The sequence below is a fragment of the Oculina patagonica genome, chromosome 14 (assembly GCF_052425735.1).
Source record: "Oculina patagonica isolate OP01 chromosome 14, crgOcupat, whole genome shotgun sequence".
Lineage (NCBI taxonomy): Eukaryota > Metazoa > Cnidaria > Anthozoa > Scleractinia > Oculinidae > Oculina > Oculina patagonica.
In genome coordinates, this window is record NC_135771.1 from 13,946,716 (window position 1) to 14,057,452 (window position 110,737).

A 110,737-nucleotide genomic window follows, 5' to 3' on the forward strand; every position below is an offset into this window, starting at 1 on the left:
TGAAAAGATCTATATCAGAGGTTTTTGAAGCTGTTCAATAAACTCAGTTCGTGCTTTATCAAGTCTAAAACACTTGGCTGCGCCTTGTGTTTTGAAATTGATAAAGAACTCCTGCTCATTATTTTTATTAAACATTATATAAACAATAAATGATAATAAAAAAAAATCTGCGAAATTTTTTAACCCTCTACATTTTACTCTCGTCCCTCAACAAAAACCTACACCCAGGCACTGACTCACTACTACGCCATCCCAGAAAATTCAATTGAAAATAATTTTGTTTCACTCCTTCACCCAAATCAAGAAAACCCACAACACATTTTTACTTTGCCAACATATTTTATTTTTTCAACCAAGCTCAACATTAATAATGTTAAATCTAACCAACTGTACAAAATAATTTTACTTAAAATATTATTTTATTTCAAGTTATGTACAAAAAGATCATTACACAATGATCTTTTCATTTGTTTCCTATTAAAACTGACAAATTTTGAAACAGCCATGAACAATATTTTTTACACCAAATTTATCTGACATTTGGATCACTAGTTATCAATAACTGAACCTTCTTTAAGATGTATCTACTGACGGTTTTAAAATCAATAGGATCACAAAAACTGATTGGTATAACCTTTAGAAACTTATGTCCTGCTCAACATATTTTACAGTTTCCTATAACAAACACAATTTGTAGAATAAAAAATCCATTGCACATTTGAATAACACATGCACTCTGTTGTTCAAAATCTAACTACTAATTGCATTTTTTCACTGCCACCAATCATAATTACGATGACAAACAGGAACCTTGGAAAAAAGAACAAACAAAATGGATCTAAATCTGTCTTTCAAAACCAAAAGTCACGACCTTTTGAACTTATTAAAGTCCACTTTTCTTTCCTGAGAGGTCTGCTAAAGATGATTGACAGCAGCAAAAAAAAATGCAACAGTTGATTGAGCCAAGTTTGTATGTTATTAAAAGACACAGTTATGTACTTATGGATATTTCACCTGCAATGATTTTTCTTTATTAAAATAAAATTTTTTACGAGGAATGCAAATCCACTGGTGAAATTTTTCTGTTCTTTCTTACCCTTGTAAGTCAATAAAAGGCATTAGCTTTGAGTAAAACTACATGTATCAGAATTTTTTTATTTCAACCACAACAGTGTGACACTGATGGTACAGATACTTGGCTTTTTATTTTATTAACATACTAGGAACTACAGTACTTTAATTTATCTGTCACAACACTAACATTCTCCCCACACCCCAGTCAATTGAAATATATTTTTAGAGGAAACAAAGAAGCTTATGCATGGGTTGCCTCTGAAAGGCATTTTTAACAAAATTATTTAATATCTACAGAATAACCTTAACATTAATTAGCGAATGCCCAGACGTATTAATGAACCACTTGGTGCATTCGGCTTGGCCTTTTTCTTAACAGGGTCAGTAGCAAAACACTTCCAAATTCTAAGAGTCTCATCTGCGGCTGCAGAGACAACTGTCTGTCCGTCTGGACTCATGGCCATGTGAAGGACACGACAGGAGTGACCTGTCAATTCTGTCACTTTTACCATTGATGGATACTTCCATACCGTCAGCTGGTTTTGTGCATAACCGTGACTGGATACCAGTTCTTTGTATTCTTTTGACCACAAAATGGAGCACACCTAGGAGTTTGATTACAAAGGAATTTAGAATCAGTTACACAACATTGTATTCGTTGTTGAACATTGGATATTAAGGAGCTTTCACATATCAAAAATTTTAACAGATTTTTGAACAACCAAATTATGTATATAATTTTGTGTCAAAGGAAACCTAAAATAATAGTTCATTTTTATTAACAATATTGCTGTATTGGAGCACATTAACTGTTAACAAGCATCTTTGGCTGCAGATAACTAGGATGGAAATGGATTGCAAGGCTAAACTTTTCAAGTTGTCAGTGATTTGAAGTACATGTCGGCGTCAGCAACTGGAAGACTAGGCGGCTGTGACAATCCAAGCTTGTTTCTTACAAGCTGGTTGCTATGGCCAAACCAACCGGTGACACGAAATCAAGTAGCTGATGGAACTCCTGCAGGTGCTGGCTTGATTTGAAAACCCTGAGTTGTCTTCAGTTATCTTCATAAAATTGATATTTATAGCTGTGGTTTGATTTCTCTTTGCAAATTTAGGTTATTTCTTCCTTAAAAAGTTGTTCAAAGATAAAATTTCTCATGGGTTTTACATTGTAAGTTGCCTACCACTTATTTCAAAACAGTTTATACCAAAAATTCACAAAATCCCAGTGATGTAGCCTATTTAATACTGCATCACTCTTGAAACTTGTAAAAAAAATTAATTTTAATTTCAATTGACAATTTACCTGTGAATGAGTGTCAACACTGCTTAGACAATTTCCAGAACCAACATTCCAAAACCTAATGTGACGATCAGCTGTTCCTCCACCACTAGCAAGTACATTGCGTTGAAATGGACACCAGTCTAGTGCCTGAAAATAAGCACAAAAAATAGAGCTTAATAATTACAAAAAGTTAGGGCAATCTGACTAAACTCACGGTTGTCAATAACACCCAGGTATTCTGTTGTGAATAACCAGCTAAATTTCATATTGCTCACTGAAGAATGCCGCATAAGGCTATTAACTTCTTCAAATCTTATTGAAAGCCCAGACAATGCTGCAGGGGGAGGACAGATGGACTTAAGTATCCCATGCAGGGGGAGAGAGAAGCAGTTTTTCAGAAATGTAGATGTTTTGTGCTACAGAGTTATAGGGCCGATAGTTGTTGCCCCAAAAGACTTACTTTCCTACCTAATAATCAAATTTAACATTCTTAATTAGGGAAGAAAAAAGTCAATTAAAATAAAATTTATTACACACCTTGACAGCTGCCTGGTGTTGATTGAAGGTGAAGACAGGAGTACTGGTGTTATTGATTGTGTTCACACCAGCATCCCATATCATCAACAGGTTATCATTTCCTCCGCTTGCCAGGTATTTGCCGTCAGGAGACCACTTCAGTCCACACACTTCCTGTGTATGCCTGGTTAGAGTTGCGACATGATGGTTTGCCACACGGACATCATGATGGTGAATAGCACCACTTCTGCTCCCGCTAATAACACAACATGAAAATTTGTAAAAATACAATTTTATGCCACATAGTTGCTCCTGTAGTCCACTTGGAATGTTGAATCTAACATTTAAGCTTTACAATCTCTTTGTATTCTTCCAACATCCTGCTAAGCTTACCTACTGAATTGACAAACCATAGAAATATATTGTATACAGTGTAAGACTATATTACTTAAAACAGTTAATAACGGAAGGCTTTGGCCTTTCTTATTTGCTAAACAAATTTTTAAAACTAGGCAAGTTTATTACCAATTTCATTTAACAATTGTTTATTTATTAGTGCCACGCAGTATTTGGAACTTTTGTTTTTATTATCAAAGTTTAGTATTAGCCTTCAAGCAGGCTCATGTTTAGGAATTCATGTTGGAGTGGCAGAGCCACAAGAACGAGTCATTTTTTTGTGCTCCCACCCAGATGCCTCTTGACCGGCTTGCTTTGCTTGCTGACTCCACATTGTGGCTTCACTGGTGTGCTTGTTTCAAAGGTGCAGTGTATTACAATTTTTAACTGTACTGCCATGTTCTTAGGTAAAGAACCTTTGAGACACGGACAAAATTTTCACATTTTTTACTGTGGGAATAAATTTTTTCTGTTGAAGGACTTAATACTGGTATCTCTCTCTTACAAATTCACCTTGAGAGTATAAATGAGTTCCATGACAGGCATCCCACCCTTGCTGAATGTCCCGACATGCTTCGTAGACGCTTCTGTGCTTCTACATCCCATAACTGTAATGATTAAATAAAGCCACTGATAAATAAAATATATAATTTAATTTGTCATAAATCTATGCACAGTTTTTCAAAAAAAAAAACTACTACCGAGCAGCGGTATTTTCTCGATTAATCCGGCGTTTCTTTTACTTGTGCAGTTTATTCCTGCCTGGCTTTCATTAAGCAACCATTTATCCATTATTTTTGTGGCTAATATATGCCTACACAATTTAGGTCGGTCCCATAGTGTCTCTCACAAGTACCTATGGACTGATTCTAAAAACACTTTATACAGAAGCTGCAATCTACCGTGATAATGATATTTACCTGTACAGCTCCATTACTGTCTCCTAAAGCAAGATAATTTCCTTCTTTGATCCAAGACACAGCTCCAACATAACAGTCGGGTGTGGCAGTTTGACAGAGCTGCACAATATCCCCTGAAGCCGCATTCCATAAGTAAACAAAACCACCCAGCGCTACTGCTAAGTGGTTGTTACAGCTCCAGTCCAGGAGATTTAAATCTGAAAAAAATGGCACACAACTTTTGTTTAAACAAACAACTCTAGCAAAGTACACTGTACATGAACCTGATTCAAACAAATGTGTTCAATTTTCATTGAAAACAGACTTCTAAAAACACTTTTCGAAAGTACATTCAGTCGAAATTGGAGCTCACTGAGAGTAAAATGATCAAGCTTTTCATTGGCTGGAAAGTAGATAATTAACTCTGATGTAATTTAAAGTGCTAGAAAACACATGTAACCCAGGAAATTCCAGGAATATTCTTCCTTTAGCCCTAGAAGGAAAGGAGTTAGGCTCAGACCAAACGACTTCACATGAGAGGAATAAATTGCAATTTTGCAACCCAAACAGGTAAAGCTCGACCATTGGGTCAAACATCAAACATAATCGTCATGAACCAACCACCGAACCAAATTCAGAGCTAGCCTGCGGCTTTGGTCGAGCAAGAACGAATAATTATTTTGACGCTAAAAAAACATTAACATACAAATTTAAAATTTATTGATTTATCTTGTTTCAAACTTATCATAAATTAAAGATCGAGGTTTGTTCCATGTGCAGTCGATCGTCTCTCTCGCACCTTTTTATCATAATAATCTTCACTTATTAGAGTTTATGTGTTATCAAAAATACAGCACTACATTAAGCAATATCATAGAGAAGTGTTTCTCTTATCAATTTTATTTCAATAGATAAAATGCATCTAAATATCAAATCTTTGCATTGGTTTTTCTTTGCTAGCTTAGCCAATCGAAAACCAAGCTTTGTTCAAGGAGGCGGAGAAATCAACGCATCAACTTGTCAATTAAAACCACGTGTAGGTTATTGACACTTTGATTGATTTCAAAGCCAACAAAAAAAGTCAGCAGGAACAGCTGAGTAAAATACACCAAATCAAAGATTAGAGATTACTCGTGATTTTTTATCGAAATTCCACATCAATCTTCTTTGAGTATAGATTTGCATGCTTCACTTTCTAGCAAAGAAAAGCTTCAGAATATTTGCATTCGCACGACTTCGGTATAAACGTGAACAGGCATGTATTCTGCAATCAAACATGAAGGTGACCCTGGCCTTTAACAGAGTGAATGAACCTTGACTTTTTACACAATATCGGTTTACAAAACTACCAAAACAAAACTAGTTTTACTTACAGTAGTCGTCAATCAGATCAGGAGCATCTAATATCCTCTCTGGGACCTGTGGAATATGTCTCGCGTTCTTCTTTGTTGATGTGGAAGGAGTTTTATTCTGGCTGTACAACACACGTAGGTCATTCAAGTGTCCTGCAAGAATAGAGAACAGATAAACAAAACGGCATTACTTAATAAGATTCACAGTGATTTTAAACAATAATTCTTATTTCATAACGATTCACACGAAGGTAAAACTCAACTGCAGCTTTCACTGTTTATATCAAGAAGATCAAGAATATAAATACGAATCAAAAGGTTGCGACCTGTTTTATTTCATTTACATCCAAAGTACCATAGATAGTCTCATACCTTCTCTTGGTGTTGGTGCTTTGTTCTTGAAGGCAAGAATCCTGGCATTTGCTTCGTTTCCACCCAGGTTCTCCGACATGTTCTTCTTGAACTCGGCTTTGGAAGGACTAGCACACTCGTTCTCTTCGTTCTCGAGCTCCAGATCAGCTGAAACCATTTTATAATAGTTCGCTTCAAAGTTCATAGCGCTCCTATTAGGAATAAATCTGTCCTCAGATGGTGTCTTCGGCTTTCCAGGAGTTTTCTTTAGAGATTTCGGTGTCTTCGATGGAGTCTTGCTCAAGTTCAGCCTCGAAGAGTTACGGAGCGGCGTGGACGAAGTAGCGCTCGAAGAACGGCGTTCAGTTGATTTTCTTTGCCATCGTGGAGCTGGTCCTTTGTTGATAGGAGCATCGAGTCTCAGGAGATCGTTTACTTCAGTTTGAAAGCTAAATTGTGCCATTTTTTCTTTAAAATCGTGGAATAAATTTCCCTCTCATCAAAAGCTCGTGCGATTATCGCTTGCAAAGCATGCAGATACAGATTGAAACGACGCGCTAATTTCTCCTGCTTGTTGTAAAGCGAGCTCTGATTGGATAATGAAGAAAACACTCATTGTGATTGGCTATTCCCTTGACAGCTCAAAACAGCTGATCGCTTGAACGTTGTCGTGACAACAAGCTTACTCGGTCCCATTCTCCCTCTCAAACTGCCCTGTTCGCGAAAATTCCCGCAAAATGGAGCTCTGGCAGTTCGGCTTGATTCTGTTGTTCGGCTTTGGGGTGAATTTAATCGAATCTACGGATTTCTACTCTTTGACTGTCAACGATTTGCAAGGAAATAGTTTCCCAATGAGTGTCTTTAAAGGAAAGGTCAGTGTTTACAAAAGGAATGACTTAAACTTCTTTAAAAATACGATATGCCTTGGAATTCAGCGCTTCGTACTCCCGGGTTTTTATAAAACAACTAACTTGTAGCTAGAAAATGCGTTATATACAAGTTCATTTAGCATTATTTCTTTGTATGCTGTTAATTCCTTCTATCATATTGAAAAGGCTCGGAAAGCAGCTTAATTTATGTGTTCACTTGCGGGTTAGTTGCGTTACAATGTCTGTTTGTCATCAGTCACGCATGGAACTTCTGTTATGTTTCGTGCCACGTTGCACATATTCTTGCACATAACCTCTTTGTTTGAAGAAAATGTTATATGATTAACCAAAAGAATGGCTGGGTTTCTGACCACACAGTGAGGCCGCCGTTGCTGTATGAAATCCTGTAAGGTTCTCATACATGTTACCAAATTTAGTTCATGAGAATGTCTACACTTGAAAAGACATGATCATCTAAAAGCAATCACGGTTTTAAAGCCAGATTCTCCCATATTCAGTGCAGTAAAAAATCAGGCATAGATATGAATAGATTTTTGAAAATTTAAGGCTTAAGGGCAAAAAACTCCTGCGTTTTAAAGTCAAACAAGAAAAGACCCATTTCCATTCATGACCCCACCCCTCTTGGGTGTCTCTAGATCTGCTAGTGCATAAAACAAGCTTAATTTGAACAAGGGGGAAGGGCCACAGGGTTAATAATACTCAAAAATCATGTACAGAACCGAAAAATGGAGCTTGCAGTTGCATTTATTCTTTGGTTTGGTGCTTATGTTCAAGCCTTTCTGACGAGAATGGTATGTGAGCCTTTAGCAAGGAGACAGCTTCTGTGCTATCAATATATATCTTCTGTAAAAGAAGAACTGTTTGTCAATTATGGTTTTGCATTGCAAAATTATGCTGAGCACATGCTACCATATTCATTAAGTTTCATGACGATGTTCTCGCAAATAAAAAAATTATTCTTCTTTCTACCCATCACCGATAACCCTAAGTGTCTTAGGCCCGGTTCAGACGCCATTCTTTTCATGAGCCGAACTCACTTAAATTTGAACCAAACCAAATTGACAAAAGTACGCCTCTTGATTCAGACGCCATACTTTTTGGCCGTTCCGAGGCCGTTTCTAATACAGTTGCAATAAAACCAGTCAAAATACATTAAAATAATTTATGAATTAGGATCGGCACAGGAAAGGTACGGCGTCTGAATCAAAGCCGTTCCAAAGGCGTTCCACAGGCGAAATTCTCAGCCAAGCCAGGCGGGAAGAATGGGTGAGCCGTTCCAAATTGAAACAGCCGTTCTTATTTGATTCAGACGCCGATCTTTTTATGTACAGTCGAACCCCGTTATTTCGAACCGTCAGGGGAAACAAAAAATAGTTCGGAATAGCGGGAGTTCGAAATAGCCGATAGTAAATGACTGAAGGGCAAATCCAAGGGAAACAGGTTTTAGTTCGAATTAACAGGGAATTCGAAATAACCGAGTTCGAATTAGCGAGGTTCAACTGTACTTAATTCAAGGAATTAGGTTCGGCTCATGAAAAGATCGGCGTCTGAACCGGGCCTTAGTATCTTTAAATTGGGCCATATTTCAACTATTTCAAAACATTTGTTCACATGGTAGACCTAATTTTGGATCTTTTGGGCACACCCTCCTATCAGCATGTCGGCCATTTTTAACGTGTTTCGTCTGAACGAGATCAAAACTGACTTGTGAGGTAGTTTCAGTCCTGCTCAGAATAAACATGTTTGGATCATAAGTCACGCAATGCACCACCTAATGTGAACACTTTTTATAGCGAAACACATTTCATTCATGATCATTCCCCTTGCGCTCCCTTTCTCGTTACCCATCTCTCCCTGCCCTGTACCTTTGCCGCCTGCTATATGAAGATGACTAGGGACGAGTCAGGTTTCGCCTGGTGTGAATATAGTATTAGACGTATCTCTGGGATCACACTATCACTGAAACGTGACAAGTGTAAGCAAAAATGTCACGTTTGTAACCTACTGTATTGAAAAAGATGGCATCCTTTAGTCTATGTTTTATACTATGCAACTGAATGTTTTGACTTTGCTTCCAATATATGGCTCTGTAGCTTGGTCAGTTTGAACATAATTTTGCACTGGTGATGTAGAGGTCACAGGTTTTAAATCCTGGTAAATTGCGTATTTTTTCAGAGCTTATTTTGTAGCGAGCTAGTTGATGTTAATCACAAACAACTGCAAGAAAAGTGCAAGATTACATACTAGGAACTGTGTAGATTATATCTTCATGGTACATGTAAATACACTTTGTCTGTGGCGATTGGTAGATTGATTATAATTAGAAGGAGGGGGAGGTACAGAATCAGGAGGAGGGAGAAATGGCCAAAAAATAGGGAGGAGGGAGAAATTGTGGCTAAAAAATAGGGAGGAGGGAGAAAATGTAGCTCAAAAAGTCGGGAGGAGGGAGAAATTGGCACAAAAAGTAGGGAGAGGAAGAAATTGACGCAAAGAGTAGGAAGGAGGGAGATTTACCCTCATGTCCTCCCCCCACCCCTCTTAGAAGGATTCATCCAATCTGAACTTTTAAGTCACTAAATTTTTGGTGGCCTCTGTCCATCTTCATCAGAGTAGAATGATGAACATTCGTTATACATAAAGCACATGTGAAGCATGTTTGAATACGTCATCCAATTTTTAATTTCTTAGCAGTGGCATGTAAGTGCTCAGAAGGGGTTTTCTTTCATTAATGGCGTTAACGTTGGAATCCTGGTATAATAATCATAATTTTTATAATTATAATCATATCTTCACGGTTCACATTCTATTTACAGTTCAGTTCACATATGACCCATATTAACACTAGTCAGTTAATTATAATAACCAAAATAAGTCGAGAATCATTCATCATAATTGTATCATTGATACTTGTACATTGTAGGTCTTGCTCATTGTAAATGTCGCCAGTGAATGTGGCTACACAGATCAGCATTATAAAGAGCTGGTTGAACTGCAGTCCCAGTTCTATGAACAAGACTTCAGCGTCCTGGCATTCCCGTGCAACCAGTTTGGCAAACAGGAGCCCTTGAGAAACAGCGGCATTGCACGATTTGTCAAAAACAAATACAATGTGAACTTCCCTGTCTTTTCCAAAATCAAAGTAGCTGGTGAAGATGCCCACCCTGTGTACAGGTACCTCTATGAGAGTGTGAAAATAGAGCCCCCATGGAACTTTGGCAAGTTTCTTGTAAGCAGAGCTGGTCACGTGATTCAGTTTTGGAATCAACACAATTCACCACTAAGCCTTGTCAAGTTTATTCAGAAGCATTTAAATATGGCCCTAGTTGATGATTATGAAGTTTACAATGTTTATAAGGAGCTATGATGCAAACATATGAAGAAATTTATGTAAAGATAGTGCTGGGGAACCTAAACATTCCAGATTAGCTTGCTTCAAACTCTGGCGTTGTTGATGGCCTTCTCAATTTTTTGAAGAAAAATGTGATATCTAACAGTTTACTAAAAGACTAACTCAATAAGCAAATAAGTACCTAATGAACATATATAGAAACTTAGAACTTTGTCTGTGCCAAGTGAACAATTGCTAACATTTCCTAACTGACTCACCGCCAAATAAACACACTTTTGCAATGAATGAAAACGGGGGCAAAATTGTGCATTTGCTGTCATGTGTCTAGTTTCTAAGGTAGTTCTTGAGTTTTCACTTGCTAGATAAGTCTCCTTTACAGCCGTTTTTGCTCATAAAAATTTTGCTCATAAAAAAAACAAAGATTCAGAAGGTTAACTTGACCGCTCGGGTAGCCAATCAGAGCACGGAATTCGTTTCATCTTGACCGCTCACGGAGCTAGTAAAATAATGAGAAACCTTAAGTCCAAAAAAAATTAATTCCAAGTACAATAGGAAAGCTACTGTGGTCAAAATAAAAGGAAAGGTATGTGGTTCAGGTTTAAGCAGCCATTAGTGGAGAGAAGTGTTGCGTGACGACCCAAATAACAGCTGTGACAGAGACTATTGCTAGATGAGCTAGATAGGCCTTGATCTCATCATGAAAGGGTAGTTGCGTGATTTATAATGCCAAGATATGTTATTCATCCTGTAAGTGCTTCAAGCTGAATTTCTGCTATTGTACATTTTTAAAATACAGGGTGCCAAAGGGCTCTAGGGCCCCAAGAAGCTGGGGCTCCAGGGGTCCAGTTTCCCAAAAACGGAACTCTGGGCTCCATGACGAACATTCTCAGGGCTCTGCACTCCGTAGCGAAGGGCTCCATGCAAACAGAAAAACAATGGGACCCCAAAGCCAAAAGGTCTAGGCCCCTGGGCTCCAGCCACCCCCCTTTTGGAACACTAAAAATACAACTGTGCAGGTTGTGTCGCATATTCAACAATCACGTCAGCTATAATTAGAAGTAGAATTGCAGTCTGATGATTGTTGCTCTGAAGATGTCAAAGGTTGCTGCAATTGCGCAAAGTTTACACTGGGCATAGGTTTATTGACAATATACTCGACATACGGTGAAACCACAATATAACAACCTGGCCAAAGTTAATAACAGTAAAATATGTATTGTAATAGATCCCCGGTATAACGAGTCGAGCCCCCATTGTAACGAACGCATTTACTTGGTATTTCTTTATATCGGGTTTCATTGTACGTATAAGATACATAGTAACGTAAACATAAATGGGGTATTTTAAAAGTTTACAGAGAAATTGTAGTTTATTTTTGCATTATTGTTACGTTTATAATTACTTGTCACAATTTAATAAGGCACAAATATTTAGTAAAAAAAAACTAATTAAACTGCAAAAAAGAGATTTATCAACAGTTTTTTCCCTATGCTCTTGCACAAATAATGGAGTTATTGTTAAAATTACAGTTACTAGGCTTATAATTTACCATCCTCATTTCCATCATCGCGCAAAAGCATCACAGTGACATTCAAATCCTAGCAGGCGGGAAACGCCCGAAAGCTTTTACTTTTGGCTGAGTTTCTACTAATACAAGTTCTAAAATAGCTTCTCATCACATATTTCATTAGAATGCAACTAGAAATTACGTTTCGCAAGTCTTTTTATATGAAGTCTAGAAAATGTTCACACGTTTATAGCCTTACTTTTACGCATTCACATAGCTAGAAAAATATTTCACCAAAATTGGACAAAAATGTCTAAAGCAAAAGCAACGATCACAATAGTAAGAACTGATTAATTAGGACTGGGGCCTAGATACTTCCTCAATCATTATCCGGGACACCGATGTCCATCCAGTGTAAGCGTCACCCAAAGAAGTGCCACTGGGACATTTTCCTACCCATAATTCCACCCTAACCGTGCCCTGTGGGATGTTTTCACAGTATCCCTCAAATGATCGATGATGAAGCAGATTAGGATCCGATGACCAAGCATTGTACACAACAGCTTCGATTGTCATTGGTCCGCTGCATTCGTTACCACTAAACTTGAAGAACCACCGGTTACACTTAGACGAAGAACCTCTGACTGCCATATTTCCCTGGAATGACACTTTGATCGCCGTATCAGACCTCAGCTTATTAAATGAGCAGTCCTGGAACGGAAAGAAGTGATACAGCTCAGTGCAAATAATATGATAAAATATAACCTAAGCGATATCGGAGTTCCAAAAAAACACATGCGTGCATCGGGATAAAATTCAATATTCATGAAAGTGATACAGACTCGCGTTATCGTTTATACAATGCGATTCTAGCCTTTGTGGTAACTCTAGCCTGTGTGAATAGAGTCTGAAAAGCTCTGATTTTACGTACCTTTTCGATTGAAGTGAAATTGCAAACACAAGAGTCAAGTTTATATAAAATCAACAAAAAACGGCAAACTGTGTACAACACAAGTACCAAAGCGGGTAGTTAGAGGGGACAAACATATATAAAGTATTACTAAAACTGAGGAATTATATTTAATGGTTTAAAAAATGATTTCAGAAAGAGAAATGCCTATTATTCTTTACGTTAATAACAACATCAAGACGGCCATTAGCCCCGAGGAAATTAGACCTTGCTGGCACGAGTATCGCCGTATATCATGCTGTGAATGTCATGCTACAATATAACGCAACTTTTGTTGAGTAAGTTACCTTTATGTTTAAATGACTTGATGTCCTTGATAAAAAGAAATACAGTTGACCAGAGGCTTGTAAGAATAACAAAGTGTCACGAGGCATTGAGCCCAAAGAACTTTTGATTTAAGGTGCAATTCCTTACCTACAACTGGGAGTTTCAATATTTAAGAAGGCACGGCCTTCCTAATTCAGGGTATGACCCTGAAGAAGGAAGGCCGTGCCTTCCGCAATATTGAAATAAGACGGACACCTCCATAAGACGGATACGTGGTGATCGTCCCCGCCGTTTTTTCAGTCATTTTACAGTAACTAAACTCCCCGTAAGACGAAGACCTCTCTAAGACGGACAACGGACACTTTGAATCGTCAACAGACAGTTAAGAAGTGTTTTTCAATGAACAATATTTCAAAACTTCGTATCAACATACAGCAAAGTTAGTCACTTTCTCACCAAAAACAAACTGCTATAACAGATTCGAAACAGATTACTTCTCTGCGTTAGTATATGGACACTAAAGAGGTCGTTTTCTACTTATAGTCTTTACACAAGATGCCGTGAACGTTTGCTTAAACAAGTGAATACATATAGACAAGTTACAGCTTGCAACATGTATGTACTGCTCACTTTTCAGAAACTAAACTATCGATTGTTATGAACAAGCGAGTCAATTTTCAAAAAATATTTTTGTCCCAGTAGGTTTTTCTAGAGTCAGCGACGTGAATTCATTGCGCATAGCCGTTCAGCTATAATCTCAGAATTACTGGTGTCACGTTACCTCGACTCTCAATAAGGCGGACCTCTCTAAGAGGGACAGTTGGGGCTGGTTCCGAAGGTGTCCGTCTTAGAGAGAGTTGACTGTACTTCTATTGCTGGGCACGGTGGTCCTTGCAAATGTACGTTCGTTTCTTTCTTACCTTGATCTTTCCGTTATCTTCACCGTCATCTAGATTTTCATTGTTCTGCGGCTCCAATACGAATCAGCTTGTACCAGCAAAGCTTTTGCTGGCTGCAGACCCTCCCCACCCCTACCACACTTTGGCAAAGTTGGTAATTGTAGCAGACTTATTTTTCTCTTACCTTGATCTTCCCGCTATCTTTACCATCATCACTTTTCCACACACATTGTTTCCAGTTGGTTTGTGGCACTGCACTAGAAGGACTTGTCACGCTTTCTCCTTTCTCGCCCTTGTCGCCTTTTATTCCTTGATCTCCCACAAGTCCTCGCGCTCCTTTTATTCCCATCATTCCTGGCGGTCCGTTCTTCCCACGAGGCCCTTCAATACCTCTCTGTCCCTTTGGTCCCATCATTCCTTGCGATCCCTTGTCACCAGTCTGCCCTTTAGCTCCATCTCTTCCCTGTGGTCCTTGCGGCCCCGGAATGCCAGGCATTCCCGGCATTCCATTTGATCCTGGAATACCTGGAAATCCATGAGTAGATATGAATTTCTAGGAAGGAAGTAAAAAATGCATTTGCTGAACAGAGAAAACACAGTGTAAAGCTTAAAGGAGCTATGTCACGGGCAACCCATCTTGAAAAATCTGGCAAGTTTTTTCAAGTTTATCGTTCGTAATCTGTCTTAATTTTCATCAGTCGAAGCCATCCTTGGTTATTTTCGCATTTTTACTACTTTTCTGTTGTTTTTCTACATGACGAAACTAATATTTTGAGGTTTTGGGTGTAATCAGAAAAATGACTAAAAATATCGTGACAAAAACGAAAAGCATATGTTTCTCATGTCTATACATATCGTGATCTCACATTCAGATAGTCCGAAAAACAATCTGCGCCTTTATGTTTCTTTCTGCTTTTATTTCGAAGTATCAGTTACCTGTAACAAGAGTAATGTTGAAGTCAACGTGTCTGTAACTTTTGCATAAAAATCTAAGAATAGTCAAGTTTCAAAAAGTTGAATTATTTATTCACATTTGATCAGATCAGCCATATTGGGTATCACCTCTCTTGAAGCCGATTCTTACTTGTAGAACACGAACATCAGTAAAACGTCTCTTTGAACAATTAACAAAGACTTATGAAAAATATATTCTCATATGCTCTGCTTTACTTCTTAGTTAGCGAGTTCTGCCTCTATTTAGGACCAAGCGCATGCCTTTTTTGCTTCAATCCCAAACTTAACTTACATAACTACTGCAAATCATTTAAGTACACCATGGAACTTGGTTGGAATTATGACTGCTATAATGCCGTGATTAGTAAATTGATAATCAGGAGAGGGCCAATGGATATTCTTATTGTACCTCACATAAGTCTTTGGTAGCGCCGGTATCTTGTTGTTGAAGGCTGGTAGTGGGTTCCAGTGAGTTAACTGTTCCACAGAATACCAGCAAAACAGCAAAATACACAAACTGTACCATTCTTCAACAGATAGACACCTTGCTCAAGGATATCTCTACAAACAACAGCAGTCAGAGGCTTCACGTCTGTGGTTCAACTTGCTTCGTCACTGGTTCCGTGATGGTTTAAGCTCAGTTTTAAAGACTCATCTTTTTATCCCATGGAATTTAATTTAAATGTCAGTGAGCATAGATAAGATGTTTTAAGTATTTTAATGAAAAGATAAGGACACTTCTCTTATTACACAGGTATGAGCAGACAAAGCCTGAAGATAAAATTATATATTGTTCTCGACGTAATGCGAAATTACCCCTCTCCCCCTCCCGCCGACGAGGGGCGGGGTTCAAGGACTCTCCTAGTTACAGTAAGAGTATTGTTGTGTAAATGTTTTCTTGTTCGTTTTTATAAAGTAAGTTTTTACCTCTTTTTGTAGTAGGGTAGGTATTAATAGGGTAAAGAGTTAAGAGGGGAGGTATGGAAAATGTTGTTGCGAATCAGGGTCATAAGGAGTTAGCTGAAATTGACGTATTGAGCTAAGACAGTATAAAGACCGAACAAACAATACCAACAAAAAACAGTCGCAGATGGTCCAATATGGCTGTAACATTCTTGATCGAACAGATGGCAATGATTTAAGCGGATAGTTTTCCGAACGGTATCGGCGTGTTGTATTTCTCCTAAAGAAAAAGCTAAAGTACGGAACTTAGAAACACACTAGAACTTTGCTGTGTTTTAAGATTAACCTGAACTAAAAAGAACTTAATTTGCAACATGATAAGGACGATAAGTAACAGCGGAACTCTTTGATACTACAGTGTGAGCTCAATTAATGATAGCTAATGATGGTTTCGTAATGTTTCTGTTTGTTTCTTAACGTGCATCAGATTTAAACCCCAGCGTTATGATGTTAAGGATGGATTCTTTGGTTATAAATTTGATGAAAACATCAGCCAATTTGGTAATTTCCCTGTTGGACTAAGGTTTTGTATTTTAAAGCTGTTATAACATCTGTTATTATTCAACAAATTCGCACGATGCCAATATAAAGGTCGCGTCAGAAAGTCCTTGTTATCCGTCATCCATGCATCCTACGATATACATAGGTTGACAAGATTCATCTGAAATCTTCCAAAGTGCAGCATAATCACAGTGTTATACCTGATATAAATAACAAGCTCAGCAAGCTTGACTGAATTACAGACCCCATCTGACAGGGCCTCATTACAAGTACGAACGCGGAGACAAGAATGGAAGCAATGGGTTGAAGATGTTAGCAATGACAAAACATGCGTTGTCGGATTATTGTTTAGTTATTGTGCCCTAATCAAGGTTAAAACTGCACGCCTTTCTATTTTATTCTAATTCATTGAAATCTGTGCTCGTCGAGGACATGTTCCGAATCGGAACATTTTTTTTTTTAATTTTTTTTTTTTTTTATTAACTTAATTGCAACACACACAAAAGAAAGAAAAAGCTTATTTACAAATTGATTACTTACATTACCTCTACTCGCGGTACAGTTACATACATTACTTACAGAAAAAAGAAAGACTACTTACTAAACGATTACTTGCACTACTTACGGGACCGTTACTTACATTACTTACAGGAAAAAAAAGACTACTTACAAATTGATTACTATAAACATTACTTACGGGACAGTTACTTACATTACTAAAATGAAATTATAATTTATTGAGGCTGAGCAGGAGAAGAAACTAACACTACTTACATTAAGTCTAAAGGATCGAAAAACAAGAAGAAAATAAATGAAAAGGGGAAAAAACGATACTACTTTATAAAATAAAAGAGGAGTTTAATAGTTAAAGATTAAGTGTCAATGTGTCAGATTTTCCAGTTTGTATTTAAGATTGAGTTTGTTGCTAAAATCAGTCAGACAAAGTAAACTGTTATTTAGCTTACTTGCATATATATAGTATTTCATGAAGAGGAGGGTGTAATTGACTTTTCTTTGAAGCGCTGTATTGTTCTTTAATGCATTTTAAAGTACGTTACAAAGTTTTACCGATAATATATTTGCAACACTATATTTGTAGGCGATAAAATACTGTAGTTTTCACTGCGGCCTTAAACACACGAAAAAGTTTGTTTTCTAGAACCATGGATAGTAAAAGGACTTTTACTATCCATGCTAGAACAGTGAAGTAACATGATACATTGCAGGGGGGGGGGGGGGGGGCACTTCACCGCATCAGCACAATGCAACTGTAATCTTTAAAGTAGTAATATATTCTGAGTAAAGTCAGTTTTGATGTAACCTGCCATTTGACTGGCAAAACTTGTCGTTGAAGGAATATGGAAACATTTTATTAAAAAAATCTGTACAATTAAATTAGCTTCTTATCATAAATTAACAGCTTTGCGATTTGCAACTTATATCTACTTTAGAAATTTAAATGTTTTATATGCTAGACCGAAACACATTTGTGGCCTAACTTTAACTAGCACTTATAGCTAAAACAGTTTTATCGATTCTTACTGCTATAATGACCTCTCTTGCCTTCCTCGAGCTCAATCAGGCGAGCGATCTCAATGACAAGATTGATTCATTATCCGGGACACCGATTTCCATCCAGTGTAAGCGTCACCCGTATAGCCTGGACATGATCCTACCCATAATTCCACTCTAACCGTGCCTTGTGGGATGTTTTCACAGTATCCCTCAAATGATCGATGATGAAGCAGATTAGGATCCGATGACCAAGCATTGTACACAACAGCTTCGATTGTCATTGGTCCGCTGCATTCGTTACCATTAAACTTGAAGAACCACCGGCTACACTTTGCATCACCAATGACTCTCATAACCCCCTGGAATGAGACTTTTATCGCTGTATCAGACTGAAGCTTGTTAAACGAGCAGTCCTGCAACGAAAGAAAGTAAAACAAGGTTAGTGTTTATGTCTAAAATGCAACACTCTATCATGTATCAATTTTTTTGTTATTTAAACACCACCATCTTTATATCAGAAATAATGCACAGTGGTCACCTAACGAAAGCATCGGTAAAATCTCACTCCCTCTACCCCACTCTGAAAAAGCATCTTAATTTACATTCTGTCGAAACACGAATGTAATTAAATTAGATCTTACATGATATGATCAAAATCATTTTTCTTGTAACCATTAACCAATTAGAATGTTTCTTTTTTACCTTGATCTTTCCGTTATTTTTGTTGTCATTTAGATTTTTCCACACACATTGTTTCCAGTTGGTTTGTGGCACTGCACTAGAAGGACTTGTCACGCTTTCTCCTTTCTCGCCCTTGTTGCCTTTTATTCCTTGATCTCCCACAAGTCCCCGCGCTCCTTTTATTCCCATCATTCCTGGCGGTCCGTTCTTCCCACGAGGCCCTTCATCACTTCTCTCTCCCTTTGGTCCCATCATCCCTTGCGATCCTTTGTCACCAGTCTGTCCTTTAGCTCCATCTCTTCCCTGTGGTCCTTGCGGCCCCGGAATACCGGGCATTCCCGGCATGCCATTGGATCAAGGAATACCTGGAAATCCATGAGTTGAAATGGATTTCTAGAAAGAAAACAAAACATTCACTCATTGGACAAAGGTACATAGAGTAAAACTTAAAATAACACGAGAACAAGTTGTTTTTGTATGTCGACACATATCATATGTCAACTTCTGAAAGGTGTAAAAAACAATCTGCGTTTTCATTTATTCCCAACGGCTTTAGCAATATCAATTACTTGTAACTTGAGTCAAGACGTGTCCACACATATCCTCTTTTATTATTCAACATATGCGCGCTTCCTTTTTTTATTTTTTTTTTTTTTTATATATTTTTTTTTTTTTTTTTTTTTTTTTTTTTTTTTTTTTTTTTTTTTTTTTTTTTTTTTTTTTTTTATAAAAATTTTTTTTTTTTTTTCCCCCCCGAACCCCAAATTATCCTGCGAAATCGCGCGGAATATCGCCTGATACTTAGCCGACGAGGCCGTAGGCCGAGTTGGCTAAAATCAGACGATATTCCGCAAGATTGAGCAGGATAATTGACCCGTCATAATTGTTTTATTATTCAACAAATTGTCAACGAAACACATTTTGCAGAAAGAAAAACTGTAATTATGCAACGCTTTACAAGATTTCGGACGAATCTTCGCAACTTACGTATATCGCAGGATATCTGTTATGTACGGTGACAGATATCGTTAACATTTTGACCATATATGGGCAGCGCGCGCATGTTGTTGAATATACGAGACAATAAGTGCATTCCCAAAACTATATAAAAATTAACAAACTTTGATGTCTATATCAAACGTATTGGGTCTTATTTCTACTAATCAGGTCAAATATTTTCCAATATACAGTAGCATGTGAACTTGACATGATAACCCAATATCTGCAGCAGATTTTGGGTTATCATGTGATTGTCGAATACAAAGTCCGCCTAGTTTCCAAGCCCCTCGTCTGTGAAATGCTGTAAAACTTTTGAAAATATGGCTGAGCGATTCGCCTCCGTTTCCGAAGAGGAATTGAAAGTTTTGATCAGAACAAAGATTCTAAAAAAACACCAAGAGAACAACAAAAACAAGTGTAGAAATTCTGAATGATTATTTGAGGGAGAGGAACCTGGAGGAACCACAAGATAAATCCGCTTTGGCCAATGTTCTGACGAGGTTTTACGCCGGCGTCTTCGTTTGCAAATTGTTTAAAAACGTATAATAAAACAATTATTGAATTCGGTTTTCGCATGATATCGTGAATTATCAAAACCTTGTGTCTGTGTCATCTGCCTCAGCCTTCGGCTTCGGAAGATAGCACAGACCTCGGATTTGATAATTCACGATATCATGCACAACCTCATCCAATAAGATAGCACAGACCTCGGATTTGATAATTCACGATATCATGCTCAACCTCATCCAATAATTGCTTATCACAAGTTGTGTTCGTTTGCATAGGCGTACGGGCAATTTTTTGCCAGGGGGGGCGGTGAGACATTTGCCCAAAAAATTTTCGCAAGTTGCCCAAATTTTCGCGAAACAGTCAAGAAGAAATAAGGGTCATACGATTTACTAACATAGGCTTACAGACCTTACAAATGAAGTGAAAAATTCTTACATAAGAATCTATCATATCAGCTCATAAAACATGTTAAAAGAAATAGCTGTCTCTACCATTTCGACGGCCGAAGATGTCAGCAATACGATCCATGTCACTGTTGACTACAGAGTTGGAATATGCCCATTTAATGCTAATAAGTGCGATGACAAGTAATAATTTAGGCCAAGTAAAAAACAAATGTTTCTCTTACGGATTTTTATAAAAGAGAGAGCGGGCGGGCTTATTTTTTTATTATTATTATTATTTAGTTGCATTCCATACCTGTGTTGTTCGAATATCGATGTTTTATCCTCCATCGTCAAATTCTCTAGGCCAGAAAATAAATCCTGCAAGGTAATTGACCTATCCAGTACGGAACTAGCGTAACACGGTTTAAAGTTTTTTTGTTCTTTCTAACTTTTCCAAAACAAATAATAAAAAAGAGAGACGGCCTTAAATAATGAAGCGGGCGGGGACAAAAACATTTGTTTTGTTTTTTTACTTGGCCATACTGAAACGTTGTCGCCCCATCAGGTGCTGTTTTCAATCTGCGCAACGCACTGAATGCGGATCGTTCTGCAGAACACGATGTAGCAGGTATCATTGCATGGATATGAACCACGTAAGGAAACTCTAAAAACTTATCAAATAGATCATTCCCTTGCATTGTCTACAGCATTTCTGAAACAGTTATGTAGCCTAATCCGCGCATACGACGAAAACTCACGCACATTTTCTGCTCGGCGTCCAGAATCTCACCGTCGAAAAAACTACAAATATGTATATCAACAAATGGTTCCTTTCACTATTAATCAGAAGCTCATCAGGTGCTAAGCAACCACTGTCTCATGTGAATTTAGTTAACTGGCTTAAACACGCCGTCTTTAGGTTAAAATAGAAAATATTTATCTCTTCGAAAAAAAACTTCTTAAAAACTGGCTTTGCCCAAATTTTCTCTTGCTGCCCAAAAAAACTGAGTTGCCCAAAATTTGGGGGGGCTGCAGCCCCCCCTGCCCCCCCCGGCCCGTACGCCTATGTTCGTTTGTGAAGCCAGGATCAGTCTTTATACGTAATAACACGGACATCATTATTATTGAGGCAAAAAAACTATCAACATCCCCGTTTCATCCCATCCCCGTTTTTTAGAACACCTCTTCGAGGTCAGAAGGACCGAAACATTGCTCTGTCCTCCCACTGCATATATTAGAGCAAAAAAACAGCCCAAATTCTCCCGTTCCGCCCCCTCCCCAATTGCTGAACTCAACAGGAACGAAGGACACGAAAGAGAACTCTTTGTACTACTTGATCAGTAAATTGTTTGTCACTAGAAGAGGAAAAATTTATATCGACTTTTGTACCTCACATAAGTCCTTGGTAGCGCCGGTGTTTTGTTGTTGAGGGGTGGTAGTGGTTCCCAGTGAGTTTCCTGTTTTACAAAACATCAACAAAACAGCAACATACACAAACTGTGCCATGTTTCAATCTTTGACACGATGAACACTTCCAGCAGTAGTACTTCACGTCTTTGTGGTATGAACTGTCTTCGTTAAGCTTCGTTACTAGCTCCGTGATGGTATGTGCTCAGGTTTAGACACATTTCAGTTTCAAATGTCAGTGAGTGTGGACAAGATGTTATGTTTAGAAACAGAGTTAAAAGCAGACAAAACAAAAAACAAAAGATAAGCAGACTTCTAATCGCGCACGTACGGGCAAATATAATGTAAATACTAGTTATGCAACGCTTTCGAGTGGTATACTATATGGAATATCCCACGAGTCACTTGTATTTTCTCGGTATGCACACGAGCCTTTAGGCGAGTGTGTATACGAAGAAAATACAAGTGACAAGTGGGATATTCCATAGTATACCACGAGAAAGTGTTGTGGAACTATTTTATACCATGCCATAGAAAATACGCTTACTAAATTTTGTCGAGAATACAATCCCAGCGCACGATGGGAAGGTTGGGTAGAATACCGTCGAATATACAACGGCTTTACTGTATTCTGATTGGCTGTATTTTCTATGGCATGGTATAAATATGATTATTTTGTTTTTGGTGGAGATGCGAAAATTTCCTCCCAGGGTTCAAGCACTCCGGTAAATGTACTGAGTAAAAGCGGGGCTGTGTAGATTTTGCAATTTATTCCTAAATTAGGTAGGATTTCACCTCTGTTTTTTAAAACGTGTAATGACAAGACAGTGTGAGGTCTATTATTAGTGATAAGTAATAAAAAGAAAGATAACTGGAACGCTTTGATATTTTTAAAAGTTTGAACTCGCCACACCGTTTGTTTCTAAACGTGCATCAGATAGATTGGATTTTTGTTTATTAAAAAAGTAATAAAAAAATTGGTAAATTTAATAAATTTACAGCTGTAGTAATATAAAGTAACTAGTATACCAAAATGGTAGAAATGCTGCCAAAGGGAAAGAACGATGTAGATAGAACTGATGCTTAAAGTAACTTAATGAGCTATACCTTTTTATGTTTGAAACGGTTAAGTATTGTAAAATTGAAGTGAGATTTAATATTACAATATCCGGCAACAAGATGGAAACTGAAACTCTTTAATAAAATCAGACTTGTCAGTAACAACCAAAGGTTAGGAAGTGCGGGCAAGATTGATGCAAGGTGTTGAAGAATTAATAAAAGTTTAACAGACGTGTACTACATAATTCCTCAGGAAGCGATTAATGATTTAGTCCGCTCAAGTGCTCAGGCAGGATCCGCTTGGTGTATACACACTTTCGGTCATGTGTGGTGACGCACAGCACTGGCAGTGCAGCGGTTATTCAAAAAGTTTTACGCCAGGCTTTCCCCCCTGTTGCGTAAAACAATGTTTCAGGCAGGCCTTCATGATGTCGGTTTCAAGTTGCAAGTCACACCGGAAGTCACAGCATTAAAATTAAATTGAAGTGAGTTTTGAGTCTATTCGAGTGAACTTTTAAATAAATTTCCACTGAAAAGCAGAGTACTTTACTGTTTCAGTTAACTTAAGGATGTTACTTCTTTTCAATCCTGCCTCGCGCCTGGTCACAAGCAAAGCGCAAATCAACAAGGCCGCATTGGCGCGAGGATCGCGAGAATCACATTGAACTCGACTGCACATCGTTAATCTTCCATTCGCGCATAACCACAATTCCTTGCGCCTTTGATTTTACCGCCGACCACAACTCCTTGCGTTTGGTGAAAAAAAGTGATTGCAGGCCCCATAAACTAATCCTTTGCCGATTAGAGAGCTGCCTCGCTCGTTCGCTTCAGGCTCACTCGCTGCGGCAGCAATAACATCGCCAGATATTTAACAATTATTCCATGAGTCCGCGTGGTAAATAGCCAACGAGGCGCGAAGCGCCGAGTTGGCTATAACGACTCGTATCCAACAAGGGCGAATAGAATAATTGTTTTATTAAATTCTTCTCAAGTTAAAATCGAATGGACATTTCATTTTGATGTAAACGAAGTGATAGTATGAGGAGGCGCGAAAATTTCTGGCGCGGTGTTCACTTCTTGAGTTGAATGAAACATACGAGGAAAGCGAGCAAGACGCCAAGAGAGTTTTCTTCAGAAGATTTTCTTCAAACAATCCCCTCTAAAGTCGTCTAAATATCATGGAAATTGTGACAACAGTTAAGATTTACGAGAAGATCCGAAGCAAAACGTTTTCTGGAAACTACAAGTCTTGTGCAAGTCGAACGAAGCAAGTGTTTACATTGTACTTCTTAACGGCTCCACGGCTGTCATCAAGACTGCTATTATTTGAAGCGAAATTGAGCTCAAAGTGGAACAGGTTTATTAAAGTATGAAAGGACAAAACCAAGATTGAAAGGTAACAAACTTTACTGAAGTGCTGAGCCTAGTTTTATGACGTACACTGAATGAAACTGTGTCAGTTTGCCGTTCTTTCGTAAATTATTTGCTGCTTTTCTACTTTATTCACTTGCTCTTGCTGTGCGTTTAGTTTAAAAGTATTATTAATTACACTTTTCGCATCTATCCTTTTGTTTTGCGTAGTTTAATTTACTATGGCATTTCTTTGGTTTTTGTAGGCACCGCTAATTATTTCTTGTTCATAAAGCTCGCCAAATTTGCTGTTCAAAACCATTTTTTGATGGAACTGTCGCTTCCCGCAGAAAAATTGTAGTTTGGCAACAGTAACGCAATCATTTTCCAAATAAGGTCAAACTAAGGTATACGAGCTGACAACCGGGATTGAGTGAACCAATCAGAATGCTAGAAATGCAATATCCGTGGCTGAAAATTTAATAATATCTGATATAAATAGCGAGTTGGTTAAATACAAAAGCACGAACGCGGAGATGAAGATAGAACAAGAGGGTTAAAGGTGACAGCAGTCTTCGTTTTCTACAACGCAACCCGTTTAACTCAAGAATGAGAAGGACCTCCCCAGGGGAGAGGGGTCCTAGCCCCTGGTTGTTTTTGTCCACTCGCGGAACGCAAGGCCATGGAAACAGTGATGTCATGAAAATTCGCGCCAAATCAAGCCGAGGGATCAGGAGTGCTTAAGATGGTTTCCGCCCAACATTCGAGCAATACAGGCAAAAATAAAGTTACCAAAAAGGACCTCTAAGCATGGTAACAGTTTAAGTACAGCTAACAAAAACCTGCCAAAAATTTAGCACTCAAGCTGACCCCGCGAGAGAAAAATGGATTTAAAATTGTCAATATTTCATTTAAAACGGACGTTTCGCGCCAGTTCAAAACAAAATGGCGCGCGTTATAAACATTTTTACGAGGTTTGACTTTAATTTTCTCGAGAATGCTTTAGAATTTTATTACGGGGTCACTAAGCCGAATGAGTTTCGATAAGATCTTTTAAACAGTATACAAAATGTTGCTGTACTATGAGCAGATTTTTGGTACTTAATTTTCGCACTCGTTGCTCGAACTTTAAGCGGAATCCGTCTTAACAGGTTCTTATATTTTTCAATTTGGGTATTATAATGGCAAATTTCTGCCATGAGTTTATTAAATCACCAGGTTCTTACACGCGGGGTTTTACTGTAAACTATTAACTGGAGTCTTAGAAAAGAGATTGGCTGGAACACTGCATTTTATTAAGAGTGTATACTGAAAGCAGCCACATAACTACATCCAACAGCCCTTGTTGCTCTCCCTAAGTCATCGCTGCTTGAGATAATGTTTGTCTTTGAGATTTATGAATATAGGTAATGTATCAGTCAAATCGAAGGTTCAACATCCCCCCCCCCCGAGCAACCCCCCGGGCATTTGAATTTTTGGAAAATTTGCGTTCAAATTCCCGCCTCCCTGGGCCAAAAAGCTGTTCAAATACCCCCCCCCCCCCCCCCCTACAAGCCCATTTCCAGTGATCAAATGTCCTCACCCCCGGGAAAAATTCATAGTTAAATAGATGTTTTAACTGTGTAGCTTTTTATGCTCGTAAAATCCTGTCTGCCTACCGGCTTATAAATAGACCACACAGTTTTTTCCTCTATTCTATAATTAATACGTAGAAGATAACAAATACATAGAAGATAATCGGTCTCCGCCATGATAATAAACCCACAAGCGTTCACTGGGAACACGTACAACCAGAAATCAAGTCTGCGTTCAAATTCCGCACCCCCTATGTGGTCGGATGAAATTCCCCACCACCGAGAAGACTTCGATTATCAAATTCCCTTCCCCCATGGAAGGCAAAGGCGTCAAATGCCTGAGGTATGCCCGGGGAGGATGTTGAACCTTCGATTTGACTAATACATATTAAAGTGTTGTGGAGTCGGTGCAGTGAGATGGTTGGATACCAGAAAGGCTGCTCCTGTATAGTGAGTAAATTTTTCAAGTGCTGAAATGGATAGATAAGTTGCTGTCTAAATGATCTGCCTTTACAGTAGGTTAAAGTTCTTAATTCTCTTGACTCAAGTGCAGCTTCATTTTTTAGTTTTTTTTTTTTTCATTACGGTCTTTTAAGACGGGGTTAAAGTGTTGATTCTCCCCTTCCCCTTAAATGTAAAAGGTTTCAAGCTACAGCAGTGAAACATTAAGAGTTTGTTATACGTCAGCAAATGTTTCCTACCGTCATCATCTCATGTTTACAGTCCAAAACATGAGATGATGACGTCGTAAGACTTGCGAAGAACGGCGAACAGTATCGTATTTCTATCGTATCGTATTTCTTTTCTTATTGCTCCGAAAAAGCAGAGAATTTTCAATTGATCAGCTAATGCGAAATGAAAGAAAAGAAGAAAAACGGACTAGGATAGATGGGAGTTGACGGTAGACATAGTGTAATTGAACGCACAGCCTCGAACCTGTTCAGATTTTCATGGAGGTCGACGGGTATAACTCTCTTTTGATCGCGCGCAGGCAACAGTGACCTGGGCGAGAGTAGATAGAACGTTCACTCAGCTTGCTTGGTATTATAAGTCATTAAATAGGATTGCTGGTGCGAAACCGTTTAAAAGGAGCATTTGTTGACTATGATGTAACATGAACTTCGAGTCAAACTCATTGTCATTTAGAAGTTGAGTACCTGGGCTAGAGGCCATCAGCAACTTGGGATATGACCCAATCGTTCAGAAATTGTAGGAAAGAGCTCAAAATTGAATCTGTCAAAGGCAAACACAAAGCATACATTTAAATTTCAGGTGATGATTTATTTTAACCTTCAAAAATCAATTTCAATTCCCAAAAGAAAATAGCAATGGGCCTATTATTTTTATTGGCAAATTACTTCTAAAATTCAGAAAATGAGACTCTACGTCATAAACCACACAATCATTTAATAGTGTAATTCAGCAATGAGGACGTAACATAACATTCAATATCGATAGCTTAATTTCTTAGCGGTTTTTTTTTTCTGTTTTTCGCTGGTGTCTCACTTTGTTTGGAATGACCACACGTCTCCTTCGTAAATGGTTTCGCCGTCTATTTCAGCATCCACTCTCCAGTAGTAAGTAGAACCTGGTTGAAGACTTTCTGAAAGGTAATACACGTTACCATCGCTGGTGATCTTTGCACTGTACTCGGGTGACTTCGGTGTTGCTTCGGCAACTTTCGCCTTGTTCGTACCAAAGTACACGTGATGAATCGAGGCACCGAAGGCGTTTAACCACATAACAGCGTCTCTATCAGGCTTTGAGAGAAAGGGAAAAATTACTTACTATAAGCAGAAGTACATAATCTAAATTATGTACTTCTGCTATAAGTTAGTATCTTGGTGGGACTTGGTACAAAAGCGTGGAGTGGAGAGGGGACGTGAAATTTTCTTTCACATTTTCACTATTCTTATTACATGGAAAGGGGATGATCTTAGCACTAAGATCATCCTCCTTTCATGCCAAATAGAATAATCCTAGTGCTAGGATCATCCTATCTAAGATGAGGGATGATCCTAGCACTAAGATCATTCCATTTTACATGAAAGGAGGATTATTCTAGAGTTAGGATCATCCTAGCTCTTTCCATGTAAATGGGCCCGTGACAACTTCTAAAAGGTTAAATTTATTTTTTAATAGTGCCATCTTTTTCCTTTGGAAAATCCCAATAATTGTCCAAATATCTGTTCACGTGAATACATAGAAAGAGACAGAAGTTAAGTGGGTTTGGAAAAAATAACGATTAAATATAAGATTTTAAAATGAAAATTTTGCGCTTACAATTATCAAAAGAAATCTATATTATACTGCTAGATCGATTTTCTATCAAGTCTCGTAAAGTCAAATTAAAGTTGTCACCCAGGCCAGTCACGAAGAACACAAACAATTTATTGAACAATCAAAACACGAAGCAAAATTCAGGTAGCTAACACGAAGCCTGTGAAGGTGCCAGTGAGAGAATCACGGTTGGTTTTGGTTTTACTCCTGTAATTGATCGAGAAAGTGGCGGACGTTTTATAAGGCGATAACTAACCGTATTTATGTAAAACCAATGCAAGCGTGGATTACTTCTCACACTCAAATAAAAGTCACTCTAGATACATGAAGTGTTGCCGCGTAGAGTTATCTATTTGCTGTTTGTATAACCCACGACGGGATCTTGATTTACCCTGTCATCCAACCCTTCTATATCTCATTTCGAATTGAAACAGATTCCTTTTAATATCCTATATATCCTCCCCGCGCTACTTTAATTTTTTTTCTCGTCTCAAACACCTAAATGAAGCAACTAGACTTTATACCAGCCTCTCCAAAATGACCTTAAAACATGGCCCAAACTTTGCCTGTATATAGGAAATACCCCCACCAGTTAGTACACCTTATAAAAAGTAGATATTGATCGTGCACTAAAACAACACATTCAATTTTAGTTGATTTTACCTTAACTTTGTTACTACCATCAGGGGGGACTGGTGTACTGGCCTTGTAAAGCTGCCTTCCAGGAATCCAATAATATTTACTGCTAGGTTTGTAAATGTAAGGCCCAACCTTATCCTTGTTAAATCTGGAGTCTTTACGGGGCCGGAAATCCAAATTGTCCGCGTCCACCACTTCTTTCCGCACATAACCTGCTATGTTAAACTCCACGAGCCGTCCGGGCAAAGGATATGAAACTCCTTTAATCTTGCCACCATTCGCAATGTCGGCCGCGTTTCTCAGAACCACCGAATCCGTATTCATATCAATTGGCTCTTCACGAAAGCGCTTAAGAACACACAAAGTGCATCCGTCGGCCCTTTTATCTCTACTATTCTCATCCCTTCTGTCAAAGGCAAGATTGTTAAGCACTGTGTGGAACTCACCTTTGACCATGATCCCGCCACATTTCCACACCACGTTCCCTTTTATAGTGCCGTTTTGTCCAACTCCTGGGGGCTTTCCTGCGTCAAAGCGGAGGCCATACTTGGGGCTCGAGTGAACCCAGTTGTTTTGCAAAACGCCATGCGTTTGCGCGCCTCTTTGGAACTGGATACCTGCCCCGTCGTGCTGTATAACTCCCCAACATTGATGGTGAATGTGGTTTAACTTGACAACGGGATTTCTTTTATTGGGACGGTACCCACTAGAAGCTCCGTTGAAGCGCAAAGTGTTTCTAATAAAGTGGTCGTTTTCACCGTTTGATATGACAGTTCCTAATCCACCATTCGGTCTTTGCATATGAGCTACGGACCAATCATTGTACTCAAACAGATTGTTCTCTATTCGTACTCCAGTACCGCTGTACTCAAGTGCAACGCCATCGGTTCCATAAAACGTGCTGTTTATTAACTGGAAGCTCTTCCCGCGGTTTGTATGGATTACCGTCCACTGTGGAGGGTCGGTTAAACCGAGCATGCGCTTGGAATAAGAAGGAAAGTTGAAATTGATCGAGTCAAAAGAGAGCTCATCAATCACATCCCGTCTGCGTGGTCGCGGTACCTTCATAGTGGTGCCAAAGAACTCCATATGCTTGAAATGCACATGCTGACAGTTGGAAATGGTAAAAGCGTACGTTTGAACCTGCAACGATGAAAAGATTATAACAGGCAATTATTACTTGCTTCAACTTGTAAGTGGCCCATCATGCCGGAGCTTATCTTCTAATCCCCCCTGCATGGGAGTCTAGTCCATCGCAGGGTCCTCGAGCTCCCATTATTAAAGACATTAAACTCGACAGTACCAATTTATACACCTGGGTGGAGAGAGGCACTATATAATGGGAGTAAAGATCCGGAGTCCACTGGGCTCGAACGCCACTAGGAGTGCTATGCTCGAACCCTTTACCTTAACTTGTAAACTTTGCTTCAATTTGTAATATTTTTAAATTAATAGTTTCCACTTGGTATTACCTCAGTTGAATCCAGTTTCCCAAATTGTTTTTAACACTGCTAACACTCAATTAACATCATTCATTCGTTCGCTCGTTTATAAATTCATTTAGACAGTCAGTGAGTCATTCGTTCATTCATTTGTTAGGCGAGGTTTAGCAAAATGTCGTGCCTCATTTGCCTATTTCAAAGGCGGATGTAAATAACTGAAACCAATAAATATTGATATTACCCTATTCTGGGGTTTAGAAAAGAGTACATCAGCTGCCAACAAGTAATGCTCTACCAGTCATTCGCATTTAATTAACGGAATTACTGGCTAAACCAGTGGCTTTGAATAATCGTGTTACAGTTGTACTTCTCGAATACAGACACTCGTTTACCTTGCCACGTATCCGTCCTTCAGGAGTTTCACCATCCAGCGTCTTCACATAAACAGTTTTCGTATTCTTGTCGTAGAACCATTCTCCAGCTTCATCAAGGAATTCCAACTTGTCTTCCAAAAAGTACTGATTACGCCACGGCTTGAAGTTGATGTTGCCGAATGTGTCGTCGTAAGTGAAGAACTGTTTTCCGGGTGTGTGGCTTTTGACGGTGGCAGTAAAAGTATTGAAGCTACCGATATTCAGCACAGCCATCGCCCCTGCCACATTTAACCCACTTCCAGCCAAGTCTTTTTCGCCATTATCGACCATTCTTCCACGAGTAGAGCTTTTGGCAGACTTTCCCCAATATTTGTTCAAGAAAACTGTTTTGTCTGACCACAGAGCGTTTGGCCAACGAGCGTTGGTCATCATTTCACCATCGACGAAGAGTTGCCAAATGTCCTGATTTATTTTAGCGCTGTAAATCCCATTTCTTCCACGTTTCCAGCCAGCTTTAGGTGTGAGAGGAATTGTTCCATCGATAGTTGGAATCTCGTCCTGATAGCCACGAATGATGATAGGTTTGGACGGGGTGCCTCGTTTGCCAGAAATCTGGAATTCTGATTGATGGTAACGTCCTCTGCGAATGTGGCACTCATCACCAGGGTTAGTCAGTGCGTCGATGCAAGTCGTGATGGTCGCAAATGCAGTGAAAACGCTTTGTCCGTCATTTGAGTCATCGCCTTTCTCACCGTCCACATAGTAAACGGTGCCTCTTACGTACAATGGTACAACCATAAGGAAAGCACTTAGTAAAAAAATTCCTTTCATCTTAAGGAAATTCATATAAAGCGCCCATCTGTAAATTTAAAGACATATTCACAGCCTTAAAAATGACATAAAATTGATATCATGTTTTCAAACTAAAGACTGTTTTGTAATGCATGGTTGAAACTAACCTTTATACGCGCTTTTTGTTTGTTGTGATTTTTGACTTCAAAATGATTTAAAGATTTCTGATATTTTCGTGACTAATCTCTACTACATATCAACCAAAAAATCTAACCCTTTAAATGATTTACGGCGGATTTTATCATATCAAAACTCAACTCTATTTAAAAGATATGCAATTATAGGCGGCATTATCAGCATCTTGTTAAGAGTGATTAAAGACAGTTGCACTGAGAAAATCTTGCGAAATATAAACTGCTAAAGACCTGAATGCTATGACAAGCAATGAGTACATACCCGCTCCTTCGATATGAATCGTTAAAGTGTTCGTATGTAGTCCGCATACATAGAACTAATATTAAAAACAGAATGTAGTGAAACATTACTTTCCCGCTTGGCTATTTACTAATTTCGCAGCTGTTCTAATATGCGCGGTCTTCGTTACAATAGTTTTTTCTTAACTCATTTTAAAATCGCTGAAAACTGATTGTGTGTGAAAAAAAATATTTAAAGAACAGATAGACACATGGCCTTTATATAAATACATTAAAATTGAAATGCTTGCAGCTTGTGCTGCCAGCTATTGAAATAACAATCTAAAAAAAGGTCTAAAGTGTTATTTGTACTTCGGCAAAATCCTGAACAAAAGAGGATATTTCATTCTTTGCATAGAAGTGTCTTCGAATTATAAGAAGGGCCTGGTTTTTAATGTTGTTTGATCAGAAGTTTACTTTCTTATACATTTGCTTAAAAACCGTTTTGCGGTGAATGTAAGATGGAATTGCTATTATCTAATTCGTATTATATTAACTCTTAGAGAGATATAAGAGCTATTGTGCATGGTACCTGCTTTGCTTATGATTAAGAAAAAGAGAAAAACAGCGCACTAGCTAGTTTAAAATACAAAAACGTTTTCATTAATTCAATAACGTCATTTAGTTTCACCATAAACAAAAAATATTTGAGAAAATATGGTTCCTTGTAATCGGTTAATATCCTTTTGTGTTATTATTTATTAAAATACCCCTAACTATAAACAGACCAGGTTAACGAAACAGACCTGTATGATCGTGATAGATTTTTTTTATAGATAACTACAGATAGCCCGGGCCAAACGAAAGCAAGAGTCGAGGAAACCTCCAACTCTAGCTCTGGCGTTTGGCCGGGAAAGGGTGGTGGTGTGTACTCGATTTTTTCTATATATATATATATATATATATATACTTCTTGAACATGAATAGAATAAATTTGTAGAGCGCTCAACTCTGAGAGGAGCAGTGATAATAATGGTCAAAAGTAGGAAGATTTCAATTCATCGTTTTATTGCGACAACGCTGTTTCGTGTGATCAAAGTATGACCACACTCATCAGGCAACATCAACGAATGACCGTTAAAATACATAAACTGGCAATAAAAGGCTAACTTAAGGTTGCTATGCGTATATATATATATATATATATATATATATATATGTATACGGGGAGGCTCCATTTCGAGGAAAACCCTCAGCCTTTCATATACTCTATCCCCTCTAAAGTGTTCCACATCGTGAAAAGCTATAACAAATGATTTAGGTTAACAGGTCAAAAGGAGCATTTTCTGCCGTTCCTGCGGCTGGCGAACTAGAAACTTTTTTCATTGCGCTGACATTAAAGTTGGCTCCGAGTTGTTTACTGAAGTGAAGGAGACAAAAGGAACTGTAGTTGACAGTTGACAGTGACTGAATGGAGAGAAAGAGATTGTCATTCGCAGATAATTCACGTGTCGGTGGATTTGGAATATGTCGCCACGTTAAACTACCGCTTCGTCTTCGATATTTATTTATTTTTATTAAAAATTGCTATATTAGAGCACTAAATCTGTTTACAAATATATTTTCCTTTTCCAACTTAAAAGAAAGTATCGAAATATAGCCAGTATAGCTACCCGAGAGCGCCGGAAAGCTATTAGAGCATATTGGTACAAAAGACCGAACGAAGAACTTAAATCGAGGCCTGATAAATTCTATGATACTTTAAAACCATTCATCGGTGGTAAAAGCAAGGAACCAACAGCAATTTACCTTAAGACAAACGAACACAACATTGTAAAGAATCTAAAGGAAGTAGCAGAAACACTGGCAGATTACTTTACTAATGTGGCGTCAGATCATGATTGGAGGAGACCATGTTAACAATCTCGCGGAAGAGGACCACAGTGAGCACAGTAGCGTTAGGAGCATACGAGAAGCTTATAAAGAAAACGATTTTGACTTCAAATTATTTTAGGTGCCTGAAGTACAACAGGCTCTTCAAAAGATCAATCCAAAGAAATCTAGTGGATGGGACTCGCGTATTTCACCAAAGCTTCTCAAGAGCGTAGCTGAGGGTACAGCAGCATCCCTTACTAAACTCTACAACAACTGCATAGAGCAAGGTGAATGGCATAATGCGTGGAAAATGGGTGAGTGCACACCAGCGTATAAGAAGGGAGACAGACAGGATACTACAAGCTACCGCCCCATCACTTCCCTTACCGCAGTCGACAAAATATTCGAACAGTTGCTTTGCAACCAGGTGACATGCCATTATGATAAAACTCTGTACAACAGAATGACAGCGTACAGGAAAAAACACAGCTGCGAAACAACACTGCTTGCGCTGATAGAAGATTGGAAATTGGCCGCTGATACAAAGCAACTTGTTTATATTCTATCTACAGATATGAGAAAGGCCTTTGACAGCTTGAGCCATTCCTTGACGATAAAGAAGCTGGAGGCTTACGGCTTTGGAAGACGTTCACTTGAACTAATGCGATCATTCTTTGAGAACAGACATAACAGAGTAAAATTGGGCGAAATCACGAGTGACTGGATAAAGATGAAACGTGGATGCCCTCAAGGATCATCCTTCGGACTCTTACTAATGTACGTTAAGGGAACGGACCACGAAACAGTTGGACGCAGTTTGAAAATTTATGGTAGCCAAGCCCTGGCTTGGTACTCAAAGAACTATTTAAAAGCAAATCCAGACAAGTTTCAGTCGCTAAATATCAATCCAAGAAAAATCGACAAGGACAAGAGCGACACAGCCCTCAGCATCGATGACATAGACATTACAAAAACAGAACAAATCAAGCTACTGGGAGTTCACATCGACGATAATCTTGAGTTCACCGAGCATATCCGTGTGCTATGCATTAAGGCCAGCCAGAAAGTCAGAGTACTTTCTCGTCTTCGCAATTTAATACCTTGCAAGGCTACGCTATTACTGTATAAGACGTTCATTTTACCATACCTAACATACTGCCATCTAACATGGCAGTTTCAGTGTAAGTCATCGGACAAAAGGAAACTTGAGAGAATTCAGGAACGCGCATTAAGAGTTATATTCAGATCCCACGCCGAAGCCTATAACGAACTCTTGGGACGGGCAGATTTGCCCACACTATATAATAGGCGTTTACAAGATACAGCAACGCTTATGTATAAGGTCAAGAACGGGCTTGCGCCAGACAACGTCTCTGCCCTTTTTGTCCGCAAAGACACTACACACTCGCTTAGAAACAGTGATTTTGTCTTACCGCGTTTTGATACTAAACGCTACGGGAAACATTGTATCAGATATCTTGGACCACTTCTATGCTCAAAATTAAGGAAAGACCTGAAAAACTCGCCGACTGTGGCCGCATTCAAAACTAAAATTAGAAAACTCAATCTATCGGACTACGTGGACAACAATAGTAACTGTTGCAAACTCTGTAGTAAGTAATAATAAAGATGGTAAATTTTAAGCTCGGTAATAAATAATGAAGATGAAGTATTCAACATGACACGAGCATGGGACAAAGAAAAAAAAATGTCAAAAAATGTTGCGCTTAAGACATTGTAAATATTAGTTGTTAGTTTTTAGTTAAGTATTTTAAATATTTTAAGCTTAGCATTATTAATAGTATTTTAGGTATTTTAATTGTGTCCCCAATTAGTCCATAAGGGCTAAACACACAGATACGGTAATAAAGTTTTTATCTTATCTTATCTTCCTTCAGAAGTTTAGTGTAAGTATGTTATTTGTCCTTGGACATTATCTGTTCCTCGAACTGAAGATCACAGTTTTCCTCGAGCTTCGCTCTCGGAAAACTGTTCGCTTCTCGGATTAGATAATGTTCGCGGACAAATATCAATGCATATTTTCGCGCCAAATGGAGGTTATTGTTTATATTAATTGTGTACATTGGACAATACTGTGACAATACGCGAAATCTAGAAACTAAACAAGCCAACGAAACATGACGAAACCCCTCCCCTCTCCCCATATCAATTTTGTTTTCATTTCAAACAAAACGTTTTGGTTAAAATGGCAGTTCCGAATGAGCACTGAATAGGGGGAGGGAATAAAGAAAAAATACTACCCTTTTCCAGCTTGTTTTGTCAAAGATTGAACAGTAGCTTGTTTTATCGACTAAATATTTTCAGCCCGGGGTACCCGGGGAAAAGGGGGGGGGGGGGGGGGGGGGGGGGGGGGGGTACTCGACATAATTTCGGGTAGGGAGGTGCGGCCCGGCCTCCTAAACCCCAACCCTGTTTAAGACACGAACCTCTGATTTTCCTACCCTGTTTAAGACAGAATGCCAATTTTTGATACCCCGTATAAGACATAAACAAGTACCTCACTTGCTTGTTGTGATCGTGAATTAAGCTAAGTATCAATGCCGAAATCAACGTAAGTCAGTAATACGGAAGAATTTGTGAAAATTCGGCTTGTTACACCTCTGCAGGCATATAAGCCTATCTTGTTTGACTTTGTTCCATGCAAAGATACCCTGTTTAAGACAAAAATGGGTGAAATATATACCCCGTTCAAGACAAAAAAGCCTGAATACCATACCCTATCGGGCCGCATGTTCCCTAATAAGGGAGTGCCCCCCCCCCGGATTTTCAGCAGGGCGGTTAGTGTTAAATCATTCTGTATAGTTGCAGCCGGGGATAAAAGTGAGGTTGATATGTCAGGTTCTCGTCCATGATTTATTGTCAGTTGCTTTTGCTCACCAGAAATGTCGATTACAATGAACAGAACCGCAGAATCATTCGGCTCTTTTACTAAAACTACAGAATTTTTTCTTATTTAGTTCCATTTCGCACTTTAGTGCTATTTAATTTTTTTGTTACGTTACAAAGTTGTAAGCCTATAACCAATAAAAAGCTGCATTTATAAGCAATAAAATGTAAAAGTCGATTATTTTTGTTCAAAAAATTATGGAATTTAATTATAACACAGTAGTAGTATCTCAAGAACACGAAAAATTTATTGTTTCTGATACTAGTACCGTAGCATGTTTATTCAGTGTTTATTCGCTGCACGAGAAAACTGGCTACGAAGGAATCACTCTTGCAATGAATTTTATCGATGTATATCGAACACTAATGAAGCAATGTCTTCATTCTTTGCAATGAAACTATTCAGCTGACTATTAATTCTTATCCCAAATTTCCTTGGAGTACAACTAGAAATTTACGGCTTTGCGAGTTTTCTATGGCTTCCGCATTACTAGTCTAAATAAATCTTTACGCTAGACTGAAACACGTTTATATTGGATGGCCTGTCTTTTACGAAATTTAAATAGCTAAAATACATCTCACCAAAATCAAATAAAAATGTCTTTTCTCGTTGCATAATGGTCTTAAAAACAACGATCACAATAGTAAGGACTGATTAATTAGGACTGGGGCCTAGATACTTCCTCAATCATTATCCGGGACACCGATCGCCATCCAGTGTAAGCGTCTCCCAAAGTGTAGCCAGGACATTGTCCAACCCATAATTCCACTCTAACCGTGCCCTGTGGGATGTTCTCACAATATCCCTCAAATGATCGATGATGATGCAGATTGGGATTCCCAGCAGATGATGGCCAGCCATTGTACACAACAGCTTCGATTGTCATTGGTCCACTGCATTCATTGCCATTTAACTTGAAGAACCACCGGTTACACTTAGCAGATGAACCACTGACTCTCATAACTCCCTGGAATGAGACTTTGATCGCTGTATCAGACTGAAGCTTGTTAAACGAGCAGTCCTGGAACGAAAGAAAGTGAAACAAGTCATTTTTAACTTCTTTAAATGTAAACTGACCTAGTTAGTATGGTGTTTTAATGCTGGCATCTTGAGCTCAGGCTATTAAACCAAAAATTGATCTTCCTTATGCAAAGACGGCGGAGCAGGGGGGCAGGGGGTATGTAGCCCGCCAAACGAAAATTTGGGGGGGGGGGGGGCGCAGTTGCCCCCTCTCCGTTTTGGCGCCGAAAATATCGCGAGCGAGCGTAAAATTGATTTTTCAAGATATTCCGTCTCGTGAGTGAGTTCAAATATCTTCGAAATTTCCTTGGAAGTCTCCGGAAAACTTCGTTTATCTTCGGAAAAGTTGGAAAGTGATCGGAAACGTTCGTATCGCCTGCACTTTCACCACAATAATGAAACAAATATAGCAAACTAATACAACATTATCAAGAATCCAAACTAGGAGGAGGTTTACAAGCGGTCTTTCTACCTTGGTCACTCTGTCTAGATGTGTTTCCGCCGCTCCAATAGTATCAATCAGATTGTACGAGCAAAGCTTTTGCTGGCTGCAGACCCTCCCAACTCCTACCACACTTTGACAAAGTAGCAAATACTAATTTTTTGAATACAGTTATGCTTCGCATCCACGTTAAAAATTAAAAAAAACCGACACTTCCAAATTCCAATTCGATTGGGAATACACGGCCCCACAAGCTCATAGCTTTAATCCTTATCGTGCCTAAATAAAAGTAATTTATTTATTTTTTTATTAAAATCATTCCGTGATGTCATAATCCCCAGTGCTACCTTTTTCTCTCACCTTGATCTTTCCGTTATCTTCACCGTCATTTAGATTTTTCCACACACATTGTTTCCAGTTGGTTTGTGGCACTGCACTAGAAGGACTTGTCACGCTTTCTCCTTTCTCACCCTTGTCGCCTTTTATTCCTTGATCACCCACAAGTCCCCGCGCTCCTTTTATTCCCATGATTCCTGGCGCTCCGTTCTTCCCACGAGGCCCTTCAATACCTCTCTGTCCCTTTGGTCCCATCATTCCTTGCGATCCCTTGTCACCAGTCTGTCCTTTAGTTCCATCTCTTCCCTGTGGTCCTTGCGGCCCCGGAATGCCAGGCATTCCCGGCATGCCATTTGATCCTGGAATACCTGGAAATCCATGAGTTGATATGGATTTCTAGAAAGGAAGTAAAACATGCATTCATTGGACGATGATACACAGAGTAAAACTTAAAACAACATGAAAAGATTTTGTTTTTACAAGAAAGTCGATACATATAAGTCAAAAAGAAAATAATCCGCATTTTGAATAACCTTTAACTACTTAAGCAATATCAGTTACTTGTAACTAGAGTCACCGCGTCTGTTGTGAGGTCTACTCTGATAAAACATCCTCTTAATTATCATTCTCTAAGCAATAGTTAGGTTAAAACTTTCATAGTAGTTATGGAACGTTGATGTCTATATCAAACATATTTAATCTTATTTCCCCTTATCGGGGCAAATGTTTCCCACTAGTTCTTTCCATGATCACAAGTTGTTCGTTCGCTTGTGAAGCCAGTTATCTAAGTAACAACAAAGACATCGTTATTTCTTTAAAGAATTTACAATGACTCCGTAAACAGCAAATTTTCATTCCGCCATAGTAAACTTCTTGGAGCGAGTTTCGATTGAGTTTCTTAAAACCCAAACCAAAGTTATCACTCTGGCCAATTACCAAAGACAAACTTAGTGAAATACGGTAAGCACTCGATCAGATATCTAGGACCCAAATTGTGGTCAAAATTACTAAAGAACATAAGAGAGCCCACATCTCTCAGCATTTTCAAGACGAACATCAGAAATCTTAACAATCTTGATGCATTATTAGATGATGGGTGCAGAGGCTGTCCGCTCTGCTCCTCTTAAAGAATTTTTAAGTATGTATCATTGTATTATATAATCCACTGTACATTGTCTCATAACATACAGTAGAATCCCGGTAACTTGAACTCGAATAACTCGAACAACCCCGCTAACTCGAACAAACTTCCATTTCCCTTGGATTTGAATTCACTTTTCAGTCATTTTTACTCGGATAACTCGAAAACCCCGCTTACTCGAACTAAATTTCGTTTCCCTTGATCAAAATTTGGGTCAAATTTACCCCGATAACTCGAATCCCGGTTCTTGCAACTCACCACGGTTGCCCATTGATTAGAGCAACAAAACAGATCACGTATTTGACAGCATTTTTCCACTCTTATCCTAAGAATTTATGATCGTGTTAGAGTTTCTGACGAGATAAGTTTAATTTGCACTGTGCTGTGTACTGAAGTGCCGTAAAATCAGTAAGCTATCTATTAATTACTTGGCAAATTAAATATTCAATCTACCCCGATAACTCGAAACCCCGTTAACTCGAACGGTTTTTCGTTTCCCTTCAGAGTTCGAGTTACCGGGGTTCTACTGTATTTTAACTTAGATCTAAATTTTATTATTGTAAATAGCTATAGTTTTTTAGCATTTTCTTTTAGTTTAACTCTTTTTTGTTATGTCCTCGTGTTAGTTGGGGAGTTTTTTCCCAGCTAGGTGGTTGATGACATTCTTAATAAAGTTTCTATCTATCTAGACACAGACAATCCAGTGAACCAATCAAGACTCGAAGCAAATGCAAGTAGCCGACATAAACCGCGAAAAAAAACGTGTGCGAGTATGTCACGATATGGTTATGGCTTATCTTCGATTGGTTGAGAAAGTGGCGTGAGATTTGTAAACCAATTACCATGTCCACTATGCGCGGTAATGCAAGAGCAAAGCAAATGCGAATTATTTTGACACTCAAGTAAACCTCTCTAAGAGATTAAAGCCTTGATTGGAGATAAAGATTAAGACATAAGGTCTGAAGGGCCGAAATATTTTTGGCTCTCTCCCCGGTTCATATTGGAGCGAAAAACAGTCCATCTCCTACCCCCACCCACCACTACGCCACCAAAATCATGAATATCTCGCAAGCTTGTCGATGTCATTCGTTGCACTTGAATAGCGAAGCGCGCGAGTGACGTCACGACTCAGACAAGACTCAGGCAAACAAACCGGAATGTCGGACGATTTTCCTAAAACACTTTCTGAAAAAGGGGGTAGTCCTAAACCACTTTCATAAAACGAAAACTTTGTCTAGATTCCTTCTATTTCTCTCAGAGCCAGCTGATTTTTTTGTGCTTTGTGGGGGGTATAATCATTTGCATTCTATTTTTAGACCTCGCGCGCTTCGCTTTTCGTGCACACGCTTTAAAAATGTCATAATGATGAGCCTAAGGTGTCCCCGCAACCTTACTACAAAGGAATCAATGGCTGAACTCAACATGATGGAAAGGAAGGAGAAATCTTTGCACAACTTGATTAAGAAATTGATTGTCATTAAAAGAGGAACATTTTTATCGACTTTTGTACCTCACATAAGTCTTTGGTAGCGCCGTTATCTTGTTGTTGAGGGCTGGTAGTGGTTTCCAGTGAGTTTCCTGTTCCACAGAGAACCACCAAAGCTGTAAAATACACAAACTTTGCCATCTTTCAAGAGTTAAGCGATGAACACTTACAACAGTAGTACCTCACGTCTGTGTGGTATGAACTGTCTTCGTCACTGGTTCCGTGATGGTATGTGCTCAGGTTTAAAGACGCTTCTTTTTATGTCATGGAACGAAATTTAAATGTCAGTGAGAATCGATAATATGTTATGTAAGAAAACAGAGTTTAAAAGCAGACAAAAGGATTATAATAGGATAAGCAGACTTCTAATATAGAATGAAAACAAGATTATTTTGTTATTAGCGCAGATGTGAAATTACCACTCGGGGCTCGAGCACTCCGCTAAATGCACTGAATAAAGTGGAGCTGTGTAGATTTTGCCGTTTGCTATAAATTAGGTAGGATTTTCTTACCTTTGTCTTTTAAGTAATGTAATAAAATTTCTTTTAGTGCAAGCGTTTAAAAGTGCTATTTAGAATCAGATGTTTTTGTCAGTGGTAAGGTAAGTTCTCTGCATCCATAAACCCAACCGTCCCATTAGCTCATATGCTTCAAGCGAGTACCAAGTGCGTTCAAACGAGTGTTTCGTTTTAGGTAGAACAAACGTGTCCAAACCAGTTTGTGAAAGTTGTATTTCGAATGATATAATTTTCTGAATCCAAATATTTCGACAGGAAAAGAATGATTCATGAACAGCCAAAGCGTCAAACAGAGAATATAATAAGGGTCATAAGAAGTTATATGACATAGATGTGTTTAGACAAGACAGTGTGAGTACTATTATTAGTAATAAAAGCTTAAGAAAAAAAAGATAACTGGCAGCGGAACTCTTTGATACTAAAGTGTGGACTCAAAGATGTTTACGTAATGTTTCTGTTTGTTTTAACGTGCATTAGATATGTTAGATTCTTTGTTGAAAAGTGATGAACACATCAGTCAACAGCTCACTTTGAAAAAGCGTGATGGCCTCGGCCGAGAGTATCCTCGCGGGTGTTTATGTTATTATTTGGGGGGGGGGGGGTGGAAACAAATACTCGCAGGATGGAACACAGAAAAGAACACTGAATGCGATGGCGAGTTACTGGATAAATATATAAAGTCTAGAGGAGACAGCGAACGAGTTACGGAAACTTTCGACAAGTTAACAAAAAGAATAAACTACAAGCGAGTCCTTGATCATAATTATCTTCCCCATGATTGCCATTTTGACACGAGCTGCTCCGAAGCCGTTATCTCTCTTAGTAGTATTTGTATGCGCCTCGAGTGGCTGCACTCTTAATCGGCTCTCTTACATTCTAAGGATTTTAGCTTTAGGAGAGCTTTTTTTTTTCAATTCTACAACTTCAAGGATCTATCACTAAGGGTTCGGACACGCTTCCAACTGCTTGTCGACGTTTGCTTCGCCCGTCTGGCACCCGAAACTTGTTGTCATCCATTTCAAGTTTCCCGCGTGGCGAGAACACTGATGCAAATCTTGGTACAGTACGATATGAATATTCGCCTGGTGAGCTTCGGCGCCTCAGAACAACCCTCAAACGTCAACCTATTGAGCACACTGTCTTCAAACAACTTCAAGACTGTGGTATTTTACGGCCCTTTCGTGGCTGTCGTGCTGGAAGAGCTTTTAAGTTACGAAACCATGCTGGCTCATTAAATATTCAAACTGTACATCCAAGTAGACATACTTGCATATCTAGATATTTGCCGTCTGATTCTCATACAAACACTGTAATTTCTACCCGCTTTGCCTACTCGTCAAGATGGCGTCGAAAACCGTTATACGGTCTATATGCTGACAAAACATATTGATTTGATAATAATCCGAAAAGGGGAGCATACCGTATTTACTCGAATAAGCGCCGCAGCGCTTATTAACTTTTTCGCGCCTCAAATGCGGTGCTTATTCGAGGGCGGCGCTAATTTAAAATTTGGCCGCCAGAAAGAATCTAATCTTTTACAGTAACTGAAAATAGCGTCTTTTGGTTTTCAAAATTCGTCTTTTGCTGAAGGGAGAAGTGGCGCTAGGCGTCCTGGCAAAGTTTGCGGCCTTCACAACATTTACAGAACTACGTATTGTAAGAATGTTGGATAGAAAAACTAATGGGCGAGCGGTAAAACAATCACTTTGAACTGCAAAACATCGCTTTTGCTGGAAAGAATCTTCTAAGTTTGTTTTAGAGTTGCTTTGTAGTGTTGTTTTTAGTTTAACGGAATTCATCGAATAAGCGCCGCATCGGTACTGCGTTATTAACTTTTTGAGCCCAACTGCGGTGCTTATTTGAGTGTTTACGCTAGGATTTAACTCCCATTTTTTTTCTTTGCTTGTCCTAAAAAAATTGGCTCGGTGGGTGCTGGCAAAGGAAACATTTTATCAGTGAGGATGACCAAAACTGAAATAATACCAGTCAAAGATGGAGAAAATAACTGCCTTACCTTACGCCGATTGTTTATCATTGCAACAGACTGCTAGAAATTAGCGACAGATTGTGTTCACATCGTTTAACTAGAAACCATGCTTCAAAATTCAAAACAAAAGCCGCAGCTTGCAAAGACCTGCAAAGCAAACTTGAATTTTGAATGCTAGTTCCCAGTTTGGCGATGTGAACTCAACCTGCCCTTTTTGTCTCGTGACGTCATGACGTTGTCATGACGACACGAGATAATACTACAGGGGAGAAGGTGCATTCCATGCGTGTTTGCTTTCTGTGGCCGCGGAATTTTCCCGCCATGTCAATATTTTTCCCGCCATGTCAAAATTTTCTTTTTTTAGTAAATGCCAAAAAATGCGATCATCAGATTTAAGCAAAACAGATGCAGACTTCTCAACCTCAAAGCACTGGAAATCTGGAGATTGAGGTAAAAAAATCTGGAGATTTCAGTAAAAACCGGGAGATTGATCAACTGACGGACAAAAATAACTAAAAGAGTCCTAAAACCAGGCGCTAATCAAACGACTTGTTACTCTGTTTTTTCGTGAGATTTCTGTTTCTCGTCGTGAGATTGAAGTGACAACTGTGAGTCTCACGACAAAATCGTGAGACTTGAGAGGTCTGCAGATGCTGTTTGCACTGACAGTCGCGTTTATTTTTAAGCTTTTTGTTTGTTTTTCTTAGTGATAAAAGCAATCACACGAGATTCCCACCATTCTAGTCATATTAGTCAATTTAACAAATAGATTTCATTTTGCCGTGCGTCTGTTCAGTAATAGATCACAGATGACGTCAAAATGTGGTATGAACAGAGAAGTGGCCCACGAGGCGCTAGCCGAGTGGGTCACTGATGTTCATACCACATTTTGACGTCTTCTGTGATCTATTACTGAACAGACGCACGGCAAAATGAAATCTATTTGTTTTATATAATAACACAAGACTTCAGCACACTTCTGTGTGAGCAATGCTGCCGTACCGATGAGCTAAGTTGTTTTGATTTCACTATTAAGTTTTCGTTGACACGAAGCATTGTTATCCTATTGAATAAACAGAAAAATGGTCAATTGAAAGTCAATGAAAAAACTAACCTTTATTCCGATTTGGAAAGTTGTTCAAATCTGTAAGCATTAGCCGAAGCGTTCAACCGCATTTCGTTTGTTTTCCGTGGCGTCGTCCAACTGTACAACATCGGTCAAACTTTCATACAGATTTCGGATAATTTCTCGAATAATTCACTGTCTTCTTCAAGCTTGTTTCGCCCAGTTAAATGTTTCGAAAGGTGAACGATGCTTGGCGTATTGTTTCTCACTGAAGATTTGTAATTAAGCTGAACTTTTTTGCTTTGTTGTGGCCCCGCAAGTTTGAAAAACTTTGCCGACAACTCTGATTTGGACTACGAACTCTGATCACGCGCGCGAGTCACACCACTGCGTGACGTCATCCATGTGTCTGTTCTCTGATAGATCATAAGTAAGAACCAATCAAAATGCGCGTAGAATTCAGGTTATTATATAACAGATATTAGTAGAAACTCAGCTGTGTTCTATTGGAAATCCGCGAATCTGATTGGTTCTCCCACTGATTTCTATTCGCCGATAGAAAAGCTCGCAGTCTAATTGTTAAATAGCTACCGTTTCGTGAGAGAACAATGTGTTTTATGATTTTGGTACAGCAATAGGGGAAAAGCATGTCTTAAACAGGATTGCGCCTTACAGAACTGTAGGTATGTCGACCGACAATATGTCAGGAAAACCTTTTTTTGCCGTTTCCATTTTTGATTAGATCCGATTTCAAAGATGTAATAGACCGTAGTAGTCGAACCACATGTGTGCCTTTACTTCAGTTGACTAGCTAGCTTAGGTAAGTTAGAATTTATGCTGATTAAACTAGTTCAAAACAACTGGTAGATCCCGTGGACATTATTTTCCTTGTGTGTCTTCAAGTTGAGTATTACTCGAAGACACACGCGAAAGGTCAACCATGAAACTTTGCTTGGTAGTGTGCGTGCGTTTATTGAAACGTGAGGCTGAAAACGTTCTTATCAGTCACAAACACAAAACAACAAAGGAGAATCTGTGACTTTGTTGACCTTTTTTTAGATATTTAAGAACTATCTGTGACAGATAAATGCTTAATGAATCTGTGTGTGTCTGTATTCTTTTTCTGCTGTTATCGGAGTCCTATAACTGTTCAACGGCTACATGCTGGAGTGTACTTTGAATTTAAGTCAAGCCTACTTTTGGCTGCTTGGAAAAATCGCTTTTGATAAGGTGTCGGAAACAAGTCGCGTGACAATAATAAGTACGAACATTATCCGCCTGACAGAAATAGCAACGATCAATTAGTATGAATCAAGATGGACGCTTAATTACCGTGATAGTGATCGGAATGGATACTATTAGGCATCGATTTCAAAACTTTAACGATTAAGCTATGTAGTTTATCTAGACGTTTCTAAACTAAATGGCACCCTGTGTTAAGCGGAGAAAAAATTATGCCGGCGAGACGGCTAGTGGGGGGTCTGAAGAGAATCTTATATATATTTTTTAGTTGGATTTTAAGCCTTTCGCGTGAGAACCATTTGTAGTTGGAATAAACCTTTGTTTTTATCTTTAACTGTGAAATCGTGAAGTTCAGCGCAAGCATTCACGACAAAGGTTTCTGAATTGACAAGTGAATCAAGAGTTTCGTATATCGTGTTGTGAATGTCACAACTTTTATCGAGCGACAAAAGTAGCTTTAGTTTTAGTTCAAATTTTAGGGGTGAGGAGTCTAAATGTTTCTTTATGTTAGATGCACGCTTTTTAATTTTCGATGTCTTTACAAGCAATAAATAGACGTGAAAAGCGGTCTATTTTCAAATAAATTTAACTCTGAAAAGAGTCACGAGACACTAAGCCCAGAGGGCTTTTGATTTCTTACTTCTCGTAAAAAAATTGGGGTAGAAGAAAAAAAAAAAAAAAAACAGCCAGTCGATAAACAGTTAACCACATCAAGGCAACTACTATTCACAGAGTGGTATTATTTCAGATAATATACGAAAAATAAAAGCCGGGAACTTGTCAAAACTCGCACGGAACTTGGCAAATTACTCGAGCAAATTCCAAGATGGAGCAAACTCCTAATCAATATTGTAACATTGCGCCACAACAACAAAGCTGGCTGCGAGGAAAAGAACATCCGGTTTATGGTGTTCAACCCTGAAATCACCATCGCATTTAGCGTTCCATTCCGTCATTTTTCTTTGTTTCTCCCGAAATAATCCCACAGTGACTTGCGCCTTCACTATCGGAACCGGCCGCCACTTTTTTTTCGAAGTGTGCAATTTAATAAATGCAGTGCTGAAGTAAAGTAATGGCTATAACTATCTCATATCCAACAAGCGCGAGTGTAATAATTGTTTTTTCAAAAACACCCTCAGAATCACAATATTTTAGCTCCCCAGGTGTTCTCGCTGACGCGTACATCACTTAGGGGCTATCGTTTTATGTTCCATAGTTTATGAGCTCATATACCATGGCCTGCAAGCCAATTCAAATCTTAGGAATTTTTTTTTGTGTTAGCTTATGGATATATATTTTAAAGATCGGTTTTTTACGTTTTCTGTTACGACGAAATTGCTTCTACAGTCCAGTTATTGTCTTCGCAGTTTAGCCGCGTAAAAGCAAGAGCTGAATCACACGATGAAAAAACCTCCAGTGAATTATGAATTGGGCTCGCCCCAGGCCGACCGGTTAATAATGCTACGTGGGTCATGCGCGTTTAGCCATACTGCATCAAGATAAAAACAACTACCTTATTGTTACTTATTTTCGCGGGTACTTAATTTCGCGAAAATGGAAAGGAATATTTCGCGAGACTTAATTTTCGCGATTTGGCCAAAAATACGCATTAGCATAAAAAATAAATAGAAATCGTTTAGAATTATTTTCGCGGGTCTTATTTCGCGATTTTTTGAAAATCGCGAAAATCGCGAAAATTAAGTCCCGCGAAAATAAGTAACAATAAGGTATACCAACAATTAAAAGTTAAAAGTTGACTTTTATTTTACAAGGTTTGCGATGCAGAGTTCATTTATTTTTTATTTTCGTCATATTAAAGGGAAATGAAATCAATTAACAGCGACACATTATTTTGTTCAAGTTTTCACAAGGTATGGCCGGTGGCTGTGATATTCTGATAACAGACCTTGAAGCTTTACATTGACCCATTCATTACCAACACTCATCAATTTCTTGTTAGTCGTTGCTCGTGATTGAGAACGAGCAAACGTCTGCCATTTTAGACAACGTCCGTTACTTTTCTGTCGTGAGACCTTTCTAGCAGTCAACGTAACTAGCCAGACATATTTTTCAGAACTATACACTTCGTAAAACATGTGATCATTCTGCCTTCTATATTAAATATTTTCATCAGTACTCGTTCAAGAGTTGTCCCTACGTACAAAGCACTAATGGTGGCAAAGGCTGTTTGCACTGAAATTCACATAATTTTACAGTTCAGTCAGGGGACAGTTATCTGATTACGTCATCATCGCCCTCTGTGAATTGATTGATATCACGACTAGGCCTTTGTACATTGTGTTAAGCAATTTTTCAGCTAACTTTTGTGGTACGAGCAACTCAAGCAACGTTTGCCTTTCAGAGCTAGCAGTCAGCCCTTGAGCAATAGCTTATCGAACGAAACGCAATAAACAGTTCTTCGAAATTCTTCAGACGTCCTCGGCAACCTTCGTATACTTACACAAATCACGAGCGTTACCCGGCAGTGGCGTTGCTAAGCAACATGACGTCAAATGGACGTGACGACTCAAAAGCTCGTGCTTTACGGAGACACTTTGTGTGCAGCGATAAAATTTGTCAAAAACAGAACTTGTCCCCTGCCTGAGGTTATATCTTGAATTAATCTATTCCATAAAATCGCTGTAAATTATCGACATATTCCAGCCTTCTGTTGCATCTCTCCTGCATGGTGCAGTACCTGCCTGCATCACTTTTCAAAATTACTTATTTTTATGTTTAGTTCAGTTACAAGCTCGCATCTCAAAAGTCGTCAGAACAAGATCTTCAACTTCCGTTCTACGTCGAAGTAACATGTTGACCGTGTGCTGAACACGTGACCTGAGTTTCCACCAATCACTGACAAAGCTACGATGTTGGCATTCAGTCACGCGGACGAAGAGTTACTTCGCTCTCTACCTATGACCAAATCTGCTTGCTCGATAATCTAAAATGAGAGAGACAACAGTGAGAATGGAAGCTCCAGCAAAAGGATGGGGAAGGAGTGAGGGGGAGAGGGAAGGAGGGAAGGAAGGGAGGGAAGGGGGGAGCAGGGAGAAACTAAAAAAAAAAACCTAAAACACTATCAAATTACGTTCAATTACCGGATCAAAGTTGACATTTGCAAAGAGTCCCTGTATAAATCTTCTGATGTGGATCTTGAACGTGTACAAACCCAAGATGTCCGCCACTTCACAATACAGGCAAAGATCTTGGAACAGATGGGAACATTTTTCCTTTAACCTGAAATAAAGACAATATGCGTGAAACGTGGAAGTTGCAACTTTGATACAGTAGTGCGTTTCAACAAACCAGAAAACGCCTCAGTGAGCGGTATAATGCTTCTGTGCGTGCTTTATATATCTTGGTACATTTCTTAGCCGTCCTCTACAAAACGACAATAATTTTTGCTTGTCCTACATATTTTATCTCGGCTGGTTTAGGCGCTTTTAATCTTAAATTTTACAGAGACAAAAGATTGATAGAAGTTTACGAAAGGTCGTCGTTTATTTGGTAGATTGCGCTTCACGGCGATGCTAGAGCCCTGTTAAAGCCAAATTGGAAATCCATGATTTTGTGTCCAAATTTGCGGTTCGAATAGAAGACAGCACTCTGAAACGTTATTACAAAATGATTACTTAAAACCTCTAGTGTGACATGACAGAAGCTTTTTTTTTATTTATTTAGAGTTCACTAACAAGTTATAATCGTTTAAATGAGCAAAATTTGCTCTTTTAAAATTCCGCCGGAAAAGATCGGGAAAATTCGAGTTTTGGTTTTGTGTTGGCGAAAGAGATAAAAGCATGGTTTTGATTGGTCAATAGAGGTTTAAACAGACTTACTTGACAAGCTCTTCCTGGTGCGCTCGTGAAGCTACCACGCTGCTCAAAGACGTCACAATTCTCAGGATCTCATCTCGGATCAGTCGTTTTCCTTCTGTCGTGTGTTCATCCAGTTTAGTTTTGTTCGCTGGCGTGTTGGTTAAACTAACAGCCGAGCCAGCACCTGATTCCACCAAGGAATCCTCGCCACTGGCATCCGCGCGTTCAAACTTGAACAGAAAGAAACCAACTTAGTTCAATTTTTCATCAAATTGCAGATACTTTAGCAAGGAGAAACATTCACATAGTTCATAACTTCAATGCATCATGTACGAAAAAAATTTAAAGCGTAAAAATATATGTATCAAAAGCGCACAGTGAAACTAACTAAACATATCGACATGAAACACACAACAAGTTCTACAATCGTAAAGTTCTGTAGTTGAAGGCATAATTTTTCGAGAGCTCAATGCAATAAGCCTAGGTTGGGAATTTTCTTTCTCACAAATTGATAAGGGATTTTTTGTTTTGGTTTCAAAATTGGTTTGTAGTTTTCAGGGCCGTAACCAGACATTTGCCATAGGCGAGGCAAGATCTTGCTAGGGGGTTCTGGGGGCATGCCCTCCAGAAAATTTTGAAATCAAGTAGCTTCGAAACTCATTCTTCAATATTTTTCATAAGGTATTTCTTGAGAAAAATAAATCTTGTTCAACTTGGGATTATTTTCCCAACAAAACAAATTTTGTTTTTAATTTTTGGGCTAAAATCAAGACGTCTTGCCTCTTGCTAGTTACGGCCCTTTTGTCTTACTCGTATCAAGTCAAAACCGACTTTAGTACTAATCGTGTATTACCCAAAGAGTGGATCATGCAGCCTAGCAATGAACGATAAAACAAAACAATTCTACCTTTGCCTCCATTACAGGCGTAAGTCGAGTCCACTCTCCATCACTCACGTGATCTGAGGACTTGGTTCTGTCTCTCCCAGTCCCCACCCAATTGGAGTGCATGCAACCGAGGCAGCGTGACTTGTCGTGACTGGAAGACTTGTCTCCTTTTGTTTTGACGACAAAAGGCGGAAGGAGAGTAGGAGTGGACACGAAATGGTCTGGCCAAGAACCTTGAAACTCATACGGTTCTGTCTGTTGATAATCAGTCAATCAATGATCAACAATTCAATCAATCAATCAAATAAGTCAATAATTAAGTAGTCATTAAGTAATTCAATCAATCAATCAGTCAGTCAGTCAGCCAGTCAGTCCAAGAGAAGTGGCAATCAGACAGGAAGTCAGTCAGTTAGTGTGTGCAGTCAGTCAGTCAGACAGACAGTCAGACAGGAAGTCAGTCAGTTAGTCAGTCAGTCAGTCCAAGCGACAGTCAGTCAGTCAGACAGACAGACAGACAGTCAGTCTGTCAGTCAGTCAGACAGACAGTCAATCAATCAGACAGTCAGAGAGACAGTCAGCCGGTCAGTCAGTCATTTATGCGTAAACGTGTACGCAAGCCGTTCAAACATTGTCTCTAAATTTTTTTACGCACGTAAAAAATTCCGCGTCAGTGGAAATCCACCTTTATAAAGGTGGATTTCGTTAACGTACGTAAAAATTGTAAACGTACGTAAAACGCGCGCGATTACGTGCGTCGAATTTACGTTGTCCAATTTCCAATGCCACGTTTTTTTCTTGGTATTTACGTACCTTACACGCACGTATACGCACGTAGCAATCGCGAGTGTTTTGAGGCTGACTGCGGTTACGCAGCGATTTACCCAATCATACTTTTGGATTTTGTCACATGACACCACTTGCCATGTGGAAAACCATTTTGTTTTAAATCGCCGTCGATTTACATGGGAAAACATTCAGATGTAGAAGCACTTCTCATCGAGAATGTCCGAACATTTCCAGCAATAATCTATAAACTGACTACAGAACCAAATTACACGAACGCAGTAGTGAAAGAAAACGCCTGGCGTCAGGTTACGTAGGCTTTGAACTGGCAATCCGGGAAGGTCGCCTCGAATCTTTTTTTACTTGATGGTGTCTTTCGGAAGTATTTATAGAATGCCTCTTGGTCATATTCACGCATTTCTTTTACTAGCCTGTGGTACAAATTGTTTTCATGGCAGCCATATTGGAAGAGTCAAACAACAAGATATTTGCATAAAAATGTTAAGGTGGATTTCCACTGACGCGTAATTTTTTACGCGCGTAAAAAATTAGAGACAATGTATGAACGGCTTGCGTACACGTTTACGCAGGCCGTTCATACATTGTCTCTAATTTTATTCACGCACGTAAAAAATTACGCGTCAGTGGAAATCCACCATAAATGATTTTTTTCCCAAAGGAAAAACAATTTATTGTTTCACTCCTCCAATATGGCCGCCAATAACACACTCAATTCACCAACTTGATAATTCAGGATAGCGGGCATTTACGTACGTTCAACGCACGTAAAAAAGAAATGCTTTTTATTACTTTTTACGCGACAGTGGAAATTTGCCTACGTATCTTTTTTAACGCACGTTTTACGTACGTAAATATTTACGCGTCAGTGGAAATCCACCTTAAGGGTGGTATCTTGAAATTATTCAGGGGGTTAAAACGTATCTGGACCAAGTTCAAATACTACTTTTCTTAACTTACCTGAAAAAAGACGCTGAGATCAATAGGAAGACTGAGACCGAGGAATTCATTTCCGGCATTTGTGTTAGAGGATGTAAACTGCCGGAAGTCAAACGCGCTAGAAATACTGGCCAAACTGTCACGCTTGTTAAAACTTGAAAATTCCACAGCGGACATGGAGCGAGGGATGATGTAACTGTTGGCAAATAACAAAAAAAGAACGAACGGACCAGAGCCGTTAATGTCGTAAAATAACTACCGTAGAATTCCGGTTTACCTGGTTATTTAGTTTGTGGTTAGGGGGGGGGGGAGGGAGAGGAAAAAAAAAAGGAAAAAAAAAAAAAAATATCTTTTTATTTCTTGGTTATTTCATGAGACATTGACAAACGTTGTCGCTACAGCGCCTTTGCTGTCATGTTATGTTTCTGAGCTCTACAAGAGGTGATTAAAACTTTTGCAACACGCTCTCTCCAATCGCAGTGACAATTGTCGTTCATCAATCAGGCTTAAGTTTTCAATATCCGCAAAAATATCCCCCGCGCCCCAAAAATTAACTACCATGGCTCTAAGCAGAAGCCTAAGGGGATATCATGGCGAGTTTGCTTTCTTGCAGTCCCACGTATTCAATAATCAATATTTAAATTTAACTCACCCTGTCCTGGCAGTACCAAAAGCATTGACTTTAGCCTCTAGGTCACGATTAAAGCTTCTCTGCCGCCGCAACGTGCTCAGCGCCGTGTAACCAAACGCGTCACGTGAACTCGTGTAAGGTACAGCTTCCGTGCTAGCAGACGAATTACGACGAGTGTCACCAGAGACGACAGTGAAGTTTTCATTTGAGCCAACCAGTCGATTTTTATTCACAATCTTTCTCGGGGAAGATCCGTCAACTGATGAGTTCCCGCTGCTAGTACTGCGCGTGCGTCTCCCGCGCGACAAGTCCCCGGATTTCAGACCCAGTTTCCTCGCATAGTCCGCCTTCTCAAAAGAACTGCCTCGACTACGTGGCGCACTAGAGTCTGATTCCTCGCCATTAAACTGACTACTGTTTACTAAAAGTCTATCCCGCCTCAATCCACTTACACCCGCGCTATCAACACTTAGAGCTCTGGTTTTGGTTTCGCCACCAGAATGAAATACAATTGTCTTGTCACTCAAGATTTTAACTTCAGCCAAGCTCCTCGAGCTTCCACGCAAATCGTTCAAATTCTCCATCGGTGCACCATGGATCAAATCAGCGTCAGAGCTTGAGCGACTCTTGTTGGCGGCCTTAGAAAAATCTGTGCTACCACTAAAACTGGAACTACGAGTCTCGGGTATTATCCCGAGGGAAGGGCTTCCAATGCGTCGTTTTTCCGTCAAGCTTGTACTCCTCCTTCTTGATTCAAGTTCGTTTTGAAGCAATTCTCCGACTGGAAAAGGTTTGCGGTCCTCTGCCAAGGGACTCGTGCTGCGGCGTAATAGATCGCTTGAGTAGTAAGAAGGTGGGGACTCGTAAGAAAGCCCTCCCTGAAAGCTCTCCCCGGAAGAGTTCAGTGTTCGGTCCTTCTCGTCAAGGGTCTTGGAAGTGTCATCTGAGGCTACACTCAATAAACTCCGACTTGTCGGGCTTTCTTGCTGTGAGTAGGCCCCAGTCTCACTCGCGCTGCTTGCACGACTGCGTGACGTTATATCCGCCATTTCTAAGAAATCGCCGCTGTCCACACTTGTGCTACTCAAGTTACTTCCAGACCGGATGTGAATGGATGACATGTCAGTTGTTTCACTTTCGCTACGGTTCCTTATATCCAGCAACTTATCAGTTTGAAGAGCATGCTCGCTAGGAGCGCTGACTGTGTGTTTGTGGGAAGGCGTTAGACTATGCTCATTTGGTACACGTAAATCTCCAGTAGAGTGTTCATTAACTGACTTCAATGGAGATCCGATGCGATCCACATTGGACATCGCCCTCCGTTTCCCGTCAAGCATTTCAAAGGACGTACTTTGCTCACTACTAAAACTAGTGCCAGAAAAGTATCCCTCACTGAAATTTCTTCGATGCGACAGTTTAGCTTCTTTGTTTATGGAAGACATGTCAAATCCAGCATCGGCGAAAAGTTTTTCTAGGATTCCCCCTGGGGTGGGAGGCTGTATGTCTTCATTTGCGGGTGCCGACATTGAAGGTGACTCCTCTCCTAAATAAACCCCACTTCTCTCATCATAGAAGCCGCTTTCTCGAGTGGCTATTTTACGTCGCCTTTCAGCGTTTTTGTACCACTGCGACAAAATGCCGCCCTCGCTAGCCTCATCATGTGATGTCTTGCGACTAGGTCCCTTATCCTCCCCTAGATAAATGCCACTTAGTTTGTCATACGCTGTGGACCCCTCTGCGGCTTTGTTTTCCTCTCCCAAGTATATCCCCCCTGCACGCTCTGTCTCACTGATCCCAGTCAATACTGATGGTACTGGTGCATTGCGCGGTTCTACGATATAGCTGCTGTATGGAATCACTTCCTCTTTGTTCTCGACGGAGGTCTCCAGCACTGGCCACTTGTCCTCACCCATGTGACGCACACTTTCCCATTCTAACTCGCGCAGGATGTCTGCACCTTCACGAGTCTTTGCGATCAGGCCAAGAACGTAATAACATGTCCTGTCAATCAATCAATCAATCAATCAATCAATCAATCAATCAATCAATCAGCCAATCAATAATAAACAAACGTTACGATGCATTTAATTTTGCTTGCTAAGGTGTTAGATTCATCAAATATGCCAATAAACCTCTTTAGCTCCGTATCTACATTGTCCATTTTATATCACGTGACATTCTCCAGAGAATTGTTCCTTTGTCTATCTGGTAATTATTCTTTTATTTCCACGTGAATTTGACTGAAGGTGAAAGAAATAATTCTCAAGGGAAACATCACGTGGACTGAAATGGGCCAACAAAAAAACGAAGCTAAAGAGGTCTATTCTTAGTTTTAGTTCACGTGACACATCACAGGTGTCCGCAGATAAAATTATTAGTAAGGTTATTTGCAACGGTCGGTCGGTCAGCTGGTTGCTCAGTTAGCTAGTCCGTCCGTCAGTTCTTGCCATGCAGTAATAAAATAACCGCGCAAAAAGAACTGCTAGTAAGTTAGGCTGCTTCTTTGTAGGCGGTGAAAGTTTATTATTAATAAACAGCCGTATGTTCCCATAAGTTTGCTAAATCTGAATACCGTTGGGATCCGGACAAGTAAATGTGACGAATTCAATAACATTTATTTATTAGGAAATTTTGATCATACCCTCGTATGGCAAAATTGCCACATTCCTCAGCCAGACGAACAATCTCTGGGATGACTGCTTCTTCCACAAGAAAGTTGATGCCCCAGTTTGTGGAGCCGACATGTCCCTGAAAAACAATTCACAACCGCGACTTAAAAGTTAAAACCACATCACAAGATCCCTGCGAGGGGCAAGCCGTGGTGTTCAAAGGAGACTGGGAACTACAGAGAGGGGAGCTGAAGGTTGCATGGGGCCTGAAGATACAGGGAGGTGATTAAGAGTGTAGGGGGGGGGGGGGGAGTGGGTAATGGAGTTACAGGCACAGCGAATACAGGGTGAGAGAAGGAGAGGGGTTACTTACCAAAGCCCACAGAGCCGCCTTGAGTTCAACAACATCTTCTCGCGTTTTTGGCTCCAATGTTTGAAGCGTGCGAGCAAACAGTTCCACGTCATTCTAAAGGAGAAAAGTTAAAGGTTGTTAAACGTTTTCACATCGTCAAAATAGCCATTCTTCTCAAACTGCTAGTCATTTGCATTCCAGTGCGAAGCATCAAGATAAAACTCCTAACCTGCAGATAAGTTTCTTTACGCTCATTACCTTGTCTGCGTCAGAACACATTAATATTGTGAGGAGAAATTGGATTTCAATCGCTCTTGTGATTGAAATACTAAAGAACAAGTTCAATCAATGCAACAGTAAGAATGCAAAACATCACTTTTATTGTGATATCAGTCAATTAAGGAATTTTTAATTTTATTATTTATATCATAGTTATCATAATTATTAGTATATACACACTCAGTGATCTTGGTGTTTCAAGCAATCTGATTGGTTCGCTATCTCGGGCTAATGAGCTTATAGTTCACCACTAAATTTTCTCGTTTTGTTTAATTGTCGCGTGCCCGCCCGGGGTCCCCCTTTTTTTTTTTTTGGGAATTATTCACTCCCTACGGAGTGAATAATGCTTGATCCAAACTGAAACAAAATGGCCGGCGTAAACTCGCGTTTCGCCGGCGTTTCTGAATCGCAAATACTAAGAATACAAGAAGATGCTGAACCAGAAAAGACAAAAAAAGGCTAAGAAATTTGGCCTGATGGTTTTCAAAGTAAGAGAAGACTACATATTTCGCAATTTGCAGCACAATGTCCACACAACTCGAGTACTAAAACGATAAACAATTGCTTACCGTGAAGTCGCCCTTCGCCCGGCATCGGCAGAAATGAATACCGCAGATTTATCGGCAGCAACATCAAGTGTTATTCAACCAAGATCCTCCACAAATATTCAGGAAAAAGTCTTTGTGCAAGAAAACATCCAGTTTTCACCACAGTTCTGCAGACATTCAGTAAGCTTATAATCCAAACTTTCAGGTGGATCCTTCGCCAACTGCTCTTTCAATTTTCAATTCAAGTGAACTTCAAAAGCTTTGATTCAACGGTCAAAATGTTTTGCAAGCAGGTTTTTGATCAGATTGCAGGTTTGAGTGGTGCTAAAGGACCATTTTTCTAGATTGTGACGAGGATTTTATCGAAGATTAACTAGATTTGCCATGTTTGAAGATTCTGTAAACTGTTTCGCGCATGTCGGTTAGTGCCGCTTATATGTACGTTTTCCACGCATGAATTGAGAGGTCAATTAAATCGACTTTAAATGGTTTCCTTCTGAAAACTTTGAGATCGCTTGTTGTTGAGATCACTTCGTGTGTATATACTAAAACAATTATTCTTTGAAATCTCGGTGAATAGCGGCAGAATATTCCCTCGCCCTCTTTATTCACCTCGATTTTAAAGAATAATTGTTAAATAGTCATTATTACAGTAGTTATTATTATACACTTTTATATTTTTATTTAGTCGTGGGATATCTGTAAACTAGCTGTACGGCTAAGTATATTTCCACGTTAATAAAGGGTCCTATGTCCTCAATCACATATCCAGGTAATAAATGTTTAAAATATTCATCTTACCGATCTCTGCAGCAGTTTGAAGCCATTTTTCTTTTGCACCAACTGTCCATACAAATGAGGTGGTAGGTAGGCATCTTTTAACACTAATCTGTTACATAGAAAGAAAAAAAGCACAGTCGAACATTCAGTCAGAGGACCACTTCTCTAACACGGCCAGGATGATCTCGCTACTTTAGGCATTTGCTAACATCTGAAATTTAATCGGTACTTTCGGGAAGTCCCTACTGCCGGGGGCTTGTTACCTTAGGAACTTTACGGTATGTATGTTGTATTACAACAGCGATTCTTAAATTTACTCATTATGTTTTCTCTAACTTTTCTTTGCTTCGAGAAATAGGGAGGCGAAAACTGGTTTGAGAAATCGGGAGTTTCGAGAAGAGAGGGTTTGAGAAATCGGAATTCTACTGTGATCACTTCCCACTGAGTTCCCAGGGGTACTATCACGACTTTTTACCACAACTGGAAATTGTTCCTTCAAAAGTAGGAGAAGCAATTTAATTTTAACCCTCTTTTACACACCTTTTATTTGTCCTTCTTGTGAACGTGTTGTCATCCTTCTGTTTGACGTATGACGTCAGTGACTCCGCCAGCAGTTCTTCAACCCAGCGGACGTACACAACGTTGTATTGCTTTAAAAAGAAAACACCAAAAATGGATGTAAAGTACAAGATTGTAGGGATAAATTTAATATTCAAGTCTTCCTTGTTCCCTCACGTGCTTATGTTATCTTACCGTTCCTTTCTATTCCTGCCTCTTCTCCTTCCACCTTTCATGTTTCCTTGTAGATGATTGTACCAGGTCAGAAAAAACCCTGACTGCACCACTTCAGATTCAGTATCTTAGCGGTCAGGGTGGGTTGTTGAAAGACGATAACTTATCCAGGATAAGCGTGAATTTTGATTTCAGTCTTTTCGGCTTTTCATTGAGGGTTTCTGTTTGTTTATTTGTCCTCCAGTTTTGACTTCGATTAATCTCAAACTCCACAAAACATAAGCAAAAAAAAAAACACTTTTATACGAGAAAATTTGAACCCTCAAACAACTTTTAATCCTGGGTTAGTGTTAATCGGCTTTCTAACAACCTGGCCAAGACGAGGTTTTGCTGCGCTGTTAGACTTTATGGCAGAACTCTCCGTATTAAGTGAAACCCCCGATGTAACGAAGTGTCAAGGAACTGGGGAAATGTGTTCACTGTAACGGGAGTTCGTTAAACGAAGTTCTGTTCCAACTTCTGTTTCACAAGTCGTTAACTACCAGAAATTTTGTAATAGATGGGTTTGTTATATCGGAAGGTTACACTGTATTACACTGACATTTAAATATTAAAGACGATCTGTACTGGCACAAGCTACATTAGAAGAGCGTTGTTTCAGTCAAGTGGAGTTGGTCCGAAGTCGAAATTCCACAGCGCTCGGCTGCTCAAACCACATCACAGGGTTGACTTGACAAGGTCCTTTTTGACCTGATTCGATAAAAAAGCTAAACAAATTCCCAAGTCGAGAGACGTTCTTAGTAGAGACTTGCATTTGACGGACAAAAGACTCACCGAACAAATAGCAGAAAGGCAGTTTCGACGTTTCTGCTAGGAATGGGCTACAAATGCATGGCCATGAAGTAACAAAAACACCAACTTGCAACAGCTTGTGTTGGGTGGCCCATCGATCTGACGCATCAAATTACGTTCGCATTTGAGCTAAGAAACAATCTAGTGTGACTGCAGTAGCATGATGTATCGCAGGATTGACATATATATAAAGCTTACCGTTCTCCACTGATCCATTAATACTGGAAGGTATCCTCGATAAGACAGGAATTTCAACCCAGTCTCAACAGAAAGGAATCTGAAATAAAACAGAAGGTTACAGCGTATAAGCGGTTTATAATGGATTGTCGAAGGAAATCATGGTTCGTTTTGGCATTGCGGCATTTGTTGCATTATACATTCATTTAACAAACTCATGCAACGTTCTCTAAACAATCTGAGAAAACATAACGGTTTTTCAATCAAACACCAATCAGGAGTTAAAAAAACGTACATTGGATAACGCGTGATTTCCCACACGTTGCATCAGTTACTCGTTGTCCTACCTTCGGCCTACATGATTTTCCGCTTTTGGCACTGGTTACACTATGTCCAGTTGTATGTTTTCTTGCGTTTTTCCACCAATACATAAAACGGAGTTAAAAGGTTTGTTTTTTTTTGTTTTTTTTTTGGTTTTTTTTTTTTTGGTTATTTTCAAAAACTGTTTTCCCGGAAATTTGCACCGGCTTTACGCTACATGAAACAGAGCCTTAAGCAGCAGAGCTGATAAGCTATATGGGTCCCCTGCCCAGGATTTGAACATCTCTTGGAATTACTTACCTTGTTAGAAGACGAAGGCCTGCCTCTCCCAAGTGAAGGATAACTGGACTTAGTTCCACAAGATACTGAAGATTAGCCTGTTGAAAACAACACTCAGTATCAATATTCTTTCTACTGATTTCCATACATTTCCTCTAACATTAGTTCTGAGAATTGAGATGCACATCAATATAACATTCTTAAGCTGATGAATTTCTTCATTTCTTGAATTTCTTTACTTGTTATTTTCTTTCTTTTCATTTCTTGAGTTTCACAGTCTTTCTGCAAAAGATTTTCTAGGCATTCTACAGAGATCACTTTGTATCCAAGGCACAGGCTTGTTTCTTTCTTTTCATCACATTTTTTAGTGCATTCACCAAAATCTTCATCCCTTGGAACTGCCTCCAGACTCATGCCCAGCTTACCTCGTCCTCGCAAGCTTCATCAATCACGTCAGCAGCCTCCATAGCAACTTCATTATCAGTATCGTACAACTGGTCAAATGAAAGAAAAGTTAGTCTTGAGTAAATTAAATCACACTTACCATATCACTGGTTTGCATGGCTTAATGAAGAAACGGTAAAAAATCGCGCCTCCAAACTCAGTAAGTTGTGGGATATCGAATTACAATTGACTGCTCTCAACATATCAAGGCTTCACAACGCACTGGTATCACGGAGTTCATGGGTCCGAATAACGTTGTAGCTTGAATTTTTTCAGGTTTAAAGAAGGTCATTTCCTGAACAACTATTTTGCATGAAAGAAAAAGACAAAGCAACTTCTTTGACTGGAAGCCAATAAGGAAAACTGTCAGAACAAGAAGTTCTCACAGAAAAGTTTCTAACCAGCAAAATAACATACCCTTATGACGCAGTACTAAAATACTTTTAGTGTTCATACTAATTTTGGATTTGGATAGCTCTTCTAAGTTTTAGCCAGCACTTCACTGGAAGGAGATTTGAAATAACAATTTGTGCACTGTACAAAGTTATAGTTGTACCTAAAAATCAAACAAAAACTCCAAGTAACAGTAAAAAGATTGAGAGAAAGTTACAAACTTGCAAATTCGGTCACGTTATCACGCGATGAAGCTTAAATTAAATTTACCTGTGTGACAAGCAGTTCAATTCCCCAGCTGTGGAAAAAGGCGACACGAGCTCGTAACAGTACCCGCATGTGACTCGTGGCATAAAGTCGGGTGGCCTAAAAACAATCATACAATAGTCACACACTTGTCTGTGTGGTTTCTAGGTTTAAAAAAAGGGAAGCGGGCTGGGGAGGGAAGTAATGTATAAGAAAGTAGGAGTATTCTTCATAAACAGTTGCTAAGACACAAAGCACTGAAAATGTTTTTTGCCAGTTAATTGCCAAAGGTTGTAAGCAAGGAAGTTAGAGACTTTTTTCCAAACTGGTTCCCAGAGCTGTGCTGTGTGCCTTCAGTCCAAGGTGCTGACAAAATGACTGCAGCCAAAATGACAAAATGACTGCAGCCAATGGAAGGTTACTTCAATCATCCAATTACATTCATGATAATTATAGAAACCACAGGAAGATTCCTACACAGCATGATGCAAGCAATTGAGTGAATTTAGGCAACCTGAGAAGCTGTTGTGAACAACAAAGGCTTACATTTAAAGTTTCAAGTTCTTCCAAACTTGCCTCAGTTAAGTATTTGTAAGTGTAATGTGAAATGTAACAAAAGGTAGCAACCACGTAATATTTGTGGGGGGTTTTTTTTTTTTTTTTTTGTTGCGTTAATATGTAGCGTGATATGACAGAAATAAGGAAACACTGCTTATGTTGTTACGGTTATAGAAACACTCGTGAAACTTTGGAAAAACTCAAAACAGGTAGGAAACCCTCCCTTATGCCTGGCTCCAGTAATGTGTCAAACACAGAGAGAGTGCTCCATCGCATTTTCAAACACCAAACTCGTCGCGCAGCGGAACATTAATTTTTTGACGCAAGTTGAGGTGTATGGAAAAGTTACTAAACACTGTCTCAATTGTTTGGATATAAATATCTTCTCAATCGAAAATTAAACTAATAGAGCAACAATAATTAAGATTAGATGTCCAAATCACCGTTGAAAGTGAGTGAAGTAAATACACAGAGTGTATGTACACACCGGACTGGACGCTGTGAGGACTTTAGACAATATTATCCTGGGAATTCCACTGTGACTATAATCCAAGCTTGCTATAATCAATTTCTGAAGACTGTCACGTGACGGCAAGGAACACAGCTCCAGTAAACTAAATACAAACATATGGGTGCATTAATTTTCTACAAGAACAACCTTTAATGTAACTAATGTTAGCTGGATTCCAAAAGCTAAAAGCCATACCATGAAAAGATACACGAACATAAGAAAAACAATAATCATAATTTAATTTTGTAGAACAACGTCTAAAAAACTAACAGATAAAAGGACGACAGTCATTTACATAATACAGTGTCTGTCTCTAAGACGAACACTGTCAAGACCAGCTCCAACTGTTCGTCTTAGATAGGTGTCCGTTAAGAGAGAGTTTACTGTATATACCTGATTGAAGAAACGTTGACCCGTAAAAAGCACAAACCGTAAATGATAAATTAATCAAGGTATTTTTTCTTTGAGAGCTTTGAAAGCATGATTTATGCAACCTGTCTTATTATTATGTTCATTCTGTCACAGAAGACGATTACTTTTTCCGATTTCCCAGTAAACATTTGGGTCGCATCGTTTGTCGTTTATGCTTTTCACGGGTCAACGTTTCATCAATCAGGTGTAAATGAATCTGATTTAGTAATGGGAGTTTTGTTTTTCTAGCCACTAAAGTGAGGGCAATGCAAGGTTAAGGTGCAACATGAGTGGTTACCACGTGAAACAGTGGTAAATCAATGTGGGAAAGAGTTTCTTCATAATGGGACAATGTTATATCGATATGGAACAATATTAAATAAATTGAGGTTGAACAAAATTAAAGCATTGTGGAACAATGTCAAAGCAATATTATGTATTCTGGACTATACTCACTACTGGTAGACCCCAGTCCTCTCCAGCAGTTTGGAGCCAATTTTAGTACAGGCCAGTTTACCAAGAAACAAGAAGTAATCTCTACTGAGCGTGCTCAGTACATTGTTGTTACTTAGGACTCCAGTTGTGATACTCGGAGATAGGGCCTGGAAACAAGAAAGTGAAACGTCAAGGGGACAACCTTCAAATCAAAGTTCAGAAATTTCCTTCAATAGAATTATTTCTGGAATCAGGGTTGTCAAAATAAGCCGGCAGCCGGCGCATTTCACCGTCAATCAACTTTGTTTGTTTGTTTGTTTTACGAGGGTTGCACGTAACAGTCTTCGACTGACAAACCTGTGGCCCTCGGATTCCCGATCGAATTGGAATTTAGAAGTGTTGGTTTTTGTGGAGGGAGGAAAACCGGAGAACCCGGAGAAAAACCCTCGGAGCAAGGACGAGAACCAACAACAAACTCAACCCACATATGGTACCAGGCCGGAATCGAACCCGGGCCACATTGGTGGGAGGCAAGCGCTCTCACTACTGCGCCATCCCTGCTCCCCCCTCTATTCGGAAATCTGCGCCGGCTACTCCAAATATTAGTAGGTCAGTTCTGAGTGTGTGTTATCAAGTTCTGAGTGTTTTGTAGCCGCCTACTTTTTGGATGGAACCTGCTACTCAAAAACCCACTGACAACCCTGCAGTGGAATACCGTAAAATTCCAGTTATAAGCCCTGGGCTTATAACTGGACTGTGGGCTTATAAGTGGAGGGGCTTATATCCGGGCGGACTTATAAGCGGAATAAAAAAAACGTTTCGAAACCAGCCACGGAAGTGTTGATCGAAATACGTTTTTAAGTTAAAAATGCATAATAAAGCAACATTAAGCCCTTTTCAGTACTCTCATCCGGCAGAGGGGTGCTTATAATTGGATGTATTTTTTTTGTTTCCAGGTAGATGGGCCTATAACCGGGGGGGGGGGGGGCTTAGAAGTGGGGGGGCTTATAACCGGAATTTTACGTCTAAAGAGGGGTTGAAAAAATAGCATTTCTAGATCTCGAAGAGGGCAAGGGGTCCTAGACTTCAGCCTATCAGAGTTTGTTACATTGTTGCCATTTTATTAGTTTAAAACTTTGCGATTAGTTATAATAGTTTGTTATTATTCTTTTCACATTCAGCCATTAACAGTGTTTATGTAAATGGCTGAAGTTTAAGTGCAGTTATGGTTAAAAAACTGTTACCTTAGAATGCTGAAGAAGTACCTAAGAAAGAGCACAAATTAAATAAAATTACACTTTTGCAGACATACAGTACACAACTTAACAAATTTACAGCACCTATTTTAAAATTAGTTTATTGCATTAAATACAATGTTACTATCGGAGATAAGGTTTATTCAATCTATACTTCAAAGCTGTTATTTTCAGTGAGAACAGTTGACATGGATTGGACTGCCATACTTTGTCAAAAAAAAATGTCAGTTTAGTATGAGTTTCCAATCTTTTTTACTAACATAGCCTTCTCTACAGGTACTTCCTGTCTATTGTTAAATTAATAAGTCAAGATTGCATGACAAGCCAAAAGGAACTAGTGTGACATCCTCAGTCACACCAACAAACCCTGGCAAATGTTACTCTTTTTAACTTGCAGCTTACTAAATAACAATCACATATCATTTAAAACTACCTCTTGTAAACATTCACCGATGTCTTGTACAAGGTCATGAAGAAGAAATCCATCTGTAACCTGTTTGTAAAAATAGCTTATTATCAGTCAAAGAAAAACACAGAATGCCCCTGCCTGAGGCTTGAACCTGAACCATCTGATTGATTCAATCTGGAGTCTAGCGCTGCACTAACCATTAGGCCACCGTGCCTCCCAACAGGGTGACCTAACAGTGTCCTGTTAGGCCACCCTCAACCTGTACATTTTACAATCCAAACATTTAAGAGCATGTTTGTTGAGGTAAATTAACACACAATGGCAAAATTAGGAATTTTTAAAACGACCTACTGCCCGACCAACCGACTGCTGCCTGGTCACCCACCAACTCAAAACATCAAAATATCAATAATTATCAAACAGAGAAATATCTTACATCTTCTCCAGCAAGAAGGAAGTCTATAAGCAGGCAGCCCACTTCTGAGAAGGTTCTAGCTTGAGGGTCTGATATGTGAACTGTGCAGAACCGCTGACTACTGGGCTTGTAGAAGTACAGAAGATTACGAATAAACCTGGAAGAAATCAAGGTAGAGTGTGGTGGTCAGAATTATAAACCATGACCTTTGTCACCACCTTAAAGGTCAAATGAACAGAAATTTCGATTTTTGTTATTTTTTGCCAATGTGTTTATTGAGAGTCAAATAAACATATTCCAAAGTTTTAAAGCAATCGGTCATTACATCGCAGAGATATTGCGAGTTGAAAAATGCTTTTTGTAGGCTGTCATAATCGTAGAGTGCTAGGAAAAATCATAATTGGTGTTTTTGAAGACGACCGCAGACCGATTCCGCAGACGGCACCTTAAAATCTAAATAAATGTGTTTAGTGACATTTCAAGCAGTTATTTCGTTCTGTTCGCCGTTTTCCAGTAGATTGATTGTTGGTTATTGTTTAGAGAGGCTCATTTTTTTTAAATAGAATAGCTAAAGCACAAAAATAGCTTAAAGTTTTGTTTGCTGTCGTTTTGCATATCATGTGAGACATAGGTAGAACGCACGCTGGTATGAAAACAAATCAGAAATCTCTATGTTCTTTCTCATTAGCATTTAACGTTAATGAGCAGAATTATCTGCACACGCGTTAACTGTGCACGTGCGTTTTGAATTTTGGTACACTTCAAAGCTGTTCTACATGCGCGTTAACTATGCACGTGCCTTTTGGATCTTAGTACACTTCAAAGCCGTTCTCTGCCAAACAACGTGAAATGTCGAAATTCTGCGTATTTTGGACAACGTCAGCCACGACGGCTAATTTTTGGTTTTTCTATTTGGGGTTGAACGCTTTCTTTGAATATTCAGCGGGAGCTAGTTCTTAAAGCAATAAATAAGCAGAATGCGTCCGGAAAGCTGCGAGATTCTCAAGTAAAATATAAATTCATTTTGCACCATACGTTGTCGTTGACGTTGCAGTCGGTGCGGTCTGCGGTCGTCTTCAAAAACACCAATTATGACGTCACAAACTCGTTCCATTCCTTCCATTTCAGTGCGTAGTCATTCAAAAACGTTTTCGTGAAGCCTTCGGAAATCTTTGTATTTTTTGCTGTAATTCACGCTTTAAGGCTAGGAAAGCAAAAAATTTTCTTAATTTTACTTAATAATGGGTAGTTTTAGTGTTTGGTTGGTTAAAATGGCATTTTGAAATTTCTGTTCATTTGACCTTTAAGCTATGGGCTAAGGCTCATAGGAACCATTCTATATTGATTAAAGAAACAAGAAAGTTGCTGAAAAAGGTATAATGTGCATTGCAGTATAAAAGCTCTGAACATTTTTTTAGGCTGCTTTAGACAGTACAACTTTGCCTCATGCAATAAGATTACAACAGGTCTTCGGCAAGAATCATTTTGTTTTAATCAAACTTACAACTTGCCTGTGATTTTCATGTACAACAGGAAAATGTTGTAGGATTTTGAAACATTTTTTTTTTATACCCTGCGACAATCACAGGATCATGTTATGTGAAAAATGTAGCACTGAGAAAGTCGCATGCAACAAATTTATACCGTCTAAAATGGCCGTTAGCCATCTAAGAATAATCTCAACATAAAATGTTTCTACTTTTTAATTTAGAATTTAATGATGCATAAGCATTTCAAAAATTATTCAGCCATAAGATACTAATACTCTAACATCATACATACATATGGAATTAGGTTGAGTAAAAAATAATTTTAATTTGGCATTGTCCTTATATTTTGACATTGTTATTTTTAAATACCTTAGTAACACAAAAGCAGCCTGACAAGAGCAATAACGCAAATACTAAGTTATATTCCAATAATTGAACATTAAATTTCCAAGTCTTTTCTTCAATTTTAGGCTATTTTGATCAGAAGTATTTTGAAACTTTTACTATCCAAATCGACAGATTCAGGTTAGACATTCAATCATGTTACATTTCTGTTCCAAAAATATGAAAATTTTTGAAAACTAGCCTTAATGTCTTGACAGGTTTTTCCCAGTTAAATGAATAATAACAATAATAATATTAATAACTTTATTTAGCTGTACATAGCTAATTGGGGACAACTGTATACTTTATGACTAATCTAAAATATTAAAACTATTAACAATGTGTAACTACAAAATTGAACTAATTTAAAAAGACACCTATTTACTCTATAATTTATCTAAAATACCGGTACTTAAAACTATTTACAATATGTGAATATAAAATGCAGATATAGATTTTGTTTGACAACTTGCTTTTGGTTTGACGTTTCTTCAAGTTTCCTCATGGTAACTGATGGAGACTAAAAAATGAAACAAAACTCAGGAAAAAGTGATATTATAGCGATACGTGTACATTCATGAAAAAAGTGCTAAGGATTTAGGAAAACATGTTCATTATAACAGAGGTTTGTTGTAACATGTTCTGTTTCCATACATTTTACTGTTAGTAACTTAAACTTGGCAGAAGAATTTCATGAGTTATGCCAGGTTCATTGTATCGGGTTTACTGTGTTACAATTATTCTTAGGAGATACCAGGGAAAAAGTACGTGTTACCTTCGCCTATTCTTCTCTAACCTCGTGGCACATAGGGCCTTAAAAAGAACATGGTTCACTTAGTTTTCTTTGCAGTACATTACCTGAAGAGTTGAACCAATAAGATCCCAGTCCCAGTTTCTGAAATCTCTCTCCATCATCACCTAACAAGTACAGCACAAAGCAGGCAGATGGTAATAAGAACAGACAACAGAGCTCACTAGTCTTCAGGCTATAATTTTTACTTTTTAATTGTCCAACCTGGGTAGACATGATTTCCCCTGTACAATTTCCCTTTAAATGGGAAAAAGCCAGGGTTTCGATTCACCTAGGTAATCAATGAAGGTTACATGTATACCTAACTGGGGAATTCAAGGGGTGACGTTTTGTTATGTTATTAAATGAGAAGTTCATTCCAAAATGGCTGTAAAGATAAGGCACTCACCAAATTTTCAGCTTCCATGAAGCTTTGTAACCTAATGAAATCTTTGTTGCCAAAAAGTTGCCAAAAAAAATTGTACACGAACATCTCCATCTTGGATATTCCAGTCAAATTTGGTTATATACCCAGACGTAAGACACACTACGCTGTAGGTAAAGGAGACCTTACACTAGCTAGTACCTGCCTTTACATTATGTGCAGGGAAGACAAATTTATCACATATATCATGTCATTAAAATTATTTTTCCCATTACCTGCGTGTCACGCAGTGCAGAGAAAAGAGGGTCTTCAATTTCCTGAAAAACAAAACAACAATTAACAACATTACTTTCACATTTACTATAGCTTTTTCTTAATTGAGCAACAATTACGTGAATCTTGAACTCAAAAAATTGGACAAAAACACCATACAGGAATATAAGACATTAAGGAAATATCAAAACTTGATACAATGAAGACGAAGAAAACTTACTTTGTTTAAACAAGCTGTGAGTCTATCTCTGTGGAGTTTGTCTGGTTTAACTTTGGGCTCCAGTGTGTGTGCCTGGTTGACAAAGAACATATTTTCTTGATTAAATGCTGGGCCCAAATAAATGCTGATTTCAGAGAAATGCTGGGTGACTTCCTGAAAATGTACCTACATGTACATGTATGCTATTACAGTGTCCTGGATCTCTAAAAACAAACAACTGCCAACAATCCCAAATGCACCATTCTGAGAATACCTGACAAAAGTTTACATTTACAGTCAACTCTCGTCATGGCAGACACACTCGGAGCGTCGTTTAGTGTCCTTTATAGCAAGAGACCGTAATAGCGGGAGTCATTTCCAGTCAAACCTCTTTCGCCGTGGATCTGGTTTTTGTCCATAATAGCGAGTGTCTGCAAGGCGAGAGTTGACTGTACATATAATTGCTGGGACACTTTTTGCTGAAGAATACTACCAATCCCTCCACTACACCACCACAGGCTGCCATTAAGTACCAGTGAGGGTACTATTTGAAACTCTGAAATATGGGAAGTGGCGTGGCCAAGTGTTACTTCTCAGGGTCAATCAAGTGGGCGAACACACTTACTGGTAAGTTTAAATCACATTGTAAACACAAGGGGATGCAAGAAGTAAAGGTGAGAAAAAATGAGAAGTGATTGATCTTTTACACCCAAGTCCCTGGTTCTAGTGTAATCTATCCTGGTTCTAAGTTAGACCAGTAGCAGCAGCCCTTTGGCCATCTTCTGTTAACTATAGCCAACTGGTCCCTGGTTCTAGTGTAATCTATCCTGGTTCTAAGTTAGACCAGTAGCAGCAGCCCTTTGGCCATCTTCTGTTAACTATAGCCAACTGGTCCCTGGTTCTAGTGTAATCTATCCTGGTTCTAAGTTAGACCAGTAGCAGCAGCCCTTTGGCCATCTTCTGTTAACTATAGCCAACTGGTCCCTGGTTCTAGTGTAATCTATCCTGGTTCTAGTTAGACCAGTAGCAGCAGCCCTTGGCCATCTTCTGTTAACTATAGCCAACTGGTCCCTGGTTCTAGAGTAATCTATCCTGGTTCTAAGTTAGACCAGTAGCAGCAGCCCTTTGGCCATCTTCTGTTAACTATAGCCAACTGGTCCCTGGTTCTAGTGTAATCTATCCTGGTTCTAAGTTAGACCAGTAGCAGCAGCCCTTTGGCCATCTTCTGTTAACTATAGCCAACTGGTCCCTGGTTCTAGAGTAATCTATCCTGGTTCTAAGTTAGACCAGTAGCAGCAGCCCTTTGGCCATCTTCTGTTAACTATAGCCAACTGGTCCCTGGTTCTAGTGTAATCTATCCTGGTTCTAAGTTAGACCAGTAGCAGCAGCCCTTTGGCCATCTTCTGTTAACTATAGCCAACTGGTCCCTGGTTCTAGTGTAATCTATCCTGGTTCTAAGTTAGACCAGTAGCAGCAGCCCTTTGGCCATCTTCTGTTAACTATAGCCAACTGGTCAGCCTCCCACCAGTTGAGATTCTTAACAAGTTTCTGCGTGTTCAATTTGTTGAATCATGTCATTGTCCAGAATTAGCATCTGGAGCAGTACTAAATCCGCCAACACTTGCAAGTAAATAAGGCTATTTATTTTATTATAAAAATATACACTTGGCCCCTGTTGTTCAAAGAATAGATACCAGTAATGTTATCCAACAGATAAATCGCTATCCAGTGAATAGCATAGTTTGTTTTGTAGACACTTAGCCACTGGAAAGTGAATTATCCCATGGATTCTTGGTTTTCATGTGACGTCATGAAAATTCTTAAAGATTTCCAGAATTGCAAGACCCCTAAGTTTTTATCCTTCACTGGCTATTAGACGTCCTTAATATAATATCTTGTTGAAGGTTTTTAGCTCGATAGCATTCGCTGTCTTTAAGATAGAGCATTTTGGATTTCAGAGTTTCACGCCACACAAGATCCAAGATGGCCGCCAGAAGGCTGTCACGTTCTCTTTAAAAAAATGCCTCATCTTGCGATTTTTAACAATCTAAACAGTTGAGGTCTTTGCGAGAAGTGTTTAGGTGAATGTTTACTTGTTCATGAGGGTGATCTGACCGCCTTGTGTTAGTAGCAGAATTTAATACCAGATGTTTTGATTTCCGACCCCCATGTTGGAGTTCAAGCAGTTGGACTCCAGCATGGCGTTTCCATACTGTGCTCTCTAAATTTGCATGAAACATTTTGACAGATAGCTCGAGCACGGAATAACGTACTGACCTGAGACTTGGACAAGAAGTTTATATACCGGGTAGTAGCTTTCTAAAACCTGTAATATTCTTGATTTCCTTGGCTCAATAGTAGCTAGTTTTGGATTTATTTTTTCGCGGAGTGACAGTGAAAACCACCTATAGCATTATTCACCCTTTGAACAACTGGGCCCTGTGTTAATATTTAAAAGTTTACAAACAGGCCAGTACAATACCTTAGAGACAATTTGGTCGAGGTAAAGACTGCAAGGGACAAGGCCTCTTTTCTTTGTCTGATGAAGTCGGTCCAAGCAATTCACAGCTATACTGGCACGACTGAAATTAAATACACAATTTCAAAATATCAACAGCAGGTATGGGAAAACATAGGTATGGGATAATCAATGTTTGTTAATTGTTACTTAAAGTATACGGAATCAAGCATGAAAAAAAAGGGGCGTTGCTTAAGGGAGGCAAGTCCACATTTCTCCAGCAATTATCTGGTACCCATTTTATACAGAGCATAGAAAGTGGTGGTAAAGAAGGTCTGTTTGGACACAGAGAAGAGCATAGAAAGTGGCTGGCTAAAGAAGGTCTGTTCTGGACACCAGAGGGAAAGCGACAATGGTGAACGCCTAGAACAACTTGGCGAAGGTCAGCAGAGAAAGAACTCCTTGCACCTGAACTGGAATGAGATCCGGAAGGCGGCACAAGATCACTCCCCCTGGGGAGAGACTGTGGAGGCCTTATGCATCCAATGGCGCGATAAGGACAGATGATGACGATAGGAAGTGGCTCTGTGAAAGCAAAGTGTCTTTCTCGAGAACACTTCACAAGAACAGTTGTCTGACTCAAACCAGAACCCCTTTGATCTGGAGCCTAATGCATGCACTAACCACTGGTTACCACACCAAGCATGGTTCTCGTTTTACAAACAGAATATGTTATTGGGTTTTCAATGATCAAGGTAACAACACAATTATTACCTTCTCTCCTCACTGTTGACTTCAAATAAAGAAGCTGTATTAACCAACATGGGAACACAGTGAGTGTGGCTGCTGCACTCTGGAGGAAGGAGTGTGTTGGCCTGCCAAGCAACAAACAACAAAATTATTCTGATCGGCATACAAAGCAAGGAATCTACATGTAGCGTGGGGAGCAGGGATGGCAGTGGTGAGAGTGCTCACCTCCCACCAACCTGGCCTGGGTTCCATTCCTGGACCTTGCTACATACAGTGTATGAGGGTTGAGTTTGCTGTTGGTTAATGTCCTTGCTCCCAAGGTTTTTCTCTAGGTTCTCCAGTTTTCTTCCCTCCATTAAAGACTAACACTTCTAAATTGCAATTTGATCAGAAGTCCAGGGGCCACAGGTTTGTCAGTCACTGTTATGTGCAACCTCATTAAATAATGTCAATTTATGTATTTTTAATTCATTCATAAAAATGGGACTTTCAGGCACAGTATGGATAATGTACACATGTAGCACTTGAAACCAAAATAAGACGAAATTATCTATCCCAAATGCTACAAAAGATTCAAGGAGAATTTCTTGCCCAACTCAGTATTGCATGCTAAATTTATCTTCAAAAACTCATATGATGATTTTTGTATCACAAATACCAAAATTTGCAATAAGTCAATCAGAAATCTTGCCCACTGTCCTTATTTCCTGTGACATCAAGTTGCTCCCACCTGAAATTGCCAGATTTTTGTTCAGGTTTGGGTATGCAGTCATACCTTTTTTAAATACCTTCAGTTGATAGCAGATCAGGTTTGTTTAGTGTCTGACCTGATATTGCCAATTTTTTAACCAAATTTGGCTCATTCAGTCTCAACATTTATGGTATAAAATTTTGACTCTATTATGTCTCACTAAAATAAAAACATGGTTGAAAATTTGCCTGATATGCCACCAAAGCATACCAGAAAGGTACAAAAAAGGTAAAAAAAAATAGCATGGAATTCATGGGTGAGGTGCTGAATTCTTTAATAATGTATATCCTGAAAGAAATCTGCTGCTTATAATCAGTAAAATGATCAGATTACTGCTTATTCTACCACCTTTTTTGGCCTAAAGTGGAAGAATTGAATACCGGTACTTGTATACAGCCAAAACCAGTGGAAGATAAGTTAACATCAATTTTTAAAAATTTGCTAAAATGAATGAATTTTTCATGCAAACTAAGCTACTTTTTGCATAAGTTAACCAAACTAACCAAATGAAGCAGCTCTCCTAGAAGAATAGTGGCTCTGACAGAAATGAATGGATCTGAAGATGTAATGACTTCCACAAGGCTCTGCAATAACAAAGGTAAATCAATAGGGTTACAGAGCTGTCATTTAATTTTTAGGAGGCATTGCATTGAAGTTATCACACGTAGCATTTTTCTCCATATGCAAGTGTAACGTAACACCAATTGAAAGCCTTCACCTGTAACATCAAGTGAACTCAGCCATAACAGGTGTTATGGGTCACGGCCTTTAAAGGAGCTATGTCACTAGAATTTCACAGATTTTTGGTCTACACTGTTCTAAAATTAGTGGTAGGCAACATCTAACGGACATCTAATGGAAGATACAGCCTTAATTTCTTGATAATAATCAAACTTCTCAGAAACAACTTTGAAAATCTTAGCCTTAAATTTTCGATATAAACCATTTCCATCCTAGCCATCCGCAGCCACAAATGCTTGTTAACAGTTTCATTGCTTTAATATAGCAATTTTTAACAAAAATGGACCTTTTTGGTTTCCTAAGAAAAATATAAATTTTGGCTGTTCAAAAATCTTTTAAAATCCGTGACAGAGCTAATTTAAAGACAGCCCTGAGGTTACATCTACAGTTTTCAAATGACTTAGTGTACTGTTGGGTGTTACAGTGCTGTTTGATCAATATTTTTAATAATTTTTCTTATAACTTTCTGATGGTTTTGGTTGGACAGGGTTTATACACTTTTTCAGGCCAAAAATGCAAGGACTTTTCAAGGACTTTTCAGGACCCTTTTTGGAAACTTCAAGGACTTTTTTTTCATGAAATTTACCCCAAATCAACGATTTCCAGTCTGTTGTGCTGGTGATGTGCTTGCTGAAGAACTTAAAAAAAACACTTATTTTGGCGGTCTTCTCATTGCCTTGAAGCCTTTTGACATTCAAGAAAAAATCAAGGACTTTCAAGGACCGAAAACCAATTTCAAGTAAAGTGTACTTTCAAGGCCTTAAAATTTCTCCTGAAATTCAAGTGTTTTCAAGACGCGTACGAACCCTGGTTTGAACTGGTCAATTTAAGTGCAAGAATTGTGACAGGTAGAGTTGACAAGTTCCATGTTCGCTCTCTAACAATATTGTCAACTCCACCTTCCTCATTTTGATTGGCCAATACAATGCAGGCCATTAAGGTATAAGATAATTTTTAAAAGACATGCTCTCTAATAATATTTTCCCATAGAGATCCCCTTTTGTTAATTACTATAATAGAAAAAAACTGAACTACCTTTGAATATTAAATTAAAAAGTTACTTACCTCAAACAGTCCAGCATTCATAAAGGCAGCTAACACTAGGGCTATGTAGTTCTTTGCAAGATTTGTTCTAACAAAAAATGCAAATTAGAAAAGGTGCCAATGTACATTTGAAGAACAACAGTAATCATAGCGAACTTGATAGTATCAAGACAGTAATTAATTCTCTAGTTGACTAATTGTCAGCATCTCTCTTCACACTTTCAAATTTCTGCCATGTAAAAATTTCATGCTATTGATATATACCAGAGAAATCACCTTACAGTATGGAGAATAAGGTTCTGATTATGAGTGGAATTAAAGGTTAAACTACAAGACTAGTGACTTTCCGATGACAAAAACAGTCTGACAGAATTTCTGTTACCTTCCAGTAGCCCTATGTGGCAAAAGTGCTTTGGCTTCTTCTGCAACAAAGCCCTCTGACAATTTCCAGGAATCCTGCATTTGACAAGGATCTGGAAGAACGAATGCAAGGATAAAAGCAATCCACATCAACATGATAGATAAAGAAAGCCTGTACCCTGGACAAGTGATGCACTCTCACTACTAATTTAACTTTGCTTTTTTTGTATCGTGGGTCACCCCCAGCATTATTTTCTCAGCTTGCCAGTTTGTTGGTACCCACTAATACTCCTGGATGGAGATACTGGAGATACTGTGAGAGTAGTGTCTTGATTAAGAACACAACACAAAGAAACTAACTCAGTTTCAAAACTTGAAACAAAACAAAAACTTCCAAAGCCATGAGCAAAGTGATAAGTATTGTTACATTGCAAATTTCTGCTGGTTACAGAAAAATTCCCAACAACCAAAACTGTTGACAACAGCATGTGGAAAACGCCTTTCTAATTTTGGACCATCACTAACTTGTTTGTTGTGAACAGTAGTTACTTTGTTTTACCTGCAAGTTTTATTATAGAGTTTACACGAATACATGAAGTCTTGAAAAGGAAATGGATAGTTCCCCCAGTTTATTTGTTTAATCAGGTTGTAGCTTGTGTTTTTTATTAATTAATTGTTAATTATTATTAATCTCACCAACACTAAGAAGAGCAAGATGAAAGTCATCTGTCCAATCAGGCTCCTTGAGCTGAAAAATCTCAAACAATATATCCATGATTCCTTTCTACAAGTAGAAGAATACAAGTTTATCAGAGTTAGAGTAGCGTCATGTTACGATAGCCTTGCACACTCCAAGTTTAAGGGGACTGGCCATGCCAGCATCATGTTAGGGAGCTTGGTCACACAAAGCCACAACTTACAAAGGCTTGGTCACAACCAGTGTCACACAATGTTAAAGGGGCTTGGTCACACCAGTTTTTCACAATGTTAAAGGGGCTTGTCACACCAGTGTCACGCAATGTTAAAGGGGCTTGGTCACACCAGTGTCACACAATTAGATCACACCAGTGTACGCAATTTAAGGCTGATCACACCAGTGTCACACAATGTTAAAGGGGCTTGTCACACCAGTGTCACACAATTTAAAGGGGCTTGTCACACCAGTGTACACAATTTAAACCATAATTGGCGTCACACCAGGTACGATTACTTCACACTTCACAATTAGCTGTCCACCAGTTTTTCAAATTTAAGGGCGTCACACCAGTTACACAATTAAAGGGGCGTCACACCAGTTTTTGGCTGTCACACCAGTGTACGCAATTTAGGGGCTTGGTCACACCAGTGTCACACAATGTTAAAGGGGCTTGGTCACACCAGTGTCACGCAATGTTAAAGGGGCTTGGTCACACCAGTTTCTCACAATGTTAAAGGGGCTTGGTCACACCAGTGTCACGCAATGTTGAAGGGGCTTGATCACACCAGTGTCACACAATGTTAAAGGGCCTTGGTTACACCAGTTTCTCACAATGTTAAAGGGGCTTGGTCACACCAGTGTCACGCAATGTTAAAGGGGCTTGGTCACACCAGTGTCACACAATGTTAAGGAGGCTCGATGTAGTTTTTTTAGCCAAAGGGTGGTTGTAGCATAGCAATATTGACGTTTTCTTTTGTTCTCAAACAAGCTTGATTTTCTCGAAATCTAGATTGACTCTTGGTATTCATTTTTATGGCATTTTTATATGCCATCGAACGATCGGTTCGTTTTGTCTGTTTGGCCCGATCAAACAGAAAATCAAGTTTAACTTAACAAGAAATCGCCGCGTAAACACAAAAGCAAAATACTTCCGTCCAGTTAGAATGGAACACTACAATGTATAAACGAAAGAGACTAATTATATATGATGGGGTCTATTAGATTTAGTTGACAGAAATTTCTAATTCTTATAATACAAAGGGACACTGTGAGCAAGAGACCGTTTGACCTTTCTCGCAGCTTCAAAGCTTGCTCGCGCGTATCGTATGTCGTTTATCCGTGATATCACACTACAGTATAACGCAATATTTGTTGAGACAACATAGGGAAATCTAAAAAAAGTATAAAAATATAAAATAAAATATTACTTTTGTTCAATTGGGAAAATCTACGAAGAAAATGTATTATTTGCATCCTTGGTCTGTGAATTCATAACAGCTATACAATCACTAACAAGCTTCTTATGTTTAGAAAATGTAAGCTGCAGTTGGATAACAGTTTTTTCACACACAAGGTGTCAGCTACTTTTCCTCAAAATTATGTAAGACCCCTTGTGAAACGCCATCGCTTCTGCATGCATCGCGTGCCATTTATTTTATATGTTCAAGTATAGTAGATTGACTACCTGTACACAAAATTTTAGGAAAATTTGTAAGAGCGTTTTAGAGTTAATCAAGAATGAAGTTTTTGGTGTTTTCTTATAATTTCCTACAATCGGCAGTCGATATATTTTAACAAATTAAGGCAAAAAGTCTTTCGCTTTTAGTTCTTGGTCTTTTGTGGTGTAAGTATTTATATTTCAGTGAAAGTAACTGTGCTCAAATAATACGAAACAATTTTAAAGCGCCTATTTTATATTAAAATGGTGTTTTTCTGAAAATTTCATTCTTGATTTACTTGAAAACGCTCTAACAAATTTTTCTAAAATTTCGTCAACAGTTAGTCAATCTACTAAACTTTAACATATCAAAAAATAAACACCAAGAGTCAATCTAGATTTCGAGAAAATCAAGCTTGTTTGAGAACAAAAGAAAACATCAATCGTTGCTATGGTAACCTTTGTGACAAAGTGACGGGTAAAAAATTAAAATTTGGTCATATTTGATCATAATGGTGTATTTTGGCAAAAATCGAATACTGGCTTCCTAGATAATTTTAATTTTCAAAACAACCACCCTTTGGCTAAAAAAACTACATCGAGCCTCCTTAAACGGGCTTGGTCACACCAGTGTCACGTGATGTCAAAGGGGCTTGGTCACACCAGTGTCACACAATGTTAAACGGGCTTGGTCACACCAGTGTCACGTGATGTCACGCAATGTTCAAGGGGCTTGGTCACACCAGTTTCTTACAATGTTAAAGGGGCTTGGTCACACAAGTATCACACAATGTTAAAGGGGCTTGGTCACACCAGTGTCATGCAATGTTAAAGGGGCTTGGTCACACAAGTATTACACAATGTTAAAGGGGCTTGGTCACACCAGTGTCATGCCATGTTAAAGGGGCTTGGTCACACCAGTGTCACACAATGTTATAAAGGGGCTTGGTCACACCAGTGTCACACAAGGTTTAAGGGGCTTAGCCACACAAGTATCACAGTGGGTGCTTTCCAGTAAGCCAAATATTTCGGCAATTTCAATTAGAAGTCAAATGGAAAGGTCAGTTTCCATTCGGTCTGACCGGATCTTTTGGGACCACCTCTGGAGGTGGTCCACTTTGACCAGTCAGACTGAAATTTTTAAAGCGTTCCATTTTGACAAACTGATCAGTTGTCTTACTTAAGTTTGGTCGCTTCTCACAGATGCGGGGAACTGGGATTTAGCGGAAAATGTTCCATTTTACAATGGTCAGTTCCAGTTGGTCTGACCGGTCACAATTTGAAAATGGAAATAAGCAACCAGTGTTAATGGGGCTTGTCAGTTGAAAAATTCAAGTTGCAATATAGAATTCCTTACAGAAAACATTTTCCACATATAAAGCATTCTGAAGAAAAACTCTCGACTGAGAGTTTACTACAGTTGCACTTGTCTAATGTTTTCACTTTGCTTAAAAGTGACCTTTTGCATATAAACTTCTTGTGTACACTGGTTAGAAAAACCTGAGTGTGTATTTTTATTGTTTTTAATTTAATGAATTTTTTTTGCCTAGCATTCTTTTGTTTAACATTTAACAAAAGAAAGATCACCATTTAGAGTCCATTTAGTGCACTTTTGGCTATGAAATGTTTATCACAAATATCTTGTTGTTATAATGTTGTTTATTTATAATGTTACATGCAAGTTCTTACCCTAACATCTGAGTTTGGCAAACAAAAAACACCTAGCAATGACTGAACTCCTTTACCATCAGGACGACAAAGGCTGATTATACCTGCAATTGAACATGTCAGTAACAAATTTTTAAATTCAAAGGTCAGAATCATAATTCAACCTACAATCCTGGAGAAAGTTGGTTAAGACAAACACATGACAAAATTACAACTATATCAACTAAAACCATTTCACACTTCTGTCCAAAACCATCCCCCACCCCTATTTAATGTTGTTTCAGAAGATTGCCAATTGAAACTAAAGGCATGATATTTAAATATACTGGTAAACAACATTGACAAGGGGGAAGGAAAGGAGAAATGAAGCTAGCCACGGTTTACCTGAAGTAGGTTAAAAAAGAGTGTTTTGTTTCAACCACTTTGTCCAGGATTGTTGCTGAACGCCTTTCACAGGTTTGCTAATAATTATCATAAAAGGTACATGTGCGGTTTTTATATGTTCAGCCCTTACATCTTTAAATGTCTATAAATACTGAGCTCTTAGAGTAATAGAATCTAAGATATTAATTTCACACTTGAAAGAGATTTTACCTGACCAGGATCTAAAAATCGTAACTATGGCCATTTTGCTGGCTTGTAACCGAAAAGCCCTGTCTTCCCTTTAAAGAAAGAGAAATAAAATTAAATGTAAGTCCAAACACAAATAAATAAATATAATTTACTTACAATAATCACTAAAGATCTTTTTTAAAAATTTTTTATTAATTTATTTTCAATACCACTAGAAGAAGTTACACCAGGTTAGAGGTCATGATAAGTTAAAATCTCATCGCATTAGGAGTCAATTAACATTCCCTTTCTCTCAGACTCTTGTCTACTGAGCCCAGCTTGTTCCAAACTCCTCAAGTCCTAACATACTAGCATAAATTTACAAGATAACATGTGAGATGTAAATGAATCTTGACAAGGTGCTGCTGTCTGCTACTGTCAATCAAATTTACCCTGCAATCTGGGTAAACACAGTACACAGCTGATAAAAATTAATGTCAAAATAATCAAGTTACCTTAAATGTGTTTCTGGTGTGTCAGGATTGTGTCTGTAGTGGAGATCAGTAAATGGAGCTAAAATGGACTACAAATACAACAAACACATTTCAAAACTCAGAGACTCAAAGGGTAGTGTAGAATGCAATATGACCAATCAATTCACATTATTATAGTACCTTCAGTTGAGAAGATTAAGTCAAATGAGTCCACTTTTCAGTTTGAAATGCTGTTTTATGTTTTTTTATGTTGAAAGACAGATTGTGATACATTTCGATTTTGACATGAAGCAAACCACAAAAATCATGTGACAACCTACATTGGGGAGAAGGATTTCCCTTATTGAAAGCTAGTTGACAGTAGAGTGCAGAATTTTAGTCAAGGAAGTTTTTAATCATTTCAACCATTGTTTTTATGCTAATAGCTGGGATTGGCTTATAGCCAAATAAATATCCATGGTAGCTACAGTTCTTACACAATATACCTCTAATCCAACATCAGAACGGACATATAGTCTTGTTTCAGGGCTGGTCAACAGATACAGTAATGTGGCCATCAAAGATTCATTGAATTTTTGCATCTGTTGAGAAACCATCTTCTGGTTTAATATGGCTGTAGATATCTTTAATCTAACCACTCAACCAAACTTAACATGTCTTCTTCATCAAATACTTGAACAGCAAGTTATAAGGCAGTCTTCTACATAATTATCAAGGTCCCCATTTACATGGACTCAGGGTACCAGAGACAACACTGCTGAGCATTAATATGAATAAAAGGTTGTTCCTGTAGGCTGAGTCAAAGTTAACCCTGGGTGATAACAGTCAAACCCCTAGTACATGTATTATATTCAAATGCAGAGTTATCCCCAGCCTACCTGCCAAGCTGAGACAACTAACCCACCCAAGCTGTCTCGCTCCTGAAAAATGAGTTTGTGATTCTCATGTATACACTGTAAACAGTTGGAGTATGCATGGAGTACATGTATTGTAACACATGTCGAAAAAGTGAGATATTAAGCAGACAACTGTGGACACACAAACCAAAATTTTATTTATTTAGTGTTTTCAAAGCTGGTTTGAATTATCAGAATTTTTTTTACTAGTAAACGAAAAATAATTCTTGTCACAAGGTCTGAAAAATTGTAGGCAAAGCTTTCAACTGTATCACACAGTCATCAGCGATTAAAGTGAGCTCACGTTGTCACTTGAATGCAAATTGTTTAATCACGAGACAAAAGGTGGTCAAAAATGGCAGGAAGATCATAGCCACCGTCTCTGTTCAGTGTTGGGCGTTGAAGTCTGGTATGGATGGCCTTTACAGAGATGGGGGCTATGATCTTCTCGCCATTTTTGACCACCTGTTGTCACGTTATTAAACAATTTGCATTCACTGCTAATGTGAGTTCTCTAATTGCTGATGAAGACTATGCGATACAGTCAAAAGCTTTGCTACCAAATTTTTCAGACCTTGTGACAAGAATTTTTTTTGTTTATTTACAACCAAGGTCAAGATGAGTATACATAGTCAAATTTACTAATGTTTTTGTACATGTAACTCAAGGAAAACGAGGAAAGAGGTTAAGATCCTCTGTTTCTTTTATAAAAATTATCACGATAATGCTGAAAACAATTTTTTGTTTCGAGAGTTAATGGCAAAGCACAACCAGCATGCATCCTCATAGAAGTATAACAATAAATGACAAGGTTTCATCATGTATCCTTTAAATTTCTATTTTTAACACAAGTCTACACTGTAGGAGGTGAATAGTGAATATTATCATATGACCTGTACAGACCCGCGCGCAATTTCCTTGGAAAACCATATGAAAAAAAGTCCTGTATGAGGGCCGTATGCCTCGCTCTAGCAGGGCCGGAAAAAGCCGTACGGCCGCTACTGCCAAAATTGGAACCAGTTGATTCTGGACACAGCTTTGAATTCAGATGAGCAATAGTTAAGACTTTTCTAAAAAGCAAACTGATGTCCAACATGTTTATTAAAACTTAACTATCTAGAAAACAATGTAGTTTGCAGGGGCAAAAATTAAAACAAAACGTGTTTAAACTCGGCAAATGATGAAGAAATACTCCGGACAACAACAATAAAATCGAAATAAAAGCCGTATAAAAACAACATAATCGAACAAAGACGTATCCTGGTTTGTAGTCATGATAAACATTGAAGAAAAAATGCAAATGCAAAGTAAACATAAATTTCTCTTTTCTCAGGCTGCGGAAATTTTAAATCACAACAAACAAAATGCGAGTACCTTTTTGCGACTAACCTAATCAATGACACAGTTTTCCGCTTGTTTTCACGAAGCATTTTAAGCACAATTTGGACATCAACTGTAATGCAGAGCTCAACATCGTCGATGAACTAACGAATGCAAGGACTAAGCAGCAACAGCAGACGTTCATGAATCTACGACCCGTGGTAAACAAACCAATTTGAAGCCGAAGGGAAACAAAGCGAAGCAAAATCCTGAATTGCTAGTACAATCCCTTTCCAAGTCTTCATGTAGTTGATAGATTATGATCTAGTGTCCAAAATCCTTCTTGGAGGAAAATTAATTAATCCTCTCGTTCAAACCAATTCGGCAGAAGAAACGTCGCTAAGTTGTTCAATCAGGTTAAATTCAGTCTTCGCTGAGACGAGCATGACTAGCCGAAACGTTGTGCAAACTCTTTGTTGTAGTCCTTCACAAACGTTTCCTTTGAAATTTCTACTAACTGCATTCCTGTACGAGGAATTTAGTCGGATTTAAATCTCCTTGGATTGGAGCTTAACTCGGTTTGGAGCTTAACTCGGCGATTTGGTTGACAATTTTGAAGTTTTAAAACTTTGCACGCACATCGCAGTTCAAAATTAATGCACTTTACTGGCTTCCCAAACAAATTATACGAGCTACCATTGGCTTTTCAAAATGCGCGCGAAATGGGCCGCCGCGTCTGCATCCACGAAAGAAAAAACATAATAAAATGCTTATTGACTGAGTTAGGTTGGGCCAGACGGGAAAACATTTGGCTCTCGGTCAGGACGCACGGACCTCGTGCCAAATATTTTCCCGTCCGGCCCTCCCACTCAGTCAATAAGTACATAATATTCATCATTCTAAGGCCAACATGACAAGATGTCTGTGGCCACTATGGTTTCTTAAGCCCCCACCCCCCACATTTTATTGTGTTTGTAAAACTTTGTAATATTTTTGCTAATGGCTTATTTAACATTCCAGCCCGCAAGAAGAACAAACCTGTGAATCTAGGACATTTCTAATGATAGTGTTGATCCCACCACAGTATGATGCAGTTGTAATGTTCTTTATGGCTGTATATCAAAACAAATCAACAAGTAATTAGTTGTAATATCAGGCCCGTAACCAGGATTTTGCATGGGAGGGTGCGTATGAGCGCCTCCGGCGCGAAATTTTTAGTGCCACAGGCGTGATAACGTAGGAGGGGGTCTGGGGGTATCTTCCCCCAGGAAATTAAAAAAAAATAGGTTATCTGAGACAACATTTCATGCATTTTGATGACAGTTGGTAAGGAGAAAGGCAGGTTAAAATGAAGGTAACAACAATAATAATTCTGGTACATTGTTAAATTCAAATCGTATTTTTCAAAACACAACCTTGAAAACGTAATTTACAATTTATTTAGCTAACAATGACGGCAGTACATAAAAGAAAGACAGGTTCGACAATAAGGGTCAAGGTAGAATGTACCGTTGAAATTAACCTAGAATCACACAATTTTTTCCAAAATCTACCACGCAAATCTACAAATGGTGGACCTTCAACCCAAAGGACCATATTGAATGTGAATTGTCTCTTAAGTACTGTTTTATTTTAATATATGTTTTCACAATAAGCGTCCCTCCAAGGCTCGTGGGGGGGGGGTGCAGATGCACCCATTGCACCCCCCTCCCTACGGGCCTGAATATTAATATTTAATGGTTGGATTGCAATGAAAGTCAAATCTGGTTGGGAAATAATATAATTACGTTTTGGAAAGGTGAGTTGAAAATAAATAAAATGCAATGCCGACCTTTCTTTTGTAGGGCAACACACAAGTATAAGAAAAAAAGTTTTCAGGGGTGGTTGATTCGAATCATATTACAGGCAAACTAAAGGGAACACTATTTGAAGATTTCAAAACCACAACAACAATGTTCCAAAACAACAAGGATGCTCAAAAAAGTGGTTTTCTTCAAAAGACAGTTGGATGTCTACATACTGTAAATTGACTAGAAGCTTGAGGACATCATTAACAAGCATCAAGTGCAGAAAATAACAAAAAACCCTCAGTTAACAAGTAATAACAGAAGGAAAATTTTGTATTATCAAATTACCTAGTTCACAGAGGGTGGCTACACATGCTTTCCGTAGTCTGTCAGCATCATCACCCTCATCATTGCCGAGTGACACAAGTGTGGCTGCTATGGACATTGGACACAACTGAGGACTAACAGCTATCACCTGGTGGACAAGGGAAAATAATTATCCTGATATAAATACCAATGTTACACATTATCTGCTAATATAACATTCCGGGCAATTATTAGATGAACAACTGTCCATTAACATTGCAGTTATTTTGTAAGTTAATCAGCTCAAATTTTGCACTACATGACCATTTGCCTGGAAACACTCTGCCCTATTCAAGAAGAAAAGTCTATACAAGGTGTGAATGTTGTGGAGATGTAATACCTGAAAGAATTTTGCCAAATGATTTGTGCTTACATTTGGGAGAGATTTGCAACTATACAACAATAATAGTAAGAGCTGTATTTGGGAGAGACTTTGCAAGGATTCAATTTTATGGCTTCAAGTACTGTAAGGATACATTGTAGGTTATTAAAAACACTACTGTAACAGAAGAATTACTAGGACAAAATACTTCATTTTGTCTGCTTTGACTATAACCTGAAGTCAAGTTTTGTGTTGATGCAATCATTGAACTGTTTTTGTTACATTGACGAAAACCACCATTAGTTACCAACAGACCTTTCGAATGAATCTTAATGCTTGAACACGCTCCACCTCATATGCATGAACCATATCCATAGATCTACAACATAAAACATTCCGTACATGGAAAAAATTTATTCTCATGTAAAGGTTATTTGCTTTCAGTTTAACTTAACATAACAAAGAAACAAACATGGCCTAGAATCAATGACTGACACTGAAAAGTTTGGCCAAAATGGCAATCTGCCTATTCACAGGCTTCAACTATTTGTTCCAGCCTGGAAAAAAATGTCAAATTTATTCTTTCCAGGTAAAGCCTACTGTAAGCAGACTCCTTTTGGGAACAGCAATTGTCCACTAAGGAGAGGTGTTTGCTAACATTTGGAGATTAAAAATGAAGCGTTTGTTTGGCTAGAATAATGATGAAGAGTTCGCCTACAAAAGGTGTCCATCAGCAGTGATTCGATTGTACAATTTTCAAATTAAACTTTTTCCAGACTATGGAAAATGTACCATCTTACAAACTCTGTATTTACCCTCAGTTGTACGCTCCACATTGAGAAAGTTCAACAGACCCGCCCACTCTCTCTTTTACTCTAAAATCTGTGGGATGGACGCAAAAATAGCAAGCAATCAAGTCATTCAATCAAGTGAGTCACAAGCAAAAAGAGGGACTTTCTTTTTGCTGGGATTAGCAGCCATGCAACTCGTGGCCTAACCACTTGCTTCTCAAATATTACCGCACTTGATCAAGCTTGCTATTCTTGCATTCATCCCATGGATTTTTTAGCAAAAGAGAGTCCGCTCCCAGTGTTGATCATAACTCATTATTGACCACTGATTTTATGCAGGTAATAAACAAACCATTTTACCTGACAATGAAGATGTCAATCCTGAAGTCCAGCATTTTAGAAAGTGTTTTTTCATCAGAAAAAAGATGACGAAAGGCCCTTAATCCTGCTGCTCTCAACTCCTTTGCTGTTGAAACTAGTGGCAGCATTAAGCTACAAAATGCAAAAGGAAAATAGAAACAAATGAAGCTAAATTGTTCTATATGTTATCCTGCAATGCATTTTAACAAAGTTGTTAATTAAAAAAGAAAAAGTTTGGTAAAAAATGGAAAATGGAATTAGAAGCAAGCACACTGTAGAACAAAACTCTGAACATGCCATTAATATAATGATAAAATACAAAACAAGCTCTATGATTAGGGGCGTCTAGAATGTGAATATAATACAGACAGAAATCCTGTAAGTAGGGTTGGTGCACTTTTTCAGGCCAAAAATTCAAGGACTTTCCAGGACCCTTCTTGGAAATTTCAAGGACTTTTTTTATGAAATTTACCCCAAACCAAGCAAAATGTTTGTGTTAAAACCTGCCTTTTTGGTAAACAGATAGTGCAGAACATGACCAGTATTTTTATAGTGACCTTTTAACCAGAGTGTTCATTAGGCATCAGAGATCAGAGCATTCTCCTGCTAAAAGTAGAATTACATGTACACTTAACAAAAGGAGGACTTAACAGCAGATTAAGAAGATTGATATCTCAACCATGAGCACTTAATTTTTTTTATTTTTGTTGGACAGGACAGGAGGATTATTGTGTTAAAAAGCTTCTGCTATTGAAATAAATTTTTCCAGAAGAAATGTTGTGGATGAATTTGGCTGCGCATCTATTGTTGGAGTTAACGTGGTAAAAAAATACTTAACAGTTTATCAATAATGTTATGTACCATTTAATGATGTCTTCTAGAGAGTAACCAAAGTTGGCATTCTCACCCACATTTTGAATTAACTGTTGAAAAAAAATTGATAAGTATGCATCAAATTTGAGTTACATGTACAATGTAAGTAGTTTATAAACAATCAATGTTCTTTGCCTGTAGTATCATCTCTTCTTACTGACCAGTAAACAATAGGAGTATACCTAATGCAATAACAATAACAACAACAAACAAGACACAAAACAGGGTTGGAAATTAGCATTCGCCCACTCGCCCAGGCGAGTGTGAAAACTGTCGGGCGAGTACAAATCACGGATTACTCCCACCTGGCTAAAAGCCTGCATAGCAGGACCTCTGCAACTCCCACTAACTGTGTTTACTTAACATAATATAACTGTACACATTTGTAAAATATACCTTTGTGAAGTTGTTAATGTAGCCCATTCGTTTTGATGTTGACATCATTTCTTTGGTGGTGATTTGGTTCAAAAGGTCTTTCATGTTGTCAGCAGGATCTGCAAAAATAAACGGTATTAGGTACACTCCATGACAGTGAAACAAATACTGTAAAATACACTCACAGCAGAGTAGTCCACACTGCTAGAGCTTATCCCAATTTCTGTAGCACGAAGCAACTACATTCAACAGTATTTCAATCTACTTTCCCTGGATTTTGTTAATTAATATCACCACTTAGTTGACAAAAGTCTGTGTCATGCCAAGTGACTCATATCATCAGAGCTTATTTCCGGTTTCAGTAGTATTGATATAAGCAAGTAGGAGTATTTCTACTCTTCCCTGGATAGGATGCTAGTCCATCACAGGGTTACCCAAGCATTTATTTGCCAGTACACATTCAAAAACACCTGGCAAGTCTCCTGCATCTTCAGCATTATTGTCAGCGTTGGATGTTGAAGAACCCACACACCAATCGTAAAGAGTAGGGCCAGGTGTTGTGGTCTGTCCTATTCACAAGTATCCTTGGGTTGGGTGGTGGGATACATGGTATTGGACGAATAGCGACTGCCACAGGCACCTGATATGCTGCTATTCACTCTTACCTTGTGACTCTAATTGCATTGCATTGTATTGCATTATTGTTTACCCATGTGTTGACATGAGTAAATTATGTGAAGCCCTTTGATAACATTCCAAGTGGACATTTATACTACACTATCACACAACAATCTAAGCAAAGAGACACTCTTGAATTCTACCAAACCATTATCTCACAAGTAATGTATTTAACTTGAAATTTTCATGATATTGTGTGTTCACTTGGCGGCAGCACTTCGATGACGTTTAATTTAGTTTGGTCACTGAACAATACCTAAGAGAGTGGCTTATGTCATATCTGACAAAATAATCTGAATCGAGCAAATGTTCGGTTTTCCATCATTTTATTATCACGGGGATAAATGCCTGGGTAAATGCGTCAATTGATCCAGCCATCTAAAGTTTTCCTGAATTTTTCCATTTCCAACGGTACGCTTCTAGTTACATTTCTAATAGTAGCATGTATTCCTTCTAATTTTAGAGCACAAGTACGTTTTCCGAACTAAATCGAACGCTTCATTTTGATTTGGTTCGATTCGGTTCAGTAATCGAACTCAAAAAAATTGCTGTCCGATTTCGTTCGACAATCGAACAAAATCGCATTTAATTGTTCGATAGATTCCGATTTCGTTCGATTGAGTTTGATAAAAAATTTGTTCGATTTTCGTTCGGTGTGATACGCCGGGATAATATCAGGACAACTCGGATTAATATTAATCGGATTAATATTAATCCTAATGATTATTATAATCCAGTAATAGATTATTATAATCTAGTAATAGATTATTATAATCCTGGTAATAGATTATTATAATCTATTACTGAGGTTTGAGCCGTGCCTTAATCCATTAGGATTAATATTAATGTAAGATTAATATTAATCGGATTAATATTAATCTTAATAATAAATCTCAAGAACTCAATCCTAGTCCAAAGCTTCCGAAGATTGGACCCACGCGTACTTTGTGCGCCCTTGCAAGTCGACCGGAATCTCCCCTACTCCACTTTAATTTGCATCTTCAAGCACTAAGCTAGGAATAGATACGCAGCTTGATGTAAACATACTTTATTGTTTGAAACAGCTGAAATAGTTTTTTCGTGAACTTGACATCATATACAATATGCTTACCATGTCAGTTCACAGATAATATTTTCATCAACAAAAGGCGCCAAGAGAGGGGAGAAATTCTTGTTCATAGTTGCCATTGTGATATGCCGACTCCGAACCTCGAAACAGTTGGTGTGTTTGGGATTGTCGCTTTTTCTTCGCAGCTGGTAACGATTCCCTGTCGTTAGGTCTCATTTTTGTAAAAGAACATGCCCACGACACGGATTCGCTGACCCAGAGGCGCTTGATCCTTTTCTTTTACTTCTAGGGTCAACAACATCGTCTAATCCGTAGCTTTAGCATATTCAAAAGTGATCGTCATGTGACGGATGTGATTAGTGACTTATGTTCGTCAGACCTGTGTTGTAAGTCTGCAGTGTGTTTGTCATATACATTTGTCATATACTATCTGTCAGATAGTCAAATAGACATATCTGTTATCCGAACATTCACGGAATTTTATCGGGATTATAATAGAGATTAATATTAATCCGGATTATAATATTAATAATAATCTAATCCTTCCAATTTTTTGCCGTGCCTTAATCTATTACTGGATTATAATAATATATTACTGGATTATAATAATCTATTACTGGATTATAATAATCTATTACTGGATTATAATAATCTATTACTGGATTATAATAATCCTATTATAATCTATTATTATTATAATCCACGGATTAATATTAATCCGAGTTGTCCTGTAATATGCAAGTGGATTTCTCATCTTAACAGCAGGGTGCGTGTAAACAAATTTCCAGGCACTGTTGAAAGGTTTGGTTTCTGTAATAGACTGTTAATTTCTCGATGCAGGTTAATCAACAGCTTTACTTTATTAAGAACTGTATTAATTGGCGACTAAGTTCAAACTCTTTCACGAACAATAAAAAACACGCCGATATTTGTAAAAGTATTCTATAAAACCTGGGGATAACACCCTGGTAAATGATCAACCATTCTCGAACACAAACCATGCGCCAGTACAAACACACAGCTGACATGTATTGATACATTTGGCTGGCTTGGTCGATTTAGGCTTATGTTCAAACACAAATTAGCATAACATGAACTTGTCAAACATTTCCAACCGCTTTGACTTTATAAACTTTTTATTGGCTAACAACTTACCTCGACTGAGATCCAGCGGGTTTGGTTCGTCGAGGTTTTCGTACCTCCCGCCTGTAAGAAATGACAAGCAAATTAGCTTGCTGTACATCAAACTTGCTAGGTAGCATTGTAAAGGCCTTACCCGGGCCTGAAAAATTCCTCCTCATGTTAAAATCGACGCCAAATCGCCACTACTGTGGCTCTCCTCGGAGGCCGTGTTGGATGGTGTTTTCCTCGACAGCGCATGTGCAGTGGAAAGCGCCTGTATTTTGACAGCGGTAACTACCCATCATTATACAAACTAAAAACAGAATCACAAGCAAAAATATACATCGACGATATTGTACAATTTGGTGTTGTATTTCTCTTTATAATGGATCCCATGGAAGAAAATCTTTTCATAGAAGAACATATGAAATTAACATTTGGTGTTATGAACGATTTGCGAAAGAGGAAAGAATTGTGCGACGTCGTTCTTCGCGTTGGAGAGCTGGAGATTCACGCGCACAAAGTCGTTCTAGCCTCGTTCAGTCCATATTTTTATGCCATGTTTACAAATGACGTTGTGGAAAGTCGCCAAAAAAGCATTACATTGAAGTCGATGGATCCAAGAAGCGTGGAACTTTTGATCGAATTTGCTTACACGGCACAGATAAAGATCACTGAAGAAAATGTACAATATGTATTACCTGTGGCGTGTATATTACAAATCTGCCAAGTCAGAAAGGCTTGTTGCGACTTTTTACAATCACAACTTGATCCCTCCAACTGTATTGGTATAAAAGACTTTGCGGAGATTTATGGTTGCGTTGAATTGACCAAAGCAGCTGAAAAGTTTATGTTTCGTCATTTTTTGGAAGTGTCTGAATGTGAGGAGTTTGAAAACTTGTCCAAGGATAGATTGATTGATTTTATTAGGCGTGATGAACTTTTTGTCAAGTCGGAAGATGAGGTGAGGTTTGGATGCAAGAGAGTCTCATCCTTGATCGAATCTGATTGGTTATCTGCAGGCCTATTATCAAACAAGTGTTTATATGAAATCCATTTGCATGGTCAGATGGAATACGAGGTCTACCAAGAACCAGTAAACCAGTCTCCTACTGAGAGTATAAAATATTATTACCCACTGATTAATTTCTGTGCTCATTGGACAAAACGCATCACATGGTACAAAATGGGGCAACGGGTATCAGGCAACATACCCCGTCCAATTGGATATCTGTCGCCCGATTTTATAGACAAGTACAAAAGAAACGAAAAAAGACATCTTTTCGGGTCTAACTTTTTAATCAAATCACTATTCACAGAGTTACATAAACTGGTGGTTTTCTCCTTTTTACCAGCGTTAACGCGCATTGTAGAAATTAATTGGAGGGTTATAAAATAAATAAACCCCTTTCTGGCTTGCTGGTATATTGAAGGATAATGCCCTTGGCTGATAGAATGTCCTCAAAATATTTTCACAGTTGCCCTAGAAGCTTCGCTTCTCATCCAACTGTTCATTTTTGAACAATCTTTCTGCCTCGGGCATTACCCTCCAATATACCAGCCGCCTGAAGGGGTTTATTTACTAAGATATATTAAACAAAACTTCCATTTGGCACAAACACATTCACAGACCTACTCTGAGAAGGGAACAGTTTTATAAGGGAAAGTGAAAAATGAGTATGTATGATTCATTGTGGCATTATGTACAATCTTTATGAAAATGGATTAGATTGCATAGACACAGTTGTAGAACACAAATCATGTACAGACAACCTTCGCATTGCAGACACCCTGCTATTACAGACACTCACTATTACAGTCACATAAAAAGACTTTTGCTGCGTAGCACTCAATTGTTACAATAAGTGTTCTTGGAGTGCAAAGATAGTTTTTTAAAAAACAGACGTTTCGGGGAAACCCCTTCCATCAGTGTAAATGTGATGTCTTAAAAGGAATGCTTGATCGTATGTTAAATGTCTTGCGTGTGCGTCGTTTAAAAATAAACAGAGCGCGAGATTGCGCGCGCGCTCAGTGCATATGACAAAACATCAACCACGCGAACTGAGTTGTGCACCCGAAAGGACACCACACCTGCACTACGACCGGAGTCATTTACGCCATCACACAACACGACGCGCACGCAAGACATTTAACGTACGATCAAGCGTTCCTTTTAAGACATCACATTTACACTGATGAAGGGGTTTCCCCGAAACGTCTGTTTTTTAAAAAAACTATCATCGCACTCCAAGAACACTTATTGAACATTCACTATTACAGACACTCGGTCTTACGGGCAAAATCCAGATCCCCTGCAAAAGCTTCAAATGGTGAAACAAGAGGTGTTTAAAAGAGGGTGGTTAAGTGAAGTTGGACCCTCTTTTACTTAAAAAGAGAAAATGGGTTTGAGTAAAGATGGCTGGATAGAGGTGGCAAAGGCAAAATATTTTCAACCCCTTCAACATTATTCTTTCAAGCAAAAAGTGGGGGTAGTGGAGACCTGGAGCCCCTCGGGCCCTCCCACTGATACTCTAGAGAGATCAATCTATATCCCAGTCTCTGATTGTCTCCTATTGTTTTCTGTCACATGCAAGGTTCTGGCAGCCCTGTTAAGATGGGTGACATATAATCTGAAGGAGAGAACACAAGAACTAAAGGATCTCCTGAGTTATATACGGGTACCTTTTGTTTCCAATTCATACCTCAAGTCACTCATCCAGTGTTGTGAACAAGGGCTGAGGTCAGAGTTCAAACAAGTATTGATTGAAGCCTTCTCAGTAAGTAACTTTTAGACTATAAATAATTATTATACAGAGTTATCTTGGCAGTGTCTTACATCTGCAAGCAATTGAGCCTTCCTATTTCCACCGACACAGCATACATGTAAGATTTAATTTCAGCAAAGAGTTGGTAGTCCAGTGTGCTACTAATGGCAAATCTTTCAAGAGAGGGAAACTTTAAAACATGGAGGTAACCTATAAAATAACTTCTGTCAATAAATAAATTTATTTCTCACACACCACTGGTAGCCATGCCAGGCCGACTGCCACCTGACCTTTATCACAAACTCTACAAAACCATACATGTACATTCTGCATCATAGGGAAAATTACACAATGGCAAAGCTAACAAAAGATACAGTACCAACTAAAAAATCTTTGGGTGGGTGGGTGGGAAAAGGTCAGTGATGGCGGACGCAACAAAAATGACTTCCCGCCAAATGTCACATGATCCTTTTCCAGGTCCCAGCGGTGTGTGAGAAAAACATTTTCCACTCATTTCGTTTCCCTCAGCCAGTGGAAAATAACACTCTAATTGATATATGTTAAACTAATTAAATAAAAAGTGTATTTTAAAATATTTTAATTTGTTGACAGGAGACAAAGAGGGTCTCCACCCTCAGTACAATTCATAAGAGATGCCCTCCTGGCCCTACTGTGATGTTTTTTGCCGGGGGGTACCTCAGGAGATCTCTTGATGTTCTGGAGTGTTTTGATCCTGTATCCCTTAAATGGACAATTCTCTCTCCACTGTCTGTCCCTAAGAGTGGATTAGGAGCCGCTTATGTTGGTAAGTGATTGGTTTTATTAATAATTTTCCACAATTTAGTTTTTAGACATGTTAATCTTTACATTGATACATTTTGTAAATTATCCTTGGAGATGATGTTTAAGAGTGTTGAACTTTGGATTAAACAGCCTTTTGCAAAGAAATCTTGCAGAGGGTTATGCTGGTAACAAAAATTCTTGCAAATACTAATGCTGAAAAAAGTTCTTGCTCAGAAAAATTGCCCAACCTCCCCCCTCCCCCCTCAAAAAATTATAGTCCCTCCCTAACTGCATTATGGCACAGTGTACTTAGTACTGACAGCACTGTATGGTCTGGGATAATATAAAATGGTTAGAAAGCTGACAATTGATCTCATATGTGTAAATTTATCAAGGGGAATTTTTTTGCTTACATGTATGTCAACATCTTATGTCACCCTAAACCTTCAATTAACAACACTCCTGTAAGCTTGGTTCCTTCAGGGTATTGGACTGCATTGCTAATGAGTTTGATGCCAAGCAGTCTAATTATCTGTTGAATTCAATAGACAATATCACTGGCTTTTTACCATGTTCACAGATAACATGCTGTTTATTATTGGTGGACGCAATAACACCTCATCTGGGAATATTGACACTGCCTCTGTAGATAGATATGATCCTCTGCGAGATGAATGGAAGCCAGTTAAACCCCTCAGTGTCCCACGGAACAGGTTAGGGGTGGCAACCATTGATGGTTGTATTTATGCAATTGGTGGTGGAAATGGCAACACTTTTCACACATCAGTGGAACGATATGATCCCAAGCAGGATGAATGGACAACAGTTATGCCACTCAACTATCCAAGAATAGGTCAGTATTAAAAGTGCAGCAATATAACATTCCCTAGATGACTTACAGTAAAGAATGTGTAGGGTAAATCGTAGGGGTGAACAGTCCAGAATGTCAGGTGGGTCGCATGGGCCTACGCTGCCAACTAGTGTAGTTGTAGTAATCATTTTGAGAATTCATAGCAACAAAAGTATAAAATAACTTTGTTGTCAAAAAACATTCTGGCATTCTTTTTCTATCCATCCACTTTGTTCCTTGCAATGTTGAGTGACTTTAGGCCAGCCCATACATTCAGTTCATGTACTTTTCAATCTTTCACACAGCACATAATTATTGGACAGATGGAAAATGCTTCTGTCAGATTGAATTTTCTGAGAATTCTGAGTTTGAATCACTACTTGACTGGGTGTCTTGTGGTTTTACGTAATATACATTATTGTACTTGTGGCGGAAAATAGTAATGGTTGTGCATCCTAGGTCTCCCTGAACTACATGATCCCAGACTCACAACAGTACAGTTAAATCCCGATAACTCGAACCCTCAATAACTCAAACCTCCCACTAAGATCCGGTTCAAAAGTCGAACTTTTCATGACCCGAACTTAATACCTATTTGGGTTGACCCAAATAACTAAGTTCGGCCAGTTGATTCAAACCTTGAACTGTTCATGTGCCGAACTCATTCTGCAAACAGAGGCAAACAATGACTTCTCTAGTTGCATGCTTAATGCAACGAATAAGAACACTGTTTAAATGAAACGCAAGCAGCAGTTTTTGAAGTACAGTCGCCAGGTTTCAGTTAAATTTCTTCAGTATCGATCAATTCGGTAAATTTAACTGTTATCTTTAGCTTATAGTCTTGTTTTTGTTTCCTTTTATTAAGAAGATATATTTAAAAGCAAAAGTTGAAACAGGATGCAAATGCAATCCGATAATACTGAGTTTGGACGTTGAAAAGCATGCAATCTTGATTATTTAGCGATCCAGAGCATTTCGTCGCGCCAAATGTTATGGATGACCACTTTCATGACAGCTCACTCGCCAATCACAAACCTTCTTATATTTACAAATGTATTAGCATAATTTATGCATTAGGTTCGGTACATGAAAAATTCAACGTTTGAATCGGAGAGCTCCACAGTCGATCTGACCGAATGGCCATGTCGAACTTAATTCTTGGGTCGACCCAAACTTAATTGAATCAAACGTCAATCTCTTCATGTACTTAATTGCGGCTATTAGGTTCGGTACAGAAGTTCAACGTTTGAACTGGGGCTAACTCGAACCTCTAGCCCCTGATAACTTGAACCTTTTTTCAATTTTCCTTGAAGGTTCAAGTTATTGGGATTCAACATGCGTACAGTATTACTCCTTAAGTAAGTCAAATTATCATCAACTTGATTTGTGCAGGTGTAGCTGTTGCAGTACTTGGTAGAAAGCTTTATGCAGCTGGAGGTTTTGATGGAAGAAACAGACTCAGAAGGTTGGTGAACTCTCCAGTAAAATTCAAGTGAGGTGCAGTTTGTACTATTGGTCTTCATTTACAGGGCCAGTAATTTTTCGAACATGAGCAAAGGGCTATTAATATCACCAAGGAGTCCAAAAGTGTGACCGTACTCTTAATTTTTTTCACATAAATATTTTCGGTGCAGATTTAAATATCCAATCAAAGGTCAACTGCAACTATCTTCAGCTTTTGATTGGGTAATGACTACACAAAAGAATGTGAATTCATTAAAGTGTTCACATTTTAAGGCTCCTTGGTTTAATAATTATGGTTTAAAGTAATAAGTTTCTTCAAGCTGAGGTAAGTCTTCACATGCTGACACCTATAACTTCAATATCTGTAGCATGAAACAACAGATAGTGACTAGAAGTGTTTGTTACTCCCCTCTGGATGAAACTCAGAATGGATTCTTGACGAAAATTTTGAAAAAACCCTAAATCAGACAAATTTGGGCATGGCTCAAGCTTTTTTTGGACCCCCTAAAGATACCAAAATACTGAAAATAGAATTTATATTTTGTATATTTATTTGGGTGCAACCCTAAATGAGACTTTAACGGCTAAAAAATATTGCCATCGTGCCTGGAACACCCTAAGGGAGACTAAAATCCAAAATATACACCCCTTAAGCAAACGACGAGCATCCCTGCCCCTTTCATATGGGAGACCCACCCCTCCCCCTCCCCTTGGGATAAGTAATTACTTGGAAAAGAAACTTGATCTCATGTTTTCCAATACTGTGGCGGTTTTTATGTACAACTGATGGCTCCTTATCTGAATTTCATTCTAGTGTTGAATGTTACGACGTGGATACTGATCTGTGGAAGTTGGTATCTCCGCTTGTTGAGCATCGCAGTGGTGCAGGAGCCGCGTCATTAAACAACTATGTTTACACCATTGGTGGATATAATGGTGACACACAACTGAACAGTGTTGAACGATATCATCCAGCTTCTGACACTTGGACAGTTATTTCACCTCTTATACACAGGAGAAGTGCTCTCAGTGCAACTGTTCTCTGTGGTAAACTTTACGTGGTCGGGGGTTATGACGGAGAGGGATTTTTGAACACTCTTGAGGAGTACATTCCTGAAGAGGATCGCTGGAAGTTGGTTAGCAGTATGAATTTAGGGAGGAGTGGAGCTGGGATTGCAGTGGGCTGGAAACCAGCTATGTGATCAATGGCAATGATCTCTTCAAAAGAGTTCTTCAAGATATTTACTGCATATTATACCAAGCCATTGGCTCGTTTGCAGACAGAGATTACGTGCTACATCCTATCATGCTTTTTTTTGAGAAAACATTTCAAATACTCTTGCTTTGTGTTCATCAGGGTAAGAAAAACAAGAAATTAATAGTTAAATTAAAACATAAAGAACCATCAACCGTTATTTGTCGTCTGAGTACATTTTTTTTGTTTTGTTCTGTTTTTGCATGTTGAGCATCCCTGAAAAGGATAATAACAAAATAATAACAAAACATAGCATAATATATGTAGTAATAATTACTAAGAAAAACTATGTAAAGCAATTTTTGTCCAACGCCTAAGCAAAATGGACATAATTTTCATCTCTATTAATTATTCATCAAGCTGAAAATTTACTATCCTTTAGTAATCAAAATTAATTAATATTTACAGCAAATCATCGAATTTAAATTTGTTATGGGCATATGAATGATCGTATTTATTAGTTTTTAAAAGCAAAGAAAGTAACTTAAATTGCCTTTCATTTTACTAAGATCAGCTGAGGAATCAGCTTCCAACGCCTGCGCCAAATCACACTCTTTTTTTATAAGAATACTGTTTTTCCGACCCAGGCTGAATATTCTTATTTTTTTCCGATTTTAGGCTGGAAATATTGTTATAAAGATTAGATAATACTGCTTGACATTTCTGTGCATGAATTGGGTGTTTGGTGCCCAGATCTGTATAGTGTTGCATTGTGCAATTGTACCATTGCTTTTCGTTGCAGCCAGCAAGATCAATATTCTTAAAAATTCGCAAATTTCAGCCTCGATATTCTTATAAACTAGATTCTTATAAAAAAAAGGAGTGTAGCCTGTCCCAGGCTCACAGTAGTCGAGGGAGACTAGCCTGCATGGCCGGCATTTGAAGGGGAGGGAGAAGGGAAATTCAAGCACCAAGCGCAAGTGAGGGAGAGCGCGAAGCGCAATCGTTTAATAATGATCGCACTCGAACTTCCCTTCTCCTTCCCCTTCGGACACCGGCCACGCAGGCTAGTATACAACTTACGCCCCGGTGCATACCAAAATAGCATGCGCATCGCAATTATGTGATTCTCAACATGTAGTAGTAAGGTTATCAAACGAGAATCAAGTGTGACTCTTGTTGACCCAAGCCGAAAAAGTGCAGAATCAACTTTATTTGTGTTTTCTTAGTTTGTTGTATATATCTGAAATGAAAACAATAAGTGACTCTAAGACTCATGTTACCAGTACATTGTCTTTTTAGTGCAGAATGCGCTATTGTGATTGTTTGTTTGGGCTGTCGCCCGCTAAACCCCTAAAGCGCTATAATGTAAACTTTGATAGTCAATTAATTAACTGATATCAATTCCAGTGGAGGGGGTGGGGATGGGGAGCACCTGACCGTACACCTCAGTTAAAACGCGGAGCATATCTACCTTACTTTAATATGAAGATTTCAAAGGTATATATTTGTTTCAGAAAACCTTTTGTTCTCCTTGTGGTGTTATTCTTTCGTCAGCAAAGTACTTTGAGCCAAACGCATGTGCAAAATAGACTACAGGAACATTGCGTGTATCGCGTGTTTGCGGTAGGATTCCTGCAGTCTCCGTGGCGCCAATTATTTAAATTCGATTGTGAAACTTTCACAGCAAAAGAGATGTTTTTTGATTTGATTTGCTGTTTACTTTTCGAGAAACGTCTTTCCAGCAGTAAAACGGCAACTTATGTATCAGTCAATTCCAAAACCGCCCATGCCCCCAGTCAGGCTAGGGCTACTCCACTGAAAGACTAGAGTCAGGATAGGACTACTCCACTGAAAGACTAGAGTCAGGCTAGGACTACTCCACTGAAAGACTAGAGTCAGGCTAGGGCTACTCCACTGAAAGACTAGAGTCAGGCTAGGGCTACTCCACTGAAAGACTAGAGTCAGGCTAGGGCTACTCCACTGAAAGACTAGAGGCAGGCTAGGGCTACTCCACTGAAAGACTAGAGTCAGGCTAGGGCTACTCCACTGAAAGACTAGAGTCAGGCTAGGGCTACTCCACTGAAAGACTAGAGGCAGGCTAGGGCTACTCCACTGAAAGACTAGAGTCAGGCTAGGGCTACTCCACTGAAAGACTAGAGTCAGGCTAGGGCTACTCCACTGAAAGATTAGAGTCAGGCTAGGGCTACTCCACTGAAAGACTAGAGGCAGGCTTGGGCTACTCCACTGAAAGACTAGAGTCAGGCTAGGGCTACTCCACTGAAAGACTAGAGTCAGGCTAGGGCTACTCCTGTCAGCCTAGGGCTACTCCACTGAAAGACTAGAGTCAGCCTAGGGCTACTCCACTGAAAGACTAGAGGCAGGCTAGGGCTACTCCACTGAAAGACTAGAGTCAGCCTAGGGCTACTCCACTGAAAGACTAGAGTCAGGCTAGGGCTACTCCACTGAAAGACTATCTAGAGTCAGGCTAGGGCTACTCCACTGAAAGACTAGAGCCAGGCTTGGGCTACTCCACTGAAAGACTAGAGTCAGGCTTGGGCTACTCCACTGAAAGACTAGAGTCAGGCTAGGGCTACTCCACTGAAAGACTAGAGTCAGGCTAGGGCTACTCCACTGAAAGACTAGAGTCAGCCTAGGGCTACTCCACTGAAAGACTAGAGGCAGGCTAGGGCTACTCCACTGAAAGACTAGAGTCAGGCTAGGGCTACTCCACTGAAAGACTAGAGTCAGGCTAGGGCTACTCCACTGAAAGACTAGAGTCAGGCTAGGGCTACTCCACTGAAAGACTAGAGTCAGGCTAGGGCTACTCCACTGAAAGACTAGAGGCAGGCTAGGGCTACTCCACTGAAAGACTAGAGTCAGGCTAGGGCTACTCCACTGAAAGACTAGAGTCAGGCTAGGGCTACTCCACTGAAAGACTAGAGTCAGGCTAGGGCTACTCCACTGAAAGACCAGAGTCAGGCTAGGGCTACTCCACTGAAAGACTAGAGGCAGGCTTGGGCTACTCCACTGAAAGACTAGAGTCAGGCTAGGGCTACTCCACTGAAAGACTAGAGTCAGGCTAGGGCTACTCCTGTCAGCCTAGGGCTACTCCACTGAAAGACTAGAGTCAGCCTAGGGCTACTCCACTGAAAGACTAGAGGCAGGCTAGGGCTACTCCACTGAAAGACTAGAGTCAGCCTAGGGCTACTCCACTGAAAGACTAGAGTCAGGCTAGGGCTACTCCACTGAAAGACTCTAGAGTCAGGCTAGGGCTACTCCACTGAAAGACTAGAGCCAGGCTAGGGCTACTCCACTGAAAGACTAGAGTCAGGCTTGGGCTACTCCACTGAAAGACTAGAGTCAGGCTAGGGCTACTCCACTGAAAGACTAGAGTCAGGCTAGGGCTACTCCACTGAAAGACTAGAGTCAGGCTAGGGCTACTCCACTGAAAGACTAGAGTCAGCCTAGGGCTACTCCACTGAAAGACTAGAGTCAGGCTAGGACTACTCCACTGAAAGACTAGAGTCAGGCTAGGGCTACTCCACTGAAAGACTAGAGTCAGGCTAGGGCTACTCCACTGAAAGACTAGAGTCAGGCTAGGGCTACTCCACTGAAAGACTAGAGGCAGGCTTGGGCTACTCCACTGAAAGACTAGAGTCAGGCTAGGGCTACTCCACTGAAAGACTAGAGTCAGGCTAGGGCTACTCCACTGAAAGACTAGAGTCAGGCTAGGGCTACTCCACTGAAAGACTAGAGTCAGGCTAGGGCTACTCCACTGAAAGACTAGAGTCAGGCTAGGGCTACTCCACTGAAAGACTAGAGTCAGGCTAGGGCTACTCCACTGAAAGACTAGAGTCAGGCTAGGGCTACTCCACTGAAAGACTAGAGTCAGGCTAGGGCTACTCCACTGAAAGACTAGAGTCAGGCTAGGGCTACTCCACTGAAAGACTAGAGTCAGGCTAGGGCTACTCCACTGAAAGACTAGAGTCAGGCTAGGGCTACTCCACTGAAAGACTAGAGTCAGGCTAGGGCTACTCCACTGAAAGACTAGAGTCAAGCTAGGGCTACTCCACTGAAAGACTAGAGTCAGGCTAGGGCTACTCCACTGAAAGACTAGAGTCAGGCTAGGGCTACTCCACTGAAAGACTAGAGTCAGCCTAGGGCTACTCCACTGAAAGACTAGAGGCAGGCTAGGGCTACTCCACTGAAAGACTAGAGTCAGGCTAGGGCTACTCCACTGAAAGACTAGAGTCAGGCTAGGGCTACTCCACTGAAAGACTAGAGTCAGGCTAGGGCTACTCCACTGAAAGATTAGAGTCAGGCTAAGGCTACTCCACTGAAAGACTAGAGGCAGGCTAGGGCTACTCCACTGAAAGACTAGAGTCAGGCTAGGGCTACTCCACTGAAAGACTAGAGTCAGGCTAGGGCTACTCCACTGAAAGACTAGAGTCAGGCTAGGGCTACTCCACTGAAAGACTAGAGTCAGGCTAGGGCTACTCCACTGAAAGACTAGAGTCAGGCTAGGGCTACTCCACTGAAAGACTAGAGTCAGGCTAGGGCTACTCCACTGAAAGACTAGAGTCAGGCTAGGGCTACTCCACTGAAAGACTAGAGACAGCCTAGGGCTACTCCACTGAAAGACTAGAGTCAGGCTAGGACTACTCCACTGAAAGACTAGAGTCAGGCTAGGGCTACTCCACTGAAAGACTAGAGTCAGGCTAGGGCTACTCCACTGAAAGACTAGAGTCAGGCTAGGGCTACTCCACTGAAAGACTAGAGTCAGGCTAGGGCTACTCCACTGAAAGACTAGAGTCAGGCTAGGGCTACTCCACTGAAAGACTAGAGTCAGGCTAGGGCTACTCCACTGAAAGACTAGAGGCAGGCTAGGGCTACTCCACTGAAAGACTAGAGTCAGGCTAGGGCTACTCCACTGAAAGACTAGAGTCAGGCTAGGGCTACTCCACTGAAAGACTAGAGTCAGGCTAGGGCTACTCCACTGAAAGACTAGAGTCAGGCTAGGGCTACTCCACTGAAAGACTAGAGTCAGGCTAGGGCTACTCCACTGAAAGATTAGAGTCAGGCTAGGGCTACTCCACTGAAAGACTAGAGTCAGGCTAGGGCTACTCCACTGAAAGACTAGAGTCAGGCTAGGGCTACTCCACTGAAAGACTAGAGGCAGGCTAGGGCTACTCCACTGAAAGACTAGAGTCAGGCTAGGGCTACTCCACTGAAAGACTAGAGTCAGGCTAGGGCTACTCCACTGAAAGACTAGAGTCAGGCTAGGGCTACTCCACTGAAAGACTAGAGTCAGCCTAGGGCTACTCCACTGAAAGACTAGAGGCAGGCTAGGACTACTCCACTGAAAGACTAGAGTCAGGCTAGGGCTACTCCACTGAAAGACTAGAGTCAGGCTAGGGCTACTCCACTGAAAGACTAGAGTCAGGCTAGGGCTACTCCACTGAAAGACTAGAGTCAGGCTAGGGCTACTCCACTGAAAGACTAGAGTCAGGCTAGGGCTACTCCACTGAAAGACTAGAGTCAGGCTTGGGCTACTCCACTGAAAGACTAGAGTCAGGCTAGGGCTACTCCACTGAAAGACTAGAGTCAGGCTAGGGCTACTCCACTGAAAGACTAGAGTCAGGCTAGGGCTACTCCACTGAAAGACTAGAGTCAGGCTAGGGCTACTCCACTGAAAGACTAGAGTCAGGCTAGGGCTACTCCACTGAAAGACTAGAGTCAGGCTTGGGCTACTCCACTGAAAGACTAGAGTCAGGCTAGGGCTACTCCACTGAAAGACTAGAGTCAGGCTAGGGCTACTCCACTGAAAGACTAGAGTCAGCCTAGGGCTACTCCACTGAAAGACTAGAGGCAGGCTAGGACTACTCCACTGAAAGACTAGAGTCAGGCTAGGGCTACTCCACTGAAAGACTAGAGTCAGGCTAGGGCTACTCCACTGAAAGACTAGAGTCAGGCTAGGGCTACTCCACTGAAAGACTAGAGTCAGGCTAGGGCTACTCCACTGAAAGACTAGAGTCAGGCTAGGGCTACTCCACTGAAAGACTAGAGGCAGGCTAGGGCTACTCCACTGAAAGACTAGAGTCAGGCTAGGGCTACTCCACTGAAAGACTAGAGTCAGGCTAGGGCTACTCCACTGAAAGACTAGAGTCAGGCTAGGGCTACTCCACTGAAAGACTAGAGTCAGGCTAGGGCTACTCCACTGAAAGACTAGAGTCAGGCTAGGGCTACTCCACTGAAAGACTAGAGTCAGGCTAGGGCTACTCCACTGAAAGACTAGAGTCAGGCTAGGGCTACTCCACTGAAAGATTAGAGTCAGGCTAGGGCTACTCCACTGAAAGACTAGAGTCAGGCTAGGGCTACTCCACTGAAAGACTAGAGTCAGGCTAGGGCTACTCCACTGAAAGACTAGAGTCAGGCTAGGGCTACTCCTGTCAGCTAGGGCTACTCCACTGAAAGACTAGAGTCAGCCTAGGGCTACTCCACTGAAAGACTAGAGGCAGGCTAGGGCTACTCCACTGAAAGACTAGAGTCAGCCTAGGGCTACTCCACTGAAAGACTAGAGTCAGGCTAGGGCTACTCCACTGAAAGACTTCTAGAGTCAGGCTAGGGCTACTCCACTGAAAGACTAGAGCCAGGCTTGGGCTACTCCACTGAAAGACTAGAGTCAGGCTAGGGCTACTCCACTGAAAGACTAGAGTCAGGCTTGGGCTACTCCACTGAAAGACTAGAGTCAGGCTAGGGCTACTCCACTGAAAGACTAGAGTCAGGCTAGGGCTACTCCACTGAAAGACTAGAGTCAGCCTAGGGCTACTCCACTGAAAGACTAGAGGCAGGCTAGGACTACTCCACTGAAAGACTAGAGTCAGGCTAGGGCTACTCCACTGAAAGACTAGAGTCAGGCTAGGGCTACTCCACTGAAAGACTAGAGTCAGGCTAGGGCTACTCCACTGAAAGACTAGAGTCAGGCTTGGGCTACTCCACTGAAAGACTAGAGTCAGGCTAGGGCTACTCCACTGAAAGACTAGAGTCAGGCTAGGGCTACTCCACTGAAAGATTAGAGTCAGGCTAGGGCTACTCCACTGAAAGACTAGAGGCAGGCTTGGGCTACTCCACTGAAAGACTAGAGTCAGGCTAGGGCTACTCCACTGAAAGACTAGAGTCAGGCTTGGGCTACTCCACTGAAAGACTAGAGTCAGGCTAGGGCTACTCCACTGAAAGACTAGAGTCAGGCTAGGGCTACTCCACTGAAAGACTAGAGTCAGGCTAGGGCTACTCCACTGAAAGATTAGAGTCAGGCTAGGGCTACTCCACTGAAAGACTAGAGTCAGGCTAGGGCTACTCCACTGAAAGACTAGAGTCAGGCTAGGGCTACTCCACTGAAAGACTAGAGTCAAGCTAGGGCTACTCCACTGAAAGACTAGAGTCAGGCTAGGGCTACTCCACTGAAAGACTAGAGTCAGGCTAGGGCTACTCCACTGAAAGACTAGAGTCAGCCTAGGGCTACTCCACTGAAAGACTAGAGGCAGGCTAGGGCTACTCCACTGAAAGACTAGAGTCAGGCTAGGGCTACTCCACTGAAAGACTAGAGTCAGGCTAGGGCTACTCCACTGAAAGACTAGAGTCAGGCTAGGGCTACTCCACTGAAAGACTAGAGTCAGGCTAGGGCTACTCCACTGAAAGACTAGAGGCAGGCTAGGGCTACTCCACTGAAAGACTAGAGGCAGGCTAGGGCTACTCCACTGAAAGACTAGAGTCAGGCTAGGGCTACTCCACTGAAAGACTAGAGTCAGGCTAGGGCTACTCCACTGAAAGACTAGAGTCAGGCTAGGGCTACTCCACTGAAAGATTAGAGTCAGGCTAGGGCTACTCCACTGAAAGACTAGAGTCAGGCTAGGGCTACTCCACTGAAAGACTAGAGTCAGGCTAGGGCTACTCCACTGAAAGACTAGAGTCAGCTTAGGGCTACTCCACTGAAAGACTAGAGGCAGGCTAGGACTACTCCACTGAAAGACTAGAGTCAGGCTAGGGCTACTCCACTGAAAGACTAGAGTCAGGCTAGGGCTACTCCACTGAAAGACTAGAGTCAGGCTAGGGCTACTCCACTGAAAGACTAGAGTCAGGCTAGGGCTACTCCACTGAAAGACTAGAGTCAGGCTAGGGCTACTCCACTGAAAGACTAGAGTCAGGCTAGGGCTACTCCACTGAAAGACTAGAGGCAGGCTAGGGCTACTCCATTGAAAGACTAGAGGCAGGCTAGGGCTACTCCACTGAAAGACTAGAGTCAGGCTAGGGCTACTCCACTGAAAGACTAGAGTCAGGCTAGGGCTACTCCACTGAAAGACTAGAGTCAGGCTAGGGCTACTCCACTGAAAGACTAGAGTCAGGCTAGGGCTACTCCACTGAAAGACTAGAGTCAGGCTAGGGCTACTCCACTGAAAGACTAGAGTCAGGCTAGGGCTACTCCACTGAAAGACTAGAGTCAGGCTAGGGCTACTCCACTGAAAGACTAGAGGCAGGCTAGGGCTACTCCACTGAAAGACTAGAGTCAGGCTAGGGCTACTCCACTGAAAGACTAGAGTCAGGCTAGGGCTACTCCACTGAAAGACTAGAGTCAGGCTAGGGCTACTCCACTGAAAGACTAGAGTCAGCCTAGGGCTACTCCACTGAAAGACTAGAGGCAGGCTAGGACTACTCCACTGAAAGACTAGAGTCAGGCTAGGGCTACTCCACTGAAAGACTAGAGTCAGGCTAGGGCTACTCCACTGAAAGACTAGAGTCAGGCTAGGGCTACTCCACTGAAAGACTAGAGTCAGGCTAGGGCTACTCCACTGAAAGACTAGAGTCAGGCTAGGGCTACTCCACTGAAAGACTAGAGTCAGGCTTGGGCTACTCCACTGAAAGACTAGAGTCAGGCTAGGGCTACTCCACTGAAAGACTAGAGTCAGGCTAGGGCTACTCCACTGAAAGACTAGAGTCAGGCTAGGGCTACTCCACTGAAAGACTAGAGTCAGGCTAGGGCTACTCCACTGAAAGACTAGAGTCAGGCTAGGGCTACTCCACTGAAAGACTAGAGTCAGGCTTGGGCTACTCCACTGAAAGACTAGAGTCAGGCTAGGGCTACTCCACTGAAAGACTAGAGTCAGGCTAGGGCTACTCCACTGAAAGACTAGAGTCAGCCTAGGGCTACTCCACTGAAAGACTAGAGGCAGGCTAGGGCTACTCCACTGAAAGACTAGAGTCAGGCTAGGGCTACTCCACTGAAAGACTAGAGTCAGGCTAGGGCTACTCCACTGAAAGACTAGAGTCAGGCTAGGGCTACTCCACTGAAAGACTAGAGTCAGGCTAGGGCTACTCCACTGAAAGACTAGAGTCAGGCTAGGGCTACTCCACTGAAAGACTAGAGTCAGGCTAGGGCTACTCCACTGAAAGACTAGAGTCAGGCTAGGGCTACTCCACTGAAAGACTAGAGTCAGGCTAGGGCTACTCCACTGAAAGACTAGAGGCAGGCTAGGGCTACTCCACTGAAAGACTAGAGTCAGGCTAGGGCTACTCCACTGAAAGACTAGAGTCAGGCTAGGGCTACTCCACTGAAAGACTAGAGTCAGGCTAGGGCTACTCCACTGAAAGACTAGAGGCAGGCTAGGGCTACTCCACTGAAAGACTAGAGTCAGGCTAGGGCTACTCCACTGAAAGATTAGAGTCAGGCTAGGGCTACTCCACTGAAAGACTAGAGTCAGGCTAGGGCTACTCCACTGAAAGACTAGAGTCAGGCTAGGGCTACTCCACTGAAAGACTAGAGTCAGGCTAGGGCTACTCCACTGAAAGACTAGAGGCAGGCTAGGGCTACTCCACTGAAAGACTAGAGTCAGGCTAGGGCTACTCCACTGAAAGACTAGAGTCAGGCTAGGGCTACTCCACTGAAAGACTAGAGGCAGGCTAGGGCTACTCCACTGAAAGACTAGAGTCAGGCTAGGGCTACTCCACTGAAAGACTAGAGTCAGGCTAGGGCTACTCCACTGAAAGACTAGAGTCAGGCTAGGGCTACTCCACTGAAAGACTAGAGTCAGGCTAGGGCTACTCCACTGAAAGACTAGAGTCAGGCTAGGGCTACTCCACTGAAAGATTAGAGTCAGGCTAGGGCTACTCCACTGAAAGACTAGAGTCAGGCTAGGGCTACTCCACTGAAAGACTAGAGTCAGGCTAGGGCTACTCCACTGAAAGACTAGAGTCAGGCTTGGGCTACTCCACTGAAAGACTAGAGTCAGGCTAGGGCTACTCCACTGAAAGACTAGAGTCAGGCTAGGGCTACTCCACTGAAAGACTAGAGTCAGCCTAGGGCTACTCCACTGAAAGACTAGAGGCAGGCTAGGGCTACTCCACTGAAAGACTAGAGTCAGCCTAGGGCTACTCCACTGAAAGACTAGAGTCAGGCTAGGGCTACTCCACTGAAAGACTAGAGTCAGGCTAGGGCTACTCCACTGAAAGACTAGAGCCAGGCTTGGGCTACTCCACTGAAAGACTAGAGTCAGGCTTGGGCTACTCCACTGAAAGACTAGAGTCAGGCTAGGGCTACTCCACTGAAAGACTAGAGTCAGGCTAGGGCTACTCCACTGAAAGACTAGAGTCAGCCTAGGGCTACTCCACTGAAAGACTAGAGGCAGGCTAGGACTACTCCACTGAAAGACTAGAGTCAGGCTAGGGCTACTCCACTGAAAGACTAGAGTCAGGCTAGGGCTACTCCACTGAAAGACTAGAGTCAGGCTAGGGCTACTCCACTGAAAGACTAGAGTCAGGCTAGGGCTACTCCACTGAAAGACTAGAGGCAGGCTAGGGCTACTCCACTGAAAGACTAGAGTCAGGCTAGGGCTACTCCACTGAAAGACTAGAGTCAGGCTAGGGCTACTCCACTGAAAGACTAGAGTCAGGCTAGGGCTACTCCACTGAAAGATTAGAGTCAGGCTAGGGCTACTCCACTGAAAGACTAGAGGCAGGCTAGGGCTACTCCACTGAAAGACTAGAGTCAGGCTAGGGCTACTCCACTGAAAGACTAGAGTCAGGCTAGGGCTACTCCTGTCAGCCTAGGGCTACTCCACTGAAAGACTAGAGTCAGCCTAGGGCTACTCCACTGAAAGACTAGAGGCAGGCTAGGGCTACTCCACTGAAAGACTAGAGTCAGCCTAGGGCTACTCCACTGAAAGACTAGAGTCAGGCTAGGGCTACTCCACTGAAAGACTAGAGCCAGGCTAGGGCTACTCCACTGAAAGACTAGAGTCAGGCTAGGGCTACTCCACTGAAAGACTAGAGTCAGGCTTGGGCTACTCCACTGAAAGACTAGAGTCAGGCTAGGGCTACTCCACTGAAAGACTAGAGTCAGGCTAGGGCTACTCCACTGAAAGACTAGAGTCAGCCTAGGGCTACTCCACTGAAAGACTAGAGGCAGGCTAGGACTACTCCACTGAAAGACTAGAGTCAGGCTAGGGCTACTCCACTGAAAGACTAGAGTCAGGCTAGGGCTACTCCACTGAAAGACTAGAGTCAGGCTAGGGCTACTCCACTGAAAGACTAGAGTCAGGCTAGGGCTACTCCACTGAAAGACTAGAGTCAGGCTAGGGCTACTCCACTGAAAGACTAGAGTCAGGCTAGGGCTACTCCACTGAAAGACTAGAGTCAGGCTAGGGCTACTCCACTGAAAGACTAGAGGCAGGCTAGGGCTACTCCACTGAAAGACTAAAGCCGCGCCCCCAGAGCCACAAAGAGCATCCGAAAGCTAACCACTCCACTCGGAGCCAGAGCCGGCAGGACTACTTCCTGAACCAGACTAAACCAGCCAGGCTACTCCCTGCAGGATAGAAGTCGCTGTTGAAGCAGGCCTGACCCACGTACCGCAGAAACAGGAGAGAGCTCCCCCCCCCTCAGGCCCCGTAGGTCCCTGAAGAAGGCAGCTCGATTCATACTACTCCACTGAAAGACTAGAGTCAGGCTAGGGCTACTCCACTGAAAGACTAGAGTCAGGCTAGGGCTACTCCACTGAAAGACTAGAGTCAGGCTAGGGCTACTCCACTGAAAGACTAGAGTCAGGCTAGGGCTACTTCACTGAAAGACTAGAGTCAGGCTTGGGCTACTCCACTGAAAGACTAGAGTCAGGCTTGGGCTACTCCACTGAAAGACTAGAGTCAGCCTAGGGCTACTCCACTGAAAGACTAGAGGCAGGCTAGGGCTACTCCACTGAAAGACTAGAGTCAGGCTAGGGCTACTCCACTGAAAGACTAGAGTCAGGCTAGGGCTACTCCCTGCTGGTCAGCCTAGGGCTACTCCACTGAAAGACTAGAGTCAGCCTAGGGCTACTCCACTGAAAGACTAGAGTCAGGCTAGGGCTACTCCACTGAAAGACTAGAGTCAGGCTAGGGCTACTCCACTGAAAGACTAGAGTCAGGCTAGGGCTACTCCACTGAAAGACTAGAGTCAGGCTAGGGTTACTCCACTGAAAGACTAGAGTCAGGCTAGGGATACTCCACTGAAAGACTAGAGTCAGGCTAGGGCTACTCCACTGAAAGACTAGAGTCAGGCTAGGGCTACTCCACTGAAAGACTAGAGTCAGGCTAGGGCTACTCCACTGAAAGACTAGAGTCAGGCTTGGGCTACTCCACTGAAAGACTAGAGTCCGGCTTGGGCTACTCCACTGAAAGACTAGAGTCAGGCTAGGGCTACTCCACTGAAAGACTAGAGTCAGGCTAGGGCTACTCCACTGAAAGACTAGAGTCAGGCTAGGGCTACTCCACTGAAAGACTAGAGTCAGGCTAGGGCTACTCCACTGAAAGACTAGAGGCAGGCTAGGGCTACTCCACTGAAAGACTAGAGTCAGGCTAGGGCTACTCCACTGAAAGACTAGAGTCAGGCTAGGGTTCTCATACTTATTACACTACCATTACTGGTAGTAGAGTCTACATGTAATAGCCACAATTGTATAATTATCTTATAGTCAATAACCTTCTATCTACGCCACCAATCTGGCTTTCCGTTCACTTCATTCCACAGTCACAGCATTGCTTGAAGCAACTGATAGCTGGGCACTAAATATCGACCGTGGATTTGTCAATGCTGTTGTCTTTCTTGATCTCAAAAAGGCATTTGACACGGTGGACCACAATATTTTATTATGAAAACTACAGTTCTATGGTATTAAAGTGCTACTGCGATGAAATTCGCATGTTTCCTTTAATAGCTGTTTTAAAGGGACATGGTCAGCGTTCTTACCGCGCTGACCTGGACACTAGATTGCACGTTTTGAAAAAAGACCACAGTGGACTTTTTTCAAAACAAACCTTCAGAAATCTGCTTCAATCTTCCCAGTGTTTCACTAAATGGGAAAATTTAGAAGAAAAAAAAAACTGATAAGATTGAAGCAGATTTCTGAAGGTTCTCTACGCGTATTTTGATTTCGGGTTAAGGTGGACTTTTTTCAAAACGTGAACGCTGACCATGTCCCTTTAAAATATTATTAAAAACTCTATATGAGAAGAAAAATGCCATTTACAGTTTTCAAATATCTCTTTTCTTTCCAGAGATATTCAAGTTTTTAAAATATGCAAATAAGCAAAGTTGTGACGTCATGGACTCAACCAAATTTTGATCAAATATGAAGAAAGTGATATCTCAGCCAATTTGTATCGGAACTCTCTGATTTTTTGCAGTAACACTTTGCTAGTTGTGTTTCACGACATGAACTTTTCAATATGGTTACCATGGCAACAAACTAGGTTCCAGATCCCTCGATGCTAAAGGCTTTTCTGGCCAATTCTGGCATTTCTTTTCGATATTTGCCGATGATACTTTACATGCGTGCTCTGGTTAGCATATGAATGGATTAGGCAGGGGTCTTGGCTGGGTTTTATTTTTCCGAGTTAAAAAAAATCTAAAATATTAAAAGCAAATTGATGGGGACTGGAAAAGAGTTAGTTGCCATGGTAACATAATTTTATTACGTGTGTAAGTGTGTCACCTGCAGAACTATTAGTTTGCCAAGTTTCATTGGTCTCTGCAGAAAAATGACTGAGATAACTCAATTTTTGTACTTGCAATAAAATGGGGTTGAGTAGATGACGTCATCAGTCCCCTAATTTGCATATTTTACGATTTTTTTAAGCTTAAATATCTCTGGAACTAAAAAAGATATTTGAAAACGGAAAACGCCATTGTAAATCTTTCATTAAAATATTCTCTATGAAACACCTAAAATTTCAAGGGGTGAAAATTTGATCATAGTAGCACTTTAAAGGACCCGCACATAAATGGTTTTCTTCTTATTTAAAT

General features: G+C 40.0%; 8 protein-coding genes across 9 annotated transcripts; 2 read left to right on the plus strand and 6 right to left on the minus strand.

The window, feature by feature from the left end:
• Positions 1 to 351: 351 nt before the first annotated feature.
• LOC144637997 (cell division cycle protein 20 homolog) lies at positions 352 to 6,403 on the minus strand. The gene is made up of 7 exons (XM_078497094.1): positions 5,895 to 6,403; positions 5,544 to 5,675; positions 4,192 to 4,388; positions 3,785 to 3,879; positions 2,897 to 3,131; positions 2,381 to 2,506; positions 352 to 1,679 (listed from the first exon to the last, which is right to left on the minus strand). Exons 1-7 carry the CDS (start codon positions 6,334 to 6,336, stop codon positions 1,389 to 1,391), a joined length of 1,518 nt encoding a protein of 505 aa, XP_078353220.1. The 5' UTR covers positions 6,337 to 6,403; the 3' UTR covers positions 352 to 1,388.
• Positions 6,404 to 6,589: 186 nt separating this feature from the next.
• LOC144638038 (uncharacterized) lies at positions 6,590 to 11,527 on the plus strand. The gene is made up of 2 exons (XM_078497144.1): positions 6,590 to 6,745; positions 9,684 to 11,527. The coding sequence occupies exons 1-2, from the start codon at positions 6,611 to 6,613 to the stop codon at positions 10,125 to 10,127; spliced, it is 579 nt and encodes a 192-aa protein (XP_078353270.1). The 5' UTR covers positions 6,590 to 6,610; the 3' UTR covers positions 10,128 to 11,527.
• A 289-nt stretch (positions 11,528 to 11,816) lies between these two features.
• On the minus strand, positions 11,817 to 15,320 carry LOC144638033 (uncharacterized). Its single transcript, XM_078497140.1, has 3 exons — positions 15,119 to 15,320; positions 13,940 to 14,308; positions 11,817 to 12,330 (listed from the first exon to the last, which is right to left on the minus strand). Exons 1-3 carry the CDS (start codon positions 15,233 to 15,235, stop codon positions 11,974 to 11,976), a joined length of 843 nt encoding a protein of 280 aa, XP_078353266.1. The 5' UTR covers positions 15,236 to 15,320; the 3' UTR covers positions 11,817 to 11,973.
• A 2,445-nt stretch (positions 15,321 to 17,765) lies between these two features.
• LOC144638986 (collagen triple helix repeat-containing protein 1-like) lies at positions 17,766 to 21,834 on the minus strand. Its single transcript, XM_078498255.1, has 3 exons — positions 21,654 to 21,834; positions 18,391 to 18,762; positions 17,766 to 18,101 (listed from the first exon to the last, which is right to left on the minus strand). The coding sequence occupies exons 2-3, from the start codon at positions 18,712 to 18,714 to the stop codon at positions 17,766 to 17,768; spliced, it is 660 nt and encodes a 219-aa protein (XP_078354381.1). The 5' UTR covers positions 18,715 to 18,762; positions 21,654 to 21,834.
• A 5,216-nt stretch (positions 21,835 to 27,050) lies between these two features.
• On the minus strand, positions 27,051 to 31,346 carry LOC144638519 (uncharacterized). Its single transcript, XM_078497712.1, has 3 exons — positions 30,408 to 31,346; positions 28,598 to 29,716; positions 27,051 to 27,414 (listed from the first exon to the last, which is right to left on the minus strand). Exons 1-3 carry the CDS (start codon positions 31,233 to 31,235, stop codon positions 27,157 to 27,159), a joined length of 2,205 nt encoding a protein of 734 aa, XP_078353838.1. The 5' UTR covers positions 31,236 to 31,346; the 3' UTR covers positions 27,051 to 27,156.
• Positions 31,347 to 36,258: 4,912 nt separating this feature from the next.
• Positions 36,259 to 41,089, minus strand: LOC144638546 (uncharacterized). Its single transcript, XM_078497738.1, has 3 exons — positions 40,827 to 41,089; positions 38,200 to 38,571; positions 36,259 to 37,398 (listed from the first exon to the last, which is right to left on the minus strand). Exons 1-3 carry the CDS (start codon positions 40,941 to 40,943, stop codon positions 37,036 to 37,038), a joined length of 852 nt encoding a protein of 283 aa, XP_078353864.1. The 5' UTR covers positions 40,944 to 41,089; the 3' UTR covers positions 36,259 to 37,035.
• A 6,265-nt stretch (positions 41,090 to 47,354) lies between these two features.
• LOC144637972 (rapamycin-insensitive companion of mTOR-like) lies at positions 47,355 to 89,597 on the minus strand. Of its 2 annotated transcripts, XM_078497062.1 has the most exons (41): positions 89,504 to 89,597; positions 89,383 to 89,433; positions 86,502 to 86,599; positions 86,094 to 86,155; positions 85,233 to 85,364; positions 84,397 to 84,460; positions 83,742 to 83,868; positions 82,645 to 82,718; positions 79,876 to 79,971; positions 79,412 to 79,479; positions 78,939 to 79,006; positions 78,366 to 78,448; positions 75,019 to 75,106; positions 74,345 to 74,435; positions 73,984 to 74,050; positions 72,681 to 72,761; positions 71,451 to 71,551; positions 70,701 to 70,800; positions 68,240 to 68,311; positions 68,022 to 68,063; positions 67,430 to 67,489; positions 67,045 to 67,091; positions 64,719 to 64,854; positions 64,307 to 64,366; positions 63,862 to 63,882; positions 62,639 to 62,784; positions 61,748 to 61,874; positions 60,727 to 60,822; positions 60,045 to 60,113; positions 59,641 to 59,717; positions 59,041 to 59,119; positions 57,799 to 57,908; positions 57,280 to 57,367; positions 55,673 to 55,765; positions 55,332 to 55,438; positions 52,712 to 54,691; positions 52,081 to 52,255; positions 50,341 to 50,574; positions 49,455 to 49,663; positions 48,717 to 48,855; positions 47,355 to 48,559 (listed from the first exon to the last, which is right to left on the minus strand). In XM_078497062.1, the coding sequence occupies exons 1-41, from the start codon at positions 89,526 to 89,528 to the stop codon at positions 48,500 to 48,502; spliced, it is 5,703 nt and encodes a 1,900-aa protein (XP_078353188.1). In that variant the 5' UTR covers positions 89,529 to 89,597; the 3' UTR covers positions 47,355 to 48,499. The 2 variants fall into 2 exon arrangements, with proteins under 2 accessions (XP_078353188.1, XP_078353189.1); XM_078497063.1 differs by lacking the exon at positions 63,862 to 63,882.
• A 72-nt stretch (positions 89,598 to 89,669) lies between these two features.
• LOC144637711 (kelch-like ECH-associated protein 1) lies at positions 89,670 to 98,310 on the plus strand. Its single transcript, XM_078496780.1, has 6 exons — positions 89,670 to 90,313; positions 91,944 to 92,126; positions 92,727 to 92,919; positions 93,478 to 93,750; positions 95,140 to 95,212; positions 96,026 to 98,310. Exons 1-6 carry the CDS (start codon positions 89,735 to 89,737, stop codon positions 96,411 to 96,413), a joined length of 1,689 nt encoding a protein of 562 aa, XP_078352906.1. The 5' UTR covers positions 89,670 to 89,734; the 3' UTR covers positions 96,414 to 98,310.
• The last annotated feature ends 12,427 nt before the right edge of the window (positions 98,311 to 110,737 follow it).

Excerpts from the sequence above, each read along its gene's own strand:
- LOC144637997 (XM_078497094.1), bottom strand. The coding sequence starts at position 6,336 with ATGGCACAATTTAGCTTTCAAACTGAAGTAAACGATCTCCTGAGACTC. Across the intron at positions 5,676-5,894 it reads AGCACCAACACCAAGAGAAG|GACACTTGAATGACCTACGT; the intron begins GTATGAGACTAT and ends CTATTCTTGCAG. Across the intron at positions 1,680-2,380 it reads GTGTTGACACTCATTCACAG|GTGTGCTCCATTTTGTGGTC; the intron begins GTAAATTGTCAA and ends TCAAACTCCTAG.
- LOC144638038 (XM_078497144.1), top strand. The coding sequence starts at position 6,611 with ATGGAGCTCTGGCAGTTCGGCTTGATTCTGTTGTTCGGCTTTGGGGTG. Across the intron at positions 6,746-9,683 it reads TGAGTGTCTTTAAAGGAAAG|GTCTTGCTCATTGTAAATGT; the intron begins GTCAGTGTTTAC and ends TGTACATTGTAG.
- LOC144638033 (XM_078497140.1), bottom strand. The coding sequence starts at position 15,235 with ATGGTACAGTTTGTGTATTTTGCTGTTTTGCTGGTATTCTGTGGAACA. Across the intron at positions 14,309-15,118 it reads CTACCAAAGACTTATGTGAG|AAATTCATATCTACTCATGG; the intron begins GTACAATAAGAA and ends CTTCCTTCCTAG. Across the intron at positions 12,331-13,939 it reads AAGATAGCGGGAAGATCAAG|GACTGCTCATTTAATAAGCT; the intron begins GTAAGAGAAAAA and ends TTTCCGTTCCAG.
- LOC144638986 (XM_078498255.1), bottom strand. The coding sequence starts at position 18,714 with ATGCCGGGAATGCCCGGTATTCCGGGGCCGCAAGGACCACAGGGAAGA. Across the intron at positions 18,102-18,390 it reads AAAATAACGGAAAGATCAAG|GACTGCTCGTTTAACAAGCT; the intron begins GTAAAAAAGAAA and ends CTTTCGTTGCAG.
- LOC144638519 (XM_078497712.1), bottom strand. The coding sequence starts at position 31,235 with ATGAATTTCCTTAAGATGAAAGGAATTTTTTTACTAAGTGCTTTCCTT. Across the intron at positions 29,717-30,407 it reads AAGGACGGATACGTGGCAAG|GTTCAAACGTACGCTTTTAC; the intron begins GTAAACGAGTGT and ends TCATCGTTGCAG. Across the intron at positions 27,415-28,597 it reads ATGGTAGTAACAAAGTTAAG|CCTGATAGAGACGCTGTTAT; the intron begins GTAAAATCAACT and ends TTTCTCTCAAAG.
- LOC144638546 (XM_078497738.1), bottom strand. The coding sequence starts at position 40,943 with ATGGCAAAGTTTGTGTATTTTACAGCTTTGGTGGTTCTCTGTGGAACA. Across the intron at positions 38,572-40,826 it reads CTACCAAAGACTTATGTGAG|AAATCCATATCAACTCATGG; the intron begins GTACAAAAGTCG and ends CTTCCTTTCTAG. Across the intron at positions 37,399-38,199 it reads AAGATAACGGAAAGATCAAG|GACTGCTCGTTTAACAAGCT; the intron begins GTGAGAGAAAAA and ends CTTTCGTTCCAG.
- LOC144637972 (XM_078497062.1), bottom strand. The coding sequence starts at position 89,528 with ATGAGGAGGAATTTTTCAGGCCCGG. Across the intron at positions 71,552-72,680 it reads TAGGAGAGCTGCTTCATTTG|GCCAACACACTCCTTCCTCC; the intron begins GTTAGTTTGGTT and ends GTTGCTTGGCAG. Across the intron at positions 48,560-48,716 it reads CAAATGTCAACTTTGATCCG|ATTATCGAGCAAGCAGATTT; the intron begins GTAATTGAACGT and ends CTCTCATTTTAG.
- LOC144637711 (XM_078496780.1), top strand. The coding sequence starts at position 89,735 with ATGGATCCCATGGAAGAAAATCTTTTCATAGAAGAACATATGAAATTA. Across the intron at positions 92,127-92,726 it reads TATTGATTGAAGCCTTCTCA|GAGACAAAGAGGGTCTCCAC; the intron begins GTAAGTAACTTT and ends ATTTGTTGACAG. Across the intron at positions 95,213-96,025 it reads GGAAGAAACAGACTCAGAAG|TGTTGAATGTTACGACGTGG; the intron begins GTTGGTGAACTC and ends ATTTCATTCTAG.